The 144,179-nt window shown below is 45.7% G+C and overlaps 3 protein-coding genes and 1 long non-coding RNA gene across 6 annotated transcripts in view; 2 read left to right on the top strand and 2 right to left on the bottom strand.

Moving 5' to 3' along the window:
- KCNJ6 (potassium inwardly rectifying channel subfamily J member 6) overlaps positions 1 to 2,072 on the top strand; it is a 172,092-nt gene extending 170,020 nt beyond the window's left edge. For both annotated transcript variants that reach the window (XM_063180661.1, XM_063180652.1), the window contains one exon: positions 1,182 to 2,072. In XM_063180661.1, the coding sequence (XP_063036731.1) occupies positions 1,182 to 1,507 (326 nt within the window). In that variant the 3' untranslated portion in view covers positions 1,508 to 2,072. The remainder of the gene's footprint in view (positions 1 to 1,181) is intronic.
- A 22,353-nt stretch (positions 2,073 to 24,425) lies between these two features.
- DYRK1A (dual specificity tyrosine phosphorylation regulated kinase 1A) lies at positions 24,426 to 120,552 on the bottom strand. The gene is given in 13 exon segments (XM_063180641.1): positions 24,426 to 27,904; positions 30,825 to 30,949; positions 31,383 to 31,689; positions 31,957 to 32,097; positions 32,399 to 32,545; positions 34,479 to 34,765; positions 36,655 to 36,802; positions 37,569 to 37,745; positions 37,747 to 37,758; positions 38,866 to 38,958; positions 52,992 to 53,197; positions 89,980 to 90,057; positions 120,449 to 120,552. Coding segments are annotated over 12 exon segments (2,277 nt in total). The 5' UTR covers positions 89,990 to 90,057; positions 120,449 to 120,552; the 3' UTR covers positions 24,426 to 27,280.
- A 6,611-nt stretch (positions 120,553 to 127,163) lies between these two features.
- On the bottom strand, positions 127,164 to 129,646 carry LOC134415052 (uncharacterized). The gene is made up of 3 exons (XR_010026906.1): positions 129,377 to 129,646; positions 129,051 to 129,233; positions 127,164 to 128,942 (listed from the first exon to the last, which is right to left on the bottom strand). It is a non-coding gene; the product is annotated as an uncharacterized LOC134415052 (long non-coding RNA).
- Positions 129,647 to 141,076: 11,430 nt separating this feature from the next.
- The window catches only part of VPS26C (VPS26 endosomal protein sorting factor C), a 21,795-nt gene continuing 18,692 nt past the window's right edge, over positions 141,077 to 144,179 (top strand). The window contains exon 1 of one of the 2 annotated variants that reach the window (XM_063180626.1): positions 141,077 to 141,184. In XM_063180626.1, coding sequence (XP_063036696.1) covers positions 141,128 to 141,184 — 57 coding nt within the window. In that variant the 5' untranslated portion in view covers positions 141,077 to 141,127. Of the gene's footprint in view, positions 141,185 to 141,222; positions 141,282 to 144,179 lie in introns of those variants that run through there. The other variant, XM_063180632.1, reaches the window with a different exon arrangement.

Genomic DNA, 144,179 nt, shown 5'->3' with positions numbered 1-144,179 from the left:
TGGAGCAGCCTGACCTAAGAGAAGACCCCCACCCATGGCAGGGGTTGGAGCTGGAATGTCTTTGATGTCCCTTCCAACCCAAACCAGTCTGGGATTCTTTGGTCACTGTGATGAAGCAGAATTCTCCCATTTTCTCCCCCTTCCCTGGACAAGGTGCAAAACTCAGCTCTGAGGCCACAGGTCAGGGCCTCTGCTGCTTCCTGAGTGCCACGGCTCCATCAGGAATCAGCTGCAGGAATTTACCTCAAGGGGTTGAGAACTTCCTCCACGTTTAATTTTGGTTTTAAAAGGTTCTGTCTTGGTTTGTAAAGCCAGGTGTTTGCTAAGGAAGGCAGGACCCTCCCTTGAAATGGAAAATGTAAACCTTGTCCCTCTGAATTATTGTAATTTTGAAATTAAGGGACTCTCAGGCATAGATATGGGAATAGGAATAACAGTTCTTCATTAAGAAAAAAAAGAAAAAATAAAAATCAGAAGGCAATAATACAAAGCAGCACTGCCAGAGTGGAAACATGCCCTGACACGCTGTGGGTCAGGGTGGTGGCACAGTCCCATTAAATTATTATAATTTTGAAATTAAGGGGCTCTCAGGCAAAGATATAGGAATGGGAATAGCAGTTCTTTATTAGGAAAAATATAAAAAAGAAAATATAAAAACAAAACTGCAGTAATACAAAAAACCACTGCCAGAGTCAGACCATGCCCTGCCCCCTGTGTGCCAGGGCGGTGTCCCAGCCCCATCCCAGGGGGGCTCAGCCCTCCTGCAGTGCCAGCTGTGGCTCTGCTGCAGCAGGGATCCTGCACAAGGGGGGAGTTTTCCTCTGCAGCTCCAGGGCTGCTGCAGATGGGCCTGGGCTCCCTCTGGCCATGCAGGGCAGCAGAAAGCTGCTCCTCTGGCAATGCAGGGGGCAAAGGCTGCTGTGCTGTCCCAGCACCTCAGATTGGATCCAGGCAGGAATGCTTGGCTCCTCCCCTGGGCGGAGCCTGGGCTGAGCCCTTATCAGCCATGCCCAGGAGGAAAGGGCGTCAATTTACGCTCCCTAAACCTGCTTGGTGAGCTCCACCTCGTGTGATGTCAAACCTCGTTCTGTCCTTCTTACAGGCAGAAAAATAAATAAATTAAAGTCTTGGGGAAGCCGTGGGTCCTGCTTACAGCCCTTGTTCCTTCTCTGTTGCTGCAGGGATGACGTGCCAGGCTCGCAGCTCCTACATCACCAGTGAGATCCTCTGGGGCTATCGCTTCACGCCCGTGCTCACGCTGGAGGACGGGTTTTATGAGGTTGACTACAACAGTTTTCACGAAACCTACGAGACCAACACCCCCGTTTACAGTGCCAAAGAGCTGGCAGAGATGGCCAGCCGAGCAGAACTGCCCCTGACCTGGTCTGTTTCCAGCAAGCTGGACCAACACGCCGAGCTGGAAACGGAGGAGGAGGAGAAGAACCAAGAAGACCAAAACGAAAGAAACGGAGACGTGGCCAACTTGGAGAATGAGTCCAAAGTGTAGGACCAGGGGAGAAATAAAGGCCACCTCCTTTATCTCCTCCCTCTCTGCTCCCCGTTCCTTTCTGCAACACGCCTTTAATTTTTTTTCTCTTCCTGTTATTGGTAACTCACGGAAAATAAACATTTTAGATCAGAAATCCCAAGTTCAACCCCAGACTAAGCCAAGGCGTGGGTTAAAGCTGCAACACCCACCAGGGATGGTGGAATCTCCCCGTGGCAGTGACTGGTGGCCCCTCTCCAGTGAAGACCTCCAGGTTTATCCACATCAACCACACAAAAACCAATCCCTGAACGCAGAGGAAATGGATGCAAGGGGTTTTAAAGGAGAGACTAATTAATGCCCATCAAAGCAATGGGCCTTGACTGAGTTTTTATGTATTTCAGGACACTTTCATAGACTGGGTGACAGTGGAATGGGCCTTGCAGCTTTAAGAGGAAGGTGAGCAGAGGGACCTGCAATCCCCCACGACCCTGTACATATGCCTTATGTAACTATTTCTCTCTACATTTAGTAATAAACGCCGCATGTACAAAAGTACTGTAGTAAAGAACTTCTAAATAATGTACACAGCTGTGTAATTAATGTAGGTTTAGAAACAGAGCTCTAGAAATATTGGGATGCAAAAACCAACTACCCGTCGAGTAGGCATTTCTCTTCAAATATTTGCAGTGTAAAATTGATTTTAATTTATTTTTCTTTCCCCTCCCCTCTATGACTCTTCGAGTGGGTAACATTTTCTTCAGTGTACCAGACTGGCAGCTATTTAGAGTACCTCACTGTTGGCCAAACAGATTGTTTCACTCACTCTAAAAAGCCATAAGTCTGGGAGAGGGCAGGGTAGAGAATTGTACTCCTGACATACTGTGAAAATGTTTACAAATAAGGCAAAACCCTTCCTGGTTACTCTTTTCTGGGGGCAGTTCAACTGAAAAATTGAGGCTGTGGCAAACTCATGGCTAACCAGAATTTCCTGTGTGCTCTCCATAGAGCAAGCATGTGTCATGTGGAGATGTTATCCTTAACGTGCAATATCCAGGGAATCTGCTCCCGTGGGATCTCAGTGGAGCAGTCTGCTACACACAAAAAATACCCACACACACACAAGCCATTGAAACATGAATGTTGCACCTCAGCCAGTAGATTTTAGCCACTTCAGCTGGGAAAGAAGCAGCTGGATTTCGTGTGGAGCTGGAATCCGTGACGTTTGCAATGTGCTGGTGCTGAGGGCGCGGGGGGCACGACGTCCCTGGGGGTGTCCTTCCACCAGGATTCCCAGGAGAACACACAGAAGGGTCCTGCCTGGCTCAGGGGAGCCCTTCCTCAGTGAGTTCCTCCACCTTGGGTGGCTCCTGGTTGTTGTAAATCCCTGGAAATCCCTGGGCATTCCATCCATGGGGCAGAGGGAACTCACATCACTTCCACGGGAGTGGGAGAGCTCCACCAAGAACAGCATTTCTGCCAGCAAAGGAGGAGAAGCTGCAGCCTTAATTCCTTAATTTTGGGGGGGGTTGTTTCATGCCTGCCTACTCCACGAAGAAAGAAAACACTGAAGAGAATCCGAAGCTTTTTATTTTGTTGGTTTTTTTTGTACAGAAAACTTTACGTTTAAATAAAAGAGAAAAAAAAATAAACCTCAGGAGAAACTTGGTGGGCAGGTGGAAAATTTGCACTGTGATATAGCTTTGGCATTAAATTCACACCTCTTTTCTTTATTTTTTTTTTAATTTTCTTTGGTTGTGCTGGTACAACTGCCCCTTGCTAATTTTCAGAGAGGGTGGCTGAGCTGGGGGGGCCTCCAGGTGAGGAGGGCCTGGGGAAGGGATGGGAAGGGTTGCACACCAGGGCAGATCAGGCTGGATGGGAAGAGGGTTTTATTGTTTTAGTGTTGACCATTTTCCCCTAAAAGGCATTCCCAGGATGCAGGGAATGGTGCAGGATGAGGATTTTGGGGCGGATGATTCTGGTGAAGGTTGGAACATTTCTGAGACAGATCTAGGCCTCAAGCTCATCCTGCTGCCCCAGCATCAGCCCCGTGCTCCAGCCCATCCATCCCCACCCCCGTGGCTCCCCAGCAGGGCTGCTGAGGGGTTTTTAGGGTTTTTTTAGGGTTTTTTGGGGGGTTTTGGGGCTCCAGAGCCCCTCTGGAAGCGTTGGGGCCGCTTGCGCGCGTCTGTCCCGCCAAAGGTGCATGAGCTGAAAGCAAAGCTTTCCCTCCGAGGACAAACCTGCTTTTTGCTCTCACAATTCACTGGGCCACTCTAGAAGTCGTTGCTGCAGGTTGAGAACATTCGTGGTGCAGCTCAGGGCCCTGATGAAACCTTTTTTTTTTTGGTGTCCTTCAGCACGGAAAAAGAGAATTTCCGCCACTGGGGCATGCGCATGTGTAAGCTTTATTTCTGTGAATAGGGCACTTACAGCTTAAGGTGTGTGTGTGTTCTGTCTTTCTCTCCCCCCCTGTATTTTCTTGTCTTTGGTATCCATGTAGTATGGACTGTAAAGTTTATGAGATCTCATTTTTGTAACATAAGCTTTAAAAAAAAAAATATTATAGAAGCCTCCAAAGCTTTCAAACGGGGAAGCTTCACGTAAACTTTGTACTAGAATGTCCCTATCAAACACCTCTATTTTTCTACAATGATTGATTAAGCAGTTTAACAATGTATTTTGTGTCAATGATTTCAACTGAATTGGTACGAAGACAATTAAGAATTGAATGCTGTTAATTAACAATGGATTTTCAAGCCGTATATCCTGAGTGGTGTTTTCATTGACAGTCAATCATTTCACCCAGGAATCTCAGCTCTTAGTCCTGAACAATCTCTGAGGAAAGCTCAATTCCTTGTGGGAATATTTGTGGCAAATGACAATTAAGGGATATGGCTAATGTAACATCTTAATGTTATTGGGTTCATAATTAATCCAGACCCATTACACTTCTATTATATATTAGTGAATATTCATTTACTAGTATATTTTAATGTTTTTTTTTTTCTTGGATTATCTCATGATTTCTAGGAGAGAAAGGATTTCCAGAGGTAAATGTGAGCTCTCAGTTACCTCCTGGAGCTCTCAGTTCCTTCTTCACTAAATTGCTGACTGAGAATGTGACCTTCAGCAAATATCCCAAGCTCAGCTTTACCATTTCCCAACAAGTTCCACCTTATCAGAATTAAAATAAATCACCAAAATGAATTTGAAGCATCACCCAAGAATGCAGATGTCCTGGTGGGTGTCTATAGCTGTTCTGATCTGCATCTTTGCCCTACAGCACCAAAGCCATCGGAGCCACCCCAACAAATTCAGCAGCTGCAAAACCCAGGAGGGACAAAAAAGCTCTTGAAGTTCACTTCAGGTTTTTGGTTTCAAGTCTGGGTTGCTCATGTTCCTCTGTTGGAGTTAAAGAGGACACTCAGGCCTTCCAAAACCAGGGAAGGATGAAATTCCTGAAATCCCTGTTCTGTTCCCAGCCACAGGGCAAGGGGAAGGTCTGGAGTCAGAGCTCCCCTCAGCCCAGAGATGTCCAAAACCACATCCCACTTCTCCCAAAAAGCAAACCCAAGAGCCACAAGAGCACTGACAGCCCCAGCCCCTCTGCCAAGGGCTGCCTTGCTCTGGAGTTCTCCCAACAGCCCAACTTGCTTCACCTTTGGGTGTGGAATGATCCCTGCCCCTGGCAGAGGGGTGGAACTGGATGATCTTTAAGGAGACTTCAAACCCAAACCATTCTAGGATGCTGTGATCCTGTAATTCCAGGTTTCTGTGAAATTTTGGGGTTTTTTTAATGGAAGAATGGAAAATCCCCCATTCCCTGGGCCCAGCCCACCCACCAAGGCATTTCCAGGTAAAAGGCAGCCCTCAGGATAATGCCCAGGTTTGTCAGCTCCTCACTGTCCAGCAGAGCACAGCCCTGGGAGGATGCACTCTGTCATCCCCAGAAAACCTGGGATCTCTGTCCCTCCTGCTTTTTGGGAGATTTGAAGTGGTGAATTTATTTCATTTCCTCCAGTTCTTTGATGTGGGTGTGGATGAGAGGCTCAGCATAATTCGCCTCCTGTGCTTTGGGCACCTCGGACATTCCTTTAGCAGCCACCACCAGAACTCCTGGCTGTCAAACATTAATTTTTTACTGTTGTGGCACTCCCTGCCCATCAAAATATCTTTTTTTTTCAGAATATCAACCTCCTTAACACCAGGTTACCCCACTCAGGCACTTTTTTTAGGCCATAAATCAAACCTAAAACAGGAGAGTTGGCTTCTCTTCCCCTCTTGTTCCCTCAGCTCCCAAACACCTCTTTGGAAAGAAGCACATGGAGAGCAAGCATAAATCTGGGTTTGAGCTGTAAATAATTGTTAAAGACAAGACCTGAGAGCTGTAGTTATTTGTTAACCATTTCCTGAGTGCATTTTAAACTCCTAGGCTTTGGTATTTTGGAGGGGAGAGGTGGTGCCAGACGTTCACAAAATTATTTTGTGGGTTCAGCTTTTCTTTCTCCTGATTTATTCTCACAGTTTTATCAGATCCTCTGGATTTCCAGAAATTATAATCCAGTGGCAACTCCAGCACAGAGGTGCAGTTATTTTAAGTTATTTTAAGTTATTTTACCACTTCCACTGCCCTGTTTGTTGCCTGTTAATGCTCCAAGAGTTTCCCATGGAGAGCCCAGAGACATCACATCCAAAAATAGAGTTCCAGAGGGACTGGGATCTTCCTGTTTCACCACAAGTGTGAAATCTGCTTTCTATTCCAGGCAAATTCACAGCTACAAACCACAGCTCATCCCTCCTTCCCCCCAGCTCACGTGCCATCCACACAGAGTGAAAACTTCAGGGTTTCTGGTAACATCAGCTGCTTTTAGGGATTTTTTGTTTGCAGGGCAGGGATGGGGAGAGTTCTCCCTACTTTTTTTTCCTTTTTTCTTTTTGTAAATCAAAGGCAGCAGCTCCAAACTCACAGCTGAAGCTGTTTTCCCTCAGATCATTACAGGCAATCATTTGCACCGACTTTCCTGGAGAATTTAAGCTGTGAGAGCTGCTGGAGAAGTGTTATCCCACCAAGTTTTCCTTCATGTGTTGGATTGGAGTCCTCTGGGCTCCTTCCAGCTCAGGGAAGGAGCATTCCTGGCTCACCAGGATGGATCCTCACAGTCACCTTCCCTGGCCACATCCCCACCATCACATCCCAAATCCCTCAACTGGAGCATCCCATCCCTACCACAGCTCTTCAGTCTTCCCAAATCTTCCCAAAATGTAACTCTGATCAACTTAAAAATAGCTTTTTTTTAAATAAAGGAGATTATGATGAGACAATGAGAAGTCTCTAATGTGAGAAGATCAGTGAGATTTGCGCTGGGGAGCCCAAACTGTCACAGTTTGGAGTCACTCCAAGGAATCCTGCTCAGATGGTGGTGGAAGGTTTTTCCTTTTCCCAGCAACATTCCTGGTTCAGCTGGGTGGGATCCTGGAGCTGAACATTGACCAGCTCTTCCCAAAATCCCTTGGAATTGGTTGGGAGGGACCTCAAATCCCAGTGCCACCCCTGCCATGGCAGGGACACCTCCCACTGTCCCAGTGTCCAACCTGGCCCTGGGCACTGCCAGGGATGGAAACCCAAAATATTCCTGGAAAAGAGGAATAAAAATGAGTGCAAAGCCCACAGATGGAGCCAAGAAAGTTCCTGGGCACAGGGCAGGAATCAGAAATTCAAAGTTCAGCCATGCCGAGCCATTTTTCACAGCTTAATGTGTCATTTCTCTGATACGCACAACATTCCTATTAAAAAATATGCTAAATAAAGCATGACCAAAATTATTGCTTAAAAATGTTGGCCAGACAAATCATCACCACAGAATTCCTATTAATAAATGTATTAAATAAAGCACGACCAAATTTATTGCTCATAATTCTTGGCTGGACAAGTCACCACCATGAAATCTCTATGATGAGGACAGACAAGGGAGAAAATTCACAATTTCAACCTCACACAGAATTTTTCCCCCTTGTGAAATGCAAGAAAGTAACTCCAAGAGAGAAGCCATTGTTTCTAAATTCCCTGGATTCAAAAGAAAGAGGGATCTGTTCAATGCACAAAAATCATTTGGCCTCTCCAAGACTCCAACTTCATTTTTGTCACCAAAAGTGACTCTGAAATTCCCCAGGAAACTGTCAGAGAAAAGGGTGGGTGTGGCTTTATTTCATCAAATTTAAATAATAAATTCCATTTTCTTTTTTAGGCAGTGTTTGTTCTCTCTTCGTGTCAGTTCTGACTGATTTGCCATAAAAACGTGACCTTCCAAGAGTATTTCTAGTTTTGTAACAAAGTCATTTGTTTTAGGTCTTTAATTATTAATTACTGAGGAATCTGTAGATTAGAGCTGATAATTAAAACAAGAGCAATCCAGTGAACTGTTTCAGAGAAAAAAAAATCCCAAAAATTAAATCCCAGCACTTCACAGATCAGAACAGAATCTTCCATTCACAGTTGGTTTTTTCCCCCCCCTCACACTTCCAAAATAAATTAATGAAGCATTTTGCTGCGAGAACAAATGTTTTGTTCATCTGGAGATTTGCTTGAAATAAGCTGAAAAAAACCCATTTTTGCTCAACTTTGCAGATAATGAACAAATTCGGGCATCAAATGAAATCAGATCTCCTACTGTAAAATGGAATAGGCATTAATTTTTGTTATTTTAATAAAAAACACTGCTGGAGATATCTGGAAATGAAGAAATCTACCCTTAAAATGAGTCAGTCACTGCCAGACTTTGATCACAGATAAAATTAAATTTGACAATTTATTCCATTCTATTCCCAATCTGACATTCTGTACATTTTCATCCCAAAAAAGTGGATTTTGGGAAGGGTTTGCACCAAAATGTCAAGGACCCACTTGGGGTTTAGGAAGTGGAGGCTCAAATTCCTGCTGGAACTGACTCAGACAGAGTTTTTTAATCTTGGAATATCTTAAATATGGAATTGCAGATGCTCAAAGCACATCTCCTTCCTCACCTGGCAGATTCCACCCAGCAGGGTGCAAATTATCAAAGTGGAGGAGGAAAAAGGAGAAAAGAGGGAAAAATGGGAGTAAGGAGAAAGAGGGAAAAAGAAAGAGAAAAGGCAAAGGAGGGGGGGGAAAGGAGGAAAATTTAAAATGGGAGAAAATTAAAAAGGGAAAAAAGGGGGAGGGTGAGAAAGGGGGAAAAGGGAGAAAATGAAAAAAAGAAAAATTGCCAAAAAAGGAAAGGGAAGAAGTGGAAAAGAGGAAAAGTGGAAAGAGGAGGAAAGGAAACTGGAAAGATTAGGAGAAGGGGGGAAGTGGGGAAAAAGGAAAAAAAGAAAATGGAATAAAGGGTAAAAGGGAAGAAGGAGAAGAGAGAAAATGGAAAATCTGCAAAAAATGAGAAAGGAAAGAGGGTAAGACAACAGAAAGGAAAAACTCATTCCCAGAAGGATAAGAAATAATAATGTATAACCAAATATAAAACTCATTTTTTTCTGCATTTCTGCCTGAATCCCAGAAGCTGAACAATAACAGGACTGGGTTAGAAACTCAGGAAATTGTATCTGCCTTAAAATACTCACAGAGCGATTTAGGAATAAAGTAATAAAACAATGTTTGCTCAAATCATCTCAGTAAATAAACAGGAACCATCAAAATCCCTGATTTTCCAGGGAAGTTTGGGTCACTCCTGGCTCTCCCTGGCCCTGTCCTGTCAGGTAAGAGCAGATTTGAGGCAGAAATAATTCCAATACACCTGCAGTGAGTAAAGATCAGAATATTCCATTTAAAAAGCACATAAAATAATGTATTTAGAGAGCCAATCAAAGAAAAAAATATGTGAAAATGTGTCCTAGGAAAATAGTTTAAAACGAGGTGATCTCAGTCTCTGGGACAACCTGAAAGCTGCTTTTGCACTGTTTCAGGGAGCTTTTTCTCCCATTAAATCAATGTTTATTTCTCTTTATGCCTCCTCTAAATGTTGCACCAGCAGATTATCATGGAACACTACAATCAGCTTTCAAATGACAAAATATTTCTTTAAATGTGCTGTATAATTGGGGGAAATTTAATTTTAATTTACTAGAACTCATTTTCTCAATGAGAACTCAGCTTTTTATTCCACCCCTTGTCCTTGGTCTTTGTCCTGCACTAAATCCTGCCCATCCTTTGGGCCACATCCCTGCTCCTCACTGCTCAAATTCTTCAGAATTTACCTCTGGAAAACCCATGAGAATGAGCTCTAAACCTTATTTGATCATTATTTGGAGTGGAATAAACTGAATTGAAGCCGTTGAAATTTGGAGTGAAGTGCCACAAACTGATTCTGTGCAATCAAACAAATCCACTTCAAATTATTCCAGCAGCTAATTTAGATAAATTCCCCTAAGCAGACAAATCTCAGCTACAAAGAGAGACAGAGATAACAGAACAATATGAAAAGGCAGCAGTGCAGAATTTTTGTTAAATTAGATAAGGCTTCAATATCAGTAAATACCATTATTATGGGTTTTGTAACGCTAAAAACATAGAAGTTTCCAGGAGGAAAATTAGATCTATACATAAAACTGTAATGTTTATAAAACTATATGTTTGGGTGTTCCAAAGCCTCCAGGTGGAGGTTTGGAGTTCCAAAGGTTCCAGAAGGTTTGGTGTTCCAAAGTTTCCAATGCAGAAGAGAAACAGGAGGAAGGAAAGAACAGTTTTGATCATTTACTTTTCATTTATAATGTAGAAATTTGCATTTAAATATAAATTCCGTTTCAATTTCTGGGCCTTGAGTGTGAGTGGAGCTGTAGGAACAGACAAGGGAGGAGGAGGGAGAAGGTTTTGAGTTTTCCCCATGGGGTGGGACAGAAATGGGGACGGGTGCGGAGGAGAGAAGGGATCCAGGAGAACACAGGAGCTCCCCCAGCACTCTCTGGAGAGAAATCCTCTGAGGAAAAGCTGCAGGAGCAGCTCCACAGGGAAGATCTCCAGGAGGTGCCACTGCAGAAACCCAGAGGGAGGGAGAACCCAGGAGGTTTGGAGTTCCAAAGGCTCCAGGGGTTTTGGGTGTTCCAAAAGCTCCAGGAGGTTTGGGTTTTCCAAAGTCTCCAGGGGGTTTGGGTGTTCCACAGGCTCCAGAAGGTTTGGAGTTCCAAAGGCTCCAAGGAGTTTGGGTGATCCCAAGGCTCCACGATTTGGGTGTTCCTAAGTCTCCAGGAGGTTTGGAGTTCCAAAAGCTCCAGGACTTCAGGTGTTCCAAAGGCTCCAGGAGGTTTGGTGTTTCCAAGGCTACAGGAGGTTTGGTGTTCCAAAAGTTCCAGAAGGTTTGGGTGTTCCACAGGCTCCAGGAGGTTTGGAGTTCCAAAGGTTCCAGAAGTTTTGGTGTTCCAAAGTTTCCAAGGAGTTTGGGTGTTCCAAAGGCTCCAGGAGGAGGTTTGGTGTTCCCAAGGCTCCAGGAGTGTTCCAAAGGCTCCAGAGATTTGGTGTTCCAAAGGCTCCAGAAGGTTCAATGTTCCAAAAGCTCGAGGAGGTTCGGTGTTCCAAAAGTTCCAGAAGTTTTCGGTGTTCCAAAGGTTCCAGGAGGTGTGGTGTTCCAAAATCTCCAAGGGGTTTGATGCTCCAAAGGCTCCAGGAGTTTGGTGTTCCAAAGGCTCCAAGAGGTTTGGTGTTCCAAAGGCTCCAGGAGTTTTGGGTGTTCCAAAGGTTCCAGGAGTTTGGGGTGTTCCAAAGGCTCCAGGAATTTTTGAGTTCCACAGGCTCCAGAGGTTTGGTGTTCCAAAGGCTCCAGGAGGTTTGGTGTTCCCAAGGCTCCAGGTTTGGTGCTCCAAAGGCTCCACAAGTTTGGGTGTTCCACAGGCTCCAGGATGTTTGGGTGTTCAAAAGCTTCAGGAGGTTTGGAGTTCCAAAGCCTCCAGGAGGAGGTTTGGTGTTCCAAAGGCTCCAGGAGTTTGGGAACTCCAAAAGTTCCAGGAGGTTTAGGTGTTCCAAAGGCTCCAGGAATTCTGGAGTTCCACAGCCTCCAGAAGGAGGTTTGGTGTTCCAAAGGCTCCAGGAGGTTTGGGAATTCCAAAGGCTCCAGGAGGTTTGGTGTTCCAAAAGCTCCAGGAGTTTGGGTGTTCCAAAGACTCTGGGACTTTTGGTGTACCCAAGGCTCCAGGAGGTTTGGTGTTCCAAAGGCTCCAGGAATTTTGGAGTTCCACAGGCTCCAAGGGGTTTGGGTGTTTCCAAGGCCCCAGGAGGTTTGGGTGTTCCAAAACCTCCAGGAATTTTGGGTGTTCCAAAGGCTCGAGGAGGTTTGGTGCTCCCAAGGTTCCAGGAGTGTTCCACTGGCTCCAGAGGTTTGGGTGTTCCAAAGGCTCCAACACCAAGCTGGGGCACACGGGGGAATTGTATTTTCGGGGTGCCCCCTGGCAGGAAGGAATGATGGATCTGACTCCATGTTCTCAGAAGGCCAATTTATTATTTTATTATACTATATTATGTTAAAGAATGCTGTGCTAAACTATACTACAGAATACAGAAAGGATATTTACACAATGCTAAAAATATAATAATGAAACTTGTGACTCTCTCCAGAGTCCTGACACAGCTTGGCCCTGATTGGCCAAAGAGTGAAAACAACTCACAGCAGAATCCAATGGAACAATCACCTGTGGGTAAACAATCTCCAAACACATTCCACATGTGAGCACAACACAGGAGAAGCAAATGAGATAAAAATTGTTTTCCTTTTTCTCTGAGGGCTTCTCAGCTTCCCAGGAGAAAAACCCTGGGCGAAGGGATTTCTCAGAGGATGTGAATGCCACACGGGGGAGCATCCCAGGATTTTCCTGCAGGGAAATCTCTCCCATCCCTTCTGCTCCAGGGACAGCACAGGGGACAAGGGACAGCACGATGTTCTGTCACTGCTGAGGGAGGAGCAGGAGGGAGATGTGGAGAGAGCTCGTGCTGTAGAAAATGTCACCAAACCCACGCAGCCAGGTGCTCCTTTTTCCACTCATTTTTGCCCTCCATATCCTCATCCTGTCTCAAAGACTGGAAAACCCCCTGTCCTTGCCTATTAAAAATCAGAATTGCATCAGAAGGGTGGATGGATTTCCTAAGGGTTTTATTCCTTTCTTTTATTCCTTTCTTTCTTTTTTTTTTTTTTTTTTTTTTTTTTTTTGTGGGTTTTTTGTGGGTTTTTTGTGGTTTTTTTGTTTGTTTTTGTTTGTGTGGGTGTTTTTTGGTTGTTTGTTTTTGCTTTTGCTTTTTGGTGGGTTTTTTGTTTGGTTGGTTGGTTGGTTTTTGTTTGGTTTTAGTTTTGGTTTTTTTGGGTTTTTCCTCAAGGGAATTGAACAGTTGTGACTCCAAATCAGGAAATTTGGTGCTGGGGCCCAGGAGCGGAGTCATGCGCTGAGCTCAGGGCTGTGCAGGGATTCCTCTCCCACATTAGAGCTGCAGTGCCAGCAGAGCTGCTCACGTTGCTGCTTTGGAGAAGCCCTGGTGGTTCTGGGTGAACAGCAGGAAACACAAGGAGATTTTATGTGGAACAATTCGTTCCTAGGAGGAATGAATTTTTATGTTTGGTTTTGTTCTGGTCCATGAAAATTGATGTTTTCCTCTCAATGTCTTAAGATTCTGAGCACTTGGAAGCGTCCATGCTACCACTGGTTCACAATTTACCATTTTCACATGGAATCAGTGCCGTGGTTTGAGAGGAAGTGAGGTTTTTTGGGATGCTGTGGTCAAACCAATAGTGCTTAGATTTGAATATTGGCACCTGGTGTGGCCACTGAGGACATGGACAATCATCAAGGTGGGAAAAGACCTCCAGGACCATCCAGTGCCACCCCAGCCCCACCAGCATCACCCCAATCCCTGTCCCCAAGGCCACATCCAGACTGCTCTGGGACAATTCCAAGGACTCCAAACCTCCTCCATGACAGCCTGGATTTTTATATTAATGCTGAAAAGCAGAGGAAAATGGGGTTTTTTTTGGTAAATGTTTCTCCTATAAAGTGCAAATCAGTCAGAGAGGCTCAAATCACTCACAGATATGGGAAGAAAAGAGGGAACTCTCAGCCAGACTCTTCCTTCAGCTGTATTTCATGGAAAGATCCCTGTTACCAGCCAGGTGTTCCCTTTTCCACTCATTTTTTTCCCCTCCATATCCCCATCCTATCTCAGGAAAAGCCCCTGTCCTTGCCTATTAAAATTCAGAATTGCATGAGAAGGGTGGATGGATCTCCTAAGGGTTTTATTCCTCTCTTTTTTTGTGGCTCCCTTAAATTCTCCCCTTTCTTTGAGCTTTGTCCCCTCCCCTCTGTTCCTGTCACGTTCCACCCTTGACTGATGTGCCCAAGTGCTCCTGCTCTGGAGCCTGGATCAGACCCAGCCACCTGATACAGCTCAGCTGTTTCTCCAGGGTTTTTCCTCTGCTCTGGGTTTGGTCAGCTCCAGAAACCTTCCCTTGCTAAGGGAGCTCCAGCTCTAGAAATCTGCATTTTGTGTCCCATTCCTGCAGCGGCAGGACTGAGAAGCATCCCCAACAGCAAAGATGCCTTTGCTATTTTTGCAGATCCCCCCCAGCAGCATTTGTGCTCTCAGGTTTCCCCCCTGGCTGGCTCTGGGATTTTTCCCGTGTCTCTCATTATTAATAGCTGCTCCTCCTTCGTATCTCTTACCTCAAATCCACTCTCAGTTATTTCTGTGTTGACAGTTGCAGCCTCTGCACTTTCTCTGATCCATCAAGCGTGGCTTTCCCCCTTCTGGAATTCTGTTCTGCTGATGCATCCTGGCCTGAGTTAGAACTTCTGCCTTCCTGCCCCAGAAACAGCACAAATTCCACTTTGGCTGCATTGGAGCTTTTAAAATTCCCTAATGAACATCAAAACATCTTTTTGGTTTTCCCAAGTTGTGGAATTCAGCCTTGGGAAGTTTCTCTGCCCATGGCACACCCAGACAAAATCCAGAACTCTGGGTTTGAACTCTGGGATTTTTCCTTCTTCAGCAGAGTCTTGTGAGCTTTTCCTTTGTTTCTTACTTGAGATAAGTCTCAAATTCCTCAGTAAATTCCCTTTTCCCACAGGGAAGGAGCAGGGACACCCATCCAGCAGAACTGGAATAATTTGTCTTAAATGCTGGGTCACTTTGAGCCCAAAAGAGAAGTTATTCCAACAGAACCAAAAAGACTGAAACAATCCTTTACAAAGAGCTCCCTTATCACAGAGTTTTGCAGCAGGGTTTGTAACTCAGGAAAAACTGGAGTTGGTTTGAAGCTTCATTGTCAAGAATCAGCTCAGAGCCTTGACACAAAAATCAGGGGTTACTATTGCTCCAGAGCAGAAGGAAGTTCAGAGTAAATTCAGAGCTGCACATGACAAGGGGATGTGTCCAAAGACATTTCCTTTTACAGAATCATGGAATTGTTTGGGTTGGAAGGGACCTCAAAGCCCATCCAGTGCCACGGCAGGGACACCTCCCACTGTCCCAGGGTGCTCCAGCCCCAGTGTCCAGCCTGGCCTTGGGCACTGCCAGGGATCCAGGGGCTCCACAGCTGCTCTGGGAATTCCATCCCAGCCCCTGCCCACCCTCTCAGGGAGAAGATTGTTCCTAATATCTGATCTAAACCTGTAAATTTTTCAGTGTGGAGCCATTCCCTGTGTGCTGTCCCTGCATGCCCTGGCAATTGTCTCTCTCCAGCTTTCCTGGGGCTCCTCCAGGCCCTGCAAGGCCACCCTGAGCTCAGCCCAAAGCTTCTCCTGTGCAGGTGAACAATGCCAGCTGTGCCAGCCTTTCCTGCCAGCAGAGCTGCTCCATCCCTCTGCCCATCCTGGAGCCTCCTCTGGGCTCTGCAGCAGCTCCAGCTCCTCCCTGCGCTGGGGCAGCTCTGCAGGTGGGAAATCACCTGAGGGGCACAGGGGCACAATCCCAATCCCAATCCCAATCCCAATCCCAATCCCAACCCCAATCCCCTCCTGCTGCCCACACACCTTGGGATGAAGGCACAGATAAATATTCTCTCCTTCTCCTAAATTAATACTTGAGGAGAAATCCCACCAGGGTGTGTGGGATTAAACCAACATCATCCCAGTTCATAAATGCACCATCAGTGTCCCAGGCCAAACCAGACTTAATTTAAATTTTCCCTTTAGGAGAGCACCTTAAAGTGACGTTAAACCAACTAAAAGTGAAAAGAATGAATGCTGAGGCACTTGTTTGAACTGGCTTTAACTTCTGCAGCCTCAATGCAAAGCATGAGGCCCAGCAGGATTTGGAAGGCTGCTGCTTCCAAAGATAGGCTCAGAATCTGGGAGTGCTGAGGGCTGCCAGAGCAGCAGCTAAAATTAGAGCCCAGCAGCCCATGTCAGATGTGTCAGGAACCCACTGCAAATTCAGTATTTTGAATGTTTTTCAAGCAGGGCCTTCCACCCAGGCAGAGTGAAGTTTATTTCAGGTAATGATGGGGAGTCACTGATCAGAATTTTTCCAAATTTGAGGACAAACCAGTCAGGAGAAAAGGCCCTGCTCAGATCTGCTTTTTCCTCCTTCTCCTGTGACCCCTCCTAAAGCCTTGGTTGGACCTTACACCACACCCAGCTCCCAGCTGTGGCTCTTTGGCCAGGGCTCAGGAAAAGGGGGACAGGGAGCTTTTTGTGGGGGGCAGCTGGGGCTGGGCCTGGGTTTGGGCTCAGGGAGGAGCTGCAGGGCAGCCCTGGGAGCCCTTACACGGACACAGATTGGGATCTCCTGGGATCTCCTCCCAGATTCCACAGGCAGCAAGGATGGCCAAGCAGCTTTTTGGGCCTGGAAGTAGCCAGGAAGTTTCTCCTAACCTGCAAAAATTGGGATTGATGCCCCCAGGGCTGAAGAGGGCTCTCCTCAGTGTCTCAATTCTGATTTTCCATTATCCACCATGATGCTTCCCCAGTGGATCCAGTGAGTTACGCCACATGGAAAAATTTGCATTTTCCCACTCAAAAATTCCAGTCCATTGCAACTTTTCAAGCAAAACAATTTCACCTCATAAAGACAAAGTTGTGCAGAAGGTCTGATATAAATACCAATATAAATACCTGGTGTATTTTTAATTTCTACAGCATTTTCTTGTCTTTTCTCATTGAATAATCAGCCTGAGTCTTTCCAAAGTTACCTAGAAATCAGACACCTGTTAAATCCAGCCTGCTGACCTTTTGCTTTAGTCAGCCTATTGTTTTTTTTGGATCTGTGCCCTTACATGGACACAGATTGGGATCTCCTGGGATCTCCTCCCAAATTCCACAGGCAGCAAGGATGGCCAAGCAGCTTTTTGGGCCTGGAAGCAGCCAGGAAGTTTCTCCTAACCTTCAATAATTGGGATTGATGCCCCTCAGTGTCTCAATTCTGATTTTCATTATCCATCATGATGCTTTCCCAGTGGATCCAGTGAGTTACATCACATAGAAAAATTTTCCCACTCAAAAATTCCAGTCCATTGCAAATTTTTAAGCAAAACAATTTCACCTGACAAAGTTGTGCAGAAGGCGTGATATAAATACCAGGTGTATTTTTAATTTCTACAGGGATTTTTTTGTCTTTCCTCATTAAATAATCAGCCTGAGTCTTTCCAAAGTTACCTAGAAATCAGGCACCTGTTCAATACAGCCTGCTGACCTTTTGCTTTACTCAGCCTTTTGTTTTTTTGGATCTGTGCCCTTACATGGACACAGATTGGGATCTCCTGGGATCTCCCAAATTGCACAGGCAGCAAGGATGGCTCAAGCAGCTTTTTGTGCTTAGAAGCAGCCAAGAAGTTTTTCCTAACCTTCAAAAATTGGGATTGATGCCCCCAGGGCTGAGGGGGTTCTCCTCAGGGAGTTAATTCTGATTTTCCATTATCCATCAGTGGATCCTGTGGGACCCATGGCAGTGAGTTACATCACATGGAAAAATTTGGGTTTTCCCACTCAAAAATTCCAGTCCATTCCAACTTTTCAAGCAAAACAATTTCACCTCATAAAGACAAAGTTGTGCAGAAGGTCTGATATAAATACCAGGTGTAAATACCCATATAAATACCAATATAAATACCTGGCGTATTTTTAATTTCTACAGGGGTTTTTTTGTCTTTTCTCATTAAATAATCAGCCCGAGTCTTTCCAAAGCCACCCAAAACTTAGGCATTGTTAATTACAGCCTGCTGACCTTTTGCTTTACTCAGCCCATTGTATTTTTTGGATTTGTCCATGCAATCAAGACCTCTGCCTTCCAGTCTCCATCCAGGAGAGCTTTTCCATTCCCTTCATTTCTTCTCCTTCCCCCGGGCCCTTCCATGGAGCTGCAGATATCCCAGTGCCATTCCCTGCATTCCAGCCCCAGGGAGCTTCCTCGGGTTTCTCACAGCTTCCCTGAACTCTGTCCCAGTTTGCCACATCATTTCTGGGGTTTGCCATCGCTCCCTTCCCAAATGGCTGCTGAGGATACAGAAAATGAGGAAATCTTTGCACCAGGACAGGCTGGGACTCCCAAGATTTTTTCCCCTGGAAATTTCCAATTTAGGGAGAAAAGCTCTCTCAATCATATTTACACCTGAAAACAAAAGGTTATAAAGACAAAAAACTAAACAGAAAAGGGTGAAATAGTTGAATAAAAACTAAGAAGTATTAATGGAGCATTTACAGGTCCAGTGGAATCTGATTAGAATTATAGAGGGAAAAAAAGCACCAAAAAAAAAAAAAAAACCAAGAAAAAAAGGATTTTCTTTCCTTCTTCAGAAGTAAGGATAAAGAAAGAAAAGGATGGGGGAGAAAAAGATCTGCAAAGGAGTGAAAATAAGCAGGAAGAGTTAGAAGGATTGAAAAGAGAGAGGGAAAGGGAAAGAGAAACAGGAAAAGGGAAAGGAAAAGGAAAGAAAAAGAAAAAAAAAAGAAAAAAAGAAAAAGAAAAAGAAAAAGAAAGGAATCAAGAGGGTTACAAAAAGGATTTTTTTCATGGAGGGGAGAAGAAAGAAAATACCTGAAAAATCAGTGAAAATTAAGTCAAAGCACTGCAGGCAGTGGGAATGGGAAAGGAAAAGTAGAGAAAAGGGAAGGGAAAAGCAAGGAAAAGACCTGAAAAGCAGAGAAAAGTCTCTTAAGTATTGGAAAGGATAAGGAGTGGGAATAACAGCATGAAACAAAAGGAAAATATAAGGATAGAAAAGCAAGGAAAAGGTAAGGAAGGAAGAGGGGGAGAAAGAAATTAAATTACCCAGAAAAAGCATGGAAGAGATGGGATAAAATGGGGAAAGTCAAAGCAGGGAAAACCAGGGAGGGGATGGAAAAATGAGCAAAGGGAAGAAGAAATGGACCTGGAAAACATACGGAAAAAAGTGGAGGAGGAAGGGAGAAAAAAATTGAAAAGCATTGAAGTGAGGAAAGGAAGTACAGAAGCACCCAAAAATATTGGAATTATGAAGAAAAAAAGAAGGAAAAAAGGAGAAAAGATTGGAAAGAGGAGGAGGGAAAGACCTGAAGGGAAAGCAAAGTGGGGGGAAACAAATGCAAATCAAGGGGGGCAAAGGAAGTGGGAAAGAAAGGCAGGAAAAAAACAAGCAGGAAAGATGGGAAGTGAAAAGAAAATACAGGGAAAATAATGAAAATAAAGGGGGGTTAGAAAGATCCTGAAAAAATAATGGAAGAGAACTCCAAGGAAGGAAGGAAAAGTCAAAGCAGGGAAAAATCTGAAAGCACCAAGAAGAAAAAGGGGGAAAAGGAAATACTTGGGAGGAAACCAAAAGGGAAAGGAGGAAGAAGAGGAAGGGAAGAGCAGGGGATGGGGAGAAAGAAAAAACAGGGGAAGAATGGCAGGAAAACAAAAGCAAGGAAGGCACAGGGAAAGCTGTGAAAAGAGAGGAAGAGAATAAAGAGATACAGGGAGAAGGAAAAGCAGAAAAGATTGGGAAAGCAACAGGGAAAACAGGGGAAAGCTGTGGGGAAAGAAGGGAAAGGCGGAGATGGAAAAAGAAGGGGGGAAAGAAAAGCAGAGGGAAAATTCAAAGCTGAAAGATGGGAAAAGGAGGGGAAAATGTGAAAAGGGAGAAAAAGTTTAGGAAAGGGGGGAAGGGTCAGAGTGGAAAGCAGGGAAGGGGTAAGAGAAGCACTGAGAAAGAACAGGAATTTGGGAGGGGACATAAAAGACTTTGAAGGGCTCCTGAAGAGAGAAATGAACTGCAGCTTCAACTGAGAACAAAATGAAAAGGGCACTGAAATTCTTCTAGCCAAAGTGACAATGTTGGATTCTGACAGAACTCCATCCCTGTTCCCATGAAGGAACCCTGAGACAATCCTGCTTTTCCAGGCCCTGGCTCCTGAGATTCCTGATTTCTCCTCCAGGTCACTGAGGCTGTGACACTCCAGCTTTGAGAATTTCATTCCCAAATGGGGAATGGGCACAGCCCTGAGGCTGCCAGAGCTCCAGGAGAGTTTGGAAGCTCTGCCAGGGACTGGGATTGTTGGGGTTGTTGGGGTCGTTTGGGTTGTTGGGATTGTTGGGGTTGTTGGGATGGTTGGGATTGTTGGGGTCGTTGGCGTTGTTGGGATTGTTGGGGTTGTTGGGATGGTTGGGATGGTTGGGATGGTTGGGGTTGTTGGGGTTGTTGGGATCGTTGGGGTTGTTGGGGTGGTTGGGATCGTTGGGGTTGTTGGGGTTGTTGGGATTGTTGGGGTGGTTGGGATGGTTGGGGTTGTTGGGATGGTTGGGGTTGTTGGGGTTGTTGGGATGGTTGGGGTTGTTGGGGTTGTTGGGGTTGTTGGGATGGTTGGGGTTGTTGGGGTTGTTGGGGTTGTTGGGATGGTTGGGGTTGTTGGGGTTGTTGGGGTTGTTGGGATGGTCGGGGTTGTTGGGGTTGTTGGGATGGTTGGGATTGTTGGGATTGTTGGGATTGTTGGGGTTGTTGGGGTTGTTGGGATGGTTGGGATTGTTGGGATTGTTGGGGTTGTTGGGGTTGTTGGGATCGTTGGGGTTGTTGGGGTTGTTGGGGTTGTTGGGATCGTTGGGGTTGTTGGGGTTGTTGGGGTTGTTGGGGTTGTTGGGGTGGTTGGGATTGTTGGGATTGTTGGGGTTGTTGGGATGGTTGGGGTTGTTGGGGTTGTTGGGATCGTTGGGGTTGTTGGGATGGTTGGGGTTGTTGGAGGGTCGGGGCAGGGTCAGGAGCTGGAGTGGATGATCCCTGTGGATTCTTCCCACTCAGGACATTCCATGATTCTGTGGTTGAATTCCCTCAGCTTATTCTTGACTCCAAAAGTCTCCAAATTGGGACTTTCCTTGGAGTAAAAATCAGGAAAGCTTTTGTTGAGTTCAGCTCAATGTGCTCCGTTCAGGATGAGCCTTTCTTCCTGTCCTGGGTAAAGGAAACTCCATCATCATCATCATCATCATCATCATCATCATCATCATCATCATCAATCACCACCATCACCATCATCCCTGCAGCCTCAGAATGATCAATTCCATCCACCAGCTGCTGCTATTGATGGGAAGGAGTCCTGGATTGCTGCCGGAGCCTGAGCTGGCTGGCAGGAAAATCTGAAGGAAAAGAGACTTTGGGAAATGACAGGAAATGGTAAAGATGTCCCCAGCCAGGGAAGGGGAAGAGAGATCCTGAAAAAAGATTTTTTTGGATTTTCTGCTTGACATCTTCTGTTAATTTCTTTAGAACAAACATTTGATTTTCCATCTATCATTTTCCAATCATTAACTCCCTGGTTTTGGACAACCAGCATCCATCAAATCCATCTCCTATCTCAAGGGGAGGCCTGCAGGAGGGGGATTTGGTTATTAATTTGGTCATTAATTTCTCCTGCCTTAGCCATGCTCCTCTTTTATTACTCAACACCACAAGCAATACCCATAAAACCTGAAGTTTCAAGAAATTGTTAAAATTCCCGTGATTTTGAAAGAAATTCATTAGTCAGTGCTCAGCAGGACTCAGTGATCACACAACAGATTTGAGAAGTTTTAAACTCATTTTTAACAGAATCAAAGAAAACTTTGGGTTGGGAGAGACCTTAAAAATCCATTTCCACCCCTGCCATGGCAGGGACACCTCCCACTGTCCCAATGTCCTTTGCCAGTGTTTTATCACTCCTGGTAAAAAATGCCTTCCTTATATTTACCCTAATTCAGCTCCTTAATGTTGGAAGCCATTCCCTGGCTCCTGTCCCTCCATCCCCTGTCCCCAGTCCCTCTCCAGCTTTCCTGGAGCCCCTTTAGGTACCAGAATGGGCTCTGAGGTGTCCCTGGAGCCTTCTCCAGGCTGAACAACCCCAGCTGTGATTAACCCTGATGCTCCAGAACATCCACCACAAAATTTAATGAGCAGCAACTGCAAACCCCTCAGGTTTAGGCAGATCCCACAAATTTGCCAGGGCTCCTATGGAGAACTGCTGAAAGCAAATCCAGGCACCTTCATCAGTGAGGAAGGAACAGCTCAACAATCATCAATGAGGTGGAAAACTAAAAACCAACTGCAAATTTCCAACATGAAGAACCTCTAGAACCCCACAAAAACGGGGATATGGAACAGAAAACCAGTGTTTGACTGCTTTGCTGTGCAGGTATTGTGCACTTTAACATGAATCATTCCGAGTAAAATATCACAGAATCCCCAAATCCCTGAGGCTGGAAAAGCCCTCCCAGCCCATGGAGTGCCAGCTGTGCCCGTTGCCCAAATTATCAAATATTAGGCCCAAGAGACTGAGGAAAGGAGCAAGACTTGAAGCAGCCTGGGCTCATGGTTGGTAAAACTTGGACCATCAGAGAAGTGGAAAGGAGTCAAAACATATCCTATTGAAAGTACACCTTTTCATAGAGATTGGTGATGTGATTTTGGTTATCAGCTTGCTTTCTGCCCACAGAAGCTGTGGCTGGAAATGTCCAAGGCCAGGCTGGGGCTTGGAGCAGCCCGGGACAGTGGAAGGTGTCCCTGTCCATGGCAGGGGTGGGACTGGATGAGCTGTAAGATCTTTTTGAATTTAGTCCTAATTGTAGAATCGTTTAGGCTGGCAAAGCCCTCCCAGCCCATGCAGTGCCAGCTGTGCCCCATGGGCACCTTGTGCCCAGCCCAGAGCACTCAGTGCCACCTCCAGGGGACACCTGCAGGGATGGGCACTGCAAAGCTCCCTGGGCAGCCCCTGCCAAGGCCTGAGCTCCCTTTCCATGGGCAAATTGCTGCTGCTGTCCCAGCTGGGCCTGCCCTGGCCCAGCCTGAGGCCGCTCCCTCTGCTCCTGTCCCTGTTCCCTGGCAGCAGAGCCCGACCCCCCTGGCTGTGCCCTCCTGGCAGGGACTTGTGCAGAGCCACGAGGGCCCCTGAGCCTCCTTTGCTCCAGCCTCAGCCCCTTCCAGCTCCTCAGGGATTCTGCAGCCCCTTCCAGCTCCTCAGGGATTCTGCAGCCCCTTCCAGCTCCCTCAGCCCCTCCTGGCAGGGACTTGTGCAGAGCCACAAGGGCCCCCCTGAGAGAATTCCAATAAATAAATCATCCAAAAGTCAGGCTGAACACCAACTACCCTCAGGAGATCAGTAGTATCTCTACTGTTCTACAGTATCTCTATCTCTCTGCAGCCACTTCTCTGGTTTTGACCAGACTTTCTGTCCAGAAGTTCCAGACTGATCTTACTGGGATGAATTTGTTCTATAAACCAACACAACAGGTTCTGTGTCACCAGGCTGGAGTCTGCACTCACTCCCTCCTTAGGAAGGATGTTCCTGATGGGCTTCAACAGGAATTCTTCCACAGAGGATCTTCAGATATTTTTTCAGCTGTCCAGTATAAAGTTTAAGCACATGGGTGGTGTGATGAAAACAAGGATGGCAGAGTGATAAACCATGGAGGTGAAGGCACATTTCCAGGCGAGTCCAAGCCTTGTGGCATGCAGGCCGCTGCAGACACCACGGTACTTACAGGATGGAATCCTAAACCCTGGCACAGCAGCCATTGCCCAAGGAGCAATCAGGATGGAGAACCATCTACATTTACAATCTTCTAATGCAAAGAACTGAGGCTGAAAGGCTGAAAACTGCAATCCTGGCAGGGATGAACAGACAAGGAACCGAGAGAGAGGCCCAGGGATGTACCTGCACCTCCTGCACACGCCCAGCAGGCCTGGCAGCACTCCAGGGCTGGGTGCAGCAATTCCAGCTTTCACCACGGGTTGGAAAACATCTGAGGTTTCAGAAGAGCCACAAGAGCTTTAAAGGATTTGAGGAGGTTCATCAAGTGAATATATTTTTACGTGGAATTGTTTCAAACTGGAGCTGTTACTCCTGTTCTGCCAGGCTCTGGTGGCCACCAGCTGTAGCTCAGCAGTCCCAGAGCTGAAGGAGGACCTGGGAATAACCTGGCTGAATCACTCCAGAGACACAGGAAACTCCTGGAAAACTTGGCAGAACCTGCAGGAAAATCAGCGTTTTCCCAACCAGGTGCTACTGCACCCCCAGCCAGGGATTGGTGATGCAGAAGGAGCTGGGCTGGGCTCGGGGGATAACACCAGGCCAGCCCCAAAATCCCATTCCACGGCCCCAAAACCAGCTCAGCTGGGATGGGGAGGAAGCTGCAGAGCACATCAGAACACTCAGACTGAGAGATGAGGATGAAAGACCTCCAGCTACGAGCACAGTCCATGGGCATCGAGCAGAGCTGTGCTCACACAGCAGTGACTTGCAGACCTCGCTGGTTTTCAATTAAAAACTCCAAATTAGCTGTTACGCCTCCAACTTTTACTTTCATATTTTTAAGTCTGTTTCAATGTATCTGATATTTACACATTATAGTATAATTATACCTACCATACCATGGCTTGGAGTAGGTTAATTGCATAGGAAGACTTACTATGTTTACATTTTTCTTCTTTTTTTTTTTTTTTTTTTTTCCTTAAATTTCTCTTATTTTTTTTTTCCTTCTTTTTTTTTTCCTTTTTAAAAAGCACAGTAAAGAGTCTGAGGACAAATTATTCAACTGTTTATCATACATAAGACTGCATGACTATAATACAAAGGGCTTGTCTTTTCATTTAACGTTACAATATACACAGCAAGTCCGGACTAGATCTTACAATCTGAACACAGGTATTTAACCTTTTCCATGCTGTTTATGTTTACAATGCACAGAAGTCCTGTAACCAAACTGTGTAGTAAAGCACACAAAACTGGACTGTAACATAACACAGTATGCAGAAGCACTGGATTTTATGATTTTTTTTTTGTTTTGTTTTGTTTTTCTTCTTGATGTAGAGGTTATTTCTTTGAACTGCTTTAGGTTTGGTGGGGGTTTTTTGGCGCTTGCTAAGGGGTGGCGCGTGGTGTTACCCAGATTCCACATTACCCTTCTGTTCCTAGACAGCAGTAAGAACTGGATTCCTTTGATTTGATATTGCTAAACTCAGCATTCTTTTCTAAGGTGACAGCCTTCCAAATCCCATAAACTTCTCTGAATTACTGAGCTTCAAAAGAAAACCAAACGACAAAAAAAAAATAAACGGGGGAAAAAAAAATCTGCTTTCATCCACGGGGATGATGTGTCGGTACAAAATGAAATATTTGATTAGGAAAATCATGATTTACAAAAGAAAACCTAATCCCAAGGATTCATTCCCATTCACATGGTAGTCAGCTGCTGTGTTGCCACTGTGAGTATAAAAAATTCCACATTTTTTGACTGAAAAAACGACTTGGCCGCATGGAATTGACCATTTGCTGCAGAAATGAACTTTTCCAAGGGCTGACTGGCAGAGGTAGATCACTGCTTCTGTAAGAGAGGATGGGCAACACTGTTCATCTGGGATGGGCAAGCAAGAACTCACCTTCATTCCTTCACCAAGGTGTTTTTTCCCTCATGCAGCTTTTTTTTTCTTTTTCCTTTTCCCACAAAATAGAACTAAAAATAAAATCTCTTGGATGGGCCCATAAATTTTGCAACTGCCAAGCTGACTGTGTTATATTAAGGCAGCGTTACCCAAAAATTAGGCACCTGTTAAATACAGCCTGCTAACCTCAGGTCTCCCTTGAGGGTTTTGCTTTACTCAGCCTATTTTTTTTTTTTTTTTGGACCTGTTCATGCAATCAAGGTCTTTGCCTTCAAGTTTACAATTTTGTTAATAAGGAATACAAGAATCAACTGCTGGTTTCATAGCTTCTGGATCTAGTGTCCCTTTTAACCTTCAGAAGCCTGAACACATTGATAATGTAACAGATGTTATAGTCTCCAAGTAGATGTCAATCTATTATCTTCAGTACACAGATTGCTGTAAATGTATTGGCTATGAATTCAACAACAGTTCCAGTTTTGTTTAAGCAATAGTACAGCCATAATTTTTCAACTGACATTTAAAAATGGTCTAGTTACACCTTGTGTCAAAGTGCAGAACTGCTACATTATTGGTTACAGACATCTATGTGCTATAAAAACAGCTTTGGTACAATAAATTATCAAAAAAGAAAATAAATTTTTGTAAAATTCACAGCATAATTGTGAGGCAAAAAAGCAGTCACATAAAATTCTGCATTTTTTTTTTTTTAAAAATGTTCAGGATGAACAGAAGACGTCTTTGTGCAGAAGTAATGGTGGAGAAAACCACGTGCCGAGAAAAAAGCAAAAGAAAAAAGTAAAAAGCAGGAAGGGACACAGTTGTAGCTATTTCCATCAAACGCAAACCACTACTCCTGTGACCTTCAACCAATAAGGAAGTCAACTTTATGACACACGCAAAGTGACCTTGCAATACCTTACAATAAGTGGGTCACAAAAGTCTATTTTTTTAAAAGAAAGGCCTCTTGAATTACCCATTCTCTGTGTTTTCAGCATTAAGGACTGTCTGCAAAAGCATGTCCAAAAGTGATTGCATCTGAAATGGTAGGCTCTTCTAACTTAAGAGTCCAAATCCATAAGGCCAAAGGTTATCCCAAAGACCACCACTTAGACCTCCCCAGGACTGGCCAGGACCGACCCGTTGATTGCTTCTCAGTGCACCTCAGTTATGAAACCAGTCAGATTTCCATCCTAACTGCCCGTGGGCTCCCAAAGGTGGCACCCACAGAATTCCCATCACAATTGCTGCTTTGATCCTCAGTAGATTCAGAAAAGGAGAGTTCTGCTCACCGCCACTTCGCATGCTCAATGTGCCTCACAAACTCCGTCACAACCGTCCCTTTTTACAGCTGAAGAATAATATATTTGTGTAATCTGAAGGTCCCTCTTTCTTACAGTACTGCATTTCTGTGCCCATGGTTGTTTGGGGAACTAAAAAAAATATATATATTACTCACTCCCCCTCCCACCCAAAAAACTTCAAAGGGCCTTTTTTTAGAAATCATGTGCAATGCCTTTAAAAAGAAACTAGTTTGCAACTATGACTAACATTTGAACAATAACCCCTGTCGAATGAGAGCAAAAAAAAAAATTTAAAATTAAAATTAAAGTTAAAATTAAAATTAAAAAAATCAAAACCCCTCCCCAAAAAAACCAAACTATGACTAGGTTGTGGCAAGTTAAAATGGGGGAAGCAAAAGGTGAACACCACTAAGCTATCCGTTAAGGTGGGTCCAGACATGGCTCTTAAAAAAAAAACCAACCAAAAAAACCTCCCCCCAGCAAAAAACCAACAAAACAAAGAACTTCATTGTCCCTTTGCAATCTTTTCAAGTTTAAAAAAATAGTCAACTTTGCCCTCCTGTAGCGGTTCAGTGAGTTTATCTCCTTCTGATTCAAGCAGCTTTGCACTTTGTTTTTTTTTTTTTTTTTTGGAAAAACACCACTTCTATAAAAACACACAAGAAACAAACTTAGTTTCAGTTTAGTCACGAGCTAGCCACAGGACTTTGCTGAACACAAACTCCTGTCATGGGAGACTCTTCTCTATCAATGCCTTGCCTCATGGCAAGGTGTCCTTCAGTCATGTAATGAGCAGGACCTGTATTAGCAGAAAACTGGTACGTGGGATGTCCAGCTATGCCAGTTTCTTGGCGCGGATTAGAGTAGACTGTTAAATTCATGTCCATAGCTCCGTTCTGTCCAAAGTCCAAGGTATTAGCAGCCACTGGGCGGTTCTGATAGGCCTGATTGCCTTGGTTACCAGTAGAGGAGGAAGATGTAGAGGAAGAAGTAGTTGAGGAAGACAGGGATGTCATGGAGTGGTGACTGTGGCCCACCTCCATAGAATCCTGGGTGGAGGAGCTGTTTGTTGGAGAATTGTAGACTCTCGGCCTGGTCCGGCTGCCCAAGGCTTGCTGTCCATGGTGGTGGTGGTGGTGGTGGTGATGGTGGTGGTGGTGGGAGCTGTTGCCGTGGTGATGGTGTAATGCGTTCTGTTGCTGAGGGTTGACGTGGAAGGTGGTTTCCTGAACCGGGTGGTTCTCCACGGTGACCTGGGTGGGAGCTTCGGTGGCTGTCCAACCGATGGGAGGGGGAAACTGCTGCCGAACCTGCAGAATGCCAGAGACAACGCTGACTCACAGCTGTCCTTCCACCAAGCACTGAATCATAACGGCTGGGACAGACCATCCAACCATCCAAAACCATCCAACCATCCAACTATCCAACCATCCAACTATCCAACCATCCAACCATCCAAAACCATCCAACCATCCAACACCATCCAACCATCCAACCATCCAAAACCATCCAACCATCCAAAACCATCCAACCATCCAACACCATCCAACCATCCAACCATCCAACCATCCAACCATCCAAAACCATCCAACCATCCAACACCATCCAACCATCCAAAACCATCCAACCATCCAAAACCATTCAGTCATCCAACACCATCCAACCATCCAACACCATCCAACCATCCAACCAACCAACCATCCAACACCATCCAACCATCCAAAACCATCCAACCATCCAAGACCATCCAACCATCCAAAACCATCCAACCATCCAAAACCATTCAGTCATCCAACACCATCCAACCATCCAACCATCCAACACCATCCAACCATCCAAGACCATCCAACCATCCAAGACCATCCAACACCATCCAACACCATCCAACCATCCAAAACCATTCAGTCATCCAACACCATCCAACCATCCAACACCATCCAACACCATCCAACCATCCAACCATCCAACCATCCAAAACCATCCAACCATCCAACACCATCCAACCATCCAACACCATCCAACACCATCCAACCATCCAACCATCCAACCATCCAAAACCATCCAACACCATCCAACACCATTCAACCATCCAACACCATCCAACCATCCAACACCATCCAAAAGCATCCAACCATCCAAAACCATCCAACCATCCAAGACCATCCAACCATCCAAAACCATCCAACCATCCAAAACCATTCAGTCATCCAACACCATCCAACCATCCAAAACCATCCAACCATTCAGTCATCCAACACCATCCAACCATCCAAAACCATCCAACCATCCAAAACCATCCAACCATCCAAAACCAGTCATCCAACACCATCCAACCATCCAACACCATCCAAAACCATCCAACCATCCAAAACCATTCAGTCATCCAAGACAATGCAAGACCATCCAACCATCCAAGACCATCCAACCATCCAAGACCATCCAACCATCCAAAACCATCCAACCATCCAACACCATCCAACCATCCAAAACTATCCAACCATCCAAGACCATCCAACCATCCAAAACCATTCAGTCATCCAACACCATCCAAGACAATCCAAGACCATCCAACCATCCAACACCATCCAACCATCCAACCATCCAACAATCCAAGAGCATCCAACTATCCAAGACCATCCAAAACCATCCAACCATCCAAGACCATCCAATCATGCAAGACCATCCAACCATCCAACCATCCAAGAGCACCCAATTATCCAAGATCATCCAAGAACATCCAAGAACATCCAACGATCCAAAACCATCCAACCTCTGACCACCTTGTCAACTGAGTGTCACATCCAGTCAGTTCTTGAACAACACATGAGAGATTAAATTATTCATATTTATGCCAAATTTCAAAATGTTAACCAAGCCTTGAAGTTGCACGATTATTCTAGAAATGAAGGCATGCCCTTAAAATTAATTTCCAAGACTTTTCTATCTTGAACAATATATGAGAGATTAAGTTACTCATATTTAGGCCAATTTTTTAAAATGTTAACCAAGCCTTGAAGCTGCAGGATTATTCTAGAAATGCAGGCAAGGTACTTAAGAATAATTTCCAATACTTTTCTATCTTGAACAATATATGAGAGATTATTTATGCCAATTTTTAAAAAATTTTAACCAAGCTGTGAAGCTGCATGATTATTCTAGAAACTCAGGTATGTACTTAAGATTAATTTCCAATATTTTCTATTTTGAACAACACATGAGAGATTAAGTTATTCATATTTATGCCAATTTTTAAAATCTTAACCAAGCCTTGAAGCTGCACAATTATTCTAGAAATTCAAGCATGCCCCTAAAATTAATTTCCAATACTTTTGTATCTTGAACAACACACAAGAGATAAAGTTATCATATTTATGCCAATTTTTGAAAACATCAACCAAGCCTTGAAACTGCATGATTATTCTAGAAATGCAGGCAATGTACTTAAGAATAATTTCCAATACTTTTCTATCTCGAACAACACATGAGAGATTAAGTTATTCATATTTATGTCAATTTTTTAAAATCTTAACCAAGCTTTGCAGTAGCACAATTATTCTAGAATTTCAGGCATGCCCTTAAAAATAATTTCCAACACTTTTCTATCTTGAACAATATATGACAGATTATTTCTATTTATGCCAATTTTTTAAAAATGTTAACCAAGCCTTGCAGTTGGACAATTATTCTAGAATTTCAGGGATGCCCTTAAAAATAATTTCTAATACCTTTCTATCTTGAACAACATGTGAGAGATTAAGTTACTGCATTTATGCCATTTTTTTTTTAAATCTTAACCAAGCCTTGAAGCTGCATGATTGATCTAGAAATGTAGGCATGCCCTTAAAATGAATTTCCAATACCTTTCTACATATACCTTATGGAAAATGAATGCACATCCTGAATGTTATTTTCAAACACTTAAAGGAAGTCTGATAAGTGACTTTGGTGTCAAAATTATAGGAGCAGCTTTACACTATAGTAATAATAACAGCATTTGTATAACACTTAGTAAAATAAAGCCCTGACCTCTGGCTCAGGAGCCTGGAGAGAATCAGCAAAGCAAATGAAATTAAAATGTTGTAGCTCATACCCTGCAAGGTGCCAACAGCATTAGAGGAACCACTGGAACAACACAGCTGATTAAAGGCTACTAAAAAAGCAGTTTTTGTCTACACAGCAATGAATGATCTACACTGGGGAGAATCGATGGTTTTGTGTGCCCTGCATTACCTGTGGGCTGTGTGTCTCACAGTCCATGGCCTGCACAGCAGCAGTGAAGTGCCCACCGCTGTGTCGATGCTGGTGCGTGGGGTCCGACCGCGCCCTTCCGCTGTTGCTCGTGCCAGAAGATCCACCTGGAAAACCCCAACGTGCTCAGTGACCAAAGGGACACAGAATTTACAGCTATCAAACAATGGCAGCATGGAAGGTTTATAAAGTGCTTCAAGGGAAAAGTGTAAGACCAATGTTAATCACTCACATTTTTGCTCATCTAGTTGGGTTTTTGGGGGTTTTCTGTTTACCGGTTCCAGCTGATTAAAATAATTGTATAGTGATCATGACTGGTATTTTTTTGACAGTATGGAAAAAAATTGACATTTCAGAGAATCATGGAATATTCTGAGTTGGAAGAGACCCACAAGGATCATCCAGACTTCCAACAATCCCACCTGGGCAACCCTGGCAGTGCTACCAAAGGCTCCTGAAGCTCTGGCAGCCTCAGGGCCGTGCCCATTCCCTGGTGAGCCTGTTCAGTGCCCACCAAACCTGTTGATGACCAAAACCCACCTGAGCTCGAAGATGTACTAGAGGTGGTTCCTGAAGACTGTGACTGCTCCATGGCAGGACTCGTGGACACGCTGTTACTCGTGTTGGTACCTTCGTCCGCCGTCTTCTTGAAGAAACTGTGCTGCAGGGCATAGTAGGGCTGGATTCGTGTCTTGGGGTCATAGTCAAGCATCCTTAAGATGAGGTCTTTGAACTTCAAGTAGTCAGCTACAGTATGACCTGACTCCCCAGCACGGCGCCCGCCCGGCCCTCCTGTCTCGACTCCCAGGATATTGTGGAGTTTGCGAGTCGCCGGTGGTTTGTATTCCTGTGGGGAGGGAGGAATGGCTGGCAATCAGTGTGTGAAGCACAGATTCTGTACAAAAACTCAAATCAAATCAGAAAACTGTTCAACACAACTGGAAATGTTATTTAATTGGCAAGACAATCAACAAAATCAACAACAAAACTGCATTTTCAGTAGGATGACGCAAAACGAACAACTCAGCTGCGCTGACAACGCAAAACGAAGTAACAACTCACCATTTAATATGTTTTTTAATATATTTATTATTAATCTAATTGTTTTACCTACCCTTTTTCCATCTTTGGTCTTCTTCAAGTTCCAAGTGCTATCTGGCAACTTCTCAAAGAACTTTCTTGCTTTGGGTGCTTGGTCGAGGATGTGGGTTGGTGGAATCCCCAAAACTTCCACTATTTTATTCATCTGATCCACCTGTCCCAAATAAAATGGGTTGGTGAAGGACAAGTGACAGCCAGCCCAGCTGTGGCACAAATGTCAGCTATTCACACAAGTTCTAAGCTAATTAATTTAAGAAAAATTTAATATGGACAAACCAAATTAAGGAGTAAGAGGGAGACACAGAAAATGATGAATAGATAATTTTGTGTCCTGACAAAAGTCCTGTTATTGATCAGAATTACCAGATTTTCCTAATTTATGCATTCTAATTAAACAGATGAAAATCATGATGGGGATTAACAACAAAACCCCCAATTCCTGGGAGATAACTCACCTCATTTGCCCCACTAAAGAGAGGCTCTCCAGTGTGCATCTCGACTAAAATACACCCAAGGGACCACATGTCAATAGCAAGGTCATAAGGCATTCCCAGTAGCACCTCTGGTGATCGATAAAAACGACTCTGGATATATTGGTATATCTGCAAGAAAAGCATCTCCAAGTCACCATCACACAGAGCACCCCAAGGGACTGAAAATCCCAAGAGACAAAACACAGCTGCCATGAAATCCCATTCTGGTGCAGGGAAAGAGGAGGTATCAGGGATAATAAAATATATACATGTATTACATTAATAAAAGTATCTAATTGTTAATTTGCACAAAAAGAGCAGAAAGTTCAGCTTGAGTCATGTCATGTTTTTGTAATTGTGATTCTTAATATTTCAAAATTATCTTATTAGTGATAAATAATGGATTTGGATAAACAATTCAGATATGATTTCACCTGGTCTGTTCCTTCAGCCCTTCCTTTTAGTTTATAACAAAAAGTTTTTTTATTAATCTAAAACTCTGTCTCATTGCTGTTTTCAATCCAATATTCCATATTCTGATCCACTATTCCTAAATTTATCCTGGGAAAAGGCAATGGGGTGCTGCTGACCAGTGCCAGCTCCTCAAGAGACAATTGGGGCACTTTTGGTGACCTCAGTCCATGAATTCCTGAATTCTTTTCCTACAGATCCAAGCTGCAGTGTCATAATCATAAACAGGGGACACGCTAAAGGAATGCTCAGGGCAAGAGGAATATAAATGGAATAAGACAATAATAAAAGAGTATCTTTATTTATTTATACTTAATTTTTTGTTTTATTTATTAGCACTGCAGATTTCTACCAACAAGTGCTGGTGCATTCTCCACTGAGAGCCAATGAGAAATAAAAAAACATGGAAAATTTAAAATATGGTGGATTTTTATCTACTGGGACACTAAAGGAAGTGGTGGATTGTCAAATTGTTCAAAATAAGGTGTGGATGTGACACTTTTGGACTTGGTTTAGTGGTGAACGTGGTGCTGCTGCTTCTTCATGGTTGGACTTGATCTTAAAGATCTTTTCCAGCCTTGACAATTCTGGGATTTTGAGCTCTTGTGGACTGTGGATCTCTATTTAAAATTGAGTTATTATTTTAAAACTGTTGTATTTGCATTTCCCCCAGATGAAGGGAGGAATGATGAATCTGACTCCATGTTCTCAGAAGGCTAATTTATTACTTTATGATATTATATTATACTAAAGAATGCTAAACCATACTAAAGAATACAGAAAGGATACAGACAGAAGGCTGAAAAGGTAATAATGAAAACTCGTGACTCTCTCCAGAGTCTTGGCACAGCTTGGCACTGACTGGCCAATGAGTTAAAATAATTTACATTAAACCAATGAAACAATCACCTGTGGTAAACAATCTCTCAAGTATTCTTTAATATATTGTATTAAAGAATGCTATACTAAACTATACTAAAGAATACAAAAAGAATAGTTAATGAATGCTAAAAAGATAATAATGAAAAATTTGTGACTCCCTCCAGAGTCCTGGTACCACTTGGCACTGACTGGCCAATGAGTGAAAATAATGCACATTAAACTAATGAAACAATCACCTGTGGTAAACAATCTCTCAAGTATTCTTTAATATATTGTAATAAAGAATGCTATACTAAGCTATACTAAAGAATACAAAAAGAATAGTTAATGAATGCTAAAAAGATAATAATGAAAACTCGTGACTCTCTCCAGAGTCCTGGTACCACTTGGCACTGACTGGCCAATGAGTGAAAATAATGCACATTAAACTAATGAAACAATCACCTGTTGGATAAACAATCTCCAAACACATTCCAAAGGAGCAAAGCACAGCAGAAGCAAATGAGATAATAATTGTTTTCCTTTTTCTCTGAGGCTTCTCAGCTTCCCAGGAGAAAAATCCCAAGCAAAGAGATTTTTCAGAGAATGTGAATGCCACATAAAACCATCACGAATGAAGCTCAATGAGCTAGGTGAGTATCACAACCTAAAAATCCTGCATTTTTCACCAGCACAAACAGAATTCTCACTGACTTCCCCCCAAACTCACCCTCTGCCCAAGCTGACACGAACTGCCAAAATCCACGATCTTGATGGCGCTCCTTTTGGGGTTGCAGAGCAGGATGTTCTCTGGTTTTAGGTCACAGTGAATGATGCTGAGCTCGGGGGTGGCCAGGAAGAGCAGGGCCGTGCACATCTGCTGCGCGAACTTGCGCGTCAGGTTGAGCGACACGCCGCGGAAGTTGGTGTTCCTCAGCAGGTCGTACAGGTTGTAGGACAGCATCTCAAACACCAAGCACAGGTGGTTCCTGAACATGAAGTGACGCTTCAAATGCACTGGGGGAAAAGGAGGAAATGGCATTAATGCACTCTGGGAAGGAGGGGTTGTTACAACACAGCGCGGAGGAAGGAGGAGCGCCAATAAAATAACAGAGCGTCGTTTTTCTTCCCTGGGTCTGTGGTGTTCACAAAATGTTTCTGCCAAGGAGGCAGAAATTTCTGTCCTGAAGGACAAGAGGACATTTCCACATCCTCAGGTGCACCTCAGTAAAACTGCAAAATCTTGTGAAATCTTTTCAATGCTTTAATCAATATGTAGGAAGCTGGGCGCTGAGTAAATAAGAGCACTGGGTTTTTTCCTGGTTTTGTGGTGTTTGAAAAATATTTCTGCCATGCCTGGGGTACAGAGGGGCATTTTACACATCCTTGGTTGCAAAAACTTGTGAAATCTTTTAAATGTTTTAGTCAATGTATACAAAGCTGGGGACTGAGTAAAATAAGAACATCAGCTTTTTTCCCTGGTTCCGTGTAATTTACAAAATATTTCTGCCATGCTTGGAGGGCAAGAGAACATTTCCACATCCTCAGGTGCACCTCAGTAAAACTGGAAAATCTTGTGAAATCTTTTCAATGCTTTAATCAATGTGTAGGAACTGAGTAAAATAAGAGCATTGGGTTTTTCCTGGTTCTGTGGTGTTTGAAAAATATTTCTGCCTTGCCTGGGGTACAGAGGGGCATTTTACACATCCTTGGGTGCAAAAACTTGTGAAATCTTTTAAATGTAGGAAGCTGAGCACTGAGTCAAACAAGAGCATTGGGTTTTTCCTGATTCCATGGTTTTTACAAAATATTTCTGTCATGCTTGGAGGACAAGAGGACATTTCCACATCCTCAGGTGCACCTCAATAAAACTGGAAAATCTTGTGAAATCTTTTCAAAAGCATCTTTTAAGTTTATTGAAAGTTTAAGCATCTTATTTAAGCATTTTATTTAAGTTAAAAGCATCTTTTAAGTTTATTTAAAAGCATCTTTTAAATGCTTTAATCAATCTGTAGAAAGCTGGGCACTGAGTAAAATAAAGGCATTGGGTTTTTTCCTGGTTCTGTGTTATTTACAAAATATTTCTGCCATGTTTGGAGGACAAGAGGGCATTTTCACATTCATGGGTGCACCTCAGTAAAGCTGAATTAACCAAAAACTTGTTAAAGGATTATTATCAAAGTAACTTATCACTCTCTTACATATACAGAGGAAATATTTAATTGTGAGAAGAATTTAAAATACACAATGACATCACTGCAATTTATAAGCTGATTACTTCAATTAATAAAATTGATCAATAATCCCAAGGAATTGTATCAATTTCCTTTCAGTTTATGAAAGGAACCAATCCAAGACTTTTTTTTTTTTATTAAATACATTGAAATATTCATCACATTCCTCTGTTCAGAGGCCAGCAGGGTTTGCCACTGTCAAACCTTCAGGTTGCCACAAGAAAACTGAAATAGGAAAAACATTTCAGGGAAAAAGCAACACGCTCCCCTTTCTGGGATAATAAAATCTTGAATATGAGCACCATGAGAATTCAGACTTTTAATTAAGGTGGATTTTTGGTCAGCTTGGTGCCCATGGATTTGTTTTCTCCATTCTCCCACAGCAGCTCCTTCTGTGTCCTTTACAACTCACCTGAGATGGAACATTTTGCTCCCACCCTGGTGCCATTTCCTGCCACACATCCTTGTCCAAATCCCTGTTCTCTCACCTTGGTTCCAGCTCCTCCCCAGAGTTCCTGAGCTTGCTGGACCCACCAGCTTGGCAGGAACCACCAAATATCATCACAAATATTCCAAAACAGATCTGGCAATCAGCTGGAAGCAGCCCGAGCTCCACAGCAAGATCCAAACCGTTCATAATGCAATAAAAATGAGGAGCAATTAATCCCATACCTATGTAGTATTTCATCTCAGTGTCATGTTTGTTCATCAGCTCGAGCAGCCTCACTTCAATCTGGGCCTGGTTTAGGAAAGCCTTCTTGTTTTTGATGATTTTGATGGCCACCCACTCCTGCTCCACTCGGTCATAAGCCTTCACAACCTGCAAGAGAAAAATCCATCAGGAAACCCCAACTTCCAAACCCATCCAAACTCCCTTGTTCACCTTTCTGAATTCAGAATTCTTCTTTTTAATCTTATTTTTGTTCTGATGATACAATAAAGCTACAACTCATTTGATGTTTATTGCAGTGATGTCACTTTATATGCAAATAAAATTATCTAAACCAATACTGTAAAAGGACCGGTAAATCTCAGAAAAACTAAAACCAACAAAATAAAATCTCCATCCTGATCCAGCTGTCATTGTTAAAGCAGCTTCAAATCCAAATATTTCCCTCAAATTCCCTAATTCTGACTGAGAGAAGGTGTTGGCTGCAACTTTAGCCATGGTTGCAGCCTTGGCTAAAGCTGCAACCAGACAAAACAAATGCTGCTAATGACATTTATAGGAGGTAAGATCCAGCACTAACTATTGTTTTAAGTTAAAAACCCAATTCAAGCTAAAAACCTAACTCAAACTAAAACCAAAGTAAAAATGTAACTCAAACTAAAAACAAATTCAAGTTAAAAATGTCACAGATGGCAAAAGGTGGAGGATTTCTCATTGTAAAATGCCACACTGAAATAGAATTAAATGTTTTCTGTAGTAATATGAAATAGCACAAGATCTGAGTGTCTGAACAGGCACTCAGGATAACAGGAGTGAGAAAAAAGAGTTTTAAGTTCAAAATAAAGCAGAACTAACACTCCAAATGAACCACACCTGTGATCCACAGTAATGATGAGAACATCTAGAGAGCCTTTACCTGTCCAAAGGATCCTTTGCCTATCAAGGAGTCGATCTCATAGCGGTCCATCCACTTCTCCCCATTTTTCACAATGTAGTCGTAGTTGTCATCATCATAACCATCATTGTAAACTTTCCTCTCCTTTTTATGACTGGAATCATCTCCCTGGCCCTGCTGATGCCGCCGTTTTTTTTTTTGCATAGTAAACCTGGAGGGGAAAAGGAACTTCCTTAAGAGCCTTGCTTAGAACTGCAGCTCAAGAAAAGAGGAAAATCAACTTTTCTTCAGCATCCTGTGCTTTGAAAGTGGAATTTCTACAAGGGAAAACCAAGCAAGCCTCTCCTCCTATTGCTGTGGATGAGTCAGGTCATAATTCCAAAGGAAAGTCTTGAGTAATTGAAAAACTGGGAAAGCAGAGCTGAAGAAATATACTGACACTAATAAATAATAATAATAACTCTGATAAATGTACTAACACTAACAAATAATAACTCTGATAAATGTTCTAACACTAATAAATAGTAACAATAACACTCATAAACACAGTAATACTGATATGGAGCTCATGGGTGCCAAAGGAACAGAAACACCCCAGCACAATGTGCACACAGTAAAATTCAAAATGTTAACTAGCCTGGAAACAAGAATTACCACTGATGTTCCCACAAAACTGGGAAAGAATTCCAAGAAGTCATTAATCACCATAAAAATATCTTCACAATCCCTTTAATTGTCAAAAATTTCAAACTAACTGATGCTTTCCTGTGTTAACCTGAACAACTTTATATTTTCCATTTGTCTATAATATTTCATTCAATAATTAAGGAAAAACACTTCAGCATTTTTCTTATAAGCTAATCACCATAAAAGTATCTTCACAATCCCTTTAACTATCAAAAATTTCAAACTAACTGATGCTTTCCTGTATTAACCTGAACAACTTTGTATTTTCCATTTGTCTATAATATTTCATTCAATAATTAAGGGAAAACACTTCAGTACTTTCATTCTAAGCTCTTAGAAACATTAATAAAGTTTTATTGAGCTCAAAGTGTGCTTGTGCCACTCATTGAGCTCCTTGTCCTGCAAGCTCAACATTTGTTTATAAAACAACAGAAAATAAATCCCAGGATAAAAGATTTCCTGTGTGCTGGACAGAAAGCAGGACTGTGACAGCCATGACCTCAAACAGGACGTGAACAACTGAGAGAAAACCTGATTTTTTGGATCTCTTGATGAGATTATTTGTAAAAAATCCATTTAAATCACATGTTGTAACAAACATCAGTGCATTGAAGGCAGCTGCAGGCATTACCTCATTAATATGCTTGTAAGTTTTGATCAAATCTACGGAGAGTTTCCTCAGTGGAGCAGTGGCTGGATCACGAAAAGTTTGGGGCATCCGCCTCTGGAATGGGAATATGACAGAAATTAGAATAAAAATAGGAATTTAATGGTATAGTTACTGCATCAAACTGTGAAATTCCTCACAAAAATGAGCTATTTAAATGCAACAGTTTTTTTTTTAAACTAACAATAAGAAAAACCCTACACCCAGTTTAGTTGCTTTTTGATATATTCATCATTTTTAATGTATTAAGAATTTTTCAATAAGGGTAAAGTCCAAGATTCCTACCTCTCCTGCCACTACACCCAAAAAGTTTAGTCCAAATCTCCTTTGACAACAAAGACTCTCCCTCCTCCATCACTCCTCCCCCTCAGGACTGACACATGAACTGTCACCACATTTAAGGTACACACATATTTAAGTTCACAGGAACTGCTGGAGAACTGGGCCAGCTCATCACATTCAACTGCATTAAATTCCAAATAAATATTGGAATAAAATAAAACCAAAATCCAGGACTACCAAGAGACAAACCATCTCCAAAAGCTGTGCCCAGCACTGCTGGACAAGCTCTGGGAATTCTGTCCCACCCAGCCGGAGTCTGATGGGGACTCTGGAGAGTGGCTGATCCCTCAGCCTGCTCCTGTCTCCATCCCAGAGCACAGGGCACAGGGCTGGGTCCAGGTGGCTCTGGAATGTCCCCAGGAGGAGCCCCCAGAGCCCCTCTGGGCTCTGCTCAGGGCTGGGCACTGCCCAGGGCAGAAGTTGTGCCTCCTGTGAGGGGAATTGCTGGGCTCAGGCCCTGCCCGTGGCTCTGGGGCCATTGCTGGGCCTGGAGCAGAGCCTGGGCCTGCTCTGAGCTCTGCACACAGGGACAGACACAGGGACAGACACAGGGACAGACACAGGGACAGCCAGGGACAGACACAGGGACAGGCACAGGGACAGACACAGGGACAGGCAGGGACAGACACAGGGACAGACACAGGGACAGCCACAGGGACAGACACAGAGACAGACACAGGGACAGACACAGGGACAGACACAGAGACAGGCAGGGACAGACACAGGGACAGACACAGGGACAGCCACAGGGACAGACACAGAGACAGACACAGGGACAGACACAGGGACAGACACAGAGACAGGCAGAGACAGACGCAGGGACAGCCAGGGACAGACAGAGGGACAGACACAGGGACAGCCAGGGACAGCCAGGGACAGACACAGGGACAGCCAGGGACAGACACAAGGACAGACACAGAGACAGGCAGAGACAGACACAGGGACAGCCACAGGGACAGCCACAGGGACAGACAGGGACAGACACAAGGACAGACACAGGGACAGACACAGGGACAGCCACAGGGACAGGCAGAGACAGACACAAGGACGGACACAGGGACAGACACAGGGACAGACACAGGGACAGCCAGGGACAGACACAGGGACAGACACAGGGCCAGACACAGGGACAGACACAGGGACAGACACAGGGCCAGACACAGGGACAGACACAGGGACAGACACAGGGACAGACACAGGCCCAGGCAGGCCCAGGCAGGGCTCAGCCCCTCTCTCTCCCTGGGGCTCCTCTCCAGGCTGAGCAGCCCCAGCTCCCTCAGCCTTTCCTGGGCACGGAGCTGCTCCAGGCCCTTGCTCAGCTCCAGGAGCTCCTGGCCCTGCTGTGCTGAGGAGCCAGAGCTGGGCACAGCAGCCAGAGGTGCCCCCAGGGCTGGGCACAGGGGCAGGGTCAGCCCTCACCTGCTGGCAATGCCCATCCTAGTGACCCCAGGACATTTTGCTGGCCCAGGGACAGCTCGGTGTCCCCAGGTCCTTCCCCAGCCTGGGCTTGGTCCCCTCAGGGTGCAGGACAAAAGCCCAGTGTGAGTTTAAGCAACTCCACCAGAGAAAAGCCTGTTCTGTGCATGTTTTCCATGAGAATTATTGAACTAATAAATGAGTTATTAAATGGAGGTGTCTAAAGAAGGCCTGGAGGTGGCACTCAGAGCTCTGGGCTGGGCACAGAGCACAGCTGGGATTCATCCTGGAGACCTTTCCCAACCTAAATGATCCTGGAGTTCTGTGACAGCAACTTGAAAAAGCAGAGTTCACCTCCTGTGACTGAGGAGAGTTTGCCATTGCCAAGTCTACCTTCTAGTTTTTATACAATAACTTAATACTTATAACGGTTGTTATACAAATAACTACTTTTCCCTCTATGACAAAATAAAAAGAATCACATCAAAGTGACCCAAAAAAGGTCTCACAGAAAGAAATTATAGAGAGTTTGTGCTTCTGAAACTGGACATGCACTGAGGTACCAGAGGGACCACCCTAGAAAGCCAAACTCCCCTTCTCCTCCTGTGTGGGCAGGGGAAAAACCATTAATTTTATTTTATTATAAGTACACGCACTTTGTAAACATCAGGAAACTGTTTGAAAGTTTCCTAAACAAACCATCAGACATTTACAAAACATTTTTGTTTCTTCCTTTCATCTGGCAAACAAAAGTGGCCCATGAAATAAACCCCACCTCAAGGGGATCTTTAGGATCTCTCCCTCAGCACTGAGCAGCAGCAAGTCCTGACCCAGCTGTCATTGATAGAGCAGCTTCAAACCCAAATATTTCCCTCAAATTCCTGAATTCTGACTGAGAGAAACTGTTGGGATATGGGAACACCGGTGGGGTTTGCTGGGGAAAGAAACCAGGAGGTGGCAGAGGAATATCAGGAATATTGGCAGGGCTGCATGAGCAGAAGGGGATTTGATTTTTGAGGGAAAAGTCTCAATGTGGAAGAATTCCATAGTTCAGACCAACTATTCCCACAAAAAACTGCTCTGATTTGGAAAGAGAGTTTGTATGCCAAGTCTTGAAGTTTATTTTTTAATTTATAAGTCAAATTTGCTTGCTTACTACAAAAATAAAGATCTAATTTCCACTCTGAAATAAACAGCCTGGAGAAAAAAAAATCTGAATTATCATAATCAAAAAATTGTAAATAATTCAAATTCTGCAGGCTGCTACAGCCAGTCCCTTCTTTAACAATTGTGCATTTTTACAATCACACATTTCTGAGCACATTCCTGAACCTGTATGAACTTCTCAGAAGTTTGATTTTGCTCCCCTGGGTTCACGAACTTTTGGGATGAATCTTTTTCCTCACACTTTTATACTGTGAAATTTGCAATATTCGCTTCTTTTTTTCAAGTGAGATTCTTTACTCCTGATGATGGAGCATGGAACAAAATAATTTTGTGTTTTATACAACAACACTGTCCAATCCTTTATTGTTGGGGTTACTCTGATTTCTGACCTGGATTTAAGGAATGCTCAACCACCAAAGAAAGGAGGAAAAGGGGAAAAAGGGGAAAAAAGGGGGAGGGGAAGGGAAGGGAAGGGAAGGGAAGGGAAGGGAAGGGAAGGGAAGGGAAGGGAAGGGAAGGGAAGGGAAGGGAAGGGAAGGGAAGGGAAGGGAAGGGAAGGGAAGGGAAGGGAAGGGAAGGGAAGGGAAGGGAAGGGAAGGGAAGGGAAGGGAAGGGAAGGGAAGGGAAGGGAAGGGAAGGGAAGGGAAGGGAAGGGAAGGGAAGCTCCCATTTCACAAGCTTCAGTCTCTATCTGGTGGCCAGACAGCCACACTGCAAGCTCAGACCTCCCTCAAACCAGAACACAAATCAATGAGCTGCTGCATCTCAGGTCTGAGAGACAAGAAACTACTTAAATTACAATTCTAAATTGTAATTAAATAATAAGGAAATAGCCATAAAAATGTCCCATTTCTGTGTCCTCAACACACTGGTGACAAAGCACATTTTATGGCAACTGTGACTTTTAACTCAGGTGTGCTGTTTGAAGTCCCAGCCATTGGGGATGGAACACACAACAAATTCCTCTCTTCATGGGTATTTTCTTTTTTTGTCCAAACAGATGGTATTGCTCCTTTAAAAAATATTTTTATTATGGAGAATCCTGAGCTGTCTATGGGATGCTTTAATTCAGATTTTTTTTTTAAAAAAAGACAGAACCACCAATATCCACATTCATTACAAGAAGAAAGAAAAAAAAAGATAAATTCAACTTGTGCATAGCACATGTTCCACTTCACAAACAAAATAAATAATGAAGATTTCATTGTGTCAGGTCAACTTTTAGCAAGAATTCCAAATTTAATTGTTTCATTGACTTGCATGGCCTCACTGATGACAGAGACTGCTAAAGTTAAACCATCATTAACAATAATGTTGAACAGGTAGTGGGAATATCTGAATTAAGGATTTTAAACTGGTGCTACAGCATGAACCTGGCAATGATCTTGATGAGGTCAATAAAATCTCTGACCAAGATGTGGTTAGAAAACCTCAAATTTTACAGATAATTTTATATATATATTTTAAAAAATTTTAAAGTATATAATATATATCACATTATATATTCAATATCATAATTTATATATTGTAGATTACATATTATATTATATTATATTATATTATATTATATTATATTATATTATATTATATTATATTATATTATATTATATTATATTATATTATATTATATTATATTATATTATATTATATTATATTATATTATATTATATTGTATTGTATTATATTGTATTACATTGTATTACATTATATTACATTATATTACATTATGTTAGATATTTATTTTATATATTATATATATTAGTTTTATATATGGTATATTTGTTTTTTAATGTATGCAAATGATGTTAGATAATCAGAGCTGGAAAGGTGTTTAACACTCAGCCTGACCTTCCCATTCCAGGTGTTTCACAAAAGCTGAACCACTGGAATTTGTTACCAAAATCTCACCTCAGCTCCTTTATCAGGTAAATCAATTTTCTCATAATTTTGTAATTAAATGAAAAGAGTTTCAGGCAATCTGAGCATCAAAACAGAGCAGCAAAAAAGAGAAACTTTGAACTTGTGACAACTTTTAAGCCCTTATCTTTCATTCCCATCAGGCTGTGTTGAACTCCAGATGGAACCAGTCAGAGCTGGACAGAGAAATGTGAATTTATTGGCACTGCAGGAGAAAGATCCCAGAGATCCCAACTCTCCTGTTCTCCCTGGACCGTGGGCTCCCACACTCCCTGAAACTCCAACACTCAGCAGCCACAGCCAGGACCCCTCCTGCCAGCACAGTCTGGGAAACAAAAGCCTTAAAAAAGAACTCCTCAAGGGAAAAAATGTAAAAAGACAGAGCTGGAAGGTTTAAAGTGTAATTTAAAACCTCATAAATAAGAGAAAAACAAAACAATCTGGCTGCTCTTGGAGTATCTTCCTGGAATTCTTTGATCCTTGTCAGTGATGGGTGTGGGGACCACAGCCAGAAGAAATAAGTGCAAGAGAAAATGATGTAAATAATTTTTAAGACCAACTTATATGTAATTATTTATATTATTTACATTTACCATAAATACAGATAATTTATATAATCTGAATATAAATTGTCATTATTGTTCCCTAACCTTTAATCTGCAGCTGTGAGTGATTCCCTAAAAACCAGAATATGGCCTGCAAGTCACTGGAACCCCAAATGGAAGCAGGAGTAAAACAAATTCACATTTATTCTCTGCTAATGAATTAAAATCATTCCAGGAACCTGAACCAGATACTCCATAAAAAAATAGGAGTCAGTGTGCAGCAAAAACACAAAAATAACTTGATAATCTAATGTAATCTAAATACATAGACTGTATAGAATTAAAATATAAATTACCATTATTGTTCCCTAACTTTTGATGATTCCTGTGAATGCTTCCCCAAACACCAGAATATGGCCTGCAAGTCACGAAAACCCCAAATGGAAGTAGGAAAGGAATAAAACCAATAAATTCACATTCCCTTTTTCTGCTTATGAATTAAAATCATTCCACGAACCTGAACCAGATACTCCATAAAAAAATAGGAGTCAGTCTGGAGCAAAGACACAGAAATGACCTGATAATCTAATGTAATCTAAATACATAGATTGTACAGAATTTGAATATCAATTGTCATTATTGTTCCCTAACTTTTGATGATTCCTGTAAATGATTCCCCAAACACCAGAATATGGCCTGCAAATCACTACAACCCCAAATCCAAGCAGGAATAAAACCAATAAATTCACATTTATTCTCTGTTTATGAATTAAAATCATTCCAGGAACCTGAACCAGACAATCCATAAAAAAATAGGAGTCAGTCTGCAGCAAAAACACAAAAATAACCTGATCATCTACTGTAATCTAAATCCATAGATTGTATAGAATATAAATTGTTATTACTGTTCCCTAACTTTTAATTGATTCCTGTGAATGCTTCCCCAAAAACCAGAATATGGCCTGCAAGTCACTAGAACCCCAAATGGAAGTAGGAAAGGAATAAAACCAATAAATTCACATTCCTTTTTTCTGCTTATGAATGAAAATCATTCCAGGAACCCGAACCAGACACTCCATAACAAAAGGAGTCAGAAAAAAGGAATAACGGGGCAGAGCACCGTGAGGGAGCTCGGGGCGGGCCTGGCTGAGGCGGCCCGGGAGCAGCGCGGCGCCGCGGCCAGCAGAGGGGGGCGGCGGCCCGGGAACGGCTGCGAGCGGGAAAACCCTCATTTCCCCAGCAAAATCCCCGTTTCCAGAGCAAAATCCCCGTTTCCCGAGCAAAATCCCCGTTTCCAGAGCAAAATCCCCATTTCCCGAGCAAAATCCCCGTTTCCATAGCCCAAATCCCCATTTCCCGAGCCCAAATCCCCGTTTCCATAGCCCAAATTCCCATTTCCCGAGCAAAATCCCCATTTCCCGAGCACAAATCCCTGTTTCCAGAGCCAAAATCCCCATTTCCCGAGCAAAATCCCCATTTCCCGAGCACAAATCCCTATTTCCATAGCCCAAATCCCCATTTCCCGAGCAAAATCCCCATTTCCCGAGCAAAATCCCCATTTCCCGAGCACAAATCCCTATTTCCATAGCCCAAATCCCCATTTCCCGAGCCCAAATCCCCATTTCCCGAGCAAAATCCCCATTTCCCGAGCCCAAATCCTCCTTTCCTGAGACCAAACCCCTATTTCCATAGCCCAAATCCCCGTTTCCCAAGCACAAACCCCTATTTCCATAGCCGAAATCCCCACTTCCTGAGCCCAAATCCCCATTTCCATAGCCCAAATCCTCATTTCCCGAGCCCAAATCCTGATTTCCAGAGTCCAAACCCTGATTCCCCTAGCCCAAATCCTGACTTCCAGAGCCCAAATCCCCATTTCAGAGCCAAATCCCCATTTCCCGAGCAAAAATCCCCATTTCCAGAGCAAAATCTCCATTTCCCAGGCCCAAATCCCCATTTCCAGAGCCCAAATCCCCATTTCCCCAGCCCAAATACCCATTCCCCGAGACCAAACCCCAATTTCCAGAGCCCAAACCCTGATTCCCCTAGCCCAAATCCTGACTTTCAGGGCCCAAATCCCCATTTCCAAATCCTGACATTTCCAGAGCCCAAATCCCAATTTCCAGAGCCCAAATCCCAATTTCCAGAGCTCAAATCCCCATTTCCACAGCACTCTGGAAGGGCTCACCCTTCCAAACAAGTTATTTATGGGGCACCCAAATGGGCTATTTTAGGGCACCCAAATAAGTGACTTTTAGGGTACCAAATGGCGTTTTAGGGCACCCTAACAGTTTACTTTTAGGGCACCCAAAGAAGTTATTTTTAGGGCACCCAAAGAGGTTATTTTATGACATCCAAAAAGTTACTTTTAGGGTACCCAAAGAGGTGACTTTTAGGGTATTTACTTGAGTTACTTTCAGGGTTGCCAAAGAAGTTCTGGGGCCCCCAAACTGATTACTTTTAGGGTACCCAAATGGGGTGTTTTAGGGCACCCAAAAAAGTTACTTTTAGACCACCCAAACTGGGTATTTTAGAGCACCCAAGAAGTGACTTTTAGGGTACCTAAATGAGTTACTTTTAGGGTATTCAAAGAAGTTCTAGGAAACCCAAACTATTTACTTTTAGGGCACCCAAAGAAGTGATTTTTAGGGCACCCAAAGAGGTTATTTTAGGACACCCTAAATATTTACTTTTAGGGCACCCAAATGGGGTGTTTTAGAGCACCCAAAGAAGTAACTTTTAGGGAGCCTAAAGAAGTTTTAGGACACCCAAAGTGTTTACTTTTAGGGAACTCAAATGGGGTGTTTTAGGGCACCCAAAGAAGTTACTTTTAGGTACCTAAATGAGTTACTTTTAGGGCACCCAAAGAAGTTTTAGGACACCCAAAGAGTTTACTTTTAGGGCACCCAAATAGGGTAAATTATGGCACTCAAAGAAGTGATTTTTAGGCTACCTAAATGAGTTACTTTTAGGGAACTAAAAGAAGTTTAAGGGCACCCAAACAGTTAACTTTTAGGGCACCCAGAGAAGTTATTTTTAGGTCACCCAAAGAGGTTATTTTAGGACACCCTAACAGTTTACTTTTAGGGCACCCAAAGAAGATACTTTTAGGGCACCTAAATGAGTTACTTTTAGGGTACTGAAAGAAGTTTAAGGGCACCCAAAGAGTTTACTTTTAGGACACCCAAGAAGTGACTTTAGGGTACCTAAATGAGTTGCTTTTAGGGTAACCAAAGAAGTTTAATGGCACCCTAACAGTTTACTTTTAGAGCGCCCAAATAGGGTATTTTAGAGTACCCAAAGAGGTTATTTTAGGACACCCTAACAGTTTACTTTTAGGGCACCCAAATGGGTTGTTTTAGGGCAAGAAATTATTTTTAGGGCACCCAAATAAGTTACTTTTAGGGCACCCAAATAAGTTACTTTTAGGGCACACTAAGAAGTTATTTTTAGGGCACTCAGATTACTTTTAGGGCACACTAAGAAGTTGCTTTTAGGGCACCCTAACAGATTATTATTTTTACATCTGTGCCCTAGCAGGTTATTCAGGGCACCCAAGCAGGTTGGTTTAGGGCACCCAAGCAGTGACTTTTAGGCTGTGCAAAGCTGGGGCACCCAGGCTGTCCCAATGGTCCAGGTCCCTGCTGATGCTGGGAAATTCCAGAACTGCAGCTCCCAGACCCAATCTTTGTCTGACTGGGTGGGAGCCACTGCATGGAGAGGATCCAGCCTTAAAGGATCAAACTTCTTGGGCAACCCTGAAAGTAACTCATGTAGGTACCCTGAAAGTCACCTCTTTGGGTGCCCTAAAAGTAACTTTTTGGGTGTCCTAAAATAACCTCTTTGGGTGCCCTAAAAATAACTTCTTTGGGTGCCCTAAAAGTAACTAATTTAGGTACCTAAAAGTAACTTCTTTGGGTGCCCTAAAACACCCCATTTGAGTTCCCTAAAAGTAAACACTTTGGGTGTCCTAAAACTTCTTTAGGCACCCTGAAAGTAACTCATGTAGGTACCCTAAAAGTTGCTTCTTTGGGTGCTCTAAAACACCCCATTTGGGTGCCCTAAAAGTAAACTGTTAGGGTGTCCTAAAATAACCTCTTTGGGTGCCCTAAAAATCACTTCTTTGGGTGCCCTAAAAGTAAATAGTTTGGGTTTCCTGGAATTTCTTTGAATACCCTAAAAGTAACTCATTTAGGTACCCTAAAAGTCACTTCTTGGGTGCTCTAAAATACCCAGTTTGGGTGGTCTAAAAGTAACTTTTTTGGGTGCCCTAAAACACCCCATTTGGGTACCCTAAAAGTAATCAGTTTGGGGGCCCCAGAACTTCTTTGGCAACCCTGAAAGTAACTCAAGTAAATACCCTAAAAGTCACCTCTTTGGGTGCCCTAAAAGTAACTTTTTGGATGTCATAAAATAACCTCTTTGGGTGCCCTAAAAATAACTTCTTTGGGTGCCCTAAAAGTAACTAATTTAGGTACCTAAAAGTAACTTCTTTGGGTGCCCTAAAACACCCCATTTGAGTTCCCTAAAAGTAAACACTTTGGGTGTCCTAAAACTTCTTTAGGCACCCTGAAAGTAACTCATGTAGGTACCCTAAAAGTTGCTTCTTTGGGTGCCCTAAAACACCCCATTTGAGTTCCCTAAAAGTAAACATTTAGGGTGTCCTAAAATAACCTCTTTGGGTGCCCTAAAAATAACTTCTTTGGGTGCCCTAAAAGTAAATAGTTTGGGTTTCCTGGAATTTCTTTGAATACCCTAAAAGTAACTCATTTAGGTACCCTAAAAGTCACTTCTTGGGTGCTCTAAAATACCCAGTTTGGGTGGTCTAAAAGTAACTTTTTTGGGTGCCCTAAAACACCCCATTTGGGTACCCTAAAAGTAATCAGTTTGGGGGCCCCAGAACTTCTTTGGCAACCCTGAAAGTAACTCAAGTAAATACCCTAAAAGTCACCTCTTTGGGTGCCCTAAAAGTAACTTTTTGGGTGTCATAAAATAACCTCTTTGGGTGCCCTAAAAATAACTTCTTTGGGTGCCCTAAAAGTAAACTGTTAGGGTGCCCTAAAACGCCATTTGGTACCCTAAAAGTCACTTATTTGGGTGCCCTAAAATAGCCCATTTGGGTGCCCCATAAATAACTTCTTTGGAAGGGTGAGCCCTTCCAGAGGGCTGTGGAAATGGGGATTTGGACTCTGGAAATTGGGATTTGGGCTCTGGAAATGTCAGGATTTGGAAATGGGGATATGGGCTCTGTAAATGTCAGGATTTGGAAATGGGGATATGGGCCATGAAAGTCAGGATTTGGGCTAGGGGAATCAGGGTTTGGGCTCTGGAAATTGGGGTTTGGTCTTGGGAAATGGGGATTTGGGCTGGGGAAATGGGGATTTGGGCTCTGGAAATGGGGATTTTGGCTCTGGAAATTGGGATTTGGGCTCTGGAAATGAGGATTTGGGCTTGGGAAATGGGAGTTTGGTCTCGGGAAGTGTGGTTTGGGCTCTGGATGCAGATTATAATCTGGAATTTCTGTATGATAAACACTGGAGAAAGGAGGCTCAGGGGGGACGTCGTGGCTCTGAGCAGGGAACAGGGACAGGAGCAGAGGGAGCGGCCTCAGGCTGGGCCAGGGCAGGCTCAGCTGGGACAGCAGCAGCAATTTGCCCATGGAAAGGGAGCTCAGGCCTTGGCAGGGGCTGCCCAGGGAGCTTTGCAGTGCCCATCCCTGCAGGTGTCCCCTGGAGGTGGCACTGAGTGCTCTGGGCTGGGGACAGGGTGGGGATTGCTCACAGCTGGGACTCATCTTGGAGATTTTTGCCAACCTAAATGATCCTGGAATTCTGTGGTATGAACTCACAAAGGCAGAAGCCATTTTGTGCGACCAAAGAGAGTTTGCCATTACAAAAGGCTGCTCTGTGTTAGAAACTCTACAAGGAGATGACAGAGAGAACCAGTGGTGGGATCCCACCTGAATAAAACCACCTAAGGATGGTTCCAACAATGTTCTCTGCAAGGCTCCTTCCCAGAATTGACATTTACAGGACAGAACTTTATCAAGTATTTGGATAAAAACCTTTTCTCAAGGCCAGAGAGAGGTGGCAGCACATTCATGGCAATGCCTTGAATGAAAAGGATTCCTGTAGGAATGGCACAAAGAAAGAATCTGTAACATGCAGGGATCAGTGGGACACAAACCCCCAGATGTTGGCAGATCACATCTGGAGAGAAAAGCACAAAGCCTTCAACTACAGAGGTCAAATTTTTACAAGAAAAAAAGTTATTTTTTAATCAAGACGAGCCAGAGCTGTAAACGGGCAGCCCAAAAGAAAGAACAAGGAATTTATTCTGCAGAGGTCCAGGTCCAGAGCAGATGATCTGAGCCATCAGCAGGGAGGTCTCAGCTGGATCTGGCTGTGCAGATAAAATCAGAAATGCACTGCAAAGACAAAAAGTCTTTGGGAATCCCCCCAGAGGCTCACACAGAACCTCCACCCCAAGCAGGAGCCTGGTGAGGAGAACTCTTGGTGGGACTGGGTGATGGCAGAGGCACAAGAACCCGAGGGAGGAACGAGGCAGGGAAGGGAAGCAGTCAGCTGGCCACCATCAAAGCCAAAACATTAATTCTATAAAACTGTGCTGCTGGTGGTGCAAAGACAGCTTGATTGCCATGGCCAAGGTGTCCAGCTGATTATTTCCTCGCTTTGATCATGTCCCTACAACCTAAAATTCCTTGAGTTTCTTTCCAAAGTGCCTTGAAAGGATTCAGGTGCAACTTTTCTTGACTGACCAGCCTCATTGCAGAAGTTCTGGGAGACCTTCAACTCAAAAAACTCAAAATAAAATGTCTCTGTAGATCCTCAAGCTCTTTATTATTATATAAGAGATTTCCTCTTCCTCCTGGACAGGAAACCCATCCCTGGCATCTCCAGTCACTGGAGATCTCCAAACCCTGGCCATTCTCGTGCCTTCTGATCCCTTCCTCCTCCTGCCAAAGCATCTCCCCACAGCCCCAGAGCAACTCCTGATGCTTCTGGAGACTTTTCTGCCCAAAACATCCTGAGCAGCAAACACACCTCACCTTCACCCTCTTTAGTGAAACATTCCTCATCAGTCTGCAGCAAATTTTCAGTTTCTAAATTACAGGTTTTGTTGGAACCCCTCTGCCCTTATGTTTCCACAACCGGGCCATGGAATTTTTAAAAACCAACAGAATTCCCACTCATCCAGAGCCACAGCAGCTCTGGTGGCTCCTGGCACTCTGAGCTGGGGGGCTCCTTCAGCAGTCCTACCTATTCAAATAAAATCTATTTTGTGCAAACTTCTGTATTCCAAATACACCAACCAGTGATTCTGCACTACAACTGTCCATTAGGATAAGTAATGAAGCAATCAGCAGCTAACAAACCACCCAAAACTTTTAACACCAGTTATTATTTTAAAAAAGAGCTTTTCAAAGTTCTCCACTTCGCCAATCTTTCTCTCCCCTTATTTAAAAAAACGTTGCAAGTAGAATAAATATGTTCCAGAAGTTTAGAATCAACTTTTAAAACTTTTTTTTGAAGTTATAGTATACATATACATATATATACACATATATAGATATACATACACATATATTATATATATATAATATACATATATTATACATATATAATATACATATTATATATATTATATATATATTATATATATCATATATATATTATATATAATTATATATATTATATATTATATATTATATATTATATATATTATATATAATATAATATATATAATATATATATTATATATATAATATGTAAATATATATGTAATATATATTATTATACATTATATATTATAATATATATTATGTCTTATAATACATATATATGTATATACATATATATGTTATTTATATAATATATACACATAATATATAATATATAATATAGTATATAATATATAATATATAATATAGCATAATATATAATACAATATCTATAAATATGAATATACATAAATATATATAAATATATATAGACATGATATAATAATATAGTATATATGTATATAATATGTGTATATATTATGTATATGTACATATATTTATATATGTAATAATATAGTATATATGTATATAAAATGTTTATATATTATGTATATGTACATATATTTATATATGTAATAATATAGTATATATGTGTATAATATGTGTATATATTATGTATATGTACATATATTTATATTTGTATATATTTATACATATACACATATATATATGCACACACACATAAAATATATAAAATATAAATAGTTTTAAATATACTGTTGTGTGTTAATTCTATCCTTACAGAGTTGGGAGTTAATTAGTTTAAAAAAAAAAAACCCTACAAGAATAAAAGCCCTGATGCTGTAATTGATGGCTGGGGACATTTCACAGGGGTTCAGAGTGACAGGACATGGGGGCAATGACTTTAAACTGAAGGAGGGCAGAGCTGGGTGGGTTCTTGGCAATGAGGAATTGTTCCCTGGCAGGGTGAGGAGGAGCTGGGATGGAATTCCACCCCTGCATCCCTGGCAGTGCCCAAGGCCAGGCTGGACACTGGAGCAGCCTGGCACAGTGGGAGGCGTCCCTGCCATGGCCAGCTCATCTCTAAAGGTCCCTTCCACCCCAAATGAGTGCCCACCTCCCCACTGAAGGGCTGCCAGGCGCAGGAGCAGCCCCGGCCATACCTGGTTTGTCAGGGGGATCGGCTGCTCGAGCTGCTCAGCGTAGGATAAGGCCGAGACCTGCTGGTCACTGATGCTCTGCTGCCGCCGGTCACTGTACTGCTGATGCGAATGGGACATCTGTCCAGCCATCTGAAGGCCAGCAGCATGGAATGAAAACGATGGTGCGAGCCGAACAGATGAAGGTTTGCATGCTGAAGTCTCTCCTCCTGCAAAGACAAGGATAAATGCTGATTGCAGCACAGGGGGAAATAAACCAAACATGCTGTCCATCAAGCAAATTACTTGAAGGACAGGAATATCAAGGCAAAAAGTCCACATTGAGACACCTGTTGACAGAAGTTGTTCAGGAATTGCCTTGCTACTTAGTACTCAGACTTGGGACTTTTTGAGGGAAAGAAAATCATGATTCAGCCAGGCCAAACCTCACAGATGAGAACTGCATCTTTGTGGAATGGCATCTTGCTTCCAGACTGAGATTTCTCATCAAAACACCCACCTGAAAATGACTCCACTCAGATGAAAAAAAAAGCCCTGTTTTATAGGGGCCTGAGTAAATATATGTATGGCAGTAAAAGATCTCTGTATTGTGTAAGTGACCCTGCCAAGGACAGGGTTAAGCAGGGGATGGGGGGACAATCTTGTCCTGGGTTCTGAGTCCTGGATCCTGGAGATCATTGGCACCCAAGGGTTGTCACACAGGGGTTCCACAGGGATCAGGGATCCCAGAATTGTCCTGCAGGGCTGGGCAGGGACTTCTCACAAGGACACGGGGAATGGCCTTAGGTTGAGAGAGAGCAGGATTGGATGGGATATGGGGAATTAGGAATTGTTCCCTGGCAGGGTGGGCAGGCCCTGGCACAGCTGTGGCTGCCCCTGGATCCCTGGCAGTGCCCAAGGCCAGGCTGGAACAACCTGGTCTGGTGGGAGGTGTCCCTGACCATCAGATTATTGTCACACATGGGGGATTCCACAGGGAGGGATCCCAGAAACACCCTCAGGGAAAGGGCTGGGCAGGGACTTCTCACAGGGACACAGGGAATGGCCTTAGGCTGAGGGAGGGCAGAGCTGCCCCAGCCAGGGAGGAGCTGGAGCTGCTGCAGAGCCCAGAGGAGGCTCCAGGATGGGCAGAGGATGGAGCAGCTCTGCTGGCAGGAAAGGCTGGCACAGCTGGCATTGTTCACCTGCACAGGAGAAGCTTTGGGCTGAGCTCAGGGTGGCCTTGCAGGGCCTGGAGGAGCCCCAGGAAAGCTGGAGAGAGACAATTGCCAGGGGATGCAGGGACAGCGCACAGGGAATGGCTCCCAGTGAATTGTTCCCTGGCAGGGTGGGCAGGCCCTGGCACAGCTGTGGCTGCCCCTGGATCCCTGGCAGTGCCCAAGGCCAGGCTGGAGCACCCTGGTCTGGTGGGAGGTGTCCCTGACCATCAGAACTCCATCTTTAAGGATCCCTTCCAGCCCAACCCATGCTGGGACTCTGATCCTGAGCATCCCTTTCCTCACAGCTCCCCCTGGGTGTCCCAGCTCAGTCAGAATTAGACAGGGGTTATTCCAAACACACAAGTTCTGTGTATGGATCCCAAAAAGCCAGAACACCACACCAATTCTGCCTTTCAGGGCTGCTCCCAGCATTCTGGTCTGACTGTAGCAAAGGAAAATCCATTGTCCAGCCTCAGCAGCTCATCTTTGTTTGGGGATGAGGTTCAGGGCTGATGATGGTGGGACTGGGATGATCCCAAAGGGCTCCTCCAGCCCTGGTGATTCCCTGAATCCCTGATTCCCTGAATCCCTGAATCTCTGATTTCCCGAATCCCTGATTCCCTGAATCTCTGATTTCCTGAATCCCCAAATCCCTGATTCCCTGAATCCCTGAATTCCCGATTCCCTGAATCCCTGATTTCCTGAATTCCTGATTCCCTGAATCTCTGATTTCCTGAATTCCTGATTCCCTGGATCTCTGATTTCCTGAATCCCTGATTCCCTGAATCCCTGGTTCCCTGATTCCCTGAATCCCTGATTTCCTGAATCCCTGATTCCCTTATTTCCTGATTTCCTGAATCCCCGATTTCCTGAATCCCTGAATCCCTGATTTCCTGATTCCCTGAATCCCTGATTCCCTTATTTCCTGATTTCCCGATTCCCTGATTCCCTGAATCCCTGATTTCCTGAATCCCTGATTCCCTGAATCTCTGATTTCCTGAATCCCTGATTTCCTGAATTCCTGATTCCCTGAATCCCTGATTCCCTGAATCCCTGATTTCCTGAATCCCTGACTGAATCCCTGATTCCCTGATTCCCTGAATCCCTGAATCTCTGATTTCCTGAATCCCTGAATCCCTGAATTCCTGATTTCCTGAATCTCTGATTTCCTGATTCCCTGATTTCCTGAATTCCTGATTCCCTGAATTCCTGAATCCCTGATTTCCTGAATCCCTGAATTCCTGATTCCGATTCCCTGAATCCCTGAATCCCTGATTCCCTGAATCCCTGATTCCCTGATTCCCTGAATCCCTGAATCCCCGATTCCCTGAATCCCTGAATTCCTGATTCCCTGAATCCCTGATTCCCCGAATCCCTGATTTCCTGAATTCCTGAATCCCTGATTCCCTGTCCTCTGTGTTTCTGCCTCCCTACAAAGCACAGCAAACAAAGAGCAGCTGCAATCTGAAAGCAAAATTATCACTGAAGATTAAATTTAGAAGGAAGGTGTTGAACAGCCAAGCACCTGAGCAGCCCAGGGAAATCCCCACTTCCTTCGCAGTCCAAACCCTGCAGAAAACACAAGCACTAGAAAACAGCAGATGAGTGCAGCCAAGATTTGGCTTTCTTAAAAATAACTGTCAAAATAAAACTAAAATATTAAAATTGATACTGCACGTTGACTCAACACCTATCAGGGCAACAGAACTGCATGGATGGAATCAAACACCATTTTACATTGATTATGTTAAAATATTAACCTTTTTAAATTGGCATTGCACAGAAAATTACTTTTAACTCTTCTACAAAATGTCCATTAAAAACTGAGAATCAGAATTATCTCCCATCTCCACAACTTGGTGGATTCAGTGAACATTTCCTGTTCAAGATTCACTGAACACTCCTGCAAGAATGGCTGAACATATGTAAGACATCATCCACTATCTCTACTTTTTGCTCTTTTAATTTCTGAGGTTCTGCTTAACCTGAAAAAAATTCATAATCTCACTTAGCAACATCATGGTGACTGAAGTAAAAGTCAAAACAATATTTAAATCAGAGAGTCAAAAATACCACTGATTCTGAAGTGTGGAGCCAGTCACTTTCAAAGTTTCAATCTTGTGTTTTCTTACCTCAGGCCGCAGGTTTCCAATAGAGAATTACCTGGACAATTACAGAACTTTATAAACACAAATTTTATTTTAAAAATTCTGCCCTTCCATGTGTTCCTCAAAAAGCAGAAAGCTCAAATATATAACCCCAAAAATCCTGGCACTGTGGGGTTCTCATTTACTCCACAGGATCTTCTGACACTCCAAAAATCACAACAAATCTGAGGATAGACTGAACAATGATTTAAAATAAAGTAAAAATGCAAAATAGAAGAGTGTTAAAGTGTAATTATCCCACAAAACAACACTTGTAATGTAATACAAATGTTGTGATGTGATGTTTGGCTTCAGCTGGAAACTTTCCATGCTTGTAGACCTTTTCCTCCCAAGTCCACCTCCACCCAAATCTGTAATTTTGATTTTTTAGTTTAGAATATTTTTGAGATTTGCTGTTGGTGAGTGCCAAAGAGATTCCTGTTGGCTTGGAGGACAATCCCACACCAAATGTGACACCATAAATCCAAACTGTGTCCAACAAGAAGGTTCTTCACCCAGAGGCACCAATGGCTCCCCAGCAAATGCCAGAGGAAAGGGACAGGATCGGAGCCCGTGCTGATGTCAAGGATGCCAAGGGGATGGATGGGAACTGGCCAAACTCATCCCTGTGCTCCCACCCCAAATGGAAAAGGGTTTGAGTCCCCCTGAGATGGGACTGAGCCCACCCAGCTGAGCAGCCCTGGCAGAGCTCTGGCAGCTGAAACTCAGCACAAGGAGCAGCAGCCAAGGAACTGCAGCCCCTGGGGCTCCACACACACCCAGGGCCCTGCTGGGATCCCTGTCCTTGTCACATCCCTGCCCTGCTGGGATCCCTGTCCTTGTCACAACCCAGGGCCTGCCACATCCCTGTCCTTGTCACAACCCAGGCCCTGCTGGGATCCCTGTCCTTGTCACAACCCAGGGCCCGGCTGGGATCCCTGTCCTTGTCACAACCCAGGCCCTGCTGGGATCCCTGTCCTTGTCACATCCCTGTCCTTGTCACATCCCTGCCCCATCCCTGTCCTTGTCACATCCCAGGCCCTGCCACATCCCTGCCACATCCCTGTCCTTGTGACAACCCAGGCCCTGTCCCATCCCTGTCCTTGTCAAATCCCTGCCACATCCCTGTCACATCCCTGTCCCTGCCACATCCCAGGCCCTGCCCCATCCCTGTCCTTGTCACATCCCTGTCCCTGCCCCATCCCTGCCCCATCCCTGTCCCTGCCCCATCCCTGTCCCTGCACTCCCAGCCCAGCCCAGCCCCAGGGAACCCTCCCAGAAACGCTGGGGACACAGCAGGGGAAGGAGGGGAAGGAAGGACTGGCTAGAATAGAAATCCTGACCTCCTTTAGTTCTAGGTCGAGGAGTCGCTCCAGAAACAGGGACATTTGTGACAGCCATTAATTGAGGCTCACACAGCCTCTGGTGGCTCTGGGATTGGGTTTGGGCTCATCTGGAGAGCTCCAGACAGCCAAAACATCAGGGATCTGCTGAGCACCAGGCCAGGGCTAAAATCCACCAGCACATCCAGAACTAGATGGGTTCCCACAGCCCATCCAGAGCTAGATGGGTCTGAGATTGATTTTTTGCTCATCTGGAAAGCTCCAGACAGCCAAAAAAAAATCAGGGATCTGCTGAGCACCAGGGCAGGACTAAAATCCACCAAAACCTGTTCCCACAGCACATGCAGAGCTAGATGGGTCTGAGATTGTTTTTTGGCTCATCTGGGGAGCTCCAGACATCCAAAAAACAAAAATCAGGGATCTGCTGACCACCAGGGCAGGACTGAAATCCACCAGCACATCCAGAACTAGATGGGTTCCCACATCACATCCAGATCTAGATGGGTCTGAGATTGATTTTTTGCTCATCTGGAAAGCTCCAGACAGCCAAAAAAAAATTAGGGATCTGCTGAGCACCAGGGCAGGACTAAAATCCACCAAAACCTGTTCCCACAGCACATGCAGAACTAGATGGGTCTGAGATTGGGTTTTGAATCATCTGGAGAGCTCCAGACAGCCAAAAAAAACCAAAAATCAGAGATCTGCTGACCACCAGGGCAGGGCTAAAATCCATGGGCACTTGTTCCCACTGCCCATCCAGAATTAGATGGGTCTGAGATTGTTTCTGGCTCATCTGGGGAGCTCCAGACATCCAAAAAACAAAAATCAGGGATCTGCTCAGCACCAGGGCAGGACTGAAATCCACCAGCACATCCAGAACTAGATGGGTCTGAGACTGTTCCCACAGCCCATCCAGAACTAGATGGGTTTGAGGTTATTTTTTGGCTCATCTGGAGAGCTCCAGACATCCAAAAAAATCAAGGATCTGCTGAGCACCAGGGCAGGACTAAAATCCACCAAAACCTGTTCCCACAGCACATGCAGAACTTCCACAAGGTGCAGAACATCATCCATTTTCCTTTTTAACCACTACAAGTTCAAGTGATCCCACCTTGTAAAGCACCTCGGGAAGAAAATGAAGTTTTTAAAAAACTCCCAAACATATGCCAAGGTCTCTAAGCATGAAGTACATTAAGGGAAAAGATTATGGATTTGGAGTGGGCAGAATTGTCTTACAAATAAGCCTTACCTAATGTTAGTTCAGGGGAGGCATAAAAATACCCACCTTGATTTGTATTTGCACTCAAAGAGGCTCCCAGAGCTCTCTGAAAATAGACACAGTGCAGAAATGGATCCCCTCATAAAGGAGAAGGTTTATTTCTTAAAGCATCCTCTCAACACAGTGGAAGAAGTTCAAGAATATATTTATTTGTTTATTTGGGAAGGATGGGAAATACTTCTGTCATTCAAAATAGCTGTGTTTTAAATGCTTGGGTTTTCCTTAAAATGGATTTTTGGGGCCTCCCCACCCCTGGAAGTGTCCAAGGCCAGGCTGGGTTATCCCTGCCCATGGCAGGGGTGGCACTGGATGATTTCAGGGTCCTTTTCAACCCAAACCATTTATGATTTTATGATTTTTCCAAGCAACAAAGAAATTATCAACTGCAAGCATAACAAATATTTGAGACTGTGATTATTGAGAAATCTATAAATGAACTACAATTGGTGTAATATTGGAAAAGTTTGTGTAAATTTTTAAATTTTTGCATAGATTTTTTAAGAACTCCATGCAGATTCAATTTCCTCTCTCATCCATTTGAGATCCTGTTATTCCCATTTTGGTATCAGTCCACAGAACTCATTCAGACATTAAACCTCCTCCCTAAAAATGTATTTTTGGTGCTAAAACACATCCCTGGCCTTCCCTTTCAGTTACAAACATTCACTGGGGAAGAGCTGTGGGTGACTGAGTGATCCCAAGAGTGGATCAACAACCCAGAAAAAAATCAATGGATTCTACATTGGATTGAAATCTATGGATTGTAAATTGGATTGAAATCAGTGCATTGTAAACTGGATTGAAATCTATGGATTGTAAATTGGATTGAAATCAGTGCATTGTAAACTGGATTGAAATCAGTGCACTGTAAATTGGATTGAAATCTATGGATTGTAAATTGGATTGCAATCAGTGCACTGTAAACTGGATTGAAATCACTGGATTGTACCCAAAACCCAACTGGCCACAGCACTGGGCAACCTCCAAAGGTCTCTTCCAGCCTCAGGTTTCCACATTCCTGTGTCACAAAGTCAGCACAAAGTGAGTTTTCTCTCTGGATCAGTTGTTAGAGTAGCTCCTCTGTTGGGTGGGACGGCACCTGACAATCCCAACAGTGATTCCAAGGTTTCTCTGCATTCCTGCCACCCAGCTCATTACAGATCTACTTTGCCTCTCAAAGTGTCTTTGTGACTCTCTTTGTCCCTCTGTCACACTTCTACCTCAGTGTTCTACTGAGGAGTATTCACAGCGAAATATAAAAAGGGAGGCAAAGTCAGACAAAAACCATTAGAGAATTAAAAAAGTGACATTTCCTTAATATCTCTTCCTACTTTTCACCTCCCAATTAAAAATCAGCCCCCAAAAAGTGACAGTTTGGACGCTGTGAGTGATGCAAATCTGCTTCAGGACTGACAAAGCATCTCCCAAGTGCAGCAGCAGCAGCAGATCTCGGTTCCATGACAAGATAAAGAGTTACCTTGCTGATAACAGAACCTCTGCAACAGCCTGGAAACACCTCCCCGCCTGCTGATGGCTGTGCAAGATGAAGAGGTAAAAGCAGTGAAGTCCCATCAGCATTTGGAAGTTTAAATGCAGGAATTCCCCAAGTTTGGAGGTGCCCCAGGCCAGGCTGGAGCAGCCTGGGACAGTGGGGGTGTCCCTGCCCGTGGCAGGGAATGGAATTAAGATGATTAATAAAGTGTGAAACTTCCTCTGCACAATTCACCTGCCCTTCTCTCTGCCTTGCTACAACTTTTCTTCAACATTTTCCCTCCTAAGATCACTGCTCTGACCCAAGATGCTGTGAGCTCCTCTCCCTTTCCCCCCGTGTGCAGCCATTCCCTGCATTCCCCCTCAGGGATGTGCTGGCAGCCGAGTGAGACCCTGCCAGAAAACACCACCAGGGAACACAAGTGTGAAGGGTCTCGTTGGCCACAAAGGCTCTTCTGCTCCCCACACCCAGAGCTCACAGCTGCTGGGGCCACACCACAGAACAAACACGGCTCTGACCGAGCAGGACAGGCTCACACTTTAAATCTTTTTGTTTCCAACCCCTGCTAAACCATCACAGGTGAAGCCAAGCACTTCTTGCTGCTTTTTTCTGTGTTTAAGTTAGTGATGTGTGGTGAAAAATGCCTCTTTTATGATTGGCTTTTTGCAAATATTCAAATGAATATTCTATGTGTTGTGTTGGAAAGTGATGCTGTATTAATTCTCTTAAGTAGTGTGTTAAACAGAGTTTTAGGTTATAAAAATTGTTAAAATAGAAACTGTGCTATGTAGGATACTTTTTTAAAGAAAGGACTGGCAGCGAGGTAGCAGCCACAGGACACCTCAGTCTTTCAGAGAAAGAGAATTTATTCCCCATTATCAGGAGAAATGAACTTCTTCCCGCCTCGAAGGCGCTGTCAGGATCCAGAGGAAGGAGCTGACACTGCCCAGCCAGAATCCTGTGTTTGAATGGAATTTATGCATCATGTGTGAGGTGTATGAATATGCAACAGGCTGTTGCTTTTAAGGGTTAATCCTTCATTAACTTGTGTCCTTTTTTGGGCTCGTGCTGCCCAGAAAAAGGTACTCAGACATCCATAACTTTTTGTTTCTATTGTCTCATATTGTCCATATTCAAATTGTCCAAATTATTATTACTCTAATTGCATTACTAGTTTCATAACCATTTTATTCTTATTAAACTTTTAAAATGTTAAAAACAAGGCACTGGCGTTTTTCACAATGTGAAAGCCACCCAATGTCCACTCTAAGAAAATCCTGTGTTAGCTGAGGAATTGTACAACCCTCTTCCTCCACAGAAGATTATTTTTGTGCAAAGTTCATTGTTTTGCTGAGTTCTGGTCAATTTTATTTTTCACCATCTCAGCTTGGAAAAGCTCTCAGCACCCATGAGCACTGCAGGGGGTCTGGAGAAGGGAGGCAGATCCCTGCACTGCTCTGGCACTCTGAGGTGCACCAGCACACCCTGCAACAGCCAGGGAGGGAGAACCAGCACCAGCCCTGGGATCTGACAGCTCTCTGTCCACACAAAGCCACGCTGAGGACGGGTCAGAGCCAGCAGAGCTCACCCGCGCTGGGGACGGCGGGGTTTGGAACAATCATCTCTGAGCAATGAGCAAAGCCTGAACTCTGCGTGACCTCCTGCCGCCCTGCCCTGCCCATTGTCCCCACGCGGTGACATCGTGGGGCTGCAGGGACCGCCCTGTGCTCGGCCGGGAGTGGGAAAGGCTGGGAGAGCCCAGGGAACAAAGGGGAATTACCTGGGGCAGCTCCCGGGGAACAATCCCGTTATAAATATCCCCCAGAGGAGGAACTTTATTATTGTGGGGGGATTACTGAGAACGGCTGCTCCAAAGTTCTCCTACAATAACCATTGAGCCAACTTCCCTGCACACAAATGCCAAACGCTGCTTGCCCGGAGAGCAGAATGGAACCCTGAACTCAGAAACAACCCCCAGGGTTCCTCCTGCTCCTGTTCCTGCTCTGCTCCTGCCCTGCTCCTGTTCCTGCTCCTGTTCCTGCTCCTGTTCCTGTTCCTATTCCTGTTCCTATTCCTGTTCCTGTTCCTGTTCCTGCTCCTGCCCCTGCCCTGCTCCTGTTCCTGTTCCTGTTCCTGTTCCTGCTCCTGTTCCTGTTCCTGTTCCTGTTCCTGTTCCTCTTCCTGCTCCTGTTCCTGCTCCTGTTCCTGCTCCTGTTCCTGTTCCTGCTCCTGCTCCTGTTCCTGCTCCTGTTCCTGTTCCTGCTCCTGTTCCTACTCCTGTTCCTGCTCCTGTTCCTGTTCCTGTTCCTGTTCCTGCTCCTGTTCCTGCTCCTGCTCCTGTTCCTGCTCCTGTTCCTGTTCCTGTTCCTGCTCTGCTCCTGTTCCTGCTCCTGTTCCTGCTCCTGTTCCTGTTCCTGCTCCTGCTTCTGTTCCTGCTCCTGTTCCTGCTCCTGTTCCTGCTCCTGTTCCTATTCCTGTTCCTATTCCTGTTCCTGTTCCTATTCCTGCTCCTGTTCCTGTTCCTGTTCCTGTTCCTGCTCTGCTCCTGCTCCTGTTCCTGCTCCTGTTCCTGTTCCTGCTCCTGCTTCTGTTCCTGCTCCTGTTCCTGCTCCTGTTCCTGCTCCTGTTCCTATTCCTGTTCCTATTCCTGTTCCTGTTCCTATTCCTGCTCCTGTTCCTGTTCCTGTTCCTGCTCCTGCTCCTGTTCCTGCTCCTGTTCCTGTTCCTGTTCCTGTTCCTACTCCTGTTCCTGCTCCTGCTCCTGTTCCTGCTCCTGCTCCTGTTCCTGTTCCTATTCCTGTTCCTGTTCCTGTTCCTGCTCCTGTTCCTGCTCCTGTTCCTGTTCCTGCTCCTGTTCCTGCTCCTGCTCCTGTTCCTGCTCCTGCTCCTGTTCCTGTTCCTATTCCTGTTCCTGCTCCTGTTCCTGTTCCTGCTCCTGTTCCTGTTCCTATTCCTGTTCCTGTTCCTGCTCCTGTTCCTGTTCCTGCTCCTGCTCCTGTTCCTGCTCCTGTTCCTGCTCCTGTTCCTGTTCCTGCTCTGCTCCTGTTCCTGCTCCTGTTCCTGTTCCTATTCCTGTTCCTGTTCCTGCTCCTGTTCCTGTTCCTGTTCCTGCTCCTGCTCCTGTTCCTGTTCCTGCTCCTGTTCCTGTTCCTGCTCCTGTTCCTACTCCTGCTCCTGTTCCTGTTCCTGCTCCTGTTCCTGCTCCTGTTCCTACTCCTGTTCCTGCTCCTGCTCCTGTTCCTGCTCTGCTCCTGTTCCTGCTCCTGTTCCTGTTCCTGTTCCTGCTCCTGTTCCTGTTCCTGCTCTGCTCCTGTTCCTGTTCCTGCTCCTGTTCCTGTTCCTGTTCCTGTTCCTGCTCCTGTTCCTGCTCCTGTTCCTGTTCCTGTTCCCGCTCCTGTTCCTGCTCCTGTTCCTGTTCCTGTTCCTGCTCCTGTTCCTGCTCCTGTTCCTGTTCCTGCTCCTGCTCCTGTTCCTGTTCCTGCTCCTGTTCCTGTTCCTGCTCCTGTTCCTGTTCCTGCTCCTGTTCCTGTTCCTGCTCCTGTTCCTGCTCCTGTTCCTGTTCCTGCTCCTGTTCCTGTTTCTGTTCCTGTTTCTGTTCCTGCTCCTGCTCCTGTTCCTGCTCCTGTTCCTGTTCCTGTTCCTGTTCCTGCTCCTGTTCCTGTTCCTGCTCCTGCCCCTGCTCCTGTTCCTGCTCCTGTTCCTGTTCCTGCTCCTGCTCCTGCTCCTGCTCCTGTTCCTGCTCCTGCTCCTGCTCCTGCTCCTGCTCCTGTTCCTGTTCCTGTTCCTACTCCTGTTCCTGCTCCTGCTCCTGTTCCTGCTCCTGCTCCTGTTCCTGTTCCTATTCCTGCTCCTGCTCCTGTTCCTGTTCCTGCTCCTGCTCCTGCTCCTGTTCCTGCTCGTCCCCACTGGCCAGAGCTGCAGGGAGGCCACAGGGCTCAGGAGGTGACACCAAGCTCCATCTTTTCCCAGCCTGGAGGAAAAGCAGGCCAGGAGCAGGTTCATGAGCTGCTGTGCCTTGCTGAGCCTGTCCTGGCCAGTTCCTTCCCTGGATGGGCTGCACAGGAGGTGGACTTTGGGCAGGACTTGTGCTCTGTGCCTTTTGTGCAATCAGAGAACTCCAGTTCCCTTTCCTGGAGAAAAACTGCAGCTCAGATTTGTCTCAGGGAATCACTGTGGGAAAAATCTACCACAAAAGAAAAAAAGCCTCTTGAAAAATAAAAATTTGGTAGCAGAAGGGCTGAATGCTGCTGCTCATTGTAATTCTCCCACTACAAGAGAAAAAAGTTTCTAAAACTCATTTAATCAACTGGCAACACAGTATATAAATGTGGGTTTCATTAACTTATAAATATGACTTTGAGTACACTCCAGAGAATCTCAGAACTGAGAAAATGTTGTGAAAGTGAAACTACTTTTTTTTTTTTTTTTTTTTTTTTTTTTTTTTTTTTTTTTTAATAAATGAAGCCCAAGATTGCCAAAATTCTCAGTTAAAACCTCCAGGAAACACAAGCACTCTGAACTTTCAAAGGCCAAATGAAGCTCTGTGAGACCTCTGCTTGCCCATTTCTGCCCTGGACAAGCACCTGCCTTAAAGCACAGCTAAAAACCACCTGGAATTCCACAAGGAAACAGCAAACTGAACTGAAAAGCCACTAAAATGAAGAGGAATGAGGAAAGGCCAGAATCCTTGCCCAGCTTTAATTCTGAGCCTCCATGTCAATAAGTTATGATTCTGTTTAGCCCCATGAATGCCCTGTTTGTTTTAGGGGCAGAATGGAAGCAGTGCTGCCTCAATAGGTGGCCACACAATACATCTTTTGATTTTCATTGTGTTTAACATAATATCCCTTGCCACTCTTCAGACTGTGCTCCAAATAAAATTATTCCTGGCTGCTTATACATTCTATAGAGTGCTCATTGTTTTTGCATCCTCGGAATTCACAAACAATCATCTCCTTCTGTACAATTCTGCATTTTCTCCTGCTCTGCAGAAAAACATCCAGACATGGGATAAACACCAAAGGGCTCCATAATTTAAATTTTTGTACTTTGCAAAGACGAGGGGCACATCTTAGCAGGTAAATCTGTGTTTTACAGAGCTCCACATAGGAACAGCTTTGAGGTTAGGTAAAAAAAGCTCCTTTCCGACCTCTGTGATCCTCCAAGAGAGCATATCCCAGGATTTAGAGAGGAGATGACTGCACACATACCAACTGTTAGGGAAGCTTTTCCCCTTTTCCACCTCTCTTCAAGTTCTTCCCAAGTTTTCCTGGCACACTGGAACTCTGTCCAGCTGCTCAGGAGCACTGGGCAAACCCGAGTACTTTGGCTGCTGATTCACCCCAGCGTGTATTTGTTGATTTAATGACAAATCAGTGAGCGAAACAATATCTCAGCAGTCAATACTTTATTGCTGAATGTTTAATAACCTCTATTTCAAGAAGAGACTAACTTTTATTTTAAAACTGACAAATAAAAATTATCCAAACTCACTGATATGGGTGAAAATGCGCCAAGGTTGAGGTTCAGAGGCTTCTTTTTTTGTCTCCCCCTACAAATTCATGTGTAATTTATGATCTTATGCAATTATTCTAAGGTTTATAATTTTTCTAATTGAGTGAAAAGCCTGCCATTAAAAGGAAGGAATATAAAGGAGAGGGGGAAATGGAGATAAACTTTTTTTATGATCATGGTGAAAGTTCAAAGACTGACAGAAGCAATAATATTGGAAAATACCACCAAGATCATCAAGTCCAACCTTTGACCGAACAAACATAACAACTCTTAAAGCAGAAATAAAGACTGAAGTGTGAATATTACTCCAAACACAGGTTTTCCAATAATTACTTAACTCCAGCTACCTCTGCATCTTTAATCCTGCTTGAAGACCCACACCTGCCCCTCTGTTCTGAGTGAAAACCACAAACACAAACAAAAAATTCCGTCAAATTCAGTAAATAAGGAGAAAATCTTTTATAAACCACGGTAATCCCCTAATATAGCAGAAATTTAGGGACAAAAAGTTTAAATTCACATTATTTTGTCCTTTAAACAAGCTATAAAAGAACCTCTCAACTGATTCTTCAGAAGGCTTCAAGCAAACTCCAAGTACACACAACTTTATTAAATCTAAGTTTTTTGTTCTAGAAATCGCTAAGTTTCTCTATGAAAATGTTGACTTTATCCAAGAAAAACTAAATTTGCCTCTGCTGAACCTGAAGTTTTCTGAAGGTTTAGAAAACAGTCGAAAAATTAAAATTTCACCAAAGTAAAAATCCGATTTAACCAAAAATCTGTTTGTGACAGGAATTCCCACTATTACTAGCAAATGCCAGATGGTATCAGAACACATATTGATATTTATGTGGAAGAGAAGGGAGAAAAAAGGAAAAAATAGGGAATGTAGCTGGATTTACTCATTTAAACAATTCATTATCTTTACAGTCAGTTTTGGTGAGTTAAAAGAAGAGAATTTGAGCAGTTATGGAAGAAAATACAGGAATTGGACACTGAGGAAGAGGGAGGGAGGGAGAGGGAACAGGACTGAGGAAAGTGATCCATGACTGAACAGCAGAAAAAGCTGCTTGGGAAGGCAGGGAAAGGAAAAAAGGCCAGATACAGATGCAGATTTAAGCAGCAGAATATATTTTAAGCTCAGATTCCCCAATATTCTTAGACAGGAATGATATTTAGGACAGAAAAAAAAAACAGGACTCAACTTAGAGCTGAGGAGGGGCTTGGTTATTGGTGTGGAGTTTTTTTTTTTTTTGTCGGGTGGGATATGAATACAGCATTTTTGAAAGGTGAGTGTGTTTGTTCCAGAAATAGATTATTCTAAAGAAAAATCAGATTGAGATGCCGATCTTGGACAGCGAGATAGGGCTGCGGTGTATCGTAAGAAAAATCAGATTGAGATCCCGATCTCGGACAGCGAGAAGGGGCTGTGGTGTATCGAGTGATTGGTGAGCGTACCGGCGTTCTGCTTTCTACAAGAAGCTGGCTACTTTAAGGCGTTTTATTTAAATAATAAATTTTAAAACAGGGGGGAAGCAGGTGGCAAGCAGCAATTAGCCGAAGCGCGGGGCGGCCGGGCCGGGCCCGGTGTGAGGGCGGCTCGCAGCGCGCAGGCCCCGCGCGTGAGGGGGAAGCCGATCCCGGCGCTCCCCTCAGCGCATCCCCGGCTGCCGCAGCGCGCCCCAGCAACAGCGCCTCATTAGCATAGCCCACCCCGGACCGCGCCGCGCCATTGGCCCGCAGCGCCGCGGCGCGGACCAATGGCGGCGCGCTATGCAAATGCAGGCGCGCAGTTGCCAGGGCAGAGCTGGCGCGCGGCGGCCAATGGGCGCGGGCTCCATAAACAAGGAGCGCGATTGAGCTTTGTCACATTCGCCGGGCGCTGTTAACACTTTCCAGTTTAGGGCGAAATTAGCTCCATCTCCCGAGGATCAGGCTCATGTTCTACATTTCACCCCCACAGCAAGGGCAGGGCGGCGCAGCCATGATACACGGGATTTACGGATAAGCGCGCCCGCGTTAGGATTTCGCCTTGCCCGGCTCCGGGACGCCTTCTCCGGGGTTGGGATGCGAAAGATCCCCCAAGGCTGCCGGGTGGGAGCGAGCCCGGCTGGAATTCTTGCCGGGGCTTTAAAAAGCTCTAAAGTTCCCTGTCGCTGCCTTCCTTAGGCAGGTCACCTCCTAAAATTACTGTGTCAGGCCACTCCTGTCCTTCCCTTTTGAATTTATGTTTCACTGGTTTGGGTTTAACCCTAAAGACACAACATCCATTATTCCAATAATTATAATTATAATTCACCCCCCTCCCCGACAGATTTTAAGCAAATGAAATTTCAGCTCGTTCTACCGCCGCTAACGACTGAACATGAGCGATGCTGAAGCATCCTAGGTGAAATAAGCAGATTTTTTTTTTCTTTTAAAGAAAAAAAAATAAATAAAATATTATCTGCCAGCATATTGGTGTCTGTGTGCCTGTGACGGCGTGAATCCATCACTGACCAGCACCGCTCCTGCTGGGGAGATCCCCTTCCCACGCGCAGGGGGGATGCGGCTGTGGAAAACCGGCGGCTGGAAATGCAAAGAGTGACAGACAGACAGACTTACTCTGGAAGCCCCCGGCTGTCCCTGCAGCAGAGCAGCAGCAGCAGCAGCAGCACTGTCCCCCCTCTCTCTGTGTCTCTCTACGCCGTGGCGGCCGCGGCGATGCCGGGCATGTTTTACTGCACTTTGCCGAGCCCGGCAGCGATGTGCCAGCGCCGCTGCGAGTCACTCACCTGCCGAGGGGGTGGGGGGGGCTTCCTGTTCTCCGGGGCTCCGCCAAGGTGCCACCGGACAGGGACAAGGTGCCACCGGCCAGGGACACGGCACGGAGCCCCCGGAGCCCCCGGGCACGGCGGGGACAGCACCGGAGCCCGGCCGCGATCGGAACCTGGGCTGGGGCAGGAGGGGCGCGGGCAGAGCCAGAGCCGCTCTGAGGGGCCCGGCCCGGCCCGACTGCACTGAGCTGCAGCGGGAAACGGGATTTTAAAATGTCAGCTCCAACAGAACTTCAGAGTTTTACCGGCTCCCTCATTCAAAAACTTCATCTTGGACATTTTAGCAGTAGAGAAACTACTGAAGTATTCCCTCCATGCCTTAAAACACCAGCAACTCCCTCAGAGAAGCTAGTGAAATCTCCCCTATATAGCCCAAAACACCAGCAACTCCCTCAGAGAAGCTAGTGAAATCTCTCCCTGTATGCCCCAAAACACCAGCAACTCCCTCAGAGAAGCGACTGAAATCTCCCCTATATAGCCCAAAACACCAGCAACTCCCTCAGAGAAGCTCCTGAAATCTCTTCCTCATTCAACAATTTCACTTTGGACATTTTAGCAGTTATGAAACTACTGAAATCTCTCCCTGTATGACCCAGAACACCAGCAACTCCCTCAGATTTCAGGAGTGAAGCTCCTGAAATCTCTCCCTGATTCAACAACTTCATTTTGGACACCTTAGCAGTTATGAAACGACTGAAATATCTCCTTCCATGCTCTGGAACACCGGGAACTCCCTCAGAGAAGCTCCTGAAATCTCTGCCTCTTCCAACAACTTCATTTTGGACATTTTAGCAGTAGAGAAACTACTGAAGTATTTCCCTCCATGCCCTAAAACACCAGCAACTCTCACAGTGAAGCCACTGAAATCTCTCCCTGTATGCCCCAAAACACCAGCAACTCCCTCAGAGAAGCTCCTGAAATCTCTCCCTCATTCAACAACTTCATTTTGGACATTTCAGCAGCAGTGAAACTACTGAAATTTCCGCTTCCATGCCCTGGAACACCAGAAACTCTCACAGTGAAGCTCCTGAAATCTCACCCTACGTGTCCTAAACCACCAGAAACTCCCTCAGCGAAGTTCCTGAAATCCCTCCTTCATTCAACAACTTCATTTTGGACATTTTAGCAGTAGTGGAACTACTGAAATTTCAGCTTCCATGCCCTGAACACCGGCAACTCCCTCAGAGAAGCTCCTGAAATCTCCCTCATTCAACAACTTCATTTTGGACATTTTAGCAGTAGTGAAAGTACTGAAATCTCTCCCCACGTGCCCTAAACCACCAGCAACTCCACAGTGTGCGTGCACTACACACCCCAAAAATCAGTGCTGCCCATTCCTTATCTCCTGGCAGCTTTTGGAACCCATTTATTGCATTTATTGCATTCATTTTGTGCTCACTTGCAGCAGCAGTGTTACCTGACAGGGGCTTACAGGATTTCCCCAGCAATCCAGGCTGGGCTGGCACTTTGCAGCATTAATTTATTGCATTTATTGCAGCGTTTATTGCATTTATTTTGTGCTCACTTGCAGCAGCAGTGTTACCTGCCAGGGGCTTACAGGATTTCCCCAGCAATCCGGGCTGGGCTGGCACTTTGCAGCACTAATCCCCGTGCTGGGCTCTTTCAGACTTTTATCAGCACTTCATCAGAGTTCCTGGTGTTGGTGCAGCACCTCCTCCTTCCCCCACCTCCAAAGAACATTACTCACAATTTGCAGTTTGTAACACAAAACTAATTAGAGATGGAATAAATTACCTGCTGCATGGCAGCATGAGAGGTGAATAACACCCAATATTTTATCCCAAATCAATACCCAGCATTTCCAGCTGAACATAAAGTTAGCATAAATATCAGCATCGTTTTTAAAGCTCTCCTTTTGTACAAACAGATATATATAAAAAAAAAAAAAATTAAAAAGAAATCTTTTGCTATGCATCAAACCCATCAAGGGAAATAACTTGAATTATTCTATTTCCCATTTGTAGTTACTGAGGCACAAGATATATTTAAACAGTTGGTAGAGAAAAAATGGGAAGCATCTCCCATATCAATGTACAGCCAGCATGCCAAACCATGAATGCAAGTGCTAAACAAGGGATGAATACATCATGTGCAAGAGTCTCACATGATATAAATTATTCAATACCTGACCAAAGAGAACAGCTTTCAGGAGAGAGGGGGAGGATCTCCAAGTACTTTTGTAGTTTGAATACAGGCAGGGTTAGGAACTGCTGCAGAATCTTTTTAACGCTGTTCAATAATCCCATGTATTTCCCAGCTATTTCACTGGGTGACATCCACCCAGCTCTGGTGTCTCCCATAAATAAAGGTGGATTTCATCTAACACAGCCATGACAATTTTAAAATAAAACCAATGTAAAAATAAAATAACTTGGCACGTGGGCAAGCGTGTATTTTGAGAATTTGGGCTGTCCCCTCCTTCCACTTGCAGGACTTGCACAGCCCTATTGATATGAAAAGTCTTTTTTCCTTTCCTTTGTTTGAGTTTGGGATTTTTGGGATTGGATTTGAGATTGCTGTGAACCTATCACACATCTTTAACACACACACACACACAGAGAGGCTTTTGAAGTGAAAAACTGAACTACAAAAAAATATCCACCATTATAAATTCCACCTCAACTATGGGGAAGCTGCTGCTGTGATGATTCCAGGGAATTCCCTGGCTGGCTGATTTCATGGATGAGTTTGGAGTAATTCATGTCACTCCAAGAGAAATTTATAGCACTTAAATTTTAGCTACAGAGCAGTTCTGTTGCATTTGAAGACATTGCTTTGATACTCTGTATTAATAACACAAATGCTGATGGAGTTCCTAAAACCCAGAATATTCTGTATTAATAACACAAATTCTGACAGAGTTCCTAAAAACCAGAATATTCTGTATTAATAACACAAAGTTCCTAAAAACCAGAATATTCTGTATTAATAACACAAATTCTGACAGAGTTCCTAAAATCCAGAATATTCTGTGTTAATAACACAAATTCTGATGGAGTTCCTACAAACCAGAATATTCTGTATTAATAACACAAATTCTGATGGAGTTCCTAAAACCCAGAATATTCTGTATTAATAACACAAAGTTCCTAAAAACCAGAATATTCTGTATTAATAACACAAATTCTGACAGAGTTCCTAAAATCCAGAATATTCTGTGTTAATAACACAAATTCTGATGGAGTTCCTACAAACCAGAATATTCTGTATTAATAACACAAAGTTCCTAAAACCCAGAATATTCTGTATTAATAACACAAAATCTGACAGAGTTCCTAAAAACCAGAATATTTTGTATTAATAACCCAAATTCTGATAGAGTTCCTAAAATCCAGAATATTCTGTGTTAATAACACAAATTCTGATGGAGTTCCTAAAACCCAGAATATTCTGTATTAATAACACAAAGTTCCTAAAATCCAGAATATTCTGTATTAATAACACAAATTCTGACGGAGTTCCTAAAAACCAGAACACTTTAAAACTCTCAGGCACTCTGTCCTTATAAATCCACATCACAGTTCATAAAATAACAACATTCCAGGTTTTTCCTCACTCCAAAGTTGCCTGGAAGCACCAGAACAGTTCCATAAAATCCTCCCAGGTTGTGAACTGCACCTAAACCATTTTTGTGCTGCTCTCTCCATGATATTCTGATATTCTGCATTTTACAGCAGGAATCTGAAGCCAGTCCTGACAAACTCCACTCCCAAGTCACCAAACAATAAATCATTAAAAAGTTTCAATATTTCCATGCCCAGTTTAGTGCTCATCACAGAAAATAAATAAAAAATCAGAAATAACTCCAGGCAGGATTGATTTGGGGGTTGACAAGTCCAGTCAAAGCTCACATCTGAAAGCCCAATTTCCTGCCTTTGTAATAATTCCTGTATTTAGTACACACACTTCCAAGGTTTGGCAATTACTTCTTTTGATTTGTCTCACCTTGAAGCAGCAGATTTAAGGAGAAAAATCCTTAAGTGTGGTTGGATCTGTGCTTGCAGCTGGAAAGCACCAAAACCTGGGGATGCCAAACTTCACTAATCCAAACACGTGAGCCCAAAGTGGGGCTCACTGGGAACTGTGCTGATTTCTCTCAAGTAACACAGATTTCACCCCCCAAAAATTTAAAACATAACAACAAAAAACCATCCACAAAACAAAGAAAAAATATCATTATTCCTTTAGGATAATACAATTATTTTTAAGTGTATCTTGCATTTTTCCTTGTAAGGCTTTATTGTTTCTAGCATAAAATAAGGAGTAGGTATTAAAGCTAACTATGAGAATTGGAGCTTTGTTCACACTAATAATAACAAGGAGAGCAACACTACCCAATATCAGAGTTGTGCAAATTTTAAAAAATAATTTTTGTCTGCATCTTATAGAATTCTAGAATGGTTTGGGTTGGAAGAGACTTAAAAATCACCCAGTGCCACCCCTGCCACGGCAGGGACACCTCCCACTGCCCCAGGTGTTCCAAACCCCAGTGCCCAGCCTGGCCTCGGGCACTGCCAGGGATCCAGGGCTGGAATTCCATCCCAGCCCTCCCAAGGAACAATTCTGGTTTATCCCACCTGACCCTGCTTTCCCTCAGCTCCTCTGCTCCATAAATCTGATTCCCAGTTACAAAAATCCCCACTTGCCATCACTGGGCTCCTCCTTTGCCACCTGTGCCCTGCAGGGACACCGAGGAAGGTGCACGAAGCAAAGACTGGAACGTCTGAGCCTCTCCCTCATCAGTCTCTGGTTGTTCTGGAATGCCAAACTCCTGAGGGCCGCCTGCACCTCTGTGGTCACCAAGCAGGTGCAGGAGGGCAGGAACCACCCCAGCCCTTCCTGCAGGATGTATGAACCACAGCAAGGGAAAGCTGAGCGGATAATCTGCCATGGTTTGGTGTTGGGTTGGTTTCCTCACCTCCACAGAGGTGCAGAGGAACCGTTCCACCTGAGGAAAGGGAGTTGGATGTTCCCAAGGAAAGGTGATGATGGAAAATTATTTACAGGATCTAAAGGAAATCTTCAAGGTTCAGCCAACAATTGTTCTGGGAAAAGATCACCCCAAGTTCTGTTCACAGCAGAAATGTTCAGAGTTCACCCCTATGTTCACCCCTAAAGGCTTTTAATCCAAACAAAATGTGCCCTGGTGTGGCCAGGGAATGTTCCCAGCTCCTGAGGACACTGAAATCCACATTTACAGGCACCAGACACGAGTGTCCTGCAATGCAAAGGAACCACGGCCTCCTACAAGGCCATGTCACCAAGGGTGAGGTCACTGCAAGTCAAGACAAGTGAAACAATAACACACAAACTCTTTATTTGAAAGCTGAGGTATCAATGAGCTTCAAAGCCTCAGCACTGAGGTTTTAGAAGTGTTCTCAGGGAACAGAACACAGCTCCACGCAGGACTCTGCAAACAAACAGGTGAGGAGGAGAGTGGAGTGTGGAACAGCCTCACTCCTCCTGGGCAGAATGGGGAAAGAAGAGGGAAAGAAGAGGGAAGAAGTTGGAAGTGCCCTCCTGCCATGAGGGAAAACTCACTGGAGTGAGGGCTGTGCCAGGCTGAGATGATTGAGAAAGGATGCAAAGAAAAGTCTCCCCAAAGAAATGTCACCCCAAAGAAATGTTACCCCAAAGAAATGTTACCCCAAAGAAATGTCACCCCAAAGAAATGTTACTCCAAAGAAATGCCACCCCAAGGAAATGCCACCCCAAAGAAATGTTGCCCTAAAGAAAAGTCACCTCAAAGAAATGTTACCCCAAATAAATGCCACCCCAAAGAAATGTTACTCCAAAGAAATGTTACCCCAAGAAATGCCACCCCAAAGAAATGTCCCTGTCCCAGCAGGACATCACTGAGGGCAGTTATCAAACAGTCCCCAAGGTAATGGGATTGAGGGTGCCCAGAGCAGCTGTGGCTGCCCCTGCATCCCTGGCAGTGCCCCTGGATCCCTGGCAGTGCCCCTGCATCCCTGGCAGTGCCCCTGCATCCCCGGCAGTGCCCCTGGATCCCTGGCAGTGCCCCTGGATCCCTGGCAGTGCCCCTGCATCCCTGGCAGTGCCCCTGCATCCCCGGCAGTGCCCCTGCACCCCTGGCAGTGCTGGAGCAGCCTGGCACAGTGGGAGGTGTCCCTGCCATGGCAGGGGTGGCACTGGGTGGGCTCTGAGGTCCCTCCCAACCCAAACCATTCTGTGGTTCCATGGATTTGGAGGAGAAAGCTCAAAAGAAGCCCAGGATGTGCCAGCTCGAAGATGTCTGTACAAAACAGGAGCCACGGAACTCTTTATTCTCATCACTGCCATGGAGCCCAGCTTTCCACCAAGGCCATGCAGAGCCCAAATCCTTACCAGGAGCAAAGCTCAATATAATTTCTGGTGGCCCAAAGGCAGTGCAGAAAGCAGGTCCTGGTGCAGGAGGAGCCCCGAGCAGCTGCTCCTGCCCTGCCCAGCAGTGCTGACACTCGGGGCTGGGCTCTGCCAAAGCACCACAGGGCTTTCTCTGGCCCTGCTGGCCAAGAGAGCACAGAACTGCTCCCAAATGTCCCCCCAGCTCCCACAGCTGCTCAGGACCTCTTTGGGAATGTGGGGGATTGCTGGGATTTCTCTGCAGCTCCAGAGAGCCCAACCAAGTCCGAGCAGAGAGGATTTCCCTTCCTTTTCTGCCCCACAAAGGGGAGACTTCCCAATTTCTCAGCTAACAGAGGGGAGTGGACAGAGGTGGAAAATTGTCCTTGCCACCATCTGTGAGAGGAAAGCACGGCAGTCCCTTCAGAGGTCAGGGCACTGAGCGCCCTCAGCCAACACTGCAATGTTTCAGGACATCACCAAGGATGAAATGATGCTGCCAGGGGAGGCTCTGATTGCCACCAGGAGAAACTTTCCATGCAGGAATGGTCAGGCCTTGGGATGAGTGCTCAGGGAGGTCTGGAGTCACTGGGAGTGCTCAGGAGAGTCTGGATGTGGCCCCTGGGGACAGGGCTTGGGGTGATAATCCTGATAATCCTGAACACCAATATTTAACCCTCCCCGTGAAGAAATTCCTCCTGGTGTCCAACCCAAGCCCCCCCTGGCACAGCCTGAGCCTTTTCCTCCTGTCCTGTCCTGTTCCCTGTGAGCAGAGCTCCTGTGCCCTGGGGAGCTCACACACCAGGCCACTCTGAAATCCTGGATTTCACTGCTGAGGGCCAGAAGCACATCAGGCACAGAGTCACAGCTGGAACGTCCTGGCCTTGTCCCTTCCCTGGGAGCTGTGCTGAGGACCCCAGAAAGGGCTGCAGGAAAGTCCCCCTGGCTCTCCAAAGCTGAGCACAGCAATGCTTCTCATGCAGCACCTTGTCCAGAGGCTTCCAAAAACCTCCTGAGGTGTTTTGTGTTCTCCAAAGCTGCTCAGTTCCTGTCTGTGAACGAGGAAAGCCAGGCCTCAGGCAGAGGGGCCATCCATCCATGAATGAAATCCCCACCATTCATCAGGAGCTGGTGCTGAAAGGAGCCCCAATCCCTTTGTTTAAGGAGCTGCTACCCAGCCTCGCTCAGAAGACACCGATTCCCTTTTCTCCCAATTGATCAAAAGGCTCACCCAGGAGGGAACTGCCCCTCTTCCTCATGGGGCAGGGCAGCTCCTTGGGCAGACAGAGCTCATCTGTTATCGAGGATAATGTGGATTTTTATGGCAAAAAACACTGCTAATACACTGGGATCCATGGGACAAAGGGTGACACAAAGTCAAACACCAAAATGCTGTGACCAACCTGTAAATACTGAGCGCTGTACCTGTGCCAAGGGTATTTTATTTATTTGTAGGGAAGGAACTGCTCCCTGTGAGGGTGCCCAGAGAAGTTCTGCTGGCCCATCCCTGGCAGTGTCCCAGGCCAGGCTGCACAGGGCTTGGAGCAAGCTGGCATCATGGAAGGTGTCCCTGCCATGGCAGGGGGTGGGAATGGGATGAGTTTTAAAATCCCTTCCAACCAAAACCATTCCAGGGTTCTATGACAGCAAAAATTCCCTTCTCCTCCATCAACTCCTTCCCAGAAAAAAAAGTGAAGCAGATTTTTCATTCATGGTGTGCAATTCATGGAATTGCAGGACACAAATGATTCCTCAGGTGTCTGAACATGCACTGAGTGTTTACCCAAACACCTGGAGCCAGAGGGAAAGACTCTGAAAAAGTGCAAAGACGTCACCACGGCTCTGGGAGTGTTTTGAACCCAAATCCCTGCTCCAGACAAAGTTAGCTCCCAAATTCTATTTCAGGAAAGAGCCTTCTATTGAAGAAGTGGAGTATTCAGCTGGCTCCCTTTTGGTGGCACTTTTTTCTGAGCACAGAAGTGTCAGAATTTTTGCATTTGGATGGCAGCCTATAGAGCCTGGATTTCTCCCAAGAAAAAACCAAGTTGTGCTTCTTGCCTTCCCCTGGAGCTCCACATGCCTCCAGACATAAAAGAAAACACCAAACAAAGAAAAAACACAACAACTACTTTTGCCTTTCTCAGGATCCAAACAGTCACTGCCTGGGGCCTTTTGCTACCAGAATCTTTGTTGGAAAACAAAGCTGAACACAGAATTTAAGCTGAAGGTGCACAATCCTAACTTGAAAACTGACCCATTGATTTGGGTGTGAAACAGCCTCTTTTTTTCTGAGGAAAATCTCTTTTCTTCACAAGAGAAATCATGAAGACTCCTGAAGTCCATGAAGTCAGCCCAAGCCAGAGGACAAGAACAACTTTACAGATAAAATTTCTCTGAAGATGGAAGAAAAGCTGAACTTTCCAAGGAAAGCAACACAAAATTCTCCCAGGCTTTGTAAGGGAGAAAGAAGCAAAGGAATATTCCTGCAGCTGCAGGTCAGGAAAAAAGAAGTTATATTTCTATATATATATTTATATATTATGTATATATAACAAAAGCTAGAACAACCCTGGGGTTTTTTGCTTTGACAAGAGGGGGAAAAAAGCAATTTTCTCCTGATTGAAGGACAAGAGTGGAATTAAGAGCTGAGGAAGGATGGAAGCAGCAGCTGGGTACCCCTGTAAGATCTCAGCACCTCAAGATGGAGGTGCAGAGTGGCCGAGACCACCCTTGGGGGGCTCGAGAGTCCTAAAACGTTGCCAAAAGTGTCTAGTAGCTAAACTTTGATCCTACACAAAAGACAACACCTGTATGAAGACTGAGAAGATTTCACTAAGTAAATAGTGAAAGAATAAGTTAATTAAAGTATAAAACACAGAGTTTAAGATTTCTGTACAAAGAAGTCTAAAGAAGTAAGATAGAAGAATTGAAGCGTGTCCTGTTCTTCTTCTTCTTCTTAGCCTCCATCTTCTGTAGTGATAGTAGCACTTTAAGATTAGTTATTACTAAAAGTACACCAATTAATAAAAGTAAAAAGTATTAGAGAACAATGATAAATATTGTACACGTAACTTCAAATATAAAAATAAGTGACCACCCCAGAAGCTTACAGTATGCTCATAACTAGCTTACTGTACAAACCTCTGTTAAGCTAAAAGAAAATCTTTTAGATAAACAATTCATAAACACCGAAACCAAAAAAAGATCTAAAATCTCTCCTCATCCTTTAAAGCGCCAAACTATCCAAAGCCACCCTAAACCTTTCCAAACCACCTAAACAGCCAAAAAACCGACACAGCACATGCCAGGAACCCTTCCCAGCAGGGCAGGGAGGCAGCAGAGATGGGAATTCTCCAGGCACCAACAGGGAAACAGCTCCTTGGTCTGGGAGCTGGCGCTCAGAAACCTCCAGTGACCAATCTGCAAAGGGCAGAGCAGGAGAGGCTCAGCTGGGCACCGAATCTGTGAAATCCTGGGGGGTGGAGAAAGGAAAACAGCCCAACAGCCCTGGCTGGGATATTGCACCCCAACTGGAATATCAGATGTTGGCCAGTAACTGCTCTGCTCACCTCCAGATTCTGGGCTGTGAAAAGAATTCCTTCTTTTTCTTTGCAGGATTTAAAGGAGTTTCGTGCTCTTATCAAACACCTGCCCAGGGCCAGTAAAGGTGAGGAATAATTCTGAGGCTCACCAGTGACAAACCACAACATCATCACAAACTGGTCTCAATTAAAGCACACAAGACTAACGTGTATTTTTTCCCCCAGCTATTTATTTGTTGTAATTATCTTAATGCTGGGATTAAAGTTTCCCTCCAACATCCCAGGGTGCCCAGAGCAGCTGTGGGTGCCCCTGCATCCCTGGCAGTGCCAAGGCCAGGTTGGACACTGGGAGATGTCCCTGCACTGGGATTCCATGACCTCAACAAGGCAATTTTGAAAAATGGAATTTTGGAGAAAACTCCAGAGATGTGAACATTTAGGCCCAGAAACAAACACTGCCTTTTTTACATCCAGCACCAGAAATACCCTAAAACTCCACACCTGGATCCACCACTGCACTCAGGGAAGTCTCCAGGAATTGCTCAGCATTGTGAAATGATTACTGTAAAATTATTTTACAAAGGTTTAGAAACAAGAATAAATCAATTAGCAGATTGCTGCTTTTTTACACAGTCCTTAACTCAGAGCCTCCCAAGCACATCTGGAACTCACCTAAAGTGAAGCTGGAAAGGGAATTCTGATGGACATCTGCAGCCTCTCAGATCTTCTGCTAAACTTCACTAAGTGAAATATTTCAAAGGGCTTAATTCCCACTTTTATTCCAAACTAGCACAAAGCCTCTGCATTACTGGAAGGTACAATACCTGGTAAATAGATTTGGTGGGGTGTTGTAATTTATTTTATATTTTATAAGCTAATATAATCTGTGTAAGCCATTATTCCATATCTACATGAAGATAAAATCAGTTTTATATTCAGCTTAAATTGTGGATCTACTGAGAGGCATTAACAGCAAGCCAGAGCTCACACTAACAGGTGAGTTCCAATATGTGGAAATCCACATTAATGGATTTACCAATATGTGAAATCCTGGAGAAGCAGCTCATTCCTGTTAGGCACCTTCAGGACCTTGGAGGAGCATGAAGATGTCAGCCCTGGCACAGCCAAGCTAAAACAAACATGTTTGGATCTCCATGTGTTGCCAGAAAGAGTTTCTTGTCCTGGAGTGGCAAGGCACTCCTGAGGAACTGTGGACTTCAATAACAATATTCAATATTTCTCTATTTAAAGGCCTCACTGCCTACAAAACCAGGTAAAAATGAAACAACTTCATCCACCTTTACAGAGATCATCCCTCTGTTTATTTCCTGGCACAGCACATCTGCTGATCCGTGTCCTCCACATCTGAGGCAGCACAAACAAGTGGCAGGGTCACCCCAAAATACTGAGCTCAAATATTAAAATTTTCACTGATTTTAGTAAAGAAAAGCAAAGTGTTGGATGGTTTAGCAGACTTGAAGTTGGATTCCCTGTTCACAAAGTGGATTCAATGACGTGAGGGAGAAAATACTGAGCTCCAACAGGCAAGATGCTCAAATATTAAAATTTTCACTGATTTTAGCAAAGAAAAAGCAAAGTGTTGGATGGTTTAGCAAACCTGATATTGGATTCTCTGTTCACAAAGTGGATTCAATGAGGTGAAGGAGAAGGTAAGAGTATGCACCAAAATAAACCAGTTAGGAGATCCAGAGTTAACCAGTAAGGCAGAACTTCATACTCTGCTCTCTGCTGGGATCCCCAGATTTTTAAGGGATTTTCAATAACCAATTCCTTAGGAAAATGTCAGCACCAACAGGAAGGAGAAATCCAGAACAAATCCCTTTTCTCAGCCTGGAACCAAACTGCTGCCCCTGTTCCAGCAGCTGCCTCCGTGTGCCATGAACCCAAAGCAAGGTCCCCAAAGGAATTTTGGGATAATTTCACTCAGCCAGAAGGCACCAGGGGCCGGGTGTGAGTGTCAGGGGGTGCTGAGCCCAGAACCAGGCTGTCCCTTGGGCTGGGCATTCCCTGCTCCTCCCAGGACGAGTGCAAGGTCAGAGCCTCCAATCTGATGTGTCACTGCTGGAAACAAACTCTGCTTCTTGCTCTCCAATCTCATCTCTGTCCTTAACAGCTTATCAACAAATGTGGTTTGAGACTGTGGCGTCACAGCAGAAATCTGAGAGTCAAACTTTGCCACTTTTCCATTTTCCAAGCTTAACTGTGTTCCTAAATCCAGCAGGGTCTGAGCAGCCCTGCTCAGATATGTCTGAGCTGCACCCAGGGGCAGTTTGGATATCCCTGGAAATACCCAAAGTGTGCATGGAGAGCTGATGCACACTGGGACATGGAAACTCTGAAACCTGGGCAGAGCAACTTCCACCCTGTGTGTACCCCTGTCAGCAAGCTGAGCACAGCCTGGGCTGCTCTGGAAACTGGGAACCCACCAGGATCAGCCTGATCCCAGCCAGGGATCACACACACACATCTGGAACCCACCAGGATCAGCCTGATCCCAGCCAGGGATCACACACACACATCTGGGCACCCACCAGGATCAGCCTGATCCCAGCCAGGGATCACACACACATCTGGAACCCACCAGGATCAGCCTGATCCCAGTCAGGAATCAAACACACATCTGGAACCCACCAGGATCAGCCTGATCCCAGTCAGGAATCACACACACATCTGGGCACTGCACCAGGATCAGCCTGATCCCAGCCAGGAACAAAGCAAACACATCTGGGAACCCACCAGGATCAGCCTGATCCCAGTGAGGGATCACACACACATCTGGAACCCACCAGGATCAGCCTGATCCCAGTCAGGAATCACACACACATCTGGGCACCCACCAGGATCAGCCTGATCCCAGTCAGGGATCACACACACATCTGGAACCCACCAGGATCAGCCTGATCCCAGTCAGATATCAAACACACACATCTGGAACCCACCAGGATCAGCCTGATCCCAGTCAGATATCAAACACACATCTGGGCACCCACCAGGATCAGCCTGATCCCAGTCAGATATCAAACACACATCTGGGCACCCACCAGGATCAGCCTGATCCCAGTCAGGAATTACACACACACATCTGGGCACCCACCAGGATCAGCCTGATCCCAGTCAGGAATCACACACACATCTGGGAACCCACCAGGATCAGCCTGATCCCAGTCAGATATCAAACACACATCTGGGCACCCACCAGGATCAGCCTGATCCCAGTCAGATATCAAACACACATCTGGGCACCCACCAGGATCAGCCTGATCCCAGTCAGGAATTACACACACACATCTGGGCACCCACCAGGATCAGCCTGATCCCAGTCAGGAATCACACACACATCTGGGAACCCACCAGGATCAGCCTGATCCCAGTCAGGAATCACACACACACATCTGGGCACCCCTGCCTGCCAGAGGTTTGATAGAAAATCCAAACCCACAGGGCACAAACTGAACTGAACAGAACAGGGAGCACCAGCCTGAGCAGGGAAAGAGAAACACAAACCTTCCAAGTGACAATGTCCAATTTCAGCAGCATTTAGGAGCAACCTTTGCCCAGTTCTTGCCTCCACCTGCCTGATGAAGGATTACACATGGAATCCTTACCAAGAACTGCCAAGAACTTGCCAAGAACTGCCAAGAACTTGCCAATCCTTACCAAGAACTTAAGAATCCTTACCAAGAATTTACCAATCCTTACCAAGAACTTACCAATCCTTACCAAGAACTTGCTAAGAACTTACCAATCCTTACCAAGAACTTGCTAAGAACTTACCAAGAATTTACCAATCCTTACCAAGAACTCACCAATCCTTACCAAGAACTGCCAAGAACTTGCCAAGAACTCACCAATCCTTACCAAGACCTGCCAAGAACTTACCAATCCTTACCAAGAACTTACCAAGAATTTACCAATCCCTTACCAAGAATTTACCAATCCTTACCAAGAACTCACCAATCCTTACCAAGAACTTGCCAAGAACTTGCCAGTCCTTACCAAGAACTTACCAACCCTTACCAACCCTTACCAATCCTTACCAAGAACTGTCGAGAACTTACCAAGAACTCACCAATCCTTACCAAGAACTGCCAAGAACTTGCCAATCCTTACCAACCTTTGCCAATCCTTACCAACCCCTACCAACCCTTACCAACCCTTACCAAGAAGTCACCAATCCTTACCAATCCTTACCAATCCTTACCAATCCTTACCAACCCTTACCAACCCTTACCAACCCTTACCAATCCTTACCAACCCTTACCAATCCTTACCAACCCTTACCAATCCTTACCAATCCTTACCAACCCTTACCAACCCTTACCAATCCTTACCAACCCTTACCAATCCTTACCAATCCTTACCAATCCTTACCAATCCTTACCAACCCTTACCAATCCTTACCAATCCTTACCAACCCTTACCAATCCTTACCAATCCTTACCAACCCTTACCAATCCTTACCAATCCTTACCAACCCTTACCAATCCTTACCAATCCTTACCAAGAACTCACCAACCCTTACCAATCCTTACCAACCCTTACCAATCCTTACCAACCCTTACCAATCCTTACCAAGAACTCACCAATCCTTACCAAGAACTGTCAAGAACTTACCAAGAACTTACCAATCCTTACCAACCCTTACCAACCCTTGCCAATCCTTACCAAGAACTCACCAATCCTTACCAAGAACTGCCAAGAACTCACCACCCTTACCAATCCTTACCAATCCTTACCAACCCTAACCAGTCCTTACCAAGAACTTGCTAAGAACTTACCAAGAATTTACCAATCCTTACCAATCCTTACCAAACCTTACCAAGAACTCACCATCCTTACCAATCCTTACCAGACCTCTCTTACCTGGCCTTTAAGAGAGCCATCCTAAGGTGTCTGTCTGTGTTTTAAAACCCGACCCCAAAGGAACAGAACTTTGGGATGGAGGGAGAGGTTTCCACCCGGCTCCATGATTTATCAAGGACGCCTCCTGCAGAAATCTGCTGTCCTGGATTCAGCACAGCAAATGCTCAGGAGCTCAAGTCAATTTAAAGTTCCATTTAAAGTCCAGCCTTGCCCAAGAGAACCTTTCCTTTTGTTCCCACCCTGAACACTGACTTTAAAGGCTGCAGGAAAACCTCTGGATTTCCAGCATTCTGTTCATTCCAGAGCTCAGGCATTCTCAGTGTACTGACCAATCATTCGGGAAATGGGAAATAATTGTTAATAGTTATTATTGGAATTTTTGAGCTGAATTTTCATTTGGTTTTGTTCAAAATAAGTTTTTTTTGTCTTTGCTCTTAGAAATCAGCAACAGAAATAAATTTCAATAAAGAAATCTCCTCACAATTTATAACTTCATTGGAAGTTTTCTCAACAGGTTTTAGACAGAGGGTCACATGTATTGGGAGGCAAAGTTAATAGAAATGACTTTTCCAGAATATTGGAACTATACACAAGAACAGCAGCACCCAAAGATTCTCTGGTTTAGATGCTCTGCTCTGTTCCTGAATAAGGAAAGCAGCATCCCACACCAGGCTGCAATCCCACACCAAAATCCTGGAGTTTTGTTTCCTCTTAGATGGGGGCTGAGGCTGAAAAGTTCAATTTTCAATATCACAGGTACTGAGCCCTTCTGGAGGAGGGGGAAAAAAACCTTTTCTTTTAAATAGGCAACTTCTTAAATATGGATGCAGGAATCTAACTTTAGCTGTCCAGGTTTCCACACTGCTGCTCTCAAATGCAGAAAGTGGAGCACTAATTTAGTCTGTTGACTTCAAGGTTATCATTCATTGAGGTCAATGACTCCATCTCTGAGAAGCAGAACTTCCATTGCAGCCTGAGCAGCACAAAAACTCCAAAAGCAGCAGCAAACCCTGCTGCAAAGGGATTGATTTAGCCGTGGGAAAGCAGGGGTTAATGCCAGGAATAGCCAAGGAAATATTAAAGTAAAAAGAAAAACTAAAACTAAAAATATTAATATGTCCCAGGAATATCCAAGGGAAAATAAAAATATAAAAATAAAAACATTTCCCAGGAGTATCCAAGAGAAAATAAAAATAAAAAATAAAAATATTTCCCAGGAATATCCAAGGGCAAATAAAAATAAAAAATTATAATAATAAAAATAATAGAAACATTTACTAAAATACTAAAATAACAATACTAAAATAATATTGATATTGATATTATATTATTATCACTATTATTAATAATATTAATACTAATATGTTGTTGTTGTTGTCGTCATCATCATCCCAGGAATATCCAAGCCCTCATTATTGATATTGATATTGATATTGATATTGATATTGATATAATAGGAATAATAATAGTAATAATAGTAATAGTAACAATAGTAATAGTAATAATAGTAATAATAGTAATAGTAATAATAGTAATAGTAATAGTAATAATAATAATAATAATAATAATAATAATAATAATAATAATAATAATAATAATAATAATAATAATAATAATAATGTCATCATCATCATCATCCCAGGAATATCCAAGCCCTCATTATTGATATTGATATTGATATAATAGGAATAATAATAGGAATAATAGGAATAATAGGAATAATAGGAATAATAATAATAATAATAATAATAATAATAATAATAATAATAATAATAATAATAATAATAATAATAATAATAATAATAATAATAATAATAATAATAATGTTGTCATAATCATCACAATCCCAGGAATATCCAAGCCCTTGTATTCCAAGCTCCCCTCCTCAGGAGCAGCTCTGTCTCAGATATTATTTATATTTATTTGGGTGGGATTTCTGCCCAGCCAGGAGCTGAACCTCCCCCACAAACCCCCTGGGAGGACCCAGCCAGGCAGAATCCAACTGGAACCAGTAACAAACCAGTCTGTGCCAGCAGGGAATCAGCACCTGGGCCTGTTCTGCTCTTTCCAAACCTGATTTTCTGCCACCCGCTGGTGTTGGTCCCCTCAGGGGTCACCTGGCCACCCCAGGAACAGCCAGGGCAGGGATAAGTTGGTGCTGGCCCAGGAATTTTGGATTTTCCTGGTAAAACTTCCAGTTCAGGTAACACAGGTGAGCTCCACACACTTTGTTCTGAGTGCACAACAACAGAGGGGTTTTCTGCTTTGGTCTGTGGGATTTTCTCACTACTGACATATAAAAACATCCTTTAAAACAGCTACAGGCTCAATGAAATCAGCAACTGAAATGTGAAATAGGAGGTGTGAGAGCCATGGCCCAGTTCTCCACTTCCATAAAACAAACACCTGGACACTTTCAGGCCCCAAACTCAGCCCAGGAATTCCCAGAAATCCTCCTCTGGATTTGTTTTATGTTAATAAGGAATTCAGCTGGGGCAGGACAGGGACCTGGGTGAGAACTGATTAACTGCCCTTGCAGTGTCCTTATTGAAAAGTATTGAATTGGCTTTTTCTCTTCTCCAAAAACGATCATTTTTAATAAAATTAAGAGCAATATGAACACCTCAAACTTGACACCACCTTTATCACATTTCCTTGGTTCTCAACATCTCTGGTGCATCCAAGATAATTCCACGTTGATGAGAATAATTTGCTGTAACCATGATGTTACTCTGTTTTCTTACAAAGGTTACAAAAAGAAGCTTTGAGCTCTTCAAAAGCCTAAAAATCAGACAAGTCAGTGTTTTTAGATCCATATTCCTTAGGCTCCAGTATAACTACAAAAGTCAAAACCAGAAAGCTGTCATAAAACTAAATTATTTTTATAAGAAATCTCCATAAAAAAGAGGAAAATAAAAAGAACAACCAACCACTGAGTTACACAGGAGCAGGACAAGGGGGAGCAGAACTCTGGACACACCAACTTTAACCAAGATGAATCCCTGCCTGTAGGGACTCAGTAAAATCCCAAATTTGATGCCAGCACAGCATGAAAAGTGGATATGGGCAGGATGATCGATCACCAGCCTCACCACACCCAGCAGAGTTTGGTTCCTTGCTTTCCCCAAAGGTCCTGGAGGGACTTGCAAAGGACAAAGGAGTGAAAAATTCCCATTCTGAGAACAAGGTGCCACCTGTGTCACCACAACCTGACTGAAATACAAACTTGGCTTTGCCTGCAAAGAGCTGAACCCCAGCTTTGCTTACGGCCCTGCTTCAGGGGAAAGCAGAACAGAGCCTAAAACCCCACAAGTAAACAGCAATCAGAGAATCATTAGGGCTGGAAAACACCTCTGAGACCCTCAAAGTCCAACCTTCACCCAGCTCTGCCTGGTCCTTCTCCAGGCCATGAGCTCAGGTGCCACAGCCACAGATTTCTGAGCATTTCCCAGGCCTGAGCTCCCTTTCCATGGGCAAATTGCTGCTGCTGTCCCAGCTGAGCCTGCCCTGGCCCAGCCTGAGGCCGCTCCCTCTGCTCCTGTCCCTGTTCCCTGGCAGCAGAGCCCGACCCCCCCGGCTGTGCCCTCCTGGCAGGGACTTGTGCAGAGCCACGAGGGCCCCTGAGCCTCCTTTGCTCCAGCCTCAGCCCCTTCCAGCTCCTCAGGGATTCTGCAGCCCCTTCCAGCTCCTCAGGGATTCTCCAGCCCCTTCCAGCTCCCTCAGGGATTCTGCAGCCCCTTCCCAGCTCCCTCAGGGATTCTCCAGCCCCTTCCAGCTCCCTCAGGGATTCTGCAGCCCCTTCCAGCTCCTCAGGGATTCTGCAGCCCCTTCCCAGCTCCCTCAGGGATTCTCCAGCCCCTTCCAGCTCCCTCAGGGATTCTGCAGCCCCTTCCAGCTCCTCAGGGATTCTGCAGCCCCTTCCAGCTCCTCAGGGATTCTGCAGCCCCTTCCAGCTCCCTCAGGGATTCTGCAGCCCCTGCCCAGCTCCGTTCCCTGCCCTGGACACGCTCCAGCCCCTCCAGGGCTCTCCTGCAGGAGCAGAACTGGGCCCAGCCCTGGAGGGGCCTCTCAGAGCCAGCACAGAGGGACAATCCCTGCCCTGCTCCTGCTGCACACACAATTCCCCATCCAGCCCAGCTGCCAGGGGCCTCCTGCCCCCCTGGGCACCCCTGGGCTCGTGCCCAGCCCCTGTCACAGCACCCCCAGGGCCTTCCCAGCCCCTCTGCCCAGCCTGGAGCTCCCTGGGGCTGTTCTGAGCCAGGGCAGGACTGACCCTCACTCTGCTGCCTCATCCCTGGATCCTGTCCTGACCCTGCCACCCTCCAGGTCCTCACTCACTCCTGCCCAAACTGGTGCTGCCCACAAACTGAGGGTGCTCTCAATCCCCTGCTCTGGATCACGAATAAAATTACTGAAAATTTTTCACTTCTCCAAACAGCACCTTAAAGTGCCCTTTTGCTGGGTGTCCCACATATTATCCAGGGCAAAAAGACAAGTCCAATGTGCTGCAAGTTTGTTTTCCTGGTGATTCAAACTGGAAAACAGCATTTAATATCCTCATTTCTTCAAATTTTCACTTTCTTTTTTTTTTTAAGAAAGGAGAGGACCTTAAAACATTTCTGTGTTTTCAGCCTAGGTGGTGATCTAAAATTAAAGTGTTCCATGGCAGAAGTGAAACAATCTTCTTCTTTAGGGGATTGTTTCCCCAGTTCTGCTGTGGTTAACTGCTGGGCTTTGGAGCAGCTTCCAGGACAATGAAGTGAAGCTCATTAAAACACAGAATTTACTGACCCTGGAGAAGCTTCCCCCTTTAACCAAAGGCAGTTTAGACATTACCAGGCACCTCTGATCCATCACCCTCGAGAAACCTTTAAAAACACAAGAGAGCCATCCCCAAGAACCACAAGAACTTTCAATTTCAGGCCTGAGCTCTCCCCAGGCACTCTGAACTTGAGACCAAGATCAGCAGTCACCAAATGACTCCTCCTGTCCCAGAATTATCTCAGGGGAGCAAGGTCTCATTTGAAGGCCTGCAATTCTTGTTCATTCTCAGAACCTCAGCACACCAAGCCTGGCTCTCCTAATAAACAGAAAATGCAAATAAAACTGAATTCTTTAACTTTCAACACATCACAGGCATAAATGTCTTTATCCTGGTTTTTCATCTGTATTTATCAAGGGACTTGTAAATCAAGAATTTGGGCTGCAGGAGACAGAATTACCACTTAAATTTCAAAATCTTGTATCCATTTCAATTCCACAAGCTCACAATTCTAAGAAGCTCAACGCCATCAGAAATTCTGACCAAAACTGAAAGTGCTTAAGTTGGGAGTTTTAAATCAGAATAAAGCATTGCAATGTGAAACTGAATTCTCTCAAACACTGTCATGCATAAGGTACAATTTCATAACATTATCTCTCCTTTCACTTGTGGGATGAGTATTTTTAAAGCTTTCAAAACATTTTCTCAATATTTAGGTTCTATTTTAATCTGTCACTGCCTACTACACAGAGCTCCCCAAATCTGATGGGACATCAATTTTCTACACTTTTAATGCTGCTCCTTTAGATTAAGATATTGAAAATGAAACATAAAAACGAAATATCCCTTTGGAGAAGTTTTCCCTTCTCCTCTCCTTCACCCAACCTAATTTTAGAATTCTTTAGACCTGCTTTGACTTGAGCTTTCAGCACACAACTCACAACCACGGGAGTGGAATGAGAGATGTTTGGTTTTCAGGGAATGAAATCTCCACTTCCAGCATCTTGGTCCAGATCCAAAGGCTCCATGTAAACAGAGCCTCCAAAGCTGTTTATGCAGCAACAGCTGATGCAACTGAAAACTGTCAATCAGGAGATGAGCTCCATGCTCACAGAAATCTGCTGGATTTGTTATTTCCCCAGCCCTAAGGATTCCTGGGGTTTAAACTGAACACGAAACCAAAGATCTGGTTGAAATTGGGGTATTTGGGTATAAGAAATTAGAGCAACCCTCTTGGACAAATTTAATTTTATTCTATTTCTACTGCTTGTGATTTTCCCTGACCGTATTTCCAGCAAAAGTAAAAATCAGCCATTGAAGCTGCAAATACACCTGGCACTTCCAGGATTTCTGATTAGCCAAAAAAAGGGAGAATTCCCTAAAAATATCAGTCAGCACCTTCAGTAGCATTCCCAGAAAAACTCTGAAAACAATATTTCCATTCAGGAAAACCATTTTCTTCCTGGGAGAAGAAGAGTTTTCCAAGCTGCAGAAGAGTTTTGAAAGGCAAAGAAAGATTCCAAAATTCTTCAATATTTTGCTAAGTTGGAACAACATCATTTGGGGGGACAGAGAATGGAAGAGCAACAAGAAGCACATCAAGAAGATCCAACATTTGTCATTGTAAAAATCCTGAACATCAATCACCTGTATGCATCGTCTTCTTTCAAGTCTCATATCATCCTGCGGGGTTGTGGGGACAGGGGAGTCCAGCAGCAAACAACACTGAAAAAGGGAGAAAAAACAAAAATTAACTTCTGAAACTGCAGCCACAGCTGCTCAACCCCCAGCTAAACCAAGGAATCCAAACTAAAATGAAGTTTTCCAACAGAAAAAGCAAAGACAAGCATGACAAAGATTTATTTTCTACTCATATCTGGTTCTAGAAAAACTTTCAAAGTGTCAAAAAGGCAACTATTAACTTAAATTTCAACTGGCCATTAAATATATCTCAAAATTATCATCATCCCAAAAATTGTCAGTCACCCATCTTTGCCAAGCCCTTAAATATTTCAATTTTCACAGAAATTCAGTACAAAATTTCTAAAACACAACTCAACTTGTGGGATTGTCCCAAATCTACAAGATACAGAACTATAAATGCATATCAATCCCTAAATGTTAACGTTCACTCTCCTCATGGCCTGATGAAATTAAATTAGGTTCAGCTAGCTGCAAGTAATTAAAATCTGCTCAGAAAAAAAAATTGTATTTTCCATAGACAGAGAGATATAGACAGGAGTTTCTGTCATCATATTATATATTATATATTATATATTATATATTATATATTATATATTATATATTATATATTATATATTATATATTATATATTATATATTATATATTGTATATTGTATATTGTATATTGTATATTATATATGGTATGTTATATATGGTATATTATATATTATATATACATTATGTATTGTATGTGATATATTCTATATTATATACAATATATAATATAGTATATTATATTATATATTTTATATATTATGTGTTATGTGTTACATATTATATATTATATATTATATATTATATATTATATATTATATATTATATATTATATATTATATATCGTATGTTGTATATTGTATATCGTATATTGTATATTATATACTATATCTTATATATTATATCTCATATATTATATATGGTATATTATACATTATATATTGTATGTGATATATTCTATATTATATACTATATATAATATAGTATATTATAATATACTATATATTTTATATATTATGTGTTATGTGTTACATATTATATATTACATATTATATATTACATATTCTATGTTATATAATGTTATTTATTATATATCATGTATTATATATCATATATTGCATTATATAATATATATTATGTATTATAATAAATATTACATATTTCTGTCTTTTAAAGACAACTCCAACAGAAATTAGGAAGAACAGTAGGATTATAACAAAAAAATTTAAATTAAACCCTCAAACACAACACCCAGCAACTAAGCCTGGTTAAAGTATTTCCCAAGCATTTATTTTTCCCTTGTTCTCCAGCAATCATTGGTGCTGTACAACCTATGGGAACACCAAACCCACTGAGAATTCCTGAGACTTTCAGAGAACTCTGCAAACGAGTGACCAGCTGCGACTGGAGTTGTTCTTATTGAAACAGCTCCTGAAACACGGAACTGCAGGGAGAGTGAGAGCCTGGAACGCTCTGAGCCCCAGCACCGCTCTGAGCCCCAGCACCGCTCTGAGCCCCAGCACCGCGCGCGGCATGGCCCGAGGGGGAGAGCCACCCGGGGCTGCTGCCCTCAACCTGTGCCACTGCAGCCTGTCCTGTGCCACTGCAGCCTGTCCCTCCTGTCCCTGTGCCACTCCAGCCTGTCCCTGTGCCACTCCAGCCTGTCCTGTGCCACTGCAGCCTGTCCTGTGCCACTCCAGCCTGTCCTGTGCCACTGCAGCCTGTCCTGTGCCACTGCAGCCTGTCCCTCCTGTCCCTGTGCCACTCCAGCCTGTCCCTGTTCCACTCCAGCCTGCCCTGTGCCACTGCAGCCTGTCCCTCCTGTCCCTGTGCCACTGCAGCCTGTCCCTGTGCCACTCCAGCCTGTCCTGTGCCACTGCAGCCTGTCCCTGTGCCACTCCAGCCTGTCCTGTGTCACTGCAGCCTGTCCCTCCTGTCCCTGTGCCACTCCAGCCTGTCCCTGTGCCACTGCAGGCTGTCCTGTGCCACTCCAGCCTGTCCCTCCTGTCCCTGTGCCACTCCAGCCTGTCCCTGTGCCACTGCAGGCTGTCCTGTGCCACTCCAGCCTGTCCTGTGCCACTGCAGCCTGTCCCTGTGCCACTGCAGCCTGTCCCTGTGCCACTGCAGGCTGTCCTGTGCCACTGCAGCCTGTCCCTGTGCCACTCCAGCCTGTCCTGTGCCACTGCAGCCTGTCCCTGTGCCACTGCAGCCTGTCCCTGTGCCACTGCAGGCTGTCCTGTGCCACTCCAGCCTGTCCCTCCTGTCCCTGTGCCACTCCAGCCTGTCCTGTGCCACTCCAGCCTATCCTGTGCCACTCCAGCCTGTCCTGTGCCACTCCAGCCTGCCCTGTGCCACTCCAGCCTGCCCTGTGCCACTCCAGCCTATCCTGTGCCACTCCAGCCTGTCCTGTGCCACTCCAGCCTGTCCCTGTGCCACTCCAGGCTGTCCTGTGCCACTCCAGGCTGTCCCTGTGCAGCTCCAGTGTCACCCCCAGCACAGGGAAGGGCAGCAGCACAAGGAGCTGCTTGTTGGGGCTGTGGAGGGGCAGCCAGTGCAGTGCTGGGTTGGGGTTTTAGCAGTGGGTGAATTTTTGCTGCTGTGCCCCCCCAAAAAAGGGGAAACCCTAAAAGTGTCCATCCCACATCCTGAACCCATGGCCTTTTTATGGCTGCAGTGCCCTGGGATGGCACTGCCACATCCACAGCTGCCAGGGGCACTGCTGAGGCCACAGCAGCTTCTCCACACCGAGCACTCTGGTGCCTGAATCACTTTGGTGTGAGGGAAAGGGGCTGAGCCAGCCCAGAGCCCCGGGACTCAGCAGCAACAAGAAGGAAGAGCAAACTCTTCTTTAAACGAACCAACAATGGAATCCCAGAGAGGTTTGGGTGGGATGGGACCCTCAAGATCACCCAGTGCCACCCCTGCCATGGCAGGGACACCTCCCACTGTCCCAGGCTGCTCCAGCCCCAGTGTCCAGCCTGGCCTTGGGCACTGCCAGGGATCCAGGGGTGGAATTCCATCCCAGCCCTGCCCACCCTCACAGGGAAGGATTTTTCCCCACCATCCCACCTAAACCTGTAATTTTTCAGTGTGAAGCCATTCCCTGTGTGCTGTCCCTGCATCCCCTGGCAATTGTCTCTCTCCAGCTTTCCTGGGGCTCCTCCAGGCCCTGCAAGGCCACCCTGAGCTCAGCCCAAAGCTTCTCCTGTGCAGGTGAACAATGCCAGCTGTGCCAGCCTTTCCTGCCAGCAGAGCTGCTCCATCCTCTGCCCATCCTGGAGCCCCCTCTGGGCTCTCTGCAGCTCCTCCCTGTCCTGCATCACCAGCTCTGTCCACCCCACACAGGTGCCCAGAGGCTGCAGAGCCTCAGTCCCGGCTCTGCAATCTCTCCCTGGCCAAAATCCTTTTTTCCCTTTACCTGCAGCATCGCTGGCTTTACAGCAGGATTACAGGAAGCCTTTGCCAGCAGCAGCAGCAGCAGCTCAAGGACCGAAGGATTCTCTTGTCTTTACCCTCCTTCAGCTCCGGCACTGCCTGACCCCTCCCAGTGCCACCAGTGCCAGACCAGTTTCCATGCTGACCCAGCTTAGCCCAAACCATCACCAGAGTTTGAGGAATTTTCAGCCAAAACACCCTGGAATATTCAAGCTCTGCTTCCTGCCCGTCCTAGAGTGGGAACGCTGGGCTCCCACAGCAGCAGCAGGGGAAGCACCGAGCCCCGAGTTATTTCCGAGTTTAGAAGACGCTTTAAGAGGTACCAGCACTGAGGAAGAGCCGCTGATGTGAGAAAGTCATTAACAGGCAATTAACAGGAATCAACACATGGTGCATCTCAGAGCTGACCAGACGTCAGATCCAGCCCAGCCTCAGCCTCCTTGCAGCTCCCATCAGCCCATCCTGGAGAACTGCACAATTCCAGGGTGGAACAATCCCTGTTTTCCAAGGAGGGGTTTGAAATCTCAGCAGAGCCCAAAGCCACTGAGTCCCTGTGACAGTAACAGGGTCACACAACATTAAAAAGTAACAATTTTAGGGTTTTTTTAAATAGGTACAAAAATTACAACCCATGGCTGCAGGGGCAGCACCTTAACTGAGGGTCCCCAGCTGTGCCTGCACCGCCAAGCTCTGGAAGCAAAAGGCCTTTCAGACAGCCTGCACAAAGGCTGCCTGGGTTAGATAATAAATTGATGATAAGAGGAGGCAAGAGCAAATCCTACTCATCACACAGTCTGTAAGATCATTACCAGAAGAATCCCCTCAGTAATAACATTTACTGGGCTTCAGGAACCCAGTTTGATCTCCTTACCAGCACAGAACAGAAGTGAATTGGAAATAAAGGAGGAGAGGAAGGAACAGATGACAGGAAAGGTGTTAAAAAGCAAATTATTGAAAGTGCTAGAGCAAAGAGAAGAATAAAAGCTGAAGTCTTTTACTAAAACAAAGAGAGCAATTCTTAGAAATCATCTGTGCTAAACTTTACTTGGTGCTTCTGTTTTCTGTTTTACTCCTGGATCTCCTCAGGGATGGGATCCTGCACACCCAGGATGGGATCCTGCACACCCAGGATGGGATCCCCCTGCACACCCAGGATGGGATCCTGCACACCCAGGATGGGATCCCTGCACACCCAGGGATGGGATCCCAGCAGAGCCCCAGGATGGGATCCCTGCACACCCAGGATGGGATCCTGCACACCCAGGATGGGATCCCTGCACACCCAGGGATGGGATCCCTGCACACCCAGGATGGGATCCCTGCACACACAGGATGGGATCCCTGCAGAGCCCCAGGGATGGGATCCCTGCACACCCAGGATGGGATCCTGCACACCCAGGATGGGATCCCCAGGATGGGATCCCTGCACACCCAGGGATGGGATCCTGCACACCCAGGATGGGATCCCTGCACACCCAGGATGGGATCCCCAGGATGGGATCCCTGCACACCCAGGATGGGATCCCTGCACACCCAGGATGGGATCCCTGCACACCCAGGATGGGATCCCTGCACACACACCCAGGATGGGATCCCTGCACACCCAGGATGGGATCCTGCACACCCAGGATGGGATCCTGCACACCCAGGATGGGATCCCTGCACACCCAGGATGGGATCCCTGCACACCCAGGATGGGATCCCTGCACACCCAGGATGGGATCCCCAGGATGGGATCCTGCACACCCAGGATGGGATCCCCCCCAGAGCCCCAGGATGGGATCTCCCCCAAACCCCTCCTGCCCTGAGCAATCCCAGTGTGGAGCCACACCAGGCTCAGTCACACCGAGAGTGCTGAGCAGCTCCACCCCAGATAAATCCACAGCACTGTGGGCATGGGGACACTGAACAACAAACCTTCCTCACGTTTCTGACTCCTCCTCACACCCCAGACCTGCTTTCCCTGCTGGCCTCTCAGAGAATTCAAGTTTTATTCCCTGTATTCCTCAGGAGCATCCAGCCCTTCCTGCAAAGCTCAATACCCAGCACACATCGATAGGTTCAGTGCAGATCAAAGGTGGGTTCAGAGCAATCAGATTTCTAAACCCCTAAAAGTTAAAGTGCAAAAACCATTATTAACATGAAAATTTAATTAAAAGAGAAGTCTGCTGGGGAGGGGTTTACTTTTTACATCTTCCTAATTAAAACCCTTCATAGAGGGACTTATTTTCCTTATTCAGGATCGCTGTATTGTAAGATTCAACATGGAATATTTTTGCAAAGCCAAATTGGAATTTTTCCTCTGTGAAAAGATTATTTTGTAATTTTTCAAGTCGTACTGGTGGAATCCAGAGAAACCCTTGCATTTCTCATGACTACACACACTGCTGGCAGAGCTGAACATAATTCAGGTCACTGACCTTCGGTGAACACAGGCAGGCCTGTTGCTAGCAACATAAAATATAAATACTTACTTAGAAACCAAATTTTTTTATTTATTTACTAGGAGAATGATCCTGAGGTAGCCACCATGAAACTGGGGTTATTAACACACTGGAATACAATGGATTTAGACATCTGAACTATGCAGAGGCAATGAGTGATGAGGTTTGGTGTAAGACAAACTGAGCAAAAGGTTCCTCAAAGACACAGATGTGGTGTTTTATTTCAAATGTGAAGTACAGTCAGTGGAACTGGAATCAGATCAATAAATGTGCCAGGGTGCTCAGTGAGTGCCAGCCTCCAGGATCATTGTTCTGGCAGCACCCAGCACATCAGTGTGCTTTGTTCCCAGGGAATCCCGGGTGTTTGTGGCCAAGCTGAACACACCCAGGCTCACTGCTGCTCCTGTGGCCAACACAGGTGATGATCCAGCTAAGGAATAATTCATGACCATGAAAAGGGGAAAAAAAAAATGGCCAAGCTGCACTGAGTTCTGCTCTGTGCAACAACTAAGGATCACCTGCAAAATCACAGCAGGAAATTAAAAGTAAATTATAATTCCAGCATGAAAGTCCAATTTATTCTTTCCTTTCTGGGCACTTGCAGGTTCCTATGTACTAAAATACAGATAAATGAATTTGTGACCAGCACCACATCTGCCCTGCTCCCAAAGAAGTCACAGGTTCCCTTCTCCAGCTCTGAGTCCTGTGGGATCCTGGAACACTTTTCAGCTCAATGTTTTCACTGGAACAGCAAATACTTCAGGACTACAGAATCCTGGGATGGTTTGGGATGGAAGGGACCTTACAGATCATCCCTGGGCAGGGACAGCTTCCAGTGTCCCAGGTGCTCCAAGCCCCATCCAGCCTGGCCTGGGACACTGCCAGGGATCCAGGGGCAGCCACAGCTGCTCTGGGCAAAGGTTTTAAAACTCACAATCTTTAGGTTTTTAAACTCAGAATTCAGTAAAATTAAAGTCTCTCTCTTCAGGTGACAGTGTGTATCCTACAGAACCATGAGCAGAGTCACCTCTGGTAGCAGCTCACCCTCACACAGGGGCTGAACGTTTCTCCTTCTTAAACATGGAAAAAGAACATTAAAAATCTGGGAATTGAGCATTTTCCTCCATCGCTGGGGAGAAGCCAACAACAAGGAAACGGATTTGACAGCAGAGTGCCCAGCTCAGCCCTGACCCCCCTGAGGAGCTGCACCCGCAGTTTCCTCACCAGGACCTGTGAGCAGCTCCTGAACCAAGCCCAGCCCAACCCCAACAGGCCCAGCCCCGATTTTCTGTGTGCTGCAAATGATTCCCAGCATTCTGAAATTCCCGATTTTCTGTGTGCTGCAAATGATTCCTGGTGTTCTGAAATTCCCGAATTTCTGTGTGCTGCAAATGATTCCCAGCGTTCTGAAATTCCCGAATTTCTGTGTGCTGCAAATGATTCCCAGCATTCTGAAATTCACGAATTTCCGTGTGCTGCAAATGATTCCCAGCGTTCTGAAATTCCCGAATTTCTGTGTGCTGCAAACGATTCCCGACGTTCCAAAGCCCCGAATTTCTGTGTGCTGCAAATGATTCCCAGCATTCTGAAATTCCCGAATTTCTGTGTGCTGCAAACGATTCCCGACGTTCCAAAGCCCCGAATTTCTGTGTGCTGCAAATGATTCCCAGCATTCTGAAATTCCCGAATTTCTGTGTGCTGCAAATGATTCCCAGCGTTCTGAAATTCCCGAATTTCTGTGTGCTGCAAATGATTCCCGGCGTTCTGAAATTCCCGAATTTCTGTGTGCTGCAAATGATTCCCAGCGTTCTGAAATTCCCGATTTTCTGTGTGCTGCAAATGATTCCCAGCATTCTGAAATTCCCGAATTTCTGTGTGCTGCAAATGATTCCCAGCGTTCCAAAGCCCCGAATTTCTGTGTGCTGCAAATGATTCCCAGCGTTCTGAAATTCCCGAATTTCTGTGTGCTGCAAATGATTCCCAGCGTTCTGAAATTCCCGATTTTCTGTGTGCTGCAAATGATTCCCAGCGTTCTGAAATTCCCGAATTTCTGTGTGCTGCAAATGATTCCCAGCATTCTGAAATTCCCGAATTTCTGTGTGCTGCAAATGATTCCCAGCGTTCTGAAATTCCTGAATTTCTGTGCTGCAAATGATTCCCAGCGTTCTGAAATTCCCGAATTTCTGTGTGCTGCAAATGATTCCCAGCGTTCTGAAATTCCTGAATTTCTGTGTGCTGCAAACGATTCCCAGCGTTCTGAAATTCCCGAATTTCTGTGTGCTGCAAATGATTCCCAGCGTTCTGAAATTCCTGAATTTCTGTGTGCTGCAAACGATTCCCAGCGTTCTGAAATTCCCGAATTTCTGTGTGCTGCAAATGATTCCCAGCGTTCCAAAGCCCTGAATTTCTGTGTGCTGCGAATGATTCCCAGCGTTCTGAAATTCCTGAATTTCTGTGTGCTGCAAATGATTCCCAGCGTTCTGAAATTCCCGAATTTCTGTGTGCTGCAAACGATTCCACAGCCCCGGTTCCTCCGCAAGGCAGGCGCTGTGAGTGGCTGGTTTCACGGTTTCACTCTCGGGCTCAATCTCAGCACGGGATGCCGGCAGCCAGCGCCGAGGTGTGACAGCTCCGGTGGAAGCGGCTTTGCTGAAATCACCCAGTGCTCACCCAGTTCCAGCGCTGGCACTCGGAGCAGGGATTTCTCTCCAGCAGCAGCGGCAGCACGAGCGAAGCTCAGCCCTGGCCCTGCTGCAGAGGGACAGCAGAGAGCACTGGGGGTTGATGGGGAGCAGCAGAAAGCCACAATTCCAACCCAGCTGGGGCTCTGACAGGCACATTGCAGCGGTGCTGTCCCAAAGGAATGAATTTGTGACCAGCACAAATTCATTGTGACCAATATATCCTTTCCTTTCTGGGCACTTGCAGGTTCCTATGTACTAAAATACAGCTAAATGAATTTGTGACCAGCACCACATCTGCCCTGCTCCCAAAGAAGTCACAGGTTCCCTTCTTCAGCTTTGAGTCCCGGGGGATCCTGGAACACTTTTCAGCTCAATGTTTTCACTGGAACAGCAAATATTTCAAACTGCAGAATCCTGGGATGGTTTGGGATGGAAGGGACCTTACAGATCATCCCTCAGGATTAACACTCAGAGTCTCTGCAATACCTGATTTATAACACACCCATTCTTCTGTAATACACGATTTTTTACAGCCTAGTTAGGAAATGCATCACTTCTAAACATGAATTGCTTGCCAGGTGTCTGAAGGAACTGAAATGTTAAATTTATAACTGACCCATCCAGCCAGAGAAGTCAGGATTTGGTTTTTTAAATATTCATTAATTCATGTGAACCCCAGAATAAAGCCTGTGGTTTTAGGAAGAATTAAACTGACACAGTGAGGGGGGAGAGGAGGGCAAGAAAAACCCCACAACAAAGGTTGAAATACTTGAGATTTTTTAGATAATTTGCATCTGATGCTTTACTTACTCACTGACTAAAAAAAAATTAATTTCAGAAGCACAAACTTCAAATATTTCCAGTCCCCTGACCTTATAAGGAACCTCCAATTAGAAGGGGGAGTGGCTCCTTTTCCCACCCACTTAACAGAGCCAGACAAAAGTCAAACCACTGGATTTGCATTCCCCTCCCTCCCTGCACCAAACAAAAGGAAAAGATGCTACAGCTGGAATTGCCCATCCCCTGCAATATCAGGAATAAAAAGTCCCCAAATGAACCACACATGAGGGCTGTAAACTAATTGAATTCATTTATCCAGAGGAATATGACATTTTTTTGCAGAGCTGAGATTTTTTCTGCAGGTATTTTTTTTTCCTACACATGTCCCTCAACAAGGCCAATAATTCCACGTACAAAAACTCTTTCTGTTCCTTGTGGTTGGGAAAAGAACTTGAGCAATGCAAAGCCAAACCTGCAGAATTGCATTCAGCACTTCAGAATTTCAGAGCCAGGAGTGTCAGGGGAGCACAACCTTCCTCCTCCTCCTCCTCCTCCTCCCTGAATTTCTGAGCCACAAAGGAAGGAGAATGACAGCAACACCTAAAGCTGCCTCCAATTTCCACAGAACCACTCCATTTACAGATTTTTACTGCAGCCTTGATGTCAGCACAGCTGATTGTTGTCCCAGTCCAGCGGTCACTGCTGCTCCTCTCATTTTTGGTGGTGTTTTTATTTCCAAACTGGGCTCTGTGTCTCCTGCCAAGGGAGGGGACTCAGGTGCAGCCACCTGAACTTCTCCATCCAGGACTGGAGCTGGAAAAACCAAACCCAATCTAACTCAGACCACAACAAACAATATAAAGTATAGAAACAAAAATATAAAGTATTTCTATGCTTTATACATTTATGAAGATTTTGTGCAGCTGCTGTCCCATGTTTAAATGAAATAAAACTTCTCCAGCTCCATTTTGGCACCAGACAGTTCTGGTGTTGCTCTCAAAGATTTAAAGTCACTTATTTCAAGTATAACAATGGAGATGTTTGTTGCTCTGCTTTTAATCTTGAAAGTTTCCAAAATATTTTCATACATGGAGATAGGCACAGATTTAGTCTCCCAAATTAAAAAAAAAAAAACAAAACCAAATAAAAACCACAATTAAATAACCAAACACACAAAACCAATCACACCCAGGTGGAAGTGCTGGCTGGCTCTGTACAGAAATGGTGCTAATTTGTAAGATTTTGGGTTAGTGGCCCTTTTTTAAGCCATGTGGAGGTTTGGGAGCATTTTTAAAGATTTTTGGACCTTTTCAAACACACCAGGACCTGCTGTTTGAATGCTGCCCCTGAGGCAGCTCCCACTGACGCTGCACTGCCAAAATTGCCTCTCATTATTCAGACATGGCTGGGTCCTCTCAAACTGCTCTTCCTGGAAACACCAGAGCAGCCCCAGCTTCCTCCAGACATACCAGGACAGCAGCACCAGCTTTAAAATCCTTGCTCACCCCACTTCCCAACAGCAGCTCCTGTGGATTCAGCTCAGAAAACCGACAGTGCCAGATTCAGCTCCACAAAAATCAGCTGCATCCAACTCCATGGGAATGAATGGAATTATTTCAGTAAAATCATTATTTTAGGCTGAAGTGTCCCAAAAGCCAGAGGTGGTGCTGCTGTGGCTGCTGTGCTGGCAGAGCCCTCCCTGTGCCACGCCTGGCAGTGCCCGCTGTGAGAGCCCCGGGCTGCCCTTGGTCACTGCCCTGCTGGCCCTGCACGGCCCCAGGAGCTCGGGGACAATTCCTGCCCGGGAAGGGACCTCAGAGATCACCCAGGGCCACCCTGCCATGGGGACACCCCTCACTGTCCCCTCCCAGCCCCAGGGCCCAGCCTGGCCATGGGCACTGCCAGGGATCCAGGGGTGCAATTCCATCCCAGCCCTGCCCACACTCACAGGGGGAAATTTTTCCTAATTATCTGATGTAAAGCTGTAAATTTTCAGTGTGGAGCCATTCCCTGTGTGCTTTCCCTCCTTTTTTGTATGGAAAGGAATATTTTCTCTGGTTTAAGCTGAAATTGGGATATTTCTGGTCAATCAGTCTGTCAGTTTTGTTTTTACCTTCCACTTTAACTCCATGTGGAAAGGTTTAATTTTAGTTCATGAACTGGGCCTGGGATGAAAACACAACAGTGGGAGAGCTCTGCACCAGGGACACACCAGGGATTTTTAGTAGGAATCTCCGAGGGAGAGGAAGGAGATGCAAACCTTAATTAGGCATGGAAGGGACCTGAGAATCACCCAGGGCAGGGACACCTCCCACTGTCCCCTCCCAGCCCAGTGTCCAGCCTGGCCTTGGGCACTGCCAGGGATCCAGGGGTGGAATTCCATCCCAGCCCTGCCCACACTCACAGGGAGGAAATTGTTCCTAATATCTGATCTAAACCTGTAATTTTTCAGTGTGAAGCCATTCCCTGTGTGCTGTCCCTGCATCCCCTGGCAATTGTCTCCAGCTTTCCTGGGGCTCCTCCAGGCCCTGCAAGGCCACCCTGAGCTCAGCCCAAAGCTTCTCCTGTGCAGGTGAACAATGCCAGCTGTGCCAGCCTTTCCTGCCAGCACAGGAATGTCCTGAAACTCACCCAGTGCCACCCCTGCCATGGCAGGGACACCTCCCACTGTCCCCAGTGTCCAACCTGGCCTTGGGCACTGCCAGGGATTCAGGGGTGGAATTCCACCCCAGCCCTGCCAGGGAACAATTCCTCACTGCCACTCTGCCATCAAATCCCACTCTGAGGCCATTCCCTGGGTGCTGTCCCTCCATCCCTGTCCCCAGTCCCCTCCAGCTCTCCTGGAGCCCCTTCAGGCCCTGGAGGGGCTCTGAGGTGTCCCTGGACCCCCAGGCTGTCCCCAGGCTGTCCCCTGTCTCTGTGTCCCTCCCTGGGCTCTGTCCAGCACCCCCACAGCCCAAGGTGGGGTCCCCATTCCAGGAGCAGAGGGGCAGATTCACTCTGCACGAACACCATCAATAAATCAAGCTGCTGCCACATTTTCCTGACACTGTTCACTCCCAGCCCTTCCATTTCTCAGAACACACACCCTCAGCAGCTCCAAACGTTTTTCCCTAAATGTGAATCGTGCCTGGGTTGGTATTTGTTAACTTGCCATGGTTCAGGATGGGTTTGTGTCCCATCTGCAGCACATTTGCCATGGCCTTATTCCCTGGTTCAGGAAGCACTGACCTAGAAATCTCTCACTGGAGGAGGAGGAGATAAACTGAGAACTTCAGGAAATTCTCCCATCATCCAGGGATGGAGTCAAACACCTTTTTCACCCTCACAATTCCAAGGTTTTGTTGCATTATCTTTTCAGCTCCATCCATCCCTGCTGTTAAGCATAATATTCAAGCAAATCTTGGTATATCCCAAGGTATACTGAGATCCAGGCAGGGGGAGGTGATAAGCTGCAAATTCCTCCTTTTTAAGTGGTATTCTAATCCATGGGAATGATCCAGGCATCCTACCCAAGTGATAAAAACACGTGGATGCAAGGGAGAAAAGCCAGGGCAGACACTGGCTGCAGATCAAGCAGCAAAAGCTTCACTGGGTACATCTATTATCACACTGAACAGAGAATTATCAAACATTCACCCCCAAAATTTAGTGATGGTAGCTCACTGGAGACTCCAGAATATTTGTTCTGTTACATAACACCATTGTCTTTAATGTTAAAAAAAATAAGATGAGAATGTGCTAATTATAATGTGATATTCCTTACAAATTCCACCAGGAATTCCTTACAATTTCCTATCCAAATTCCTTACATTTTCCACCAGGAATTCCTTACAATTTCCACCAGGAATTCCTTACAATTTCCACCAGGAATTCCTTACAATTTCCTACCCAAATTCCTTACAATTTCCTACCCAAATTCCTTACAATTTCCACCAGGAATTCCTTACAATTTCCTATCCAAATTCCTTACAATTTCCACCAGGAATTCCTTACAATTTCCACCAGGAATTCCTTACAATTTCCTACCCAAATTCCTTACAATTTCCACCAGGAATTCCTTACAATTTCCTACCCAAACTCCTTACAATTTCCTATCCAAATTCCTTACAATTTCCTACCCAAACTCCTTACAATTTCCTATCCAAATTCCTTACAATTTCCTACCCAAATTCCTTACAATTTCCTATCCAAATTCCTTACAATTTCCTACCCAAATTCCTTACATTTTCCACCAGGAATTCCTTACAATTTCCTACCCAAATTCCTTACAATTTCCACCAGGAATTCCTTACAATTTCCTACCCAAATTCCTAACAATTTCCTACCCAAATTCCTTACAATTTCCACCAGGAATTCCTCATCCACCCAAAAAGAATCCATCATTTTTAAAGCCTTCAGTGACCACAAAGCCACAACTCTCTCCCAAGTGAACTGACTGCCCACCACCCCCAGAAGTTGACAATCTCCTGCTCATTAAAATTAAAAACAATGATTTTCTGAGCTTCAGGAATCCAGCAAGAGCCTGGAGGGGCCCCAGTCCCCAGTGGACAGGTCCTGGGGTGCAGCTCAAGCTCAGCCTGTAAATTTGGGCTCATTTTGGCTTGAATCCCTTTCTGAGAGCAGGCACTGTGGAGAAGCTTGGAATTCACTTTGGATTCACTTTTATTCCCTGATGGCAGCTGTAAGATAAAAGTTTTAAGAGATTTTTATCCCTCAGTGACACAAAGGGCCAGGAAAAGTCTCTCTTGCTGAGCTCTCTCACATCCATTTGGTCCAACTCAACTTTCAGGAGGAGAAACAGAAAAAGTTGAACTTTTGGGACAAGTTTATGGGAACTTCCCCAGTTCCAGCACCCCAATGTGGAGTTCCACTGGTCAGTGTGATGCTCTCCAGGATGCTCCTCTCCTCATTTGTTCAAGAAGCAGCCACTGCACTAAATCTCTGATAAACTTATCCAGTTAAGTATCTAGGTCACAGTGAGACTGTACAATTTTTATTAAATAAATAATCTCTGCCAGCATCAGAAGGTGGTAAAGGCCTCACCAGAGAAGTTTGGTTTCCTGTAGCATTTTTTTCCTTGATAACAATTCCTAAAATGGTTTTAATAAAGCAGGTTGCAGGAAGGAAATGAGGACAAATTAAAAAAAAAGCTTTTAAATGCTGACCTTACAACCCTGCAAAGAGCACTCAGGATTGCCAAGTCCAAGGTACCCAGGAAATAAAAACGCAAGAAAAGCTTTAGCGTCCCACTGAAGTTCTCACTCCCAAGAACAGCTTGGGATGGATGGAAAGACTCCAAACCACTTTTCCAGCAGATCTTTAGTTCTGTACCAGTGACCCTGGGCTGGTGCATTCCAGGGGATGATGGGCTGGGCTGCTTAAAGCTGCTGGGAAAAGGGAACTTTGGTGCTGCTGCTGCTGCTCCCATGTTTGGAACAGCTCCGAGAGAGGCTCCTGACACATTCCAGGGGCTGCCCAGGGCGGTTGGAGTCCCCATCCCTGCAGGTGTCCCCCGGGGTGGCACTGAGTGCTCTGGGCTGGGCACAAGGTGGTGCCCATGGGGCACAGCTGGCACTGCATGGGCTGGCAGGGCTGTGCCAACCATTTTCCAAATGTTTCTGGGGTTCTCTGATCCAGCAGCCAAGGCCTGGAATTTGCCCTTTTTTATTTTGCTCAGACATTTTTGTCTGAAATATTTCAACCCAAAGCAACTGAGGGAAAAGAGAAATCTGGATCAGGAGAAATGCCATGGAATGCCAAAAAAGGGGATGGAGGAGGGAAGACAAGCACCAAACACCAGAGCACAATTCTGGGCCTGAGGAAGCTCAGCTGCTCCTGGAACTGAGCAGTGCCATGAAAAACCCACCCAGGAACCAACAGGATGGACAGAGCTCACTGCAAAACCACTCCAAGGGATTAAGAAAATGAAGGAAGAAAATCATCAGTGAAGCTGTGACTCACCAGACCCAGCATTTATGGGCAGTGATTTTATTTACTAACTGAAAGGGAACCTCTGAACATCTCTGAAGACAACCACTGTAATTCAAACTCTCATTTATGTTTATCATCATACAGGAATTCCAAAGATTGGAATGGCATGGAGAAAGCAGGTCCCAAAACCTCAGAAATCCAAGGGGATGAAGAAGAATTTCACTGCTTTTTTCCTGCCATAGAGAGTAAATGTATTGCTCCATTTTCCAGTTTTATTTGAAGTCACTTTGGATTGTTAAAATATGGATGGACATTCAGATGGATGGATTCAGATATTAAAGAATGAGCACTTCTACTTTCCCGACTAACAGGTAAATCATGATCAACAAAACTGAAATAATTTGGGCTGAAATTTGTGTATCTAAACGCATGGATGTGAAAGTGGTCACCTGTTTAAGAGGACAAGCAAGCATGGAATTTCCAAAAGAGTTTGGGTTGGTTTTTAACATAACTGGCCCAGCTGGGGCTTGTGTGGAACAGAAACATTCTTTGTAGGGCAGGAAGAAGAAAACAAAGCATCTTCACAATTCAGCAGGTCCTGCTCACAGCTTACACAGTGAAAATACCTTTTCTTACAAGTTAACTTTGGGAACTTCAATTCATTTTTCAGTTGGTCCAGAAAGGAAAAAGGAAAAACAGGAAAAACACATTTTGTGTGTGCACGCCTGTCTTAAGGCAATACAGAAGTGAAAATTCCAAAGTCAATGAGACAGACACAAAACCTGTGTGTTGCATTGGTTTGTGGTATTGTTTTGGGGGGAATGCACAGAAAATAAAAAACTTGGGGTTTCTTAAGAGGTTTTAGTGTTTAAAATGGGGATTTTTTTTTTCATATTGGGGAAGAGAAAGGAGAAAGAACAAACAAGTGAGCAAATGACAATAAGAGAGAACTGGTAGAAAAGGGGCACAAGCAGAAGTTAGAAAATAGTGAAAAAGGGGAGGGAAAGAAGAAGAGGAGGGACAAGAGAGCAAGAGGAGCAGCAGCAGGGGGCAGGGAGGATTCCCAAGGCCAGGCTGTGCTGGGGGGCACACCAGGGCAGGGGCTGAGACAGCCAAGTCACAGAGGCAGAGCAGGAGGGCACAGAACGCCCGAGGGGCGGCACAATTCCCGGGCACGGCGCTCTGCAGCAGTGCCAGCCCTGCCCTGCTGCCCGCCCACAGAGCCCAGCCCATCCCACCGGCCCTGTAACCCGATTCCCACCCGCACACCCGGCGGTAAAAATACAAAATTCTCCATTTCAGCCAGCTCGCCCTGACCCACGGCCGGGCTGGCAAACACTGGGCAGCCCCAGGCGGGTGGCACAGCCCCGGGGAGGAGCTGCCCGAGGGTCACTGCCTGCCAAGGGCTCTGCCCTGGAAAACCCGTCCCGTTCCCGGCTGGTTCTGAGGGCCTGGCAAGGCTCGGGGTGGCCTTGGGCAGCCCGCGCTCCAAAGGACGAGAAGAGGCTTCAGGTTTTTTCTCGGTCTTCAGTGTTTATTAGTTATTTATCTAAAAGATTTTCTCTCGGCCCGACAGAGGTCTGCTCAGCAGCCAGCCATGAGCACACTGAGAGCCCCCGGGGCGGTCACTTATCTTTATACTCAAAATTACGTATACAATATTTACCTATTTCCCCAATACCTTTTACCCTTATTGATCAGTGCACCTCTAGTAATAACCAATCCCAAAGTGCCACCACCACCACAGAAGATGGAGGCCAAGAAGAAGAAGGACAGGACGCGCCCCAATTCCTCCATCTTACTTCTCTAGACCCTGTACCGAAATCCTAAACCCTGTGTCTCACACTCTAATTAACCCATCCCTTCACCATTCACCCAGTGAGATCCTCCCATCCTCATACAGGTGTCGTCTCCTGTGCAGGATCAAAGTCCAGCCACCAGACACTTCTGGCAACGTTCCAGGAGCTCCGAGCCCCCCAAGGGTGGTCTGGGTGACTCTGAACGTCAGTCCTGATGTGCTCAGATCCTACAAAAACCCTTCCAACAATTTCCCTCCAAGAGTTCCCACGCTCTGCACCCTGTGCAGGAACTTCCCACCGAGCCTTCACCAGGTATGGACAGCTCCAAAAAGAATCCATCATTTACAAAGCCTTCAATGACCAAAACACGTGGCTCTCCTTCAGGTGAACTGGCTGCCAATCACCCCCAGGTTTTGATTCTCTCCTGCTTGCCAACACTTGTACCATCGGCAGGTGAATGCTGGCCCTCAGCCCTCACAGATGAAACACAATCCCAGTTCTTTCTTTTCATCTTTATGCTTCTTTTGTATCAATTATTCCAATTGGAACAGGTACAGGTTTAGGGAGCAAGGTCATTTCCACCAGCCCCAGGAAAGCATGGACAGATCTGGGTGGGTGGAAGGAAAAAAGGGGAGAAAATCGATATTTTTTGTGTTTTTCTCTGAATTTGCTGCTCTTGCTCTCATCCTCTCAGCACTGGAATGAGGCACCAGCCCATGGCCTCATCTCAATCCAGAACACTGATCTGGATAAAACAGAGATCAGGAATTCTGTCTGAATTCCCCCCAAATTTAAGAGGGCGCAGCCACACAAGACCAACAATCCCAGCCTTTATTCCCCAGCTCCAGCTGCTCCCCTCCCCTGCCAGCAGCACCAGCAGCAGTCTCAGGGCTCTGTCACAAGTCTGGGCAGCTGAAACCAGAACTCTTTATTTCTAAAGAGTTTTATTTAACACATTTAGCCAGCTTTCCCCCTAAAATGCAAGCACAGAAGAAGGTGGGGCACACACTGGCACAGGTAACTCTGCTCCCCAGGCTGGTCACTGCCAAGGCTCAGAGCTCAGCCCTGCCAGGGGAGTTGGAGCTTTTGGAGTGCTGAGATGGAGCTGGGGATGTCCCATCCCTGAGGTGCCCAGGCCAGGCTGGATGGGGCATGGAACAGCCTGGGAAATGTCCCTGCCAGGGCAGGGGGGAAGGAGACAATCCTGACAGTCCTCAAACCCAAACCATCCCAGGATTCCCTGTCCCCATCACACAAAGTGGGCAAAGCCCTAAATGCCTCCTTCCCCTTCCATACAAAAGTTGTATAAATGCCATTTCCATTGAAATTCTCATTACACAGATGCTTCTCATGTGCACACAGACAACAACCCACCCAGTCAATCCACCTAACCCAAAATGACACCATTTCCTGAAATTCCTCATCACTTTCCCCAAAATTCAGATATGAGGATCAAATGGAGGCTGCAAATTAATAATCAGCCTTTTTTTAAGACAAATTCTGTTTGGGGAAAACGAGTTCAAACCCCAATTCCCCCAAATTTCCAAGCAAATCCTACATTCCTTGAGCAGACCTCTATGTGGATGTGCTTCCCCTTCCATACAAAAGTTGTATAAATGTCATTTCCATTGAAATTCTCATTTATTCATGGCACAGATGAGGAGAGCACACAGATAACAACCCACCCATTCAATCCAGCTACCCCAAAATGATACAATTTCCTGAAATTCCTCATCACTTTCCCCAAAATTCAGATATGAGGATCAAATGGGAAAAGAGGTTGCAAATTAAAAATCAGCATTTTTTAAGACAAACTCTGAGAAAAACAAGTTCAAACCCTAATTCCCTGAAATTTCCAAGCAAATCCTAAATTCCTTGAGCAGACCTCTATGTGGATGTGCTTCCCCTTCCATACAAAAGTTGTATAAATGTCATTTCCATTGAAATTCTCATTTATTCATGGTACAGATGAGGAGAGCACACAGACAACAACTCACCCCAAAATGACACCATTTCCTGAAATACCCCATCACTTTCCCCAAAATTCAGGTATGAGGATCAAACGGGAGAAGAGGTTAAAAAATGCTGATTTTGAATTTGCAAAGACAAATTCTGTTTGGGGAAAACGAGTTCAAATCCTAATTCCTTCAAATTTCCAAGCAAACCCTAAATTCCTTGAGCAGACCTCTATGTGGATATGCTTCCCCTTCCATACAAAAGTTGAATAATGCCATTTCCATTGAAATTCTCATTTATTCATGGCACAGATCTTTCTCATGTCCACCAAGAGGAGAGCACACAGACAACACCCCACCCAGTCAATCCAGCTAACCCAAAATGATACAATTTCCTGAAATACCCCATCAATATCCCCAAAATTGAGATATGAAGATCAAATGGGAAAAGAGGCTGCAAATTAAAAATCAGCACTTTTTAAAGACCAACTCTGTTTGGGAAAAACGAGTTCAAACCCTAATTCCCCCAAATTTCCAAGCAAATCCTACATTCCTTGAGCAGACCTCTATGTGGATGTGCTTCCCCTTCCATACAAAAGTTGTATAAATGTCATTTCCATTGAAATTCTCATTACACAGATGCTTCTCAGGTGCACACAGACAACACCCCACCCAGTCAATCCAGCTAACCCAAAATGACACCATTTCCTGAAATACCCCATCACTTTCCCCAAAATTGAGGTATGAGGATCAAATGACAAAAGAGGCTGCAAATTAAAAATCAGCACTTTTTAAAGACCAACTCTGTTTGGGAAAAACGAGTTCAAACTCTAATTTCCCCAAATTTCCAAGCAAATCCTACATTCCTTGAGCAGACCTCTGTGTGGATGTGCTGAGTCACTCTCCAGCCTTAAGAGGCTGCTTTTTCAACTTACAGAGCACTCAGAATACAAACTCCAGGCAAATGAAACTGCAAATGCACAGAGCATCCTGCTATTAAAGCACCAGACACAGAAATCCTTCACTCAGCTCCACCCCCTGCCTCACCCCGGGACTCTGGGCACTCACAGGGCACCCAGGGAAATGTGAAAATACAGAAAAATATGAAAAGTTTTAAATGGAAAGAGTTAGAAAGTACTGGAATGGTTTGCCTGGGGAGTCCCCATGCCTGGGTGTGTTTAACAAAGCCTGGATGGGCACTGGGGGCCAGGGTTCAGTTGGGGCTGGGCTGGACTCGATGGCCTTGGAGGTCTCTCCCAACCCAGGGATTCTGGGAATTCTGGGAATTCTGTGAATTCTGTGAATTCTGGGGATTGCTCTGCACAACTCCCTGACATGAGGGCACTGAGGGGAGGTTGGGCTCTGCTGTTGTGTCCCAAAGGAAAGGAGGAGAGGAAATGGCCTCAAATTTAGGAAGGGCCTTGGGACACTGAGCACATCCAGAGGGGACAACGAGGCTGGAGAGGGGCTGGGAACACAAACCCTGTGAGGAAGCCCTGAGGGAGCTGGGGGTGCTCGGCCTGCAGAAAAGGAGACTCAGGGCTGCCCCCATCACTCTGCACAGCTCCTGAAAGGTGCCTGTGCTCACCTGGGGCTGGGCTCTGTCTGCAGCAGCACTGACACACCCAGAGCACACAGCCTCGAGCTGCACCAGGGGAAACACAGGGTGGAGAGCAGGGAAAAGGTTTTTGCAGCGAGGGTGAGAAAGTTCTGGAATGGCTGCCCGGGGAGGGGGTGGAGTCCCCATGCCTGGGTGTGTTTAACAAAGCCTGGATGTGGCACTGGGGGCCAGGGTTCAGCTGGGGCTGGGCTGGACTCGATGGTCTTGGAGGTCTCTTCCAACCCAGGGATTCTGGGATTCTGGGACTCTGGGCACTCCCAGGTGATTTTGGGCACTCCCAGGTGATTTTGGGCACTCCCAGGTGATTTTGGGCACTCCCAGGTGATTTTGGGCACTCCCAGGTGACTCTGGGCCATCACTTCACCCTCTGGCTCTCACTCCCTGCTGTAGAGCAGCTCAGGGAGTTCTTTATCTCATGGACAGCACACAAAGCTCTACAAGACACCAAAAATCCCTGAATTTCCTCTCTTCATCCCTAAAAGCAGGAGCTCAGTGCCTTAGGTCAGGCTGGCAATGGGATACAGAAAGTTTGGCTGGATGGGGTGTTTTTATGTTAGATCCCAATCACTGAAAAACTTTTCCATGGGATGCTGGAAAAATCCATTGGAATTTACCTGATTCAGGTACTAAAATGTGGCATGAGAAATCCCAAACCTAAAACCAAGTGCAGGGTCTGGACAGTGATTAATTACTAAATTACACTTTAAAATTTAAATTTATGTATTTACTACATGATAAAAGATAGTTCAGAGCACCACAAACAAGAGATGAGTCTCACATTTTTGTGGGTGCTTGACTTAGTTTGGGGATTTTTATGGAAATAAAAATAAAGTCAAGTGTAAGTGCACAGAGACAAGACTGAAATGGTGGAGGCAGACCATGTCCCAACCTAAGGAACACAATCCAGACCTGGTTTCTCATTTCCATCAAGGAGTTTGTGTGTTTGGCACTGTCAGGTTGGGGCTCAGAAGTTTCAGACCACTCATCATGACCAACACAAAACTCAGAAATTGCATTCTGGGCCCACTCTGAGATTGCTAAAAATGAATCTCAAACTTCAGCCTCACCTCAAACCACAGTCCTCAGATTCTTTGGTTTCATGCAAACAAAAATCATGCAAAGATGAAAATTAAGATTTGTTTTTTAAAGTTGCAGTGGTCCAGAGGAATAAATAGCAAAGCAGCTAAAGAAATCTGTATCAGAAAATACCAAGGGACTTCTTTTCAAATATGGAAATCTGAACATCAAATTCTTCACCCCATATTCAAAGCCTTGTATAGAAATAATCACAAGTTCTCACATTTCAATAAATTAAGGTAGGACCCAAAATCTTAACAAAAGAGTGAGGCCAACACTTACAAAATACTGGTTTATACTGTGTAGGCCCAGGAATAAACTTCTGAGGTAGGAAAAATAGTGATAAATATTTCAAAAATGAGGAATGACATAAGGAAGGTCAGTTGAGTCCACCCTCTGTCTTTGCAGACTTTGCAAATACACATTAAAGGACAACAAATATGAGCTTAGGAAATCTGTCACACACACAAAAAATTATTGACTGATCTCAATCAAAACATGTTCCTGATTTAAAAAAATTAAATAAATAAATTAAGAAGTGGAAGTTATTACACTGCACAGAAAAGGGGGAATAAAAGAAAGCAAAAAAAAAAAAAAAACCCCAAACAAACCAGCCCAAGACAGAAAACCTCAGCATGTGAGCCCACCATGAACAACTCCAAAGTGGCCTTTCCTTATTGCCAGATTGTAAAAATGCCTGAGATTGGGGTTTGTGCTGTGGAATCAAAGCCCAGAGGTCACTGCTCAGCTCTTTGGTGCTCCCAACCAGAAGGAGCCACAGAAAATGTCCCTTTGTCACCCCAGGACATCCCTTCCTCCACACACCACACCCTGTGCACTCCATATTTTCCATTTCAGCTAAACTCAAACAGGTTTTTCAATAAATTTCTTTCATTTAAAGTTTTGCAGGAGGGGGTGATTTCAAGGTGGATCAGTGGAACTTTGTGAACTGTGAGCAGAAGTTGTTTTCTCATTTCTTGAAATAACTGGGTGCTGATGAAGAGCACCCAGCAGAAAACCAGAATGAAATACTCACTTTCTGCAGGTGGAACACAACCATTATACAATGGTTACACAACTCTTTCTTTGCATAATAAGAAGAGAAAAAAGTGGGGTTTTTAAAGCAGCCCTCAGAAGGGAGAACTTGATAACACCACAGCTTGGCCAACTGGTTTTCCTTGCTTTATTGGCTTCTGCAATAAGTGAAATGGAAATATTCTAGCAAAAACTTGGGTTTGGGGGTGCTGTGTGGCAGAAATCAAGTAAATGGGCAATGGGCAGAACCTTTAAAGTCACTTGTAGAAATCTGTGTCCAATTCTAATAGGAGAAAATGCATTTATGATTGGAGAAAAGAATTTATGATGGGAGAAAAGAATTTATGATGGGAGAAAAGCATTTGCAATGGGAGAAAAGCATTTGCAATGGGAGAAAAGCATTTCTGGTGCCCACCCCACAGAACAAACTCCCCAGGACTCAGCCTGAGCCCCAGAGGTGCCAGCAGCACCAAGGAAGGCAGAGCAGGGCCTGTGCTCCATCTGTCCCCACCTGTGCTCCTGCATTTCTCAGGGTTTCAACTCTGAGCTCATGAAGTTTTAAAAGGTTTTAAAAGGTCCCTGCTGTGAACGTGACCCTGGTTAACTGAACCCCTCAGAGATGCAGAAATGAATCTGGGATGGGTCAGGGACTGCAGGGCTCCCATGGACACTGCAATGGTGGAAAACAGTGAGAACATCCCCAGACCAACCCTCCTGAGGGGCCACACCACAGAAAGGATTCCCATCCTCACCTCCAGATGATGTTTTACACCTTCTATCATTAAGCTTTTGTAGAGCAGATTATCAAATCACAATAATTAGCAGAACTCACAACGTTTTATTTCCAGCAGGAAAGCCAAACCACAAACACAGGGATTTCCCCAGGGCTGTCCCAGAAATTCTGTGGACAGGGACCTCCAAGTGAGGAAATGTGACACAGAAACAAACACTCCATGCTGTAAACACAAACCAACCCAGAAATCACATCCCAAGAAGGGTTTCTGATTCATACAACACAAACTCAAGCAATTCTCAATTGTCCTTACAGGAACTTCACCTGTACAACTCATCTCTTACACTCCTTTCACTCAGACTTCACTGACTCATTTGTGATGCTGTCTCTGCTATAGTTCACAAAACACATCAATTCACTTTGAATTTCAGCTTTATAATTAAGCTTTACAATTAATAAATGTATACTAAGCCTCTTAAAAATAATAAACCACTACAGAAAGTTTGAGGAGCTACAAGAGCCATTGCAAGAGAAGCTGCAGTGACTGGGTTATCACTGCCCAGAGCTGCACCCACTCCTGCCTCTGATTTTGGGGCACAGCCAGGAAAGTTTGGAGCCTTTGGATGGAGCCTGACTTCAGCAAAATTTTAAAAATGTTGTTGGGGACAGAAACAAGGGGACCCATGGCAAGTGACAAGACAGGGAGCTGAGGGGGACAGACCCAGAGGGACCAGGGCAGGCTGGAGAGGGGGGGCTGGGAGAGCCCCAAGGAGCTCAGCAAGGCCAGGCTGGCTGGGGATGGATGGAGAGCAGCCCTGGGAGGAGATCGGGGTGCTGGCTGGTGAGAAGCTCAGTGTGTTCCACTCAGAACTTGCCCTGGTCTGGGACAGGGATTGGGATTGTGTCCCTGTGCCCCTCAGGAGATTCCCCAGCTGCAGAGCTGCCCCAGCCAGGGAGGAGCTGGAGCTGCTGCAGAGCCCAGAGGAGGCTCCAGGATGGGCAGAGGATGGAGCAGCTCTGCTGGCAGGAAAGGCTGGCACAGCTGGCATTGTTCACCTGCACAGGAGAAGCTTTGGGCTGAGCTCAGGGTGGCCTTGCAGGGCCTGGAGGAGCCCCAGGAAAGCTGGAGACAATTGCCAGGGCATGCAGGGACAGCACACAGGGAATGGCTCCACACTGAAAAATTACAGGTTTAGGTCAGATATTAGGAACAATTTCCTCCCTGGCAGGGTGGGCAGGGCTGGGATGGAATTCCATCCCTGGATCCCTGGCAGTGCCCAAGGCCAGGTTGGACACTGGGCTGGGAGGGGACAGTGGGAGGTGTCCCTGCCCTGGGTGATTCTCAGGTCCCTTCCATGCCTAATTAAGGTTTGCATCTCCTTCCTCTCCCTAGCAGATTCCTATAAAAATCCCTGTTGTATCCCTGGTCCAGAGCTCTCCCACTGTTGTGTTTTCACCCCAGGCCCAGTTCATGAACTAAAATTAAACCTTTCCACATGGAGTTAAAGTGGAAGGTAAAAACAAAACTGACAGACTGATTGACCAGAAATATCCCAATTTCAGCTTAAACCAGAGAAAATATTCCTTTCCATACAAAAAAAAGGAGGGAAAGCACACAGGGAATGGCTCCACACTGAAAAATTACAGGTTTAGATCAGATAATTAGGAAAAATTTCCCCCTGTGAGTGTGGGCAGGGCTGGGATGGAATTGCACCCCTGGATCCCTGGCAGTGCCCAAGGCCAGGCTGGACACTGGGCTGGGAGGGGACAGTGGGAGGTGTCCCCATGGCAGGGGTGGCACTTTAATGTCCCTTCCACCCCAAACCATCCTGAGATTCCATGAAAAATGTGATTTTGTTGGGAACACAGAGATCCATACTTGCAATCATACACACAGCCAGCATTTGCAGGAATGCTCCTGCACAGGCCCTGCCACAACAATCTCAGTTTCTGAAGGAACACTGTGACATTGACACAAAGTCACCCCAAGTACAAGAGCACAGAATTCTGAGCTGAGGAACATCTCAGGATGGTGAAAAATGTGCATTGAGCTGTTATTCCACAGCCCTGCCCCAGTGTTTGTGGTATTTATGAGTAACTTCTATAGCAGTGCAAACTCCCAAGATCTTGTAACATTAACAAAGAAATCAATGTGTTCCCAACACTAACTCTGGCACAGCACTGCATTAATGCCTAATTATCCACAAGTTGGAAAGAATAACAATAAAGAAGGCAGAATCATGATCCTGGAAAGTTACTGAGCTTCCAGTATCAGTCAGATGTTGAAAGAGTGGATGGGAACTGATTTGTGTGTGAGCACACACCCTCCATGTATTTCACGTGTGAGTCCTGCTCAAAGTGCACTGAAAACTGGAATAAATAAATGTGGTTGGGATACATTGGAATAGCTGTGAGCAGGGACAGCTGCAGCTGCACAGCCAGGGCAGAGATCAGTGTGAGGGAGCCCTCAGTGACCAGGACAGTGCAGAGCTGAGGAAGCACCAACACATTCACTTCCCTGACATTTCTGTCCCCTTTTAACCCTTCCCTGAGTTTTACCTCAAACTGAGAGCAGGGACACAAAGCTGCTCCCTCTGTCCAGGAGATGCTGGGTGTCCCAACAGCAGCACAGAAAATGAGTTATTGGCATTTATGGAGCTCTCAGAAGCACAAACCATGAGCTGAACACACTCAGGGAATGGGGAATTGGAATGAAATGTGTTTGCAGTCAGGAAACCACAAAACCAGTGAACAACAGGTTTTGAGACACTAAGATTTAAAAGTTTCACTGGCAAGTTCAATTTAATTATTAAAATTATTTACTTATGCTTTTGTGAACTAGTCATCCTACTAATTTGATTTTTTCCAGTAACTCAACATAATTCATTCTCATTTTATTCCCATTATTTTTTGAAGGAATGACTCTGCCATCAGAAATCAATTTGTGCATTTCCATCCCTCTCTCATTTCACCATCCAAACAGTTACCAAAAAGAAAGAGGAAACTTTTCAACACAAAGAGGTATTAATGTATTATTAACTATTCCTTTAACTGACTCACAACACAGTCTATTTTTATTTGCCTCTGGGGGGAAGGAAAAAGGGGGGGAAAAGGAATGCTAGGAGGCTTTGGAACTTGATGTAACAGCAACTGAGAGCTTGGTCTCTCCCAGCTGGAACAAAACTGACATTAATGGAGTTAATTTTACTTTCATTTACTCAGTTTCACTTTCAGGTACTTGGTGCTACCCAGAGCTGGAAACTTTGCCTGGAGAATGTTTACAAATAGGTGTCAGCAGTGACAGAAACATTTCCCCGCTGTCCAAAACTCAGAGCTGGGATCTCTTTCAGAGGTTTTATTTGCACACCAGTTTCCCACTGTATGGGTGCAGGCAGAGCTGCTGGGAATTGTCCCCCACATTTCCCTGGCCCTTCAGAGGGAATTCTCCCCAAAAATCCTAAGGACAGAACACCTTGGAGTAAATAAGGAGAGGATAAAGCCAATTCCCCTCGAAGTGAGCCACACCAAGGGTGAGGACACAGCAGAGCCCTGCTCTGAAGGAATGAAATCCCCTGGTACCAGCACAAGCAGCCCAGACATTCCCCAGTCACTCTGGGACAAATGAGAATGAAATGCAGAATGAAATACAGAATTTTACCAAAAGATGATAAAGCAATGGAGATCACTGCAATTCCACTGTTGTGTCACCTTGAAGAGCCAGCCCTGGGGAACTCCACATATGGAGCAAATCTTTGTGGAAGGAAGCATTGCTGATTTCCCAGAGTTTCCCTGGCGTTTGAAGGCATGCAAAGACTACAGCTCCCATAAGCCTCTCCTGAAGGACCCGTGGAGGTGAGGAAGGAAAGGAAGAGCATTCCCAAGGAAAAGGAAGAGCATTCCCCTTCTCCTGATTACTTCTTTCTCCCCTCAGAAGCTCACAAGGAAAGCAGTTGGCTCAGAAAGGTTTTCAGTATTATTTCAAATAATAAAAAATAATAACAAAGAACAAAAAAGAACTCTCCCTGCACAAACATGAGAGTCTGAGGAGCCAGAAAGTTATTACATAATTCTTGTGAAAATGTATTTCTTATCAAGCTCTTTGCAGAGATGAAACTGTAAACTCAACAAATCATGTATTGTGCTCAGTATAAAGACAAAAGCAGCAGTTCTCTGTAAATAATCCCGTTCTACAACAACAGATCTATTTACAAAAGGATTTCAGAAGTTATACAACTCCCATGATATAAAGGTATCAGAAAGTTTTGTACTTTCATGTGGAGAACAGCTCTCCAAATGGCATTCAGCGACCACGGAAAGGCTGAACAGATCCCAGGCTGCAATTCCCGCCCCAAACCACAAACTCACACAGCTCCCAGCCTGCAGCCCCACAGCCAGGCTTGAAGCACCTGAAACGAGCGGCTTTGCAGAGGAACTCCCAAAAGATAATCTAATTATAGCAACAAAAAGCGCTTTTCTTGGTACCAATTGTTTCTAGCCTTCAAATCAGCGCCCAGTTGGGCTGAGCTGAAGCTGTGAAATGCCTGCACGGCAAATAAAAGCTCCGTTTTGCAGTGTTTATTCTCTCCACATACCATCCGAGCAGGCGGTCCGGTTCCAAACACGACTCGGAGAGGTGGCACATGCGAGCACGTCTGTCCCAGCTGAATGTCACTGGAGAAGCCCCACCTGGGCTCGGCTTGCCCGGAGCCCGCCGGGGCTGCGCTGCTTTGTTGGGACCCTCGGGCGCTTTGCACCAGGCTCCGCCGGCCGCCAGGTGCCGAGCCCAGATCCCCCAGCTGGATCCATTCCCGGCGCTTCACACCAGCGAGGGAACCCTGCCCGTAGATCGGCGCTGGAAGGAGAACTCTTGGCTGCCATCAGGTAAAATTATCCTTGTCACTGTCCAGCTGGGGGAGGGGACGCCAATGACAAGTCCCAAATCCAGGCCGGTATCGATGCAGGAACTGTAACACTCGCTGCTCCTGTAACCACCCCACCTGCAGGCCTGGAAACAATATCAAACTCCTGACCTATTGCCCTCCTGGCTTCAGAAAACCCCGCTGGCTCCTCAATTTTGAACGAGATATACTTGTTCAAAGTATATACTCTTCAAATATATATACACTCTTTAAGATATACTTGTTCAAAGATATACTCTTCACCCAAGGAATATTCCAAAGCCGTGAATTAAACTCAATAAGCATCATAAACTTGGATGGAATTTTTAATTCACAGCAGAAAAAATGTAAATTTAACACTTCACACACATATTCTACTTCAGACTGCAAATAAAAAGTCTAGTTCTAAATAATTCATGTAAGCCAAAAACATGAAGCGTAGCCTACAAAAGTATCTATATATACACACACCAAATATATATAGATAATAGTTAACAAATACTAGCTCAGAGTTATTTTCAGTGTTATTATTCTAATTCTATAAAGTATAATTAATTTTCCAAAAATATCCAACCTACAGAGGTTGGGGGAAGGGCGGCATGGAGAAAGAGAGAAACAAGTTTACCAAAACTTTTTAGGGCTACAGATTATTCCAAGGAGGGAGATTAAATTCTGCTTGGTTACAGGCAGAGAATTAAACACTACCAGAAACTAAATGTTTGCTAATTTATCACCAGATATCATCTAAGTGTTCTTCAACTTCACACACCTTTCTTGAGGAAAAGGTAAGGAAAACACCAAGAAGATAAGAAAAAAAAGTTGTTAACTTGTTCAAACCCAGGCCCCCATGAAACTCCATCCACCTCAGTGGGACTGCAAGCACCTCCTGGCAAAAGTTACCAGCACACTCTCATTCGGATTCAACCAGGATGGCTGTCAAAAACACGCCTGTCGATTTATTTTGGAGTCACTTACTCTGCCTTCGTTGATTTTAAATAACAATAAATGTTCATTTCCCCCGATGGTTGTGGGGTAATAGGAGAACTGAGTAACAGCAGCAATCGAGAGACACGATCAAAGAAGCCCTACGTGGTCCTTGGACGGGCTAAACCCAAAACTTCAAAGGCGACTGAGATTCCCAAATTTCTAAATTTCGAATTGCAGCACTTTAAAACGCGTTTTGTGATGCCGCGGCGGCGGGAGGGAACCGTGGCCACTCCAGAGCAGCACCCAGCGCATCCCAGCACAGCTCCGGCTCCCCCGGAACACAAAGCTGAATCCCTGAAAGGCCGCGGCCGGCTACTAAAACATGGAACCAGGGAATCATTCATGACGGAAAAGACCTCCGAGATCATCGAGCCCAACCTTGTCTAGCAGACCACGGCACCGAGAGCCACGTCCAGCCTTTCCCCAAAGAGCTGCGGGGCCGGTGCCTGCAGCGCTCCCCGGGGAGTGCCCGTGTGTCCCTGCCTGTCCCTGTGCCCGTGTGTCCCTGCGTGTCCCTGTGTCTATTCCCAACATCGCTGCTCCCTCCTCCTCCCCACCCCCACCGAAGGGATGACAGGCACCTCGCTCAGGTAACTCTTTCCCCGTCTCCCCTGCACCTTCCCCACCCGCCCCAGCGGCCCCTCGCAGGTGCCGGGGCATCCCAATCCTCCCCTACAACAGGTGATGCTCCAAGTCCTGCCGCCCTCCTCGCCGCCAGCCCGGCCCGAGCCCTCGCACCCGCCCACCGCAGGGCGTTGCGCATAACACCGAGAGGCTCCGGGCGAGCTCCCTTCCTCCATCGCCGCTCCCAAGGCCCGGCAAGGCACAGCCGCGCTCCAAGGGGAAAAAGGCCGCGGGCTGCGGAGGGGCGGGCGGGGATGGATCCCGGCCCTGCCGCCGCTCCCGCTCTAAGATGGCAGCGAAGCGCTGCGGCCCCTCCGCCGCGGGCCCGGGCGAGGCGGCCCCGGCTCGTCCCGCGGTGCGGCGTCTCACTCACCCGTGCGGCGGCTTCTCCCGGGGCGAGGCCTCTCCCTCCGCGGGGCGAGCGCCGGGCGCGTCCTCCCGCTCTTCCCCGGGGGCCTCGGCGGCGGCGGCGCCTCCTCCTCCCTCGGGCCGCGGCTCTGCCCGCGGTGGGAAGGGGAGCCCGGGCGGCCCGGCGGCTCCCCGGCCGGGCTCTGGCTGTTCGCTGCCCTCACAAAATGGCGCGCGGTCCAAACCTGCGCAGCGCCCGGCGGCGGCTCGGCCTCGCCTCGGCTCGGCTGCGATCGGCGGCCTGAGCCCCGGCCGGGAGCGCGGGGACAGCGGCGGGGGGAGCGGGAGGAGCGGGAGGAGGAGGAGGAGAAGGAGGAGGAGGAGGGGATGGGGGGAAGCGCAGCGCCGTACCGAGCCCCCGGGAACTCCTCGCTCCCTCCCTCCCTCCCCCGCCTGCCAGCCGCTACCTCCTCCCCCTCCCTCCCTCCCCGCCCGCTCCTCCTTCCCTCCCTCCCTTCTTCCTCACGAACCGGCTTCGCTTCCCGCACCGCCGCCGCCGCCTCAAGCCCGGCCGCGCATCCCCGGCGGGACCCTCGGAGCGCACTTTTTTTGCGTCCCTTCTTTTCCTTTTCCTTTCGCGGTGGAGGTCGGAAGAAGGAGAAGAAAAAAAAACTTTAAAAAAAAAACAACCCCAGAAATTCTGGCGGAAATTGAGCGATTTGCTCTTGGGTTTTATTATTATTATTTTATTTTATTTTAATTTTTTAAATATTTTTTTAAATTTTTAAAAAAAACCCAACTGACAAAATGGCGGCGGGGGCGAGCCTGTTGCCATAGCAACTGTCAATCACCCGCGGCCGGGCGGGAGACGGCGCTGACGTGGGGAGGCAAGGGCGGGCCGCGCTCGCCATGGCAACGGCTCCTTCCGCCTCCTTGCTCATCCGTGGCCGCCCGCCCTCCGGCGTGTGACGGTGTCGGCGGCGCTGCGGGCCGGGATGGCCCCGGCGGGGCGGGGAAGGGGAGCGGCCGCCATTCCCGGTGATGGGGGGAACCCGGCGGTTGAGGCGGTGCCGGCCCCGGCCCGCAGGGGGCGCCGGGAGTGCGAGGCCGAGCCCGCCGGGGCTTCCCGCCCGCCCGCCGCCTGTGGGGAGGGACAGGGCTGGGCACGGCCCCCTCGGCAGCCGAGACGTGCCCGAAAAACCGTTCAAAAAACGCTCTGCAAAGAGCCAGGAGTGCCCCAACCTGCCGAGGGAAAAACCGTTCAAAAACCGCACTGCAAGGAGCCCGGAATGTCTAAACCTGCTGAGGGAAAAAAGCGTTCAAAAAAAGCACTGCAAGGAGCCCGGAGTGCCTCAACCTGCCGAGGGAAGGCTCCTCTCCCCTCCCCTCGGCATTGCGTCCACGGGTCTTTCTCGACCCGCTTAAAAATATCACACCCAAAATTCGAGTTGGGAAATGTGCTGAAAGTCGTCCGGTATGGGAGCCCCGACATGTTCGGGGAGTCCCAGGATTCTAGAGGGTTGCTGTCCCCTCAGAATTGCATCCAGGCGTGTTGCTCGGCCCCTCAGAAAATCTGTATTCCCCAAGAACAAGTTGAAAAACGCACTAAAAGCTGAGGGAATAACAGAATAAAAGGCTCTTTTCCCCTCAACTGCATCCAGGGGTGTTTCTTGGCCCCTGAGAAAATCTGTGTTCCCCAAGAACAATTTAAAAAACGCATTGAAAGTCACCCGGTGTGAGAGCCTTGAGCTGCTGAGGAAAGGCTCCTTTCCCCTTGGCATACCGTCCAGGGTTTTTCTAACTCTCAGCAGAAAACAAAAATACATTCCCCTAGAAGCAAGTTAGGTGTGGGAGCCTCAGCTGCTGAGGCAAAGCTCCTTTCCCCTCAGAATTCCATCCAAAGGTCTTTCTCACCCCTCTCTGAAAATCAATATATTCCCCCAAAATGAGTTTAAAAATGCACTAAAAGTCGTCCTGTGTGGGAGCCCCGACATGTTGGTGAAGTCACAGGATTCTAGAAGGTTTCTGTCCCCTCAGAATTGCATCCAGGGGTGTTTCTCGGCCCCTCAGAAAATCTGTATTCCCTAAGAAGAAGTTAAAAAATGCACTAAAAGTCACCTGGTGTGGGAGCTTTGAGCTGCTGAGGGAAGGCTCCTTTCCCCTTGGAATTTGGTCCAGGGCTTCTCTAATTCTCATCAGGAAAAAAAGAAAAAAAAAAAGAAAAAAAAACAAAAAAAAACCAACCCCCCCCCAAAAAAAACCCCACATATATTTATATATATGTGTATATATATATGTGTATATATATATATATATATATATATATTCCCCCAGAAGTGAGTTAGGTGTGGGAGCCTCAAGCTGCTGAGGCAAAGCTCCTTTCCCTTCAGAATAACATCCAGAGGTCTTTCTGACCCCACTCTGGAAATCAATATATTCCCCCAAAATGAGTTTAAAAATGCACCGAAAGTAGCTTGGTGTGGGAGCCTTGAGGTGCTGAGGGAATCACAGAATAAAAGGCTCTTTTCCCCTTGGAATTGCATCCAGGGGTCTTCCTCATCCTCCTCAAAAAATCAATATATTTCCCAAAAAATGAATTAAAATATGCACTGTAAGTAGCCCAGTGTGGGAGCCTCGAGCTGCTGATGCAAGGCTCCTTTCCCCTTGGAATTGCCATATCGGAGCTTCCAGCCTAAATCTGTGACAGGGAGTTTTGAATGTATTTTTTTATTATTTTTAATTTCTGGAATGCCCACAAAGATCAAAAAGTAGAGTCTGGCCTTTATCTAATACTTTAATTCTGACGTGTGATACTTTAATCTAGTCATTTCAGTTCCCAGCCAGCCTCCTTGGAGAAATTAGGACATGTTACTTGTTCCATTTGCTTTTTCTTCCTGTTTTAATTTTTTTTTTTTTTATCTTGGCTTAAAAGGTGGAAATAAGCAGCCAAGGATTGGCAGACGGATGCAGCCACAGCCAAAACCCCCCAAATAATTGAAGTGTTGAGAATTCTACTTAAATTGTGTGATCACAGAACACCAGAGTGGCTTGGGGTGGAAAGGACCTCAAAGCCCATCCAGTGCCAGGGCAGGGACACCTCCCACTGTCCCCTCCCAGCCCCAGTGTCCAGCCTGGCCTTGGGCACTGCCAGGGATGCAGGGGCTCCACAGCTGCTCTGGGAATTCCATCCCAGCCCTGCCCACACTCACAGGGAGGAAATTGTTCCTACTATCTGATGTAAACCTGTAATTTTTCAGTGTGGAGCCATTCCCTGTGTGCTGTCCCTGCATCCCCTGGCAATTGTCTCTCTCCAGCTTTCCTGGGGCTCCTCCAGGCCCTGCAAGGCCACCCTGAGCTCAGCCCAAAGCTTCTCCTGTGCAGGTGAACAATGCCAGCTGTGCCAGCCTTTCCTGCCAGCACAGGAATATCCTGAAACTCCCCCAGTGCCACCCCTGCCATGGCAGGGACACCTCCCACTGTCCCAGGCTGCTCCAGCCCCAGTGTCCAGCCTGGCCTTGGGCACTGCCAGGGATCCAGGGGCAGCCACAGCTGCTCTGGGAATTCCATCCCAGGGAAGGATTTCTCCCTGATATCCCATCTAAACCTCTCTTTGTCAGCTTAAGGCCGTCCATTCCCGTTTGTCACCCAAATCCCTTGTGAACAGTCCCTTTCCAGGGACTGGGGTGCACAGGGGAGTTGTGGGAGCACCCCAGGAGTGACAGTGAGGTGTATGGTGAGTTGGAATTCTCCGTGGAACTGCACCTTTCACCGTGATTTAAGTGCTCCTTTCTCATTCCCCTCAGCCCCAGGAAGATTTGAGCTCACTTGGAGCTGCTTTTGACACTTTCTCTCAGTGACTCTGAGCATGGCCAGAATGTGGCTCCTGTCCTGGGATGTGGAAAGGAACACCTGAGGGAGCTGAGGGGGCTCAGCCTGGAGCAAGGAGGCTCAGGGGGGACCCTGTGGCTCTGCACAAGTCCCTGCCAGGAGGGCACAGCCGGGGGGGTCGGGCTCTCCTGCCTGTCCCAAGGGAAAGGAGGAGAGGAAATGGCCTCAGATGGCACCACGGCAGGCTCAGGTTGGAGACTGGCACAGAAAATTTCCCTGGCAGAGTGGTCAGGCCTTGGGCTGAGCTGCCCAGGGAGCTTTGGAGTCACTGAATTGTCCCAGAGCAGTCTGGATGTGGCCTTGGGGACAGGGATTGGGGTGATGGCACTGGGTGATCCTGCAGGGCCCTTCCCACATGGGCAATTCCAGGATCTCCAGTGCCAACCTCTGCCAGTCCCTCAGTCAGGAAGAACAGCTCCAGTCTCAGAGAGGAGCAGGGGGAACATTCCCTCATTCCCTGAGGACATTTCCCCTCTGAAATCTCTTTCTGGTCTCTGTGAGTGCAGTGACAGAACAGTTTCTCTGTGGCTCAGTGTAGGTAACTACAAACCTCTCAGAAATTTGTTACACTGTTCACTGCATTACTGTAACTTCCTGGGGTTTGGGGTTTTTGTCAGGTTTTGAGGGTTTATTTTGCTAACACTTAAAAATATTACAGAGTTTTCCAGAGTTTGTGCATTTGCTCAGTCATCCTCTACCTTTATTTTGCTGGCTATACCCAAGCTCTAGCAACTTGGATAGAAATTAAATATCCTTTAAAAGGTGATGGCATCTTTTTAAAATGTTATTTTCCAGCACAAACAACTAGATATTTTTGGTTTGTTAATTTTATTTGCATAAAGAATAACCTGCATGGTACAAAAGTGTTCTCTTCAATCTCCATTTCATTAAACAGCCAGGGGAGGTTCAGGTTGGACATCAGCAGGAATTTCTTCCTGGAAAGGGCTGTGAGGAACTGAACTTGTGTTCTGTGCTGGAGGTTTAGGGCTCAGTTAGGGATCCTCCAGGCTGGGATTCCACCAGAATCCTGCCTCACCTGGAAACTGCACAGAGTTGTGACCTGGATGGAGGGAATCCAACTTCTTGCTTATCAAAAATTATCAAATCTTTCTCCTTTTTTATTTTCTTTAGGAAGGGAGGGACTGCCAAGAAGGAAAGACTCAAGAGTCCTTTTTTTAAACTCCCCACCTGGAGTAGGTTTGCAGTGCTTGAAAACAGGAGGTTGGGAACATTCTACATGAATTAGTGGACAGGCTTGTAAGAAATACTTGGGTTTCTCTTCCTATGAGACTACCACTCAGAAAGCAGAATATTGGGGACCAAAAAAACCAATAATAAGCAGAAAAATTAAAAAGAGAAAAAATAAGAAAAAAAAAGCACATTAAAAATGAGGAGGAAAGAGAGTGGAGAGATGAGTTCTAAGAGAGAAAATAACACAGAGCATTCTAGAGAAATGGAACAGATGTAAAAGAAACAACACAACAGCTGCAGAGTTGGGATTGCCCAGCCTGGAGAAGAGGAGGATGTGTGGAGACCTCCCAGCACCTTCCAGTGTCTGAAGGGGCTGCAGGGAACAGGAGAGGGACAATTCATCAGGGACTGCAGTGACAGGACAAGGGGGAGGGACTCCAAACTGAAAGAGGAGAATTTAGGTTAGGGATGTGAAGAAGTTGTTCCCTGTGAGGGTGGGCAGGGCTGGGATGGGATGCCCAGAGCAGCTGTGGAGCCCCTGGATCCCTGGCAGTGCCCAAGGCCACTTTGGACACTGGGCTGGAGCAGCCTGGGACAGTGGGAGGTGATTCTGCCATGGCAGGGGTGGCACTGGATGGTTTTTAATGTCCCTTCTGACCCAAACTGGGATTCTCTGGCAGTGGAGTGTGATTGTGGGTAACATTTCCCATTTTCCCCTTTCCAGCCTTCCTGCATGCAGCAGAGGGGCCCATCTGCCTCTCCCTGTGAGCTCTGCAAGGCTTCATTCATTCCCTGCCCCCCTGCCCCTGCAGCCCTGCAGTTTTCCTCCTGCAGCATTCCCAGCTCTGCCGGAACTCCAGGCTCCCTTCACAGCAGCCATGGGCACCCTGACTTCCCCAGGGCTCAACATTTGTACTCTGGGGACAAGATTTGGTGCAGATGCTGTGCTGAACCAGCAGCAATTCCAATAATCCCACAGCAAGGGGAGCCTCCTCAGGTCACCAGGCCCAAGCTGGAAGATCTTCAGGAAGAATTCCATCAAAATACAGAAGCAAAAATTCTGCAGTTGGGTTTCTCCACCAAAGCCACCCCACAGCTCAGTTCTCCTTTGGTGCTGGCCCCTGTGTGCTGGTGCTCCCAGGGGTCACAGGATTAGGGGAGAGATGAGGGTCTGACTCCATGTTTCATAAGGCTGATTTATTATTTTATTATATATATTATAACAAAAGAAAATGATATATTAACACTATACTAAAAGAAGAGAAGAAAGGATTTCATCAGAAGGCTTGAAAAGGATAGAAAGGAATGACAATAAAATCTTGTGGCTGACCAGAGAGTCCGAGCCAGCTGACTGTGATTGGCCATTAATTAAAAACAACCACGTGAGACCAATCCCAGATGCACCTGTTGCATTCCACAGCAGCAGATAATCATTGTTTACATTTCATTTCTGAGGCCTCTCAGCTTCTCAGGAGAAAAATTCTGGCAAAAGGATTTTTCATAAAATGTGCCTGTGACACCCCTGTCACTACAGGACACAAAATAAAACAAGGTGAATACTGGAACAAAATGTTAAAAGTCAGAAATTAAACTTCTTTTTACCTTAGAAGGTAAAAAGAAGTTTAATTTCTGACTTTTAACATTTATAGATTTTCAAAAGTGCCAGTGGATTGGAGATGACAGTCCCACTTCTCCAATGGTCAAACCAACAGTTCATCAAATTTCTCCTCCTCCAGAAAAGAACGTAAAACAATAATTATCGACATAAAAGTGCGTGAGAAAGTTCATGACAAGAACAGAAACATCAGACAGAAGGCTTAGCAGAACTTAGAAGAACTTAGAGGAACGGGGAGACAGGCCCCAGCCCCAGGGAAGCCCCAGCAGAAGTTCAGCCCTTGCCAAGCCCCGTGGCAGCCTCAGTCGCACATGGAGCCATCCTGTGGAGGGAGCAGCTTGTGTTTCGCCTGTCAGAAAGGTGCTGCTGAGGAACCCATGTGGTCCAGCTCTTTTTAGGCCAGAGGGGTTGCCATGGTAACCCGTTGGGATGGAGATAGATCAGCTTTTGAGTCATCATCAGAGCCGGCTTCGATAGTAGCGGCTTTGCATTGGCAGCCAGAGCTGCACACTGTGGAGGCTGGCACGCCTCTGGACCAGAAGGTCCTGGAAGTGCTGCTGGATGAGCCTTGTTCCCAAAAAAAAAAGTGAATTTCCCTGAGTTCTCCCTGACTTGGTGTTCACACTCACGGTGAAGATCACGCTCCTGAGCATGAAAAGTTTCTCTTCTGGTTTAAAACGTCAGGCAGGAATTTCTGGACATCAGGAGGAATTTTCTTTTTCATGGAAATGGTTGTTGAGCATTGGAAGAGGCTGCCCAGGGAGGTTTGGAGTGCCCATCCCTGCAGGAACACCTGCAGGTGGCACTGAGTGCTCTGGGCCTGGGGCACAGCTGGTGATCCTGGAGATCTTTTCCAACCTCAGTGATTCTCTGAAAATCCTTCCCAAAACCAAAGAGTTTCTGGGGGAGAATTCTCCAGGGAAAAGGCTGTGTTAGTTATCCTAGGGAAGGTGCATATTGGAAGTTGTATCCCAGAAGTCCTCCTAGGATCCCTTTCCATGATAAATACGTTTGTGGGAGAACAGCTCCTGTTAAAATCAGGCATTCTGAAGAATTGTGATTCTTTAAAACTTTTAAATCAGGTGCTACAATGTCAAGTATGTCTCTACACCCTCAATTTCCAACTTTTAGAGGAATCTGGTTTCCCTGCATTAGAAAATAGGGAAAGCAAACAAACAAACAGGTTAATTTAATCCAAAAGTTCCCCTCCCATCCAAAAGGACCAGTACAATCCATGGCTCTTTAAAAATCTTTGGTTCTGCTGACTATAACATCATTGGATCTACGCCTGTTCAATGCCCAGCTTCTGCTTCTCTGTCAGAATTCCTGGAAGGGTCAAGAACTGTCTTCAATTCCATTAAAATCCCATTCCTCTTTCATTGCCCCTTCCCTTTGCCACAGCAATTCCCTGCTCCCTTGTGCAGCAGGATCGGTGCCTTTGCTGGCCAAAATGAACACTTGGTTCTTGCTGCCAAGGAAAGCTCCTTGTGCTGCTTCCACTGGGATTTTGTTCTTGAAATTCCAGACCATGACATTTGTGGTATCCTGACACAAATCCACTCAAGAAAGTTCTTAGAAGTAAGTTCTGCTTGGTGTCCACTTGATCAACCTCCTGCTAGCAAAGAAGAAGAAATTGTGATGGATTTTAAACAATTTTTTCTAAAATTGTCACTTAGGGAACTTTATTAGGCTAAGAAGTCATTCTTCAGTGGAAGCAGGAATGCTTTGTTGTTTGTTCCTTTTTCCCTCCCAGATCCTCAAGAAAGATGGAGAGAGACTTTTTCCAAGAGCATGGAGTGATGGGACAAGGAGGAATGGCCTTAAGCTGAAAAAGAGTAAATTTAAATTAGAGATTACAACAAAATTCTTTGCCTGTGAGGGTGGTGAGGGCCTGCCACAGGTGCCCAGAGAAGCCCAGGGCTCAGTCACTCACAGGAAAGTTCTTCCTGATGCTCAGGTGAAACTTCCCACAACAGTTCAGCCTTTCCCAAAGTGAGAGGTGGTTTAGGGATTGGCCAGGATCAATCCTGCACCCAGCCAGCAGCTCCCAGAACTTCTCTGAACCTCTTTATTCACCACCCCTGCCCAAGGTGGCTCTGTCAGAGCTGTCTGAGCCCTGCAGGGAATAAAATAAAATAAAATAAAATAAAATAAAATAAAATAAAATAAAATAAAATAAAATAAAATAAAATAAAATAAAATAAAACAAAATAAAATAAAATAAAATAAAATAAAATAAAATAAAATAAAATAAAATACCATTGCAAGAGCTGAGGGTCCAATCAAGGGCTGATCACTCAGGATTGTGAACCAGAACAGAGAGTTTGTATTTTCTGCAGAGGAGCTGTGAGGTGCATTCCAGTTCCTGGGTGTCCCCACTGCCAGGCCCTGGAGCTGCTCTGTGCCATCACTAATTAGGCTAATTGCTCTGGGGGCCAGCACTCCTCTTTTGTAGGGCACATTTTTGGGGCCTGCATTTCCCCTCTGTGAGCTGTTCCAGGGAGCTGCAAGGCAAGGTCAGTGCTGACCTTCAATTCCAGAGGGAGCAGCCAGGCCTGCCAGGGTGGAGCTCCCAAAATAACTCTGGGCAGGGCAGGGACATCCCTGAGCACTGCCAGGGCAGCTCCTCAGGCTGCTGGCACCCTGCAGAGGGCACAACACCACTGGGCACCACCCTGAAACTGCTGTGCGAGGGACAAAGGCACACAAACCACCTGGGGCTGGAGCCATGGGTAAATCAGAACCAGTTCCTGAGGTGTAAAGGGATGGAGGAGTCCAGAAAAACTTACAATTCTCCATCCCCATCCTTTTAAAGCAGCTTCAGGGCTCCCTGTTCCCACTGTCACTCCCAGCTGCAGAAGTGCCAGGGTGAGTTCAAAAGCAGCCATGCAGAGTCCTGGCTGCCAGGGCTCAGGACTTCAGGAGACTTTGCAAAGGGTCCAGCACCCGAAAACAAATCTGGGGTGGAATCACAGAGTCTGGTTTGGGTTGGAAAGGACCATAAAGGAGTGACAGGACAAGGGGGAATGGCTGCAAACTGACAGGAGGTGGGATTGGGTGGGATATTGGAACAGTTCCTGAGGGTGGGATAGAATTCCCAGAGCAGCTGGGGCTGCCCCTGGATGCCTGGCAGTGCCCGAGGCCAGGCTGGACACTGGGGACAGTGGGAGGTGTCCCTGCCATGGCAGGGGTGGCACTGGATGGGCTTTAGCATCCCAACCCAAACCACTCTGGCATCTGTGATTCCATGATACAAGGAATATTTAAAAATGGGTTTAAACTGGGGACAATTGGCAGGCACTGGCAGCACAATGGAAGATGAGGTGTGTTGTTGTTCAACTGATATTTCAAAAACATTCATTTGTTTCCCAAGAAATGACAGGTTTGAAATTGTCCTTGGTGAAGTTGGCAAATCAGTGGAGCTGCAAAGGTTTCACTGAGCAGCAGCACAGGAAAGTCTCTGAGGCAGGGGCTGCACCAAACACTGCTCTGCTCTGTGCTGACAGCACTGCCCATCAATTCTCTCCTTTCTGCAGAAGAAAATTAGCATTACTGCAGGTATTTCATATTTTGTGTGCAGGGCCCATCAGGTTGATGAATAAATTGAATTAGATGATGGGTTTAGATCTCTTTCCACTCAAATATCCTCTCCTGAGTGCTCACATCCACAGGACACTCAACACTCGTGCTCCCAGTGCTGAAAGTTTCTCTCTTGGTTTATAAAACCAAATTACAAAAAACAAAAGCATAAAAATCCCCTCAATCCCATTGTTCTTCCCTCTTCCAGCCTATGTGTAACAGAAAATTTTTTCACACTAAACCTGAACTGAATTTTGATATATTGACAGAGCACTTCTTGAAAGGGATCACCTCAAAGAGGTGAAACTGGACTGCTGAACCCAAATTTCGGGCAGAACATAAAGATTTCCAGTTAAAAATTAAAATAAAGCTAAATGGAAAGCATTGAGAAAATTCCAAGTAGCCAAATGCACCTGTAGAAGCATAAATATTTTTAAAAATCAATGTAACATAAGCTACTCTGGATATTTATTTTATTTCTTTTGTTAGAACAAACTAATCCATTCTAGATGTATGAGTAATGTAAATCTCATCTTTGACATATAAAAATTTAAATTAATACATTTTTTAAGAATTCTATTCATTAAATACTAATTCATGCCATTTATATACCTAAAAACCAATGCTCAAATTTACACAGGAGCTTTGTATGTATGGACAGAGCACACAGAGGATTTTCCAACATGGAACATCAGGAACAGAAAACTTCCTGACCTCATTTTGGGGATTTGAGGAGGTTTTGTGTGTGTCCAGAACATTCAGGCTGAGACAAACATTCAACTGATCCTCGTTTGTTTGTTTTCCATTGTTTGCAGGTTTGCCAAGCTTTAACTGCTTGGAAGAAGTTTCCTGTCCTGGGTGTTGCTTCAGGCTGATTTTTTATTCTTTAAACCTCCCCAAGCTTTTTTTTTTTTTTTCCCTTCTGTTTTAAGTGGAAGGAACAAGGAGAATTTGGGGCTTTTTTTGGAAGTGTAATATTTTGGTCAGGGAAATTTATAAGCAACTTCAAGTTTCAAAGGCTGAAAACAGCAGCTCAAAAATATTTCTTGCTTAAATTGTCACAAGAAAGAACTTTTTGTTGTCTTTTTTCTGTTGCTTTTCAAGGCAGTGAAATTGATATGTAATAAATTATAGTAAATACGCCAAGTCTGTGGTATTAATTTTTACCCCAATTCCAGATTCTGAGCATCACCTTCTTAGCCAAAGGGACAACAACACAAGGTTTTTACAGGAAACATGGGGGGAAAATTCCTTACTGGGAAACTTTTCCAAGGATTTGCTGTTCCTTTTCCCAAGTGTCCTAAAGCCCAAACCCAGGGCAGCACCTTCAGCTGTCCTTGAAGGCCGTGGCTGAGGGTGGGAGGCAATGCTGGGGCGAGGGCTTTGCTTCAAAATTCTGTTTTTCAGAGTTGGCATGTTGAGATCCCAGAATTACAGAATGCCAGAAATCCCAGAATGGTTTGGGGGGGAAGGGACCTCAAAGCCCACCCAGTGCCAGCCCTGCCATGGCAGGGACACCTCCCACTGTGCCAGGGTGCCCAGGGCACATCTGCTGAACCTGAGGGGACATCAGCCCTTGGCAGGGGGGTAAAACAGAGTTAGAGATTTAGAATCAATGATGTTACAGCAAGAAAATATTAAAAATTATCAAAAACTCAGTGCTTGAACTTCCCCTTTGGACTCAAGTCCTGCAAGGCTTTTCCTTCTGTCCATGCCATACCAACTGCAGCAGCCACCAACAGTGGGATGATCTGCAGAGTGATGGAATCATGGAATGTGTGGGCTTGGAAGGATCTGAAAGATCACCCAGTGCCACCCCTGCCATGGCAGGGACACCTCCCACTGTCCCAGTGTCCAGCCTGGCCCTGGGCACTGCCAGGGATGCAGGGGTGGAATTCCATGCCAGCCCTGCCCACCCTGCCAGGGAACAATTCCTCATTGCCAGGATCCCACCCAGCCCTGCCCTCTGGCACTGGCAGCCATTCCCTGTGTGCTGTCCCTGCATCCCCTGGCAATTGTCTCTCTCCAGCTTTCCTGGGGCTCCTCCAGGCCCTGGAGTCGTTTCTAAGATGTCTGGAAAGGAACTGCACACACTGCTCCATGCACACAGAACTATGGATTTATACCAGGGCAGGTGTGCTGCTGTGTTCTCTGCTTTGTTCTTTATTTTGTGTCCTTAATAATTCTAAATATTTGATTTGTTTCTCTCACTAAAAGGGAACATTGTGCCGATATTTTCATGGCAATATTAATCAGAACCCAAAAATCTCAGCTGTGAGTGGAAAACCAGCTAAGAGCCCGCCCTTATGTACACAGAATTTCCCCCTCAGTAGTGTGTACCACTTTACTACATCAGATTTTCCCTGCCATTTTTTTATCCAGTCCCTCACTCTTGTAAGGTCTTTATTCAGTTCTTCAATGCCTTTAACTGCACCTGACTTTGTCCTCTGCCTTTCCTTCACCTGAACACCTCCATCCGTTCAGCAGCTGTGGTGTGTCCCTGCCCAGCCCCTCTCTCCAGGTCACGAGGGATGCACGAACCAGCACCAGGCACAGCACAGCTCCCTGCAGGCTCCTCCTGTGGCCTCCCCTTCTCTGAAAAGTGACCTTTCAGTGCTGCTTTATTTCTTTCCTCTCATCCTGCCAGTTTTTGATCCATTCTTCTCTTGCCTCTTTTGCATAAAGGCTTTTTTATTATTATTTTCCATTTGGTGCTTTGTCTGGGAAGCTGATCGTCCCAGGAAATCCTGGGAGCTCTTAACCATGGATCTTCATGTTTGCCTGCCCCACTTGGTTAGTGGGGAACAGAGTGGAGGGAGTTCTTCAGCTCTTGGACAAGAGGGATTTAGGACAGCATGGATTTGGGACAACAAACATTTCACATTGAGGCCTGTGCCCAGTTCTGGTCCTGCAGGAGAGCCCTGGAGGGGCTGGAGCGTGTCCAGGGCAGGGAACGGAGCTGGGAAAGGGCTGCAGAATCCCTGAGGAGCTGGAAGGGGCTGCAGAATCCCTGAGGGAGCTGGAAGGGGCTGCAGAATCCCTGAGGGAGCTGGGAAGGGGCTGCAGAATCCCTGAGGAGCTGGAAGGGGCTGCAGAATCCCTGAGGAGCTGGAAGGGGCTGCAGAATCCCTGAGGGAGCTGGAAGGGGCTGCAGAATCCCTGAGGAGCTGGAAGGGGCTGCAGAATCCCTGAGGAGCTGGAAGGGGCTGCAGAATCCCTGAGGGAGCTGGAAGGGGCTGCAGAATCCCTGAGGGGCTGGAAGGGGCTGCAGAATCCCTGAGGAGCTGGAAGGGGCTGCAGAATCCCTGAGGGAGCTGAGAAGGGGCTGCAGAATCCCTGAGGGAGCTGGAAGGGGCTGCAGAATCCCTGAGGAGCTGGAAGGGGCTGCAGAATCCCTGAGGAGCTGGAAGGGGCTGCAGAATCCCTGAGGGGCTGGAAGGGGCTGCAGAATCCCTGAGGAGCTGGAAGGGGCTGAGGCTGGAGCAAAGGAGGCTCAGGGGCCCTCGTGGCTCTGCACAAGTCCCTGCCAGGAGGGCACAGCCGGGGTGTCGGGCTCTGCTGCCAGGGAACAGGGACAGGAGCAGAGGGAGCGGCCTCAGGCTGGGCCAGGGCAGGCTCAGCTGGGACAGCAGCAGCAATTTGCCCATGGAAAGGGAGCTCAGGCCTTGGCAGGGGCTGCCCAGGGAGCTTTGCAGTGCCCATCCCTGCAGGTGTGCCCTGGAGGTGGCACTGAGTGCTCTGGGCTGGGCACAAGGTGGGCACAGCTGGCACTGCATGGGCTGCCAGGGCTGTGCCAGCCCCAGGGATTTGGGATTCTGTGGAACTCTTGCACTGTGAACTCAGAGGCAAGAACAGGAATTTTGTTTTCTCTGTGATTTTGCTTTCTCTGTGTGTTCCTTTAACACCTTGGTGCTCTCTGGGCCCTGCCCACTCTGCTGCTGATCCTGACAGGAGTTCTTGGGTACTCTCTGGGTACCCAATAAAAGTCTGGGTAACCCCAGCCTCCCAGATTTGGCTGTGCGAGTCATTCCTTAAGCTCAGCTCAGACATCACAGAGCCATGGAATGGTTTGGGTTGGAAAGGACCTCAAAGCTCACCCAGTGCCACCCCTGCCATGGCAGGGACACCTCCCACTGCCCCAGACCCTGTCCAGCTTTCCATGAAAGTTGAAAATAATTTCCATACTGTCCTTTACTCCAGCCTAAAATACTGAAAACATATCATTAAAAACATTCAATCAACAGTTGTGGTTGGTGTCTCCTATCTATAATGGAAAAATATCTTTAAAGGGCAGAATTATGCAGTTTTCCTCCTATTTGATAAGAAAAAACCTAAAAAAATCTGTGTTCAGTGCCTGAGGAAGCTCCAACCACCTGAGCAGCGAGGGTGGAAACATCCTGCCCTGAGCACCCCAGTTACACACTCCTTACAACCAGGAGCAAAACCTGAGCCATGAATTGTAACCTTACACTTGGGGTTTCAAAAGCTATTTATGTCACAGGAAGATGTAAACAGCTGAGGGTGTGCAGAGCACTCACTGGGAACATTTTTTTCCCCTGGCATCAAATCAATATTAAAAAAAAAAAAAAAATTTAAAAGTTCTTTTTTTCTTTTTCCATTCCAGTCCCCTTTGAGGTCACTACAAAACTTCGCTTCCTCATAAATGTTGGGCGCCACAATTTTTGTTTAATACAACTGCCAATGTTTTCAATATCTGCATAAATCCCAAATTGTTTTTCAGGGACTATCAGTGCTCAAAGAGTCAGTCAATTTTAACTTTTCATTCAATATGTCATTATTATTTTAATATTATTTGAAAACACAAACACCTTTTTTAACACTGTATCTACTTCAATTCATTGCTGCTGGCAGATGAATACAAGTTTTAATTGGAATTTTCCTTTATTTTGTATTTTTTTTGTGGTTTTATTCTCCATACCTGTATCCTGCCATAGGTTATTTAAAAATATATAAATAAATATTAATCATAAAATAAATATAATTATATAAACAAAATGTAAAAATAAATATAAATTCCCAAACAATTCCTCTATATCCATCAGTTCTCACACACAAGCCTGTAAAATTCACCATTTTGTAAAGAGTTTCTTTTACCATGGTAGTTGATATTTTTAAGTTGATATTTTTAAAGATATCACCTTGCCCATCATCATTCAGAATCTCTCAACACCCAATAACAACATTTTACTAGGGAAAATTACCCAATTAATACCTAATTATTTCATTCTTTAATATTTTTTCTGATTCCTAAGTATTTTCATTCAGAATATTCAGTCATTATTCTCTTTCCCTACCAATTTTTTTTTTTTTTTTTTTTTTTATGTCTAAACCACTTGTTTTGTTTTATCCACTGCTTTTGCCACCCCTACACATTTTATAACATTATTTTCCTTATTTGCTAATTCTCCTGAGCGGCAAGAGAAGCTCAGTGCAATTTTCAGTCAGTCCAAGCCCTTTTCAAAGTATCTAATGACATTTCCTCTGAGGGAATTCCCTTCAAAACTCTGTATTTTGGCTGGAAAATTAGTTAATTACTAAATATCTTTTAAAATCCTGCACCAATATTATTATAATTTATGGGGTTTTTTCCTTTTATTGTAATTCTCTCTATTTAAACACTTCATTTAGACTTTTTTCCCTGGATGTTCTTTCAGCTTTGTTTCATCTCAATCAGCTTTTCTCACCTTGCTATGAGAATAATTAAGTTTATTTTGCTGCCTTCTTTAATATTTTCTCATTAGTTCTTTGAAGTTTGATATACTTTAAAACATAATTTTTATTGAAAAGGAAATTTCTGTGCAGTGGGGAAACATTTTAGAAAACATTGGTGAGATTTAATGTGTGTATAGTCCCTCTATGGGGTGCAGAGATTTTAATTTATTTTTTATTACCTTTTATCTTTCAGGAACACCACCCCTTGTGTGGTGCAGAATTTGTGGGATTTGCTGATTTCTCCACCAAAAATAATTAATTTCCATTTATTTCCTCCTCTTCAGGGCATCACTTTTCTTCTCCTCCCTCCTTGGTGTTACAGAGCAGCTTTTCCACACAGGTGCTCTGAAAAACAATTTGTCAAATGTGCTTACAGAAACCATGGAATGGTCTCAAAATTGTCCAACACATCAACAAGATTTGAAATTACTTTTTTATTAGATTTAATAATCTGTACGTTCCTTAAAAGTGCAGTTTTTAAATGATTTTGTATAAATGTAGAACTTCTCCCACTGAATTCCTGAAGTTAAATCCCTTCCAATCCAAACCATTCTGTGATTCTACACCATTGTTCTCTGAGCAAAGATTTCAAAACTAATAAAAAAAACCCCAAAAAACAGAAAACCAGGTTCTGGGTACCCAAAAAAAAAAAAAAAAAAAAATTGGGTAACTGCAGCTTCCCTATGGATATCCCAAATGGGGAATGCTGCCATTCCAAACCAATTAATCCATACATTTCAGCTCTGGGTAGAGGCAAAAATAGAAATGGAATTCTTCTAAATAATTTAAATCTGTTTGTTAAAGGATGTCCCAGAAATAATCAGGTAGAAAAGTGAAAGGGATTTAGAACTGGATGATGTTTAAAGTCCCTTCCAACCCAAACCATTCCTTGAAGATTCTGTGATAACCAGGAATAAAAAACAAATGTTTGGATGGTTCTGAGTTCATTCAGATTTCCCCTTGGCTTTCAGTTCAGGTTCATTTGTTACTGGAGTTCTTTTATTCAGTTCTGGCTCACCAAACTTCAAAACAACAAATGAAGATCCCAGTCGAGTTTGGATCTGGTTGACTCCACGAGAGGAGTTACATCCAAAATGGGTTTGAGCAAAATCTGTGCCCTCCTGGTTGGTTCTTTGTGATCGACTCAGGAATAACCAGAATATTTTATTTATTTCATCCTGCTCTTGCAGCTGAACACAGCAATGCAACCAACAGCAGTAACAATTAGAGAAATGAAGTGATCGAGAGCTGCCAAACATTTCTTCATTAATCCAGAGCTCCTCATCACAGAATCCCAGAGAGGTTTGGGTGGGAAGGGACCTTAAACCCCATCCCAAAATCCACTCCACCTCCCACTGCCCCAGTGCCCAGCCTGGCCTTGGGCACTGCCAGGGATCCAGGGATGTGGAATTCCATCCCAGCCCTGCCCACCCTGCCAGGGAACAATTCCTCATTGCCAGGATCCCACCCAGCCCTGCCCTCTGTCCATTTAAAACCATCCCCCCGACCTCACAAAAAATGTCCTGTCAGTAACAGAATTTCTTTTATAAATGTACAGGGTTTTTATAAATTCACCTCTCACTGAATTATTTTGGGAGATTTCAGCAAAATCGGTGAAACAGTTTGAGCATGAGAGCACGAGCTGGAATTGTTGGCACGGAGCCCTCTCATTGTCAGGAGCTGCTGCGTTTGTCCACTTAGAAAATCCACCCCAAATTTGGGCAATTTGAGACCGACAAATTTAGCTTGGTTTGGGAACGGGAATTCCTTCAGAAAATCAAAACTGAAGGGGAAAGGAGCATCTCAGGGGGAAATTGGTGCCCCCAGCCTGGGGGTGGGAAGGGAATTCACCTCTCGCTGCACTGGGCTGGCAGTGGTGGCCTGTCCCACACGGGGACACTTCTGTCCTTGAAGGAGTTGTTTTATTCCCCCTGCTCTCTGGCTTTAGAGGGCTTTTTTTCTGTATCTTTTTTAATTTTGGTTTTCTGGTTTTGTTTTCTGCTTGTTTCTTTGCTATTTGTTTGGTTGGTTGCTTTTTTGTTGTTTTGCTTATTTGGGTTTTCAGTTGTTGTTGTTGGTTGGGTTTTTATTTTTGGAGGGTTTCTTTAGTGTGTTTTTATTTGTATTTTTAGTTGGTTTTTTTAATTTGAGTTTTTAATTGTTGTTGGTTGGGTTTTTATTTTTGGAGGGTTTTTCTTTTGTGTGTTTTTATTTGTGTTTTGAGTTGTTTTTTATCTGGGATTTTAGTTGTTGTTGGTTGGGTTTTTATTTTTGGAGGGTTTCTTTAGTGTGTTTTTATTTGTATTTTTAGTTGTTTTTTTAATTTGAGTTTTTAGTTGTTGTTGGTTGGGGTTTTATTTTTGGAATTTTTTTTGGTGTGTTTTTATTTGTATTTTTAGTTGGTTTTTTTTTTAATTTGAGTTTTTAGCTGTTGTTGGTTGGGTTTTTATTTTTGGAGGGGTTTTTTTGGTGTGTTTTTATTTGTATTTTTAGTTGTTTTTTTAATCTGGGTTTTTAGTTGATGTTGGTTGGGTTTTTATTTTTGGAGGGATTTTTTTTTGGTGTGTTTTTATCTGTGTTTTTAGTTGTTTTTTTTTTTTATCTGGGTTTTTAGTTGTTGTTGGTTGGGTTTTTTATTTTTGGAGGGTTTCTTTGGTGTGTTTTCTTGTTTGTTGGTTTGTTTCTGTGGGTTTTGGGGTGGTTTTGATTTGTTTGTTTTTTTTTAATAATTTTATTTCTTGCACCTGCAGAGCTGCCCCAGCCCAGGAGGCACCAGGAGCTGCTGCAGAGCCCAGAGGAGGCTCCAGGATGGGCAGAGGATGGAGCAGCTCTGCTGGCAGGAAAGGCTGGCACAGCTGGCATTGTTCACCTGCACAGGAGAAGCTTTGGGGTGACCTTAGAGCCCTTTCCAGTGTCCAAAGGAGGTTTTAAAAAGGAGGAAGAGGTAGTTTTTATATGGACAAAGAGTGACAGGACAAGGGGGAATGGTTTAAACTGCCAGAGGGCAGGGCTGGGTGGGATCCTGGCAATGAGGAATTGTTCCCTGGCAGGGTGGGCAGGGCTGGGATGGAATTCCACCCCTGCATCCCTGGCAGTGCCCAAGGCCAGGCTGGACACTGGGGACAGTGGGAGGTGGCCCTGCCATGGCAGGGCTGGCACTGGGTGATTTTTAAGTCCCTTGCCACCCAAACCACTCTGGAATTCTTTCTGCAGGTGATGCACCCAGGGGGTGCTGAGCTCCCTGTGTCCCTGGGTTGGGACACGGGTTCCCTGTGTGCTCCCGGGTTTGTTTGTGGGATCTCTGTTGCCAGGCACGGGGGCAGCTCCCGCTGCTCCAACAGGAGCTTGTCCGGGACACGAGGCTCCAGTTCCTAGAAATGAGTAACTCAAGTACCTTGGAAAAAGTTTCCCAAGAAAAACAGCTGATTGTGAAAGGGATGGCAAAACAAATCTTCGCACTCACAAGCAGCTGTGCTGTCCAGGCTTTTATTTTCCTTTTTTCCTTGAATGGGGTGAAAAGTCAAACAAAAAAATCCCTCTTTATCTGCCTCACACTAATTACAGTAATTAGCTACCTCAGCTACTCAGCTAGCTGAGTCCTGCCAGTAATATGCAGTGATCCCAGTTAAATGCTCCCGTATTTTTACAATGACCACCTTCCCTCTCTTCCCTGAAACGTGGGACAATTTGATATCTCAGTTTGTGTCCGAAAACAGGAGCTTGCAGTGTTTTTTGCCAAGTTTTCCACAAGCACAGCACAGGAAGGGACATGGATGGGTTTGGGTACTGAGGGCTGAGGACAGAACCATCCTCCAGGAACTCCCACCACTGACAAGGTTATTTTTATTTTAACCATGTAAATCTGAATAAAACCTAATTTAGTGAATACTGTGTGAAGAATGAACATAATGCCTTAGGAAAGCATTAACATTCAGAACTGGACTCCTGCTGTAGAGATTTCCTTCCGGACTCGCAGTTCCAGCGATGGACTAGTCCTGGTTCCGCTGAAATCCCGGGAATTCCGGCTGAGGCCACGCCTGGAAGCGATGGCCGCATTTCCCTCAGCCCTCAGGCATTCCCACACCGAGCATTTCCCCGCTCCCGGTTTTCAAGGGGGAATTCCTTTCTGCGTGCTTTGCAAGGCTCTGCCTTCCTGAATTTATCGGAATTCAGGCTGGGGGAGCTCTGGGCACCGCGGCCGGACCGTGCTTGGGAACGCAAAGCGATGAATCCCGGTGGAATTAGAACGGGGACAGGTTCGCTCCTCGTTTATGTGGGTGCTTGCGGCTGTGCAATGCACTCAGAGGGAAACATTTCAGGACAGTGAGGCCTTTCCCGGGCTCCTATTCTCACCGCCCCACAGTCGCGACAGGCGACAATCGCGGGCCGCGGGAGGCGGTGGCGCCGCGCCTACAACTCCCATCAGCCCACGCGGCGCTCCGGCCCGTAGCGGACGCTGCCCGCGCGCAAAGCACGCCGGAAACCGTAGTTTCCTGCGCGTGACTACGTTGCGTCACTCACCCCGCCCGCGCGTTGCTATGACAACCGAGGGGCAGTGGGCGCGGCCGCGCGGGAAGCGGCGTCAACGGCTGGGAAGTGACGGCGGCGAGGACCCGGATGTGGAGGGGGCGGGGCTCCCGCGCACCCCCCCCCCCCCCGCCCGCGGGTCACGTGAGGCGGCGGTCACGTGACGGAGCGATGGGGACGACGCTGGACGTGAGGGTGAAACGCGCCGGGAAAGTCTATCGGGATGGGGTGCGTGTGTCGCGATAGGGACAGCGGGGACAGCGGGGACAGCGGCCGGGGAGGGCAGCGCCGTCCTGGGGTGCATCAGGATGGGCATTGCCAGCAGGTGAGGGCTGACCCTGCCCCTGTGCCCAGCCCTGGGGGCACCTCTGGCTGCTGTGCCCAGCTCTGGCTCCTCAGCACAGCAGGGCCAGGAGCTCCTGGAGCTGAGCAAGGGCCTGGAGCAGCTCCGTGCCCAGGAAAGGCTGAGGGAGCTGGGGCTGCTCAGCCTGGAGAGGAGCCCCAGGGAGAGAGAGGGGCTGAGCCCTGCCTGGGCCTGCCTGGGCCTGTGTCTGTCCCTGTGTCTGTCCCTGTGTCTGTCCCTGTCTGTCCTTGTGTCTGTCCCTGCCTGTCCCTGTGTCTGTCCTTGGCTGTCCCTGTGTCTGTCCCTGTGGCTGTCCCTGTGTCTGTCCCTGTGTCTGTCCCTGGCTATCCCAGGAGCAGGGAGCTCATTCTGCCCCTGCACTGCTGAGGGCACACCTGGAGTGCTGTGCCCAGCTCTGGCCCCTCAGTTTGGGAAGGGCCTTGGGACACTGAGCACATCCAGAGGGGACAACGAGGCTGGAGAGGGGCTGGGAACACAAACCCTGTGAGGAAGCCCTGAGGGAGCTGGGGGTGCTCAGCCTGGAGAAAAGGAGACTCAGGGAGAGAGAGGGGTCTCAGCCCTGGCTGTCCCTGTGTCTGTCCCTGTGTCTGTCCCTGTGTCCATCCCTGTGTCTGTCCCTGTGTGCAGAGCTCAGAGCAGGCCCAGGCTCTGCTCCAGGCCCAGCAATGGCCCCAGAGCCACGGGCAGGGCCTGAGCCCAGCAATTCCCCTCACAGGAGGCACAACTTCTGCCCTGGGCAGTGCCCAGCCCTGAGCAGAGCCCAGAGGGGCTCTGGGGGCTCCTCCTGGGGACATTCCAGAGCCCCTGCACGCGTTCCTGTCCCCTGTTCCAGGTGACTGCCATCCCCAGCCCGGCTGTTCTGGGGACCCCTCGGGCTCTGTCGGGGACACTTTGGGGTCCCGGTTGGGCTCCGGGCTCGGCCCTGCAGCGGGGACTCCTCGGGCGGAGCCGATCGCCCTCTGCTGTCGGTGCTGCCGCGGTGTCGCCGTCTGGCCCTGTGTCCCGGAGCTGTCTGTGTGTCCCGGAGCTTCCCCCGTGTCCGTGTGTCCCGGAGCTTTCCCTGTCCGTGTGTCCCAGAGCTTTCCCTGTCCGTGTGTCCCGGAGCTGTCTGTGTGTCCCGGAGCTTTCCCCGTATCCCGGAGCTTTCCCTGGCCGTGTATCCCTGGCCATGTGTCCCTGTCTGTGTGTCCCGGAGCTTTCCCGGTGTCCGTGTGTCCCGCAGCTTTCCCTGTCCGTGTGTCCCTGGCCCTGTGTCCCAGAGCTTTCCCGGTGTCCCTGTCCGTGTGTCCCGGAGCTTTCCCGGTGTCCGTGTGTCCCTGTCCGTGTGTCCCGGAGCTCTCCCCGTATCCCAAAGCTTCCCCAGTGTCCCTGTCCGTGTGTCCCGGCGCTTTCCCTGTCCGTGTGTCCCGGCGCTTTCCCGGTGTGTGTCCTGGAGCTTTCCCCGTGTCCCGGTGTCCGTGTGTCCCGCAGCTTTCTCCCTGCGAGTCTCGGAGCTTTCCCTGTCCGTGTGTCCCTGTGTCCCGGAGCTTTCCCGTGTCCCCGTCCGTGTGTCCCCGTCCGTGTGTCCCTGTCCGTGTGTCCTTTCCCCCCGCATTCCCTGCAGCTGTCCCCGCTCCCGGCCCTTCCCCCGGTGTCTCCCCGGGATTCCGGCGTTGCCTTTGGGACCGAGCGCTGCTTTTTGTCCTTCCCCATTCCCGGCAATCACGGGGAGACCCTGACCCGCTCTGCAGAGCCCGATGGGGCTTGAAAGGGACGGAATATTTTTAATTTTTATCGGTTTTAACCTACAAATCCCGAGTTGCTCAGCAGCAACGTTCAGGTCTCTCTTTTTTCTTGCACTTGAATCATAAAAATCCTTTCCATCCACCGAAATTCCATTTATTGAATGATTTCAATCCTGGAAAACTGGAGGTGAAAGGAATGGTGTGCAGCATCTGTCCTGCAATTGTCAGATTATCCAGAGAGTGGCTTTGGCAGAGCTGAATTATTCCCTTTGGGAATGACTCCAGAGGAGTAAATACCGTCTGTGTCTCACTTTCACATCTTTCTGTGCATTATAAAATTATAAATTATTAGGATTTTATTTATTTATCTATTTCAGTTTCTCAGTGCTGTGTCCATTTTTAATTTGACTGAGCTTGCCTTGCTTTATATCACTTTTAAATTGATTTTTTTTTTTTGTATGGAAAGGAATATTTTCTCTGTTTTAAGCTGAAATTGGGATATTTCTGGTCAATCAGTCTGTCAGTTTTGTTTTTACCTTCCACTTTAACTCCATGTGGAAAGGTTTAATTTTAGTTCATGAACTGGGCCTGGGATGAAAACACAACAGTGGGAGAGCTCTGGACCAGGGATACAACAGGGATTTTTATAGGAATCTCCGAGGGAGAGGAAGGAGATGCAAACCTTAATGAGGCATGGAAGGGACCTGAGAATCACCCAGGGCAGGGACACCTCCCACTGTCCCCTCCCAGCCCAGTGTCCAGCCTGGCCTTGGGCACTGCCAGGGATGCAGGGGTGGAATTCCATCCCAGCCCTGCCCACCCTGCCAGGGAACAATTCCTCACTGCCAGGATCCCACCCAGCCCTGCCCTCTGGCACTGGCAGCCATTCCCTGTCACTGCCAGATTTTATGGAAAAATCCCCTTGCCCAGGATTTCTTCTCCTGGGAAGATGAGAAGCCTCAGAGAAAAAACAATATTGTCTCATTGGCTTCTCCCTGTTTTGCTGCTTTGGAATGTGGCTGGAGATTGTTTACCAACAGGTTTGATTGGTTCCATGTGAATTGTTTTTAATTAATGACCAATCACAGCCAGCTGTGAGGAGTCAGTCACGAATTTTTCATTGTCATTCTTGTTG

This window comes from Melospiza melodia, chromosome 2 (assembly GCF_035770615.1).
Source record: "Melospiza melodia melodia isolate bMelMel2 chromosome 2, bMelMel2.pri, whole genome shotgun sequence".
NCBI classification, from domain to species: domain Eukaryota; kingdom Metazoa; phylum Chordata; class Aves; order Passeriformes; family Passerellidae; genus Melospiza; species Melospiza melodia.
This window is presented reverse-complemented; position numbering and strand designations above follow the sequence as displayed.